The following is a 139742-nucleotide window of genomic DNA, read 5'->3' on the forward strand; positions in this document are numbered from 1 at the left end:
AAGACTAACAAACAAATCAACGGACCACCCATGAAACCACCAATATCAGGATTCCTAACAGAAGCAATAATGCAGAGTTTCGAACAAACAGCCCTTCCAAAGATCCAACCCAAACTTTGGGTCGGCTACAGTGATGACACTTTTGTCATCACAACGTGAAACAACTTAGAGGAAACCTACAACACCATCAACAATCTCCTTACTGGCATAAAATTCACAAAAGAGGAGAACAACAAAAAGTGCTGTTGTGCTAGATGTCACAGTAGAGTGAACAGTCAATGGTAAATTCAAAACAGCGTCTACAGGAAACAACGTACGCGAACCAAGTACTTAAACTACAGAAGCAATCATCCCAACAAATCTGCATCAGGATGCTATTTCGACGAGCTACTTCACACCGCAGCACCCAGGAATGACGAAGATCAGGAAACAACGATACAGCGCATTTAAGAACAATGGGGAGCCTGTTGACCCGCTGAAAATTGCTTCCCTGACCTGGGATCGAACGCGGGCCGCGGCGGTGAGAGCGCCGAATCCTAACCTCTAGACCACCAGGGAGACGTAGGACCGGCCTTGTAGTTCTGCTGAAAATTGTCTCGCTGCCTGGGAATCGAACCCGGGCTGCGGGAGTAAGAAGACTTTCAATGGTACATCCATCAATGTATTTTTTTTGTATCCATTGCTCCCGATGCGATCTCTATAACATTGGGGAGACTGGAGAGTCAAGTCACATCTCTGGGACTCTCCTGCGCGCCTTTATTGGAAAAAAAAACTACCCAGGTAAGTTTGTGCTCCACCAGCTTCCGGGTCCGCTCCACGCTTTTTCCGAACAAGATATTTAAATTTAAACCGTGAAACAAACTTAACCGCGTCTACAAACAGACAGTGCCAAACAGCCCTTACCTGCTCTGCGGAGAGAGCTTCAAACAATTTTTGTATCCGTTGCTCCCGATGCGATCTCTATAACATTGGGGAGTCTGGAGAGTCAAGTCACTTCTCCCGGACACCCGCACCAATCAACCCCATCGCCCTGTGGCCTAACATTTCAATCCACCCTCCCACTCTGCCAAGGACATGCAAGTCCTGGGCCTCCTTCACCGCCGCTCCCTCCCCACCGGAGGCCTGGAAGAAGAACACCTCATCTTCCGCCTCAGAACACTTCCACCCAGGGCATCAATGTAGACTTCACCAGTTTCCTTCTTTCCCCTCCCCCCACCTTACCTCAGTTCCAACCTTCCTGCTCAGCACTGACCTCATGACCTGTCCTCCTTGCCAATCTCCCTTCCCAACTATCCGCTAAACCCTCTTCTCGGACCTGTCTCCTCTATCCCCACCACCATTCACCTATTTTACTCTTTGCTACCTTCGCCCCAGCACACCCCCAACCCAAATTTATCTCTCCACCCTGGAGACGTCCTGCGTCTATTCCTGATAAAGAGCTTTTGCCCGAAACATCGATTTTCCTGCGCTTCGGAAGCTGCTTGACCGATGTGCTTTTCCAGCACCACTCTGATCTAAACTCTGGCTTCCAGCATCTCCAGTCCTCACTTTGGCCGACCCAATAAACCCAGTGTGCCAATTTCTCATCAACAAACTGACACAAGCAGACACAACGTGTGCAGAAACCCGAGCGACATTACCTTAAATTAAATACATCTGTTAAATGATGTCCAGACAACTCAAACCTCTCAGCATCATGGTGGCCCGCAAATCTATCAACACACTTGAACAGCGGCTAATGATCCTGAAATATTCTATGCAAACAATTAGCAAACGAATGTTATTTACAAAATACCGTTCAAGGAAATATGTACATGAATTCTGCCGCACAGTTCTCTGTGGCAAGAAATGCTGGGATGAGATAAGGAAGATATTTTCAGTCAAAAAGAATCGACACTGAATGGTCAACCATTTACAATCACCCTTTGTTAGCCCAGGATAGAAGATCTGAAGGGATGAACAGTTTTCTTATTTACGGAAGACTCACAACTATGAGACTGGGTTTTGGTGTTTGTTCCCTTTCCATTTCCAGGATCAGTGGGTTGGGGCGGTGAGTTGGGGAAAGTGAAATGTGTACGTGAGCAGCTTGTGGGGCTATTTCAGCTTCTCCTCCTCTGACAGCGCTGTGACGTGACTCTGATGTTCTCAGGGACACTTACTGACGTGAGACAGTGAAAAGATTCTCATTCCCGCAGATCAGGAATTCAAACCGGCTTCAGGACAATGAGAAAGGTTAATTGGGATGTGTGAAGAAGCTGTGAGCTGCATTTCAAACAGGGAGGTTGAGTCAGATGCGTCATCCACTGCGCCCCGGCCCTGTGCGTACCTGATACCGCCATGATGCAGAATTTTGACGTTAACACGGACATGCGCAGCAATGGGAACATTCACAAGGTGAACAGCCAAAGATAATTCCCTTCCATAGTCTCAACTTTCTGAAGTAGTATCTTTCACTGGTAAATAAAATTAATCCTCAGGTGCCTGCTTCATTTCGATCACGACTTCACGCCCCTCACTGTTCTAGTCTCATTTCCAAATACTTGACTCATTGCCTCAAAAGCAGCTCTGTGGGTATCTGCTTGTACCACCCTGACAGGCAGTGGGTTGCAGATTCCCGACCAGCCCCAATGTGAGTGAAATACATTTCCCCCTCCACTGATTTTAATCTTAAAGAAGAAACCGGGGAACAGTCTCCCTTTCTTTTTGACGACATTTCTCATTTTGTAGTCGGCAGGGGTCACACCTGCGTGGGGAAACTGCAATAGATCGCAAGTCCGTCGCATTCACCACTCGGCCCAGAATAAAGACCCACATTGACAGTTTCATTTCCCAGGTCTCTCTGCCTGTGGAGCTGAGAAAGAGTGAATTATTGCTGGGTTTGTTTGAATCCAATCACTTCACAGGTTTCGAAAGGGTTAAATATCTGCAAATGGAGAGTCTGGTTGTTTCATCCCGAAAGATGAAATGAACTTTCAGTTAAAAGCAAAAACAGAAATTGCAGGAGCAACTGAGCAGGTCAGGCACCATCGGTGGAAAGAGAATCAGAGACAATATATCAGAACTCTGTTTTCTCCCACAGGTACTGCCAAACCTGCTGCGTTTCTCCAGCAGTTTCTCTTTCTGTCTCGGATTCTCAGCATCGCAGTCCTTTACGTTACAATTTAAATCAATTCAGACTCATGTGCAGAAATGAGAATCCTTTCAATTTCCCAAAAATCGGCAGAGATTTCAAGGCATTTGGAAAAATAGTAAAACTGACATTAGGAAGAACATTTTCGCACAAGGAGTGGTTTGGATGCGTAAATCTCTGTCTGACTGTGACAAAGAGGCAGATTCAAGTACACAAAAGGGATTTTGGTGGTCATGTTCAAAGTAACAATGTGGAGATTTACAGGGAGAATGCAAGGGAATAATACGAATAGAGACTCTCATTTACTTGCTGTGTAGAACCAGCAGAGCTCAGATGGGCCTCCAAGTGCGTTGTGACACGTGTTATGATTCAGAGTGAACTCACAGTTCGACCAACGGAAGGTGGGAATTTAGAAAAGTTTATATTTACACAGTCTCCTCACGTCAACGTAACAGCAAAATAGTTTAATTATCCGCCAATGGAGAGAACCCCGTTCCTGGAGGTGGGACAAACAGCTGGCTCAGGGATATCAGTCCACATTGCTCTCTTTGCCGCCAGTTCAGAGGGAGAACATTGGAGGGACAAAGGAGTGAATAACGATCTGTGTAGGAGGGTGACTAACTGTTAATGGAGACTGTTCCTGGCTAACAATAAGTCGTGTGTAACAGCAGACTATGTTATAACAAGGCCTCGTGTGAGTGTAGTAGGGGTCAAGGGCTTGGGGGAGTTCGGGTCCAAACAACATTGAACTCGATGTTGAAGACTGGAGGGCTATAGGATCTTCAAGTGGAAAATGAGGCGTTGGTCTTCAATCAAGGGCTGAACTTTGCTGGAATACTGCTGCATGCCTGCGACAGAGAAGTAGGCCAGGGAACAGGGTGGCATGTTAAAGTGACAGGCAACCAGAAGCTCAGGGCCTTTCTTTGCAGGCAGAACCGAGATATTCTGCGAAGCAGTCACCCAGTTTATGCTTCATGCAACGTTGGGGACACGACCACTGTGAGCAACGAATGCAGTAGACTAGTTTGTGACAAGTGTACAGGTAAAGTGCTGCTTTACCTGGAAGGTATGTTCGAGTCCTTGGACATTCAGGAGGGAGCAGGTAACTGGGAAGGTGTTACACATTCGGCGGTTGCAGGGGAAAGTGCCTTGGGACAATGGGAGGTGGGTGTGGGGTGTTGAGAGTGAAGGAAGAGTGGACCCGAGGTGTAATGCTGCCCATTTACCTCCTCTCATATATAAATCCGTGAAGTTGAAAGAACATTCCATAGAATGATTCAGTACCACGTGACTCAAGAACTAATTAGTATTCATGTTCCGGGGCCAGCATCATTATTGTGTCACAGCAGCTGCAGGCCATCACTGCGGGCTCGCACTATGACGTCATGGTGCGGCTGGAAGTCCCCAGGACAGTTTATCAAAGAAACCTCCCTGTGGGTCAGGGCAGCCCTGCATCGGGACACACTGGGATGGCCAGCCACTATCAGTTTACATGGGGAACACATCTCCACATTACACAGCCGCGAGGCAAATTTCCCTTCCTTTTACTTAAAGTTCAAGAGCACTCAAACTGAAATTCCCCAGGTAAGTTTGGCCGAATTTTTCCAGGTGTTCGCTAAATCGCTAAATAAATCTATGAGTATTTTGTTAAAGTTTGAACATTGCGAGTGTTGAAATTTTGTGCTTTTGAGCGAAATCACATTTTGGAAAAACAGAATGTGGGAATTTAGGCAGAGTATATATTTGTACAACGGCGATATGTCAGCGGGTGTGTGATGGGAGCATCACCCAGAAGGGAAACCATCTCTCCAATTCACTCAATGTCGTCTTTAGCAGCTTTCCCGTCTAACGGCGCACTGTTCTGCACCTCGCCTTCTCATCTCTTTCACAAAAAAAACTTCGACATAAATATTTCACATTGATATACTGGCCCAATGTGCACAATTGAGATGACACCCTCGTGGAGGTCTGAGTGATCTTCTGTTGTTCTCCGTATCCTGTGTTGAGGAGGGCAATACTTGTCACTGGTCACTCCGGTGTCAGAGAAAAGTTTAGAAACAAAATGTTTTAAATTTCTGCCAGTAGAGACGGCCCGGTTCCTAGGGCCGGGACAAACAGCAGCAGGGAGACAGAATGAGAAGTAACTGTTCTGGAAACTCTTTGCCGCTTGCAATGCTCAGAGCAATGTCAAATGTATTTCACACTGAGCAAGACTCAACTGGTTGAAGAGGAAAAGCGGGGGTGCTTGCGCAGTGTCTGTGTTGCTCGTTGGTCTCTGGGTATGATTCGCGGTTTGGGTCTTCTATTGTGCAGGCTTGCAGGAAATCCAGGGTTTCAATCTCGGACGAGCCCGTGTTTCCTGGTTTGTGCAAGAGTGCCCGCTTAACTTTCTCAAAAACCACTTTCGCTAAAGTGGGTTGGGCTGCTTGGAGTACAAATTGAGCAGAAAGCAAGAAAGCGAAATGATGGAATATTGCGCTGACGTCAGTGGTGCCGTGTTTAGGGAATGTTAGCGATGAGGGGAGATTGGAAAATTAGGACAGCTCTCCTCGGAGATCAGAAGTTTGAAATCTGGCCTGGTTGAAACTTTCCAAGTCATGCGGGGTCCAGACAGGGAAAGTAATGCAGTTAAAATGCTCCCACGTCTGAAAGGATCGGCAGAGTTTTAAAGTCATCAGGAAAAGAACTAAAAGAGAGATAAGGAAAGGTGAGGTTAGGGTCAGCAAATCTCCTGACATTGACAAAGAGGCAGATTCAATAGACGCATAAGGGGATTCGGTGGTCATGTTTAAAGTGACAATGTGCAGAAATACACGGAGAAGGCAAACCAATGATACGAATAGAGACAAACGTTCACTTCCTGTGTCGAACCAGCAGAGCGACTGGGCCGCATGGCCTGCAATGTGATTCAGAATGAAATCACAGTTCGACCAACAAAATGTGGGAAGTGCGAAAAAAGTTTTTATTTACACAGCATCCATACGTCTACGCACCAGCATATTACACGACAGCAGTGAGGATCTTTGACATCATTCTCGAACATGCAAGTCACACGCCAGATGAAAAGCTGAATACTTCTCTGGAAAAGCTGCTGTGCAATGCAGGAGAATGGCACAGCGGGTACATGTTGGAATCATAACCCAGAAGCGAAACCATTTTCTCCTATTCACTCAATGTCGTCTTTAGCAGCTTTCCAGTATAACGGCGCTCTGTTCTGTTCCTTGCCTTGTCATCTGCTTCCCAAAACTTCGGGTATCTGAGTTAAATATGTCACGTCGATACACAAGTCAAGTTTATACAGTTGCGCGGGCACAACTTGTGGAGCTCTGAGTTGACTTGTCCAGTTTTCTGTCGGTGTGTTCTGATCTCAAGTGTTAAACCTCTTCTCTCAGATGGCAATAAACCGGTGAAGTTGGAACACATGACTTGCTGGTTTGGTCCATTCCTGCAGTAAAGAAACCAACGTCCGTGTAAGAAAAGACTCTCTGTAGGATTGCTGTGTCAAGAAAAAATCTAAACACCAAGCAGGCTGCACAAAAATGCACTCATATCAATTTCCCTGAGGGAAGAGTCTCCGGTGTCCATTTCTCTCTGTCCTGGCAGCACAGCATCTTTCTATCTCTCTGCTAACAGGATTTTTGGAACAAGTTCAACGTTGCCCATTTCCTCCCATGACTGTAACTGACTTCTCCTGCCTCGCGTAATAGTGAGAGAGAGGGAGCAGAAGAGCGAATGGGCTCTGCCTTCCACCAGCACAGCTTGTAAGTAGAAACAAAATGGTTCAATTATCCACCAGTGGCGAGAGCCCAGTTCCTGGGGACGGAACAAACAGCAGCGGCCTGGGAGCAGGGAGACAGAAAGAGAAGCAGATGTTCTTGAAACTCTTTGCTGCTTGTAATTCTGGGAGCAATGTACAATGCATTTTGTACAGAGCAAGTCTCAGCTGCGTCAGGATCTGGGCGCGCACATGGTTTTTGGCTCGTTGGTCTCGGGGTATGATGCTAGCTTTGCGTTTTCTAGCTTATACAGGCGGGTGGGAGGGGATGGGTTCCAATCCCAGGCGAACCCTCATTTCTTAAATTGACCTGAGCAAAGATGCCGGGTCAGTTTTCTCAAAAATCCGCTTCATTAAATAAGATCGGACTGCCTGAATTAGGGACGGTGCAGAGCTGCCATTGCAGAGAACACGGCGAAGGGAAACACTTGCTCAAAGTGAGAACAAGTCTTGCAGATTTCTCGCCCGCTCAATCCGAGTCTGAATGAAACCTCCACCTGTATTACGCTCAATTCTGAGGGTGATACTTCAGGAAGCGGGGAAGTGAAGTGATTGCAGACGGCGCTGAACAGGTTGAAGTGAATGGTACCGTGTACGAGGAATGTCAGTCATGAAGGTAGATTGGAAAGTTAGGGCAGTTGTCTTTGGAGAACAGAGGGCTGAAAGCTGGCCTGATTGACGTTTACCACGTCATGAGAGTTTTAGACAGAGGAAATAATGCAGTGCAAATGCTCCCAGGCCTGAAAGGATCGAGAACGATTTGGCAGAGATTGAAAGTCATCAGGAAAATAAGTAAACGTGACATTAAGAAGACCGTTTTCGCACAGGGAGTGGGGTCAGTATGACAGTGTCCTGTATGACAGTGATCAAGAGACAGATTCAATGGACACCAAAGGGAATTCGGTGGGCATGTTCAATGTAAAAGTGCAGATTTACAGGGAGAAGGCGACAGAATGAGACACTTATTTACATATTGTGTTGAACCAGCAGAGCTAAGGTGGGCTGCATGGCCTCAGTCTGCGCTGTCACACATTTTGTGATTCTGAGTGAAATCGGAGTTGGACCAACAGAACGTGGGAAATTTGACAATGGGATATATTCTGCCCAACAGGATACTCCATCACAGCAATGAAGGTGTTTTGACATCATTCTCGAAGGTACATGACACAATGCAGATTCAAAACTGAGGATTCCTTTGAATCACTGAATAATGTGTTTACAGTTGTTCAGTTGAGGTGAGCGGAGTTGCGCATTGGGCACCACTCCAGTTGATCTGTCGAAGCCGTTTTCTCCTGTGTGATAGTCCCACCAGCACTCCAATTTGCTGTGCTTCCAGTCAGTAGATGCAGATTACTGTCCCATACTGATACACGGGCCACCATGACCCAGTTGTGGTGACAAGCATGTGAAGGTCTGAGTGCTCTTCTCCTGTTCTCTGTCGGCCTCTTATGATCCGAATCTTCAAACCTCTCTTCTCCGAGATAGGAATTAACTGGTGAAGGTGAAACACATCAGTTGCGGTCTGTTCCATGCGCAGGAGGCCCTGCAGTAATTCCCCACGCTGTCTCACACAGCAGCATCCTCTAGGTAAATTACGCTTGGCAAATAAAAACGATTGAACCAAATCAGTGTCCGCCACTGGATTTTACTGACACCGTTTATACAATTCAGGCTCACCGTTAATGTGGAGAGGGGCCGTCAGACTGTAGTTTCCGCTCCTTCTGTTGAATAAAGATAATTTTAACTGTGTCCAGTGAGAGGAAAGAATTTGCTGTTGGTGGGAAACATTTCTATCTGAACTCGCTGTCACTCTGCTGCAACAGGAGGAGCTGGGACCTCCTGATAGATTGAAATATAAAGATGGGAGGTTATGGATTATACTGTAAAACTGTCGGTATAATGTTATTCATACCGCGCTGTCACCAACTGACCGAAGAGGCTATGTTTAAATCCCGTGATGAACAGTTTGTGTTTTCATTCTCACATTGGGGAGAGTTGAGCATTTACCCAAACACTGGGCACACCACCTCCCTGACACAGTGTTCACAAATCACACTGACAGCAAAGCTTCACTGAGATCGAAAGTTTCTGGAAAGAAGATTTGGCTCAACAGTAAAACGGAGTAAACGGACTCCTTCCTTTGAAAAAGGTGAAGGATCGACGTCAGTGAGCCTGACGTGATTTGAACACGCAACCTTCAGGAGCCTGGAGTTAGACGCGCTACCGTTGCGCCACAAGCTCACGGATGGCTATAGGTCTCTATTCATGATTAAAGGAAATGATCGCACTTCAATGATTTTACGTTACGAGTAACAACGGAGATCAACAGTTCATGTCTGTTCTGTTTCTCCCCCTCTCTTTCTGTCTCTCGAAACAATTTCCAACTCTCTCTCAACAAAAATCTGAAAGAATTGCGGATGCTGTATATCAGAAACAAAAAACAGGAGTTGCATGTGATCCTTCCACAGAACTGATGCTGATTGGGAAAATGTCGGTTTATATGCAGGAGATATTGTGGGAGAAAGGCAGAGATCAGGACAGAGCCCAAAGCGAAGGAAGAACTGTTGGATAGAAAAAGGAGTTGATAACGATCTGCGTGGGAGGGTGAATAACTGTTAATGGAGACTGTTCGTGGCTTAGTGTGGAATGTCAGACGATGTGATAACAAGGCTTGGTGTCTGTGGTAGTGACGAGGATACTATGGAGTTCCGGCCCTATCATTATTGAATTCGATATTGGGACCGGAGGGATGTATATTCGGTGCTCTTCGTTCTGCTGGTGCTGAGCTTCGCTGGAACAATACAGCAAACCTGAGACAGAGATGTTGGTCAGGGAATAGGGTGGTGTGTGGAATTGGCAGGCAACTGGAAGCTCAGGGTCTTTTTTGCGGGCAGAACGTAGATGTTGTGCCAAGCAGTCACCCAGTTTATGCTTCATTTTCTCCAATGCAGATGAGCCCATATTGTGAGCAGCAAATGCAGTAGACTGGATTGTGGGTAGTGCAGGAAAAGTGCCACTTCACCTGGAAGGTAAGTTTGGCCCCTTAGATAGCGAGGAGGGAATTGGTAAATGGGCTGGTGTCACACATTCGGCCGTTGCAGGCGAAAGTGCATCTCAACCTGTAAGTTTACATTGAGAAAATCCTGGACTTGAACTCCCAAGTCTCTTTGCACTTCGGATTTCTGCATTTTCTCCCCATAATCCTCCTGTTCCAACAGTGACTGTCTGGTGTCAGTGATTTCCTGAGATATGGATTGATTTTGGCGATACCAAGGAATGTCAGGAACTGCGAGTATCTCAGGAGCAATCGTTTTTCCTGGCGGAGGCAGAGAGGAATGTGGTGTGGTCCTGTAAACTCCAGAACTTTGATAACTTCATGAGTCACCAACAATTCTTTCTGGACCAAGAAACGAAAGGGCCAATGAGAAACTGCTCCATGGAAGTTAACAAATAACATACATTAACTCGCTGTCACTCTGCTATGATAGGAGGAGCTGGGACCTCCTGATAGATTGAAACACACAGCTGGAAATCTCTAGATTATATTGTAAAAACATCGGTATAATGTTATTCACACCGCGCTGTAACCAACCGAGCAAAGCGGCTGTGTGTTTAAATCCTGTGATGAACAGCTTGCGTTTTACTTCTCACACTGGGGGGAAGCTGGGCATTTACCCAAACACTGGGCACACCACCTCCCTGACACAGTGCTCACAAATCAAACTGAAAGCAAGGCCTCACGTATGATTGAAAGTTCTCGCAAAGAAGACTTGGCTCAACAGATATATGGAGTGAATGCAATCCTTCCTTGAAGTGAAATGTAAGAAGGCCGTTTTTAACGGGCCTGACGCGATTTGAACAGCAACCTTCTGATCCGGAGTCAGACACGCTACCGTTGCGCCACAACCTGACGGGTTACCAGGGGCCTCTGTTCATGCTTAAGGGAAGTGATCGCACTACAATGATTTTACGTTATGAGTCACAACGGAGATCAACAGTTCATGTCTGTTCTGTTTCTCCCCCCTCTCTTTCTGTCTCTCGAAACAATTTGCAACTCACTTCACCTGGAAGGTAAGTTTGGCCCCTTAGATAGCGAGGAAGAAATAGGTAAATGGGCTGGTGTCACACATTCAGCAGTTGCAGGCGAAACTGCATCTCGACCTGCAAGTTTACATTGAGAAAATCCTGGACTTGAACTCCCAAGTTTCTTTGCACTCGGGATTTCTGCATTTTCTCCCCGTAATCCTTCCGTTCCAACAGTGACTGCCTGGTGTCAGGGCAGCACCAGTGATTTCCTGATATATGTCGGAGCAGGATAATCAATGTTGTGGACAAAAGCTCTTCATCTAATCTAGAACCTGGCTTCAAGCATCTGCAGTCCTTGTTTTTATCTAGTTTTTCCCCTTTCACCCGAACAGGAATATACTGCCTCTGGACTCTCAGTTTCGTATTTTTTGAGGCTTCCCATTTTTGAGCCATCCCTTTACCTGCGAACATCTGCTCCCAGTTAGCTTTTGAAAGATCTTGCCTCATACCAAGTTAGCCATCCACCAATTTAGATCTGATCTATACTTTGTCGTCACTCTTTTATAGCTCATAGAATTATGGTCACTGGCCCCAAAGCGCTCCTCCACTGACAGTTCAGTCACCTGCCCTGCCTTATTTCCCAAGAGTAGGTCACGTTTTGCACCTTCACTAGTCAGAACATCCACTTACTAAATCAGTAAATTTTCTTGTACATATTTAAATTCCTCTTCGTCTAAACCCTTAACACTATGGTGGCCCCAGTTTATGCTTGGAAAGTTAAAATCCTGACCATAACCACCCTATTGTTATTACAGATAACTGAAATCTCCTTCCAAAATTTTTCTCAATTTCCCTCTGACTATTAGGGAGTCTATAATAAAATCCCAATAAGATGATCATCCCTTTCTTATTTCTCAGTTCCACCCAAATAAGCTTGCTGTATGTATTCCCAGGAATATCCTCCCTAAGCACAGTAATATATCCCTTATCAAAAAAGCCACTCTCCCTCCTCTCCTGCCCCCTTTCTATCCTTCCAATAGCATGTGTGTTCTGGAACATTAAGCTGCCAGTCCTGTCCATCCTTGAGCCATGTTTCTGAAACTGCCATGATATCTCAGTCCCAAGTTCCGAACCATCATCTGTCTTCTCTGTTCAGCCCCTTGCTATTGAAATAAATGCAGTTTAATTTACCAGTCCTAGCTTGTTTTCTGCTTTGTTACTTCCTGCTCTGATTGTTTGACTCAACCCCATTCCCAACTAAACCAGTCACAGATTGATCTCTTTCCTCACGATTTCTCTGGGTTCCAGCAACCCCTGCCACCCACCCACCCCCACATTACTAGTTTAAATCCTGCTGAGCAGCAATATATTAGTCCCCTTCCAATTCGGGTGCGAACCATCCTTCTTGTGTCGGCCTTTTCTAACCCAGAAGAGAATCCAATATTAACGTTTTTGAATCCTTTCTCCCATGATCCAGTTCATCAGCCACGCATTCATCTGCCCTGTCCACCTATTCTCACCCTCATTAGCAACGTTTCTCATTAACTGGTTAACTCCTGAATTGCTTTTCTAAAATGCAACACCTCACGTGCGTCTAAATTAAACTCCATCTGCCAATCCTCAGTCCATTATCCCATCCGATCAATTATAACTTATAGCAAACTCTGTTTCCTTCCTTAATCCCAAAAAGCTGAAAATCTCCATCCCACACATACTGCTTTCATTGTCATTTTACTGAACCTAATCCCTGCTCTGCCTCATCCTGAAAAGTCTGGTTCATGCAGGTTAACAGGCCTACACTAAGTGAGGGATTTAATTGAAACATAAGGATGCTGAATGGCTTGGACAGAGTGCATGTTGGGGGAGATGCTTCCATTGGTAGGGGACATGAGGACACGAGGGCACAGCCTTCGAGTAAACGGAAGATCTTTTCGAACGGAAATGAAGCATGGCGTACACTTGGGAAGAGATTTTGGCAAAATATTGTCAGTTAGGAAATGGAAAAATGTTCATGAAGCAAAACAGAAATCCCAGTCTCCAGCTTTGTGAACCTTTAAAAACTCTTTGGGAAGCGGATTTAGATGAGAATGAAAGATGAACCGTCCGACTGAGCACAGTCCAGACACCGTTCCCTTGTTGAAGAAGCTGGGAGATTGACTCTGATGTTCTCGGGACATGAACTGATCTGAGACATTGAAAGAATTTTCGTTCGTGCACATCAGGAATTCAAACCCCTTCTCGCCTCCGAGCCAATGAGGGAACTCGGGAACAGGCAAAACACTGAAAGGCTCGAAGGGCGACGGTCCCGGAGGAAGAAAACTAGTTCCTGGTGACATGGATGTGTCTGCAGAGGGTGGGATCAGACTGTCCCCGGTGTCTCCACAATGAATGTCACAGGCATTATGAAGGAAAAGTAAAAGTGATAGACACAATTGTAATTCGAGGCGGGGCAGGCTGAATTATGAATTCACTAATAGCCTCCCCTAAGCGATGGCGCAGTCCCCAATATCGCCTGTCGCTGTGGCGCAATTGGCCAGCGCGTTCGGCCGTTAACCGAAAGGTTGGTGGTTCAGACCCACCCAGGGACGCTTAGTTCGCTGCACTTCTTTGTCTTGCGGCTTTTTGCACTTTAATGGGGGCAGGAGAATATTATCCAAACGGAAACCGCCTCCCCAACGGGGTTTCTGAATTGTATTATTGTCTCACGTAAGGGACTGCAGATGCTGAGAACTCGAGAAAAAAAAGAGAAACTCGGCAGGTTTGACAGCACCTGTCGGAGAAAACGGAATTCTGAAATGTTGTGTCTGATTCTCTTTCCATAGATGTTGCCTGACCTTCTCCGTTCCTCCTGAAATTTCTAGATTTGTTTTTAACTGAAAGTTCATTTCATCTTTTGCGATGAAACACCTAGACTCGCCGTGTGCAGATATTTAACCCTTTCGAATCACTGTGAAATGATTGGATTCAAACAAACTCTGCGAGGATTCACTCTTTCTCAGCTCCGCAGGCAGACAGACCTGGGAAGTGAAGCTGTCAGTGTGGTTCTGTATTCGTGGCCTGAGTGGTTAATGCGATGGACTTGAAACCCATTGCGCTTTCCCCACGCAGGTGTGACCCCTGCCGACTACAAAATGAGAAATGTCGTCGAAAAGAAAGGGAGCTTGCTCCCCGGCTTCTTCTTTAAGATTCAAATCAGTGGAGGGGGAAAAATATTTCACTCACATTGGGACTGGTGGGAAACTGTAACCCACTGCCTGTTCGGGTGGAACAAGCAGATACACGCAGAGCTTCTTTTGAGGCTATGAGTCAAGTGTCTGCAAATGAGACTAGAACAGTGAGGGGCTGGAAATCGGGATCGAAATGAAGCAGGCACCTGAGGACAAGGGTGTTTCCTTTGCCAGTGAAAGATACTGCTTCACAAAGTTGGGACTGTGGAAGGGAAGCAGTGACGCTGATTATCTTTGGTTGTTCACCTTGTGACTGTTCCCATTGCTGCGCATGTCCGTGTTAACGTCAGAACTCTGCAGCATGGTGGCGTTAGATACGCACAGGGCCAGGGGCGCAATGAATGATGCATCTGTCTGCACCTACCTGTCTGAAATGCAGTTCACAGCTTCTTCACACACCCCAATTAATCTTTCTCATTGTCCTGAAGCCGTCATACGGTTTGAATTCCCGATCTGTGGGAATGAGAATCTTTTCACTGTCTCGCGTCAATAAATGTCCCTCAGAACATCGGAGTCAAGTCACAGCGGAAGCTGAAATAGCCTCACACGCTGCTCACGGGCACATTTTACTTTCCCCAACTCAACGCCTCAACCACTGCGGCTCCTGGGAGTGGAAAGGAAACAATCACCAAAACCCAGTCTTAGTTTTGTGAATCTTCAGAAAATAAGCAAACCTTCATCCCTTCGGATTTTCTATCCTGGGCTGACAGGGATAGGTTTTGTCACTCTTTTGTCGGATATTGCAAGTGGATGTTTTGCAGAAAAGCACCACAATGCAATCTGATTAATCAGGACCTGGATGTTTTCGGTCTTTGAATGTAAGTGTTGTGCTCTAGAACTTTGTTGTTCACAGTTTATAATACTTTTCTTCCCAGTCCCCTGTACCACTTGTCGAAAATGCTTAATTTGCGTCTTGTAATCCTGTCACTGTCTGCTAATGAGGATAGCGTTTCCGTGTTTTACCTAAATTATCTTAACCTTGCATACCTCAAGCCTCAAGCTAATTTCACGAGAAACCTTCTCCAGTTCAAAAGCCAACTGTCAATAATGGCTCTGTTTCTTGTCACGTATCCAATTTCAGATCGATATTGTTAATGTCCCTTTTATTCCTTCAGATCCAGGTTTCGCTCACAGGGCATGAACAGAACTGTCACCAAATACATTTACCAATCTACGTTCATCCTTTCGATTGTATTAGCATCATGAATACTTCTCATCAAAATAACTCGAGAGACTTTCATCACCATTTTCTGTGAACAGTTCTACATTAGCTTTGCTGAATGAACCCCAAATTTCTTGAAGTGGCTCCTTATTTTCGGCCCTGATTATTTATCTCTCTACGCACGGAAATGGATCCTTCCCACCCGCTCTGTCCCTCATCAATGTGTGTAGTTCAATTCGATCTCTCATCAGCCTCCTCTGTCCTGATCAAATCCAGGGGAACAGGATACGTTGGGGCTATGGCGCGGACAGGACAAGTCCAGTACTCACCTTTCCTGTTAGAGCAATTCCATGAGAAATTTTAGATCATAACTTTGGGCGTGTAGTTGTGGCCGAATACTTAAGGTGCTGGCGTGGAGATCATTTGGGGCTCCCCGGCCCAGGGTGGTAACCTGCTGGCTATGCTTTCTTCTCTGGCGATTTTAAATGACTTCCTGTTGGTTGCATTATCGCTCAAACTTCACAAAATCCGTCTCAATAAAGTCCCTTTTCTCATGTCTGGGAATTGATTTCCATGCAGGAAACTCGAGTTCGGAACAAACAAGGTACCAGACTCAAAACGTCAGCTCTGTTTACCTTTCCACAGATGATGCACGACCTGTTGGCTTTTTGCAGTATTCTCTGCGTTTATTAGGCACAAGTGCTGCTTTTCATTCAAGAACTTCAATTCGTGTCCTCTGGTAACTGACTGTGGTCAGTGGCAATTGGTTCTTCTGATCATTAATCTGCCCATTCCCACCGCTTCTTCTCCCATCATTACCAACAGCCCCAGGAAATCTCCAGTTAAACTTCTTTGCTCCAAAGCGAACATTCCCAACCTTGGGAATGTCTTCCCACAATGGAAATTCCTCATCCCTGGAAATGAAGCATGGCGTACACTTGGGAAGAGATTTTGGCAAAATATTGTCAGTTAGGAAATGGAAAAATGTTCATGAAGCAAAACAGAAATCCCAGTCTCCAGCTTTGTGAACCTTTAGAAATTCTTTGGGAAGCGGATTTAGATGAGAATGAAAGATGAACCGTCCGACTGAGCAGAGACAGTCCAGACACCGTCCCCTCGTTAAAGAGGCCGGGAGATTGACTCTGATGTTCTCGGGACATGAACTGATCTGAGACATTGAAAGAATTTTCGTTCGTGCACATCAGGAATTCAAACCCCTTCTCGCATCCGAGCCAATGAGGGAACTCGGGAACACTGAAAGGCTCGAAGGGCGACGGTCCCAGAGGAAGAAAACTAGTTCCCCGTGACATGGATATCTCTGCAGAGGGTGGGATCAGACTGTCCCCGGTGTCTCCACAATGAATGTCCCAGGCATTATTAAGGAAAAGTAAACGTGATAGATGACAGTTGTAATTCTAGGCGGGGCAGGCTGAATTATGAATTCACTTATAGCCTCCCCTAAGCGATGGCGCCGTCCCTGGCATCACCTGTCTCTGTGGCACAATTGGTCAGCGCGGTCGGTTGTTAACCGAAAGGTTGGTGGCTTGAACCCACCCAAGGACGCCTGTTTCGCTGCTCTTCCTTGGCTTCGCGGCTGTGTGCACTTTAATGGCGTCAGGCGAATGGGTTTCTGAGTTGTATTATTGTTTAACGTAAGGGACTGCGGATGCTGAGAACCCGAGACAAAAAAGAGAAACTCGGCAGGTTTGACAGCACCTGTCGGAGAAACCGGAATTCTGAAATGCTGTGTCTGATTCTCTTTCCATAGATGTTGCCTGACCTTCGTTCTTCCTGAAATTTCTAGATTTGTTTTTAAAGGAAAGTTCATTTCATCTTTTGCGTTGAAACACCGAGACTCGCAGTGTGCAGATATTTAACCCTTTCGAATCTCTCACCCCAAGGGTTTCAGAGAGACAGAGAGAGAGAGAGACAGAGAGTGCAGAAGAGCGAATGTACTCTACCCGCACCCCACCCTACACCACGCCCCACCCGCCAGAACAACGTGCAAGTAGAAATTAACTGGTTTAATTATCTACCTGTGGAGATAGTCCAGTTCCTGGGGAAGAGACAAATATCAGCGCCCCGGGGACTGAATGACAACCAGAAGTTCTGGAAAGGCTTTGCTGCTTGCAATTCTTGGAGCAATGTGGAATGTACTTCACACTGAGCAAGTTTCAGCTGGCTCAGAGTCTCCAATGCACATTGCTGTGTTTGCCGCAAGCACAGGGAGAGAACAATAGGAAGGACGTAGGAGTAAATAACGATCCGCTGAGAGGGCGAATAACTGCTCATGGAGACTCTTAGTGGCTAACAATACGTAGTGTGTCATAGCAGACGAGGTGATAACAAGGAGTCGTTTGTGTGGTAGGGGTCAAGGACATGGGGGAGTTCAGGCCCTAAAGTTATGGAATTCTTTATTGAAGACCGGAGGGCTGTAAGGTCTCCAAGTGGAAAATGAGGTGTTGTTCTTTCATCTGGAGCTAGAACACTGCTGCAAGCCTGAGACAGAGATGTTGGCCAGGGAACAGGGTGATGTGTTAAAGTGGCAGACAACCGCCAGGTCAGGGCCTTTTTCCTGCGGGCAGAACTTGGATGTTCTGCGAAGCAGTCACCTAGTTTATGCTTCATGCTACGTTGGGGAAGCGACACTGTGAGCAGCGAATGCAGTGGACTAGGTTGTGGCAAAAGTGCTGCTTCACCTGGCAGGTATGTTTGAGCCCTTGGATATTCAGGAGGGAGCAGGTAAATGGGCAGGTGTTACACATTCGGCGGTTGCAGGCGAAAGCGACTTGGCACTATGGGAGGTGGGTGTGGGGTGTTGCGAGTGAAGGAAGAGTGGACCCGAAGTGTAACTCCTGGCACAACGGGTGCGTGTTGGGACCATAACTCATTCTCTCCTATTCACTCAATGACGTCTTTAGCAGCTTTCCCGTATAACAGCGCTCTGTTCTGCACCTCGCCTTCTCATCTGCTTCCGAAAAGAGCTTGGGCATAAATATTTCACAGTGATATACTGGCCCAATGTGCACAGTCGTGTTGATACACTCGTGGAGATCTGCGTGGTCTTCTCCTGATCTCTGGATCCTATGGTGAGGAGGGCAATGCTTGTCCCTGGCCGCTCGGGTGTCATAGAAGAGTTTCAAAACAAAATGGTTGAATTATCTGCCAGTGGAGAGAGCCCGATTCCTGGGGACGGGAAAAACAGCAGCAGGGAGACTGAATGAGAAGCAACTGTTCGAGAAACTCTTTGCCGCTTGCAATCCTTAGAGCAATCTCAAATGCATTTCATAGTGAGCACGTCTCAGGTCACTCAAGCGGTGTGAGGCAAGCGTTGGAGGCCGCCTCTCTGGCTCGTTGTTCTAGGCGTATGATTTGCGCTTCGGGTGCTTTACTGTGATGAGTTGTGAGAGGTCCCGGGTTCAAATCCTGAACAAGCCCGGGTTTTATTTAACTTGACTTGTGCAAAACTGCCTGATTAATTTTCTCAAAAAGCACCTTGGTGAAACGAGGTTGGGCTGTCTGGAGTACGGACAAGGCAGAAAACAGGGAAGTGAAATGGTTGGATGTAGTGTCGAACAGGTTGACGTGTGAACCGAAGTGATGTGGGACCGAGAAAAAGGAAGGTAAAATGACTTTATGTCGGACGTTTTTGTGCAGAGAGTGGTTCGGGTCAGATTTACACAGTTGCGCCGGCACCCTTGTGGAGCTCTGAGTTGTCTTGTCCTCTTCTGTCGGTGTGTTCTGACCTCAAGTGTGAAACCTCTTCTCTCAGATGGTAATGAACTGGTGAAGTTGAAACACATGACTTGCTGTTTTTGTCCATTTCCTGCGGTAAAGAAACAGACGCCCGTGTAACAAAATACTTTCTGCAGGATTGCTGTGTCAAGGCAAATTCTGAACACCAAACTGGCTGCACAAGAAGGCACTCGTATCAATTTACCTGAGGGAGGACTCTCCAGTGTCCATTTCTGTCTGTCCCGATAGCACATCACCTTTCCATTTCTCCCATAACAGACCTTTGGAGCAAGTTCAAAGTTGTCCTTTGATGCATTCATCTCCTACCCCATGTGATAGTGAGAGAGAGCAGAAGAGCGAATGGGCTCTGCCTTCCACCAGCACAGCTTGTAAGTAGAAACAAAATGGTTCAATTATCCGCTAGTGGAGAGAGCCCGGTCCCTGGGGACGGGACAAACAGCAGTGTTCTGGGAACAGGGAGACAGATTGAGAAGCAGATGTTCTTGAAACGCTTTGCTGCTTGAAATTCTGGGAGGAATGTACAATGTATTTCATACTGAGCAAGTCTCAGCTGCTTCTGGAGCTGGCTGCGCCCATGGCATGTGGCTCGTTGGTCTCAGGGTATGAACAGGTTGACGTGAATGGTGCCGTGCCTGAGGAGTGGCAGCAATGAAGGTAGGTTGGAAAGTTGGGACAGATCTCCTTGGACCTCTGGTTCTGTGGAGGAGGATCATAAGACACAGAATATAGAATAAAAGATTATAGTGTCATGTAACATAAATGATATATTGAAGAAATCTAGATTGCTGTAGAGTCTTTCATCTTTTAAAACGGGTTGTAGATTTCGATTCATTAATCTGTAAATCCCAGAACGTTTTAAAAGTCACATTCTCCAGGTAACTTAAGGTTTATAAAAGGAGGTGACACTTCAGGTCAGACAATGCATGAAAGCTGTGAGGGTACGGTCTCTCTGTATCCTAATCTTGAGTGAGACTGGTTCTATTTCCAAATATATAATCCTGCAAACGCAGATTCACCCCAAATACTTCTCTATGTGAGTACATGCATGAGAGAGAGTGGTTGAGTTTGCGTGTGCATGCTGGGTACAGTGTGTGATGTGAGATGGTGTGTGCGTGGGTTTGAGTGTGGGGTTATGTTACTGTGTGTCTGAGAGAGAGAGCATGTCTATCAGAGAGGGTCTGCACGAGCGTGTGAGTGTGTAAGAGAGTGTGCTTGTGTGTGTGAGAGTGTATTGTGTAGGTGGGTCTCCTGTAGTGTGACATGTACCCAGGGTCTCGGCTGAGGCCATCCTCATGTGTTCTAAACTTGGCTATCAGCCTCTGCTCGGCCACTAGATCAAAGAGGGCTGAGGCACGAGAAAGGATGGGCGGGGGCACTGGTGGTGGTGGAGAAGGGAGAGAAATGGAGAGGGGCAGAGGTTGGGGAGTAGAGAATGACTGGGGTTCAGAGGGTTGGGGAGAGAATCGGGGTGCAGTGTGAAAAGGGGCGAAAGGGCAGGGGGCAGTGGGTGGGGAGAAAATGGACAAGGGGCAGAATGTGAAGCGAGAGACAGCACAAATCCCACCTTCCCCAGGACTGGTGTCAGTGTCCCACGAACTGGAACCCACTCGTCCCACAGCAGATTTGGGGTAATCATTTCTCAATATAAGCATGGCTAAGGCATATCATCCCTGCAGGCCATTCACACCGACCTTCCCAACAGCATCCCACCCAGACCCACTCATTTACGCTGCAGCTCTGCAGTTCCCCATGGCTATTTTCTGATGAAGGATTTTGCCGAAAACATCGATTCTCCTGCTCCTTTTCCAGCACACAGCCTCGACCCTAATCTCCAGCATCTGCCGTCCTCACTTTCGCCTTGTAAGGGGTGAATGTTATATTCCTAGTCTTTTAAATCTTTTAAAATCTTTTCCCCTCACCCTAAACCTATACCCTGTAGTTTTGGAATACCTCTATGCTGGGGAAAAGACAGAAACATTGAGCAGCCAGACAAAATGCAAAAGGAATAACATGTCAAGGCACAGGGAAAAAACATTTCGACAAAAAATTGCTTTGGTATTTTTCTCTCGTATTCGCAGTTGGACACTTAAAATTTGTCATGATGTGGACTTGCCCGTGATGGACTGGGGTGTACGAGGTTAAAAATCACACAACAGCAGGTTACAGTCCAATCGGCTTGTTTGGAAGCACTAGCTTTCGGAGCGCCGCTCCTTCATCAGGCGGGTGTGGAGTATAAGATCATAAATTCTGTGTCTTACGATGTTATACTCCACAATCACCTGGTGAAGGAGCAGCGCTCTGAAAGCTAGTGCTTCCAAATCAGTCTGTCGGACTATAGCCAGGTGTTTTGTGATTTTTAACTTTAAAATTTGTAACAAATTCCTGCATACTGAGCATGCTCGGCGGTGTCAGCAAGCACTGCGCATGACCGCCGGTGTCAGCAAAACACTGCGCGTATTCCTTGGTGCCCGCAGAAACTGCGCGTCAGCTCCTTTCCATGGACCAATGAAGAACCTTGGAGGACCGGAAAGAGACTGGTCCTCCTGCCAATCAGGGCCGCCCATTGTCGAAATGTGCAGGTTGGACCGTGAGTTCTGAAGTTGCTGCTGCTCCTTCCTCTGAACTTTACTCCCGACTGTAACTTCCTTCCTCTGTCTAACTTTTGTGAGTACAACAGTCTGTTTATCACCACTTTATCCATTTTTTGTTTCATTCTGGGGTTCAATTGTTAATACGCAGCAACTGAAAGGAAAGAGTGAATTGAGGTGGGCAAGGTGTGTGTGTGCGACAGACTCTGGAAAAGTTGATCCAGGTCTGTGTCGCAATTTGCAAACACATGGCAAATGAAGTGACACAATCTATAGCCTTTGATGTTAAAAAAAAACGCAGAGAAGAGGCGCATTGTTTAAATGGTGATATGTTGAGATGTGGCGAAAGTGAGATGGTGGAGATCAGAGTTGAAAAGTGTGGCGCTGGAAAAGCACAGGAGGTCAGTCAGCAACTGAGGAGGAGGAGAGTCAATGTTTTAGGCACGAACCCTTCATCAGGAATGATGTGTGGATGGACAAAGGGGCCTCAGCATCCTTCTACACCAGTCACTGCCTGTTGTCAGTCAGGAGCAGCAAGCAATCAGCAAGGCCAATGATATATTAGCAAGAGAAGTTGAGTTCACAAGTGGCGATGTCTTCCTGCAGTTAGGTCAGCCATTGAATGTATTCAACGCTGAGTTCACTTGACTTTGAAGAACAAAGAAGTGGGTGGGTATTGGGGAAGGTAAGAAACTGGTTTTAAGACCAGTATTGAAAATGTGTTGCTGGTTAAAGCACAGCAGGTCAGGCAGCATCCAAGGAACAGGAGATTCAATGTTTTGGGCAAAAGCTCTTCATCAGGAATGAGGAAAGTGTGTCCAGCAGGCTAAGATAAAAGGTAGGGAGGAGGGACTTGGAGGAGGGGCGATGGAGATGTGATAGGTAAGAGTTTCTGTGCAGAGGAGATGACCTGGGGGGTGCAGTGAGAGAGAGATTCACTGAAATCCTTGTAGAGGGAGGAAGAGAGCTTCTTCAAGGAAGGCATCCTTGCAAGATGATTCGCAGTCGGTTAAAATCTTCGAGTAAAAAGTGAGGACTGCAGATAGTTACAGTCATAAAGCACAGGAACAGACCATTAAGTCCAACTAGTCCATGCTGACTGTGTTCTGAAACTAAACTAGTCCCACCTGCCAGTGTTTGGCCCAGACTCTCTGAACCTTTCCTATTACAATTGCAACATTTAAGAGGCATTTGGACGGGTATATGAATAGGAAGGGTTTGGAGGGATATTGGTCGGATGCTGGCAGGTGGGACTAGATTGGGTTGGGATATCTGGTCGGCATGGACGGGTTGGACCGAAGGGTCTGTTTCCATGCTGTACATCTCTATGACTCTATGTACTTATCCAAATGTCTTTTAAACACTGTAACTGTACCTGCATCCACCACCTCCTCTGGACATTGATACCACATGAGAACTATTCTCTGTCTTAAAATAAAAAGGTGCCCCTCATGTCTTTTTAAAACGCCATCCCATACTCCTAATTTCTTCGTCTCCGCCACATCTGCTCCCAGGAGGACCAGTTCCAATACAGTAAAACCCAAATAGCCTCCTTCTTCAAAGACCGCAATTTCCCCCCAGATGTGATTGATGATACGCTCCACACCATCTCCTCCACCTCCCGCTCCTCCGCCCTTGAGCCCCACCCCTCCAATCGCCACCTGGACAGAACCCCACTGGTCCTCACCTACCACCCCACCAACCTACACCCGGACTAACTAACCAACCCAACCACCCCGTGGCTCAACACTTCAACTCCTCCTCCCACTCCACCAAGGACATGCAGGTCCTTGGACTCCTCCATCGCCAGACCATAGCAACACAACGGCTGGAGGAAGAGCACCTCATCTTCTTCCTAGGAACTCTCCAACCACAAGGGATGAACCTAGATTTCTCCAGTTTCCTCATTTTCCTTCCCCCCACCTTGTCCCAGTCAAATCCCTCGAACTCAGCACCGCCTTCCTAACCTGCAATCTTCTTCCTGACATCTCCACCCCCATCCCCTCTCTGGCCTATCACCCTCACCTTGACCTCCTTCCACCTATCGCATTTCCATGGCCCCTCCCCCAAGTCCCTCCTACCTACCTTTTATCTTAGCCTTCTGGACACACTTTCCTCATTCCTGAAGAAGGGCTCATGCCAGAAACGTCGATTTTCCTGCTTTTTGGATGCTGCCTGACCTGCTGCGCTTTTCCAGCAACACATTTTCAGTTTTGCAAGGAAGTGTACAAACAACTGAACAGGAACACGACAGGCAACTACCAGCTGATCTGACCAAAAAATACAACCATGAACTGACAACATTCATCAAGACTTCTGATCCAATCCTTCCAGAAGCTCAGCATCCACAGACTATTTGAATCCGTGGACGTGTCAGTATTCTACACCAGCATTCCTCATGATGATGGCATCTTGGTAACAGCCTCAGTACTCAATACCAACAACTGCCAATCTCTGAGCACTGTCCTACAACTCATCCGCTTCATTCTCAACCACAACATTTTCACCTTTAACAACCAATTCTTTATCCAGACACATGGAACAGCCATGGGGACCAAATTTGCACTCCAGTATGCCAACGCTTTCATGCACAGGTTCGAACGAGGCTTCTTTTCTGCACAGGACCTCCAATCAACACTATACAGCAGATATATTGATGACATTTCTTCCTCTGGACCCATGGTGAGGAGTCACTGAAACAACGATACTGTGATATTAACAAGTTTCATCCCACCATCACACTCGCCACACTATTTAGTATCTGTCTCATTTTTGAACACATGCAGCTCTATCAAGAATGGATGTCTCAGCACTTCTCTATACCGCAAAACCATGGATAACCTGACAGTGCTACACTTCTCTACTGAAACATATTAAAACAGCCATCCCCTCTGGACAAGCCCTGTTCAGGTGAGGAGGAACGTGACAGACACTTTGAAGTACACAAGCATGCTCTCATAAGAACGGGGTGCAATGTTCAACTCATCAACTGCCAGTTCCAATGTGTCACAGCAAGAAACTGTAATGACTTATTTTAGGAGACAGACATGAGCTGCAACCAAAATGGTACCCTTTGTTGTCCAGTACTTCTCAGGAGCCGAAACACTACGCCACGTTCTTCACAGCCCGCAACACATTATTGATGAGGATGAGCACCTCGCCAAGACCTTCCCCACGCCTCCACTTCTCGCATTCAAACAACCACCAAACTTTAAACAAATAGTTGTTCGCAGAAAACCACCTGGCCTTCAGGACAACACGATACAACTCTGTCACGGCAGATGATGAAAGACGTATCAGAGTGTTGACACAATTAGCACCATTACACATGGGGACACCACCCACCATGAGTGTAGCAGGTACTCATGTGACTTAGCCAGCATTGTTTATCTCATATGCTGCAGGCAACGATGCCTTGAGTCTTGGTATATTGATGAGACCAAGCAGAGGCTACAGCAACAGATGAATGGACACTGCACAACAATCACCAGCCAGGAGTGTTCCCTCCCAGTCGGGGAACATTACAGGAGTCCAGGACATTCAGCCTTGGATCTTCGGGTGACCATCCTTTAAGGTAGACTTCAGGATAGGCAAAAAAGGAAAGTGTGATAGCCAAGTTCAATACCCATGGAGATGGCCTCAACCAGGACGTTGGGTTCATGTCACACTACAGGTGACCCCACTACACTATACATTCTGTCTCTCACTCACCCACTCTCACACACACACACCTTCAAGCCAACACAATCACACAGACTCTCTCATACACATGCACTCTCTCAAATGCTCTCTCTCTCTCACACATACACCCTCTCACAGACTTATACTCCATTATACTCTCTCACACACATATAATCACTCGGTTTCTCCTGCGCGCACACACACACACACACACACAAGTTTGTGGGTTGAATTTGTACTTGCAGAATCGCATTTTATTTTGCACAAAAACACATACATGTAAGATTCTGTAATACCACGATAGAAATAGAATCCGTCTGACCTAACATTGCGACACAGACAGACTTTAGCTTAACACCTTCAATGCATTATCTGATTGAGATGACACCTATTGTTAAAAGCTATCTTGAGAACGTAACTTTTGAAAAGTTCTGGGATTTACAGATGTAGGAATCAAAACTAACATGGTCATTCTAAAAGATGGTAGAGGTCAGCTGAAGTTGTTTAATATTACATTCCATGACACTGCAATCCTGTTGCTATAAAGTCTGTGTGTAATGATTCTGCTCCACAACCAACCAATGAAGAAGCAGCGCTTCGAAAACTAGTGATTCCAAATAAACCTGTTGGGCGACAACGTGGCATTGTGTGATTTTTAACTTTGAAAATCTGTCAGTAATGCCAACATCTCCGTACTGCGCATGCTACTCGGTGTCAGCAACGCAGTGCGCATACTCACGCAAAAGGCGGAAACACTCCGTGATCTTGTTTTGATGAACCAATGAGAAGCTCTGAAGGACCGGATGGAGACTGGTCCTCCTGCCAATCACAGCAAACCCATTGGATGCGGAAGTAGGACCATGAACTTCTGAAGTTGCTATTGCTGCTCCTCTCTCTCTGAATGAAGATTGAGCTTCACCCCAGACTGCAACTTCCTTCCTCTCTCCAACATCTGTGAGTACAGCACGCTCTTTTCTCAACCCCTTTTCCATTCCGGGGTTGAGCTGTTGACTTGGAGGAACTGAAGGCAAACGAAGTGAATCCAGGGAGGGGAGAGACTCAGGGAAAGTGAGTCCAGGTCTTTTTTCAATGGAAAATACAGGAGAATTGACATTTCAGGCTCGAGCCTTGCATCAGAAATGATGTGTGGATGTACAAAGGAGCCTCTGCGTCCTTCTAATCCAGTCAGTGCAAGTTGTCAGACAGGTGCAGCAAGTAGCGAGCAAGGCAAGTGGGATATTGGCAAGAGGAATTGAGTTGAGAAGTGAGGACGCCTTCCTGCAGTTTGGGAGTAATTGAATATCTCCAATTGTTTATTGAACAACAAAGAAGTGATGGTTATGGGGGAAGGCAAGACCAGTACAGATCAGTTACAGAAACAGACCCTTCAGTCCAACTAATCCATGCTGACTATGTTCTCAAACTAAACTGGACCCACCTGCCTGTGTTTAACCTATATCCCTCTGAATCTTTTATATTGGAGTCATAGAGATGTACAGCACAGAAACAGACTCTTCGGTCCAATTTGTCCATGCCTACCAATTATCCTAATCTAGTTTATTTGCCAGCCCTGGGCCCATATCCTTCGAACCCCTTCTATTATAGCTGGGGGGGGGAGGGGGGAGGGGGGGGGGGGGGGGAGAGAGAGAGAAGAGAAATGGCGATCCTCATGTCCTTTTAAAATCTTTCTCCTCTCTTTCTTTCAAAAATTTGCTCCGTAGTCTTGAACCCCCAGCCAAGATAAAGGATTTTGGCCATTCACCTCATCTATACCCCTCACGATTTTATAATCCTCCTCTGCTCCAGTGGAAAAAATTCCAGCCTATTAACCTGAATGTAGGTATATTCATGGCAGGTCAGGCAGCATCCAAGGAGCAGCCTGACCTGCTGTGTTTTTCCAGCACCACTCTAATCTAGACTCTGGTTTCCAGCATGTGCAGTCCTTGTTTTACCCTTTACGTAGGTATACTCATATCTACTTATGATCTGTTCAATGCTGGTGCAAACCCGACAGGCTAAATGGCCTATTCCTGCTCCCAATTTGCACACTCCTAGTCCAGGACAGCAAGAGACCATAAAACACAGGAGCAGAAATTAGGCCTCTCAGCCCATCAGGGCTGCTCCACTATTAAGTTCTGGCTGATCAGTTTCTCAATCCCATTCTCCCACTTTCTCCCTGTAACCCTCGACCCCCTTGATACTCAAGAACCATCTATCTCCATCTTAAATCTACTCTGTGACCTGGCCTCCACAGCCTTCTGTAGCAACGAGTTCCACATATTCACCACTCACCGGCTGAAAATGTTTCACCTTATCTTTGTTCTAAAAGATATTCCTTTTACTCTGATGCTGTGCCCTCAGGTCCTAGACTCTCCTATAAATAGGAACATCTTCCCCTGAACTCTGTCCAGGCCAGTCAGAATTCTGTCTGTTTCAATTTGATCTCCACCTCCCCCGAGTGTGGGCCTGTTAATCAGGATGAACCACACCCTTCAGGATGAGTTACAGCAGGAATTAGGTTCAGCAAAGTCAGAATGGAGGAAGTGTGTGTGGGATGGAGAGTCTCAGCTTTTAGGGGATGAGAGAGGAAACAAAGTTCAATACAAATTAGAATTGATCGGTGGGCTGATGGGTCAAGGAGTGGCAAAATGAGTTTAATTTAGATAAATGTGAGGTGTTTCATTTTGTAAGGCAAATCAGGGCACGACTTACATAGTTAAAGGGGAGTGTTGCTAAACAAAGTGTCCTTGCAGGTTCATAATTCCTTGAAAGTGGAATTGCAGGGAGACAGGATAGTGAAGAAGGCATTTGGTACACTTTCCTTTTTGGGTCAGAGCATTGAGTACAGGGGTTGGGAGGTCATGTTAGGCCACTTTTGGAATACTGTGTGCAATTCCAGTTGCCGTCCTCTGGAAGAATGTTGTGAAAGTTAAAAGGGTTCAGAAAAGATACACAAAGATGTAGGCAGAGTTGGAGGGTTTGAGCGATAGGAAGATGCTGAATACGCCAGAGATAATTTCCCTGGAGCATTGGAGGCTGATGGGTGACCTTACAGAAGTTTATAAAGGGTATGGATAGGTTGGATAGCCAAAATCTTTTCCCCATGGTAGGCGACTCCAAACCTAGAGGGCATAGGTTTCACGTGAAAGGGGAAAGATCTCAAACGGACCTGAGGGTCAACTTTTTCACATGGGAATAGTGCATGTTTGGAATGAGCTGTCCGAGGAAGTGGTGGAGGCTGCTACAATTACAACGTTTAAAAGGCATCTGGATGGGTATGTGACTAAGAAGGATTTAGAGGGATACAGGCCAAATGCTGGCAAGTGGGATTAGATCAGTTTAGGATATCTGGTCGGCATGGATGAGTTGGACTGAAGGCTGTGTTTCTGTGCTGTATGACTTTAATCATCTTACGTGAAAGCAGAAGTGTTGTTGTGAAGACTGGAGTTTCAGAGCAGCTTTCAAAGATGTTTTGCCTTTACTGGAAGCAGAAGAAGTTACAATGAAACCTTTCATTGGTGAGACAGCAACTGAGTACATGAGTACGTCTAGGATTTTGGTGGAATGTGGGAATTCATTGCACTGTGGGGGTGAGCAGTAAGGACAGTGTGCTGATTGGGGTGCCCAGTGAAGGGCTAGGTGGATTTTTGAGTTAAACTGCTCATTTCTGTCAGCCTCCGATGTTTTGTTTCCAATGCTGTCCATCAGAAGGAGCGGTGAATGAGTAACTGGTCTTGTTAGAAGCCTTACAGTTTTCAGTACTGCAGGAATTGCATTATTTCATCAGCATTGTAAAGGTTACTGGCAGCAGCGGGAGGCGTGGGCTGTATTCACTAGAAATGATTAAGCATTTAGATAACATACATACAAGGGGAGGGGGGGACTTGTCTTTTGATTTGCAGAAGGTGGGAGATTCTGGGAGCTGTGATCTAAGGCAAACCCAACTGTGGTAAATCTTAGAAGTCCTACAGTGTGGAAGCAGGCCAATCAGCACATCAAGTCCATTCTGACCCCTCCAAAGAGCATCCTGCTCCCGCCCCCACCCCTTAGGGAATCAAGGGTGGTCGGGATAATGCAAGTAAGAAGAGCTGAGATGATGGATAGATCAGCCACGATCTTAATAAATGGTGAAGCAGGCTCAACAGGCCCAATGGCTTACTCCTGCTTCTATTACGATGAAACTATAACCCTGCATTTCCCATTGGCTAACCCACCTAACCTGTACATCCCTGGGCACTATGGGCAATTTAGCAAGCCAATCCAACTCAAGGTAGATAAGCAATGTAGTGATGTGGAAAATGGACATCAGAGAACAATAGAAAGGAACAAGGAGAATAAACGTACCAGCAATTAAAACTGGATTCAAAAGATTACAAACAATAAAACTAAAAGGTCAGTATTTGACTGTGTGCTTGTTATGAAGGGGTAGAGGTACTGTACCTTTAAGAGAGTTAAAAAAAATCGAGCAGAACAAAGTGTTATAAACAAGATGAGAATGTAATATTTGGTCAACACAAATAGAGCAACTGGATTGCCATGAGGCACAAACAAATTTAAATTTGGCCAATCAGTTTAAATTTTGCCCCAAAATACCAAAGTCCAATCAAGTTTGAATTAAGTATTTTGATAATATTAACACCAATAAAATGATCCGATGTTTTGGACTATAAAACCGGGCATTTTTATGAGTTTTTATATTCTCTGTTGGACATAAAGAGTAAACTTGTTAATTTTTACTTTAAATATTTACATTTGGGATAGTTCTTTGCCTCTCGAACTTTTACATATTACTGCATGGGGTGAATCATCCCTATATTGCTGGTTTAATTTAGCAGAGGGGGTTACCTGTGTTGTAATAGCGCTGCAACGTAACAAAAGTGAATGAATTGACTACTCACATTGAAGAGAATAATTATGATCTGAGACTCCTTACAGAGACATAGCTTCAGGATGACAAGGACTGGATCCTAAATATTGAGGGGAGATGTGGCATTCAAGTCGAATGGGAAGCTAAGTAAAGGTAGAGGGGTGACACTGCTAATCAAAGCACTGACCACAGGGCAGTCTGGTGTCAGCTCAGATTTCAGGTCCTGCTTTCTTTGTCCTTGGTTGATCCTCCTGTTCCCACACAGTTGTTGTCTGTTCTCAGCTGTGCTTCATTTCTGCTGAAGCTTTAACCTCCTTTGACACCTTCTGGAACAATAAAACATTCACTCAATCAAAGTCCAACCTACAATCTCCCAGCCTGTAAACCATCCAGACACCGAGTATCATCATACCAGAAAATATAACAAAAAAGGTGAAAAATTAGAATTAAATAGGTGCTTGTGTCTGTTCATTGGCAAGTAAACTAGAAATAGGGGTCTGCTAGGATTCTTGTAGTGCCCTAATTGAAGAATTCTCTCTCCCTTACGTCTAAGTATTAGTACTCAGCTATGATTTATAACAATATTTACATCAACAGAAATGAAGCATCTGTTATGCAATAGACATAGAGATACACAGTATGGAACTAGACTTTTTCTCTCTCTCATGTGCGCGCGCACGCACACACACACACACACACACACACACACAGGTCTATGGGGTGAATTTGTATTTGCAGATACATTGTGCATTTTTTGAGCAAAATGCAATCTGCAGGCAGACAATACATGGAATATTTTATAAATTCCACTTTGGAAATAGAACCAGTCTGACTCAAAAACTGGGATACATACAGAATCTGGCCTCACACCTTTAATGCATTGTCTGAGTTGAGTTGTCACCTTTTCTTATAAAACCTTAAGTTATCTCGAGTAGGTGTCTTTTAAGAAGTTCTGGGATTTACATATTAATGACACCGGCAACTCATTCTAAAAGATGAAAGACTTTACAATCCAGGTTTCTTCAATGTATCATTTCAGTGGCATGACTCTGTAGTGTTTTGCTGTAAACTCAGTGTCTTATGATCTTATACTCCACAACCACCTGATGAAGGAGCAGTGCTGCAAAAGCTAGTGCTTCCAAATAAATCTGTTGGACTGGTGTCATGTGATTTTTATCTTTGCCCAGGTTAGGGTGGATTGGCCCTGCTAAATTACCCACAGTGTTCAGGGTTTTGCAGGTTGGGAGAATTGTTAGAAGTGATTTGATTCCACCTTCTCGTGACTGTCTGTGTGAACTTTGGTATGTTCTCCCCCTTCTGTCTGCATGGGTTACCTCTGGGTGCTCCGGTTTCCTCCCACAGTCCAAAGATCTGCAGTTTCGGATGGATTGGCTGTGCTAAAGTGTCCAGGGATGTGCAGGTTAGAGTGGGTTAGCCATGGGGAACTGCAGGGCTGTCGGGTAAGTGGATGAGTCTGGGTGGGATGCTGTGTGGAAGGTCGTTGTAAATTTGATAGGTGAAATGGGCTCTGCAGGGATTATATAATTCTTCTGCTTTAGCCATATGTAGATTGAGAAATGACTGCTGTGGGAGGAGTAGGTTCCAGTTCATGGGACACTGTCCCAGTCCTGGGGAAGATGGGAATTGTGCTGTCTCTCTCCCCACTCACTGCCCCCATCCATTCTCTCTCGCCCTGCAACTTTCTGCCCCCCATTTTCTCTCTCTCTCCCTCATTCTCTTCCTCCATCCTTTGACCCCCGAGTCTTTCCTTTCTGCCCCTACCACCCTCTGTTCCCCCCAGTCTCTCAATGGCCCCCACACTCTGTCACCCTGTCTATTCTGATTCTCTTCCAACCCCCACTAAACATTCTCATGCCTCGAGCAGTCTTTGATTGCTGTATCATGCTCTTCTCAGAAGATAGAGAGAGAGAATGGTTGGTGATGACACTGCCTGGGAAATGGGGGTGCACAAGAAATGACTAATCTTTCAAATTGAGAATAGCTACAATAATATATTCAGAAACAGCATTAAAGTTTGAACGCATGTTCAATTTTATATTAAGACAAAGCTGCAGCCATCTTTCTCAAACTTGCTTTGAACTATGTGCAGTTGAGGACAGGCTGTTCGGGGTGAATGAGGCTTTTGCCCGAAATGTCAATTTTCCAGCTCCTCGGATGCTGCCTGACCTGCTGTGCTTTTCCAGCACCACACTCTTGACTCTAATCTCCAGCATCTGCAGTACTCCCTTTCACCTGTTAGGGGTGAATGGCCGATTCCTAGTCTTGAAAAATTGGGTTCTGTTAGAAGGTGTAGAGGTGTATTCTACCTTTTAAGAGAGTTGAAAAGCAAGCAGAACCACCTGATATAGCACCAAGCGTACTGAACAAGGTAACAATTTAACATTTGGTCGAACAGCTAGGTAGCTGGGTTGCCTGGAGACAAAAACATACTCAATTTTGGCCAATAGATTTAAATCTTGCCCCAAAATACTGAATTCCAATCCCCGTGTCTGCGTGGGTTTCCTCCGGGTGCTCCAGTTTCCTCCCACAGCCCAAAGATGTGCAGGTCAGGTGAATTGGCCATGCTAAATTGCCCATAGTGTTAGGTGCATTAGTCAGAGGGAGATGGGTCTGGGTGGGTTACTCTTCGGAGGGTCGGTGTGGACTGGTTGGGCCGAAGGGTCTGGTTCCGCACTGTAGGGAATTTAATCTAATCTAATATTAACACCAATGAAATGATTTGACGCTTTGGAGTATAAAATCAAAAAAAATTGAACAGTTGCAGAGAACTGCCAAAAGACCAACAAATGTAGGCTGCTAGTGAGAACTCTCTGAGAGGTACCTGTCCAGAGAAGGAGTTTGCACAGAAGAAAACATTGACACCGACCTGGAGAGCAAATCTACAGAGGAAGATACAAAGAGAAGATTTAACAGCTGGCTGGTTTTGAAGTTTGAATCTTTCGGTAAATCTTAATCAGGGGTTTTCATTGAACTGGTATCATACAGGGGAAGGTAGAAGATAGGTTAGAGAAAGGAGTTGTAAATAGTTGTTAATTAATTATTCTCCATTAGACTTAAAGAAATAAAGTTGTTAAAATTAACTTTAAATACTGACCTTTGGGAATAGTTTCTTGGTTCTTGAATTTTCACAGATTACTGCAAGGGTTAAACCTTCTCTATGTTGCTGGTTTAAATTAGGTGGGGGAGGTTGCACCCAGTGTTGTAAAATTTGGGAGCTTTCGCCCAAGATTTGAACTGGTTTAGACAGATTTGAATAGATTTGGGAGTACGAAAAATCCCAGCAGATTTAAACACTTGCAAGTTAGTGTCCTAGATCATTAAATAAAACTTTAAATAGTGACTTGGAAACAGTTCCTTACCTCTTGAATTTTCACATCAGCACATGGGGTAAATCTTTTTTTTGGTTTTAAATTACTGGGTGGGGGTGCAGTCCGTGTCATAACAGTTCTGACTATGTAGAAATAGAATCATAGAGTAGTGGATCATGGAAACAAACTGTTTGTTCCGTGCCAATCGGATATCCTAAATTAATCAGGACACATTTGCCAGCTCTTGGCCCATATCCCTCCAAACCTTCCTGTTCATATACCCATCCAGATGCCTGTTGAATATTGTAATTGTACCAGCCTCCACCACTTCCTCTGGGAGCTCATTCAATCCACGCACCACCCGCTGAGTGAAATAGTTGCCCTTTAGGTCCCTTTTAATCCTTTCCCCTCACACCCTAATATAAATCAATTGCTGCTTTTTCTGAACAGGCTCAGTGGTTAGCACTTATAACGCTAGGGACCCGGGTTTGAGCCCAGTCTCCGGTAACTGTCTGAGTGGAGTTTGCACCTTCTCTGCGTGGGATTCCTTTGGGTGCTCTGGTTTCTTCCCACAATCCAAAGATGTGCAGGTTTGGAGAGAGTATTTCTTGAGGGGAATTAACTTTCACTTTTTTCCTACTCCTTAGGTCCCTTTTAAATCTTTCCCCTCTCACCTTCAACCTATGCTCTCCAGTTTGGGAGTCCCCTACCCTGAGGAAAAGATGGGTAGTCAAATAAAATGCAAAAGGAATAAAACGTCAAGCCGCAGGATAAATATAAAACGTCGCTCCAGCCTTTCTTGTCTCTGATTGTCATTTGGGTACAAAATCTGTCAGGAACACCAGCAACTTCACACAGCACCTTGCGCGTGCTCCTCGGTGCCAACACACACTGCGCATGTTCGCCGGTGTCAGCAAAACCTGTGCGTGCTCCTGGCTGTCCGCGGAAACTGCGCGTGCTCTTCTTTTGTTGGGCCAATAGGAAGTCCTGGAGGACCGGAAAGAGCGTGGTCCTCCCGCTAATCAGAGACCCCCCTATTGTGTCTATCTCTCGCGCTCAATCACAATTTATGGAGGGGACAGATTCTGGAAAAGTTGGGCCAGGTCTGTGTCTCGGTTGGCAAACTCATGGAAAATGCAGGGCCACGATGTGAAGTGATAGCATTCCCTTGCGGGGCGGGGGAAGCAGAAAGGAGATGCATTGTTTAAATGGTGAGAAATTGGGATGTGGAGAAAATGAGGACTGCGAATGCTGGAGATCAGAGTCAAAAAGTGTGGTGCTCGAAAAGCACAGCAGATGAGGCAGCATCCGAGGAGCAGGAGATTCAGCGTTACATGCTTGAGCCCTTCATCAGGAATGTGTATAAAGGGGCCTCAGCGTCCTTCCACACCAGTCAATGCCAGTTGTCAGACAGGTGCAGCAAGCAATGAGCAAGGCAAGTGGTATATTAGCAAGAGGAATTGAGTTCAGAAGTGGGGAGTCTTCCTGCAGTTATGGGATCATTGAATATATTCAAGGCTGAGTTCATCTGATTTTGGAACAACAAAGAAGTGGATATTTATGGGGGAAGGTAAGAAAATAGTTTTCAGGCCATTTCAGAACAGTCACCGAGTCAAACAGCACAGAAACAGGCCCTTCAGTCCAACTATTCCAAGCTATGTTCTCAAACTAATCTAATTCCACCTGCCAGTGTTTGGCCTATACCCCTCTGTCACAAAGCTGGTCCTTCTCGAGGATGCTGTGTCCTTGGTTTTTTTTCAGAGGGGTGGTAAAAAGACCCGGGCTCCGAAGCGACTGGTTTAGTACAGAGATGAAAAACGGTATTGGGAGGCATTTTTGGTCAGATATGAACAGATGAGACTTGAGGCCAAAGCTTTTATGTTTTAGAAGTGACCTGTACAATGAAAGGGGAGTGGTCAGTCCTGAAAGCTGAAGTCTCGTTTGGGTGAGTTAAGCAGTGGACTGTGTGGAGAAAGGCTGCTAGCACTGTCTCCTTCTGCCCTTCTAACTTCAACTGTAAGCCTCTGTTTCAGTTTTACTTTGTTTAAGGGTGTTTTTTTGGTACTGTTGTGTACAAGCATTACGAAGAGTGTTAAGAGTTTCTCCACAGCTTGTACTTTATTAAGTAAAGTTTGGTTGTTCACAGAAGTTGGCGTATTGCAGTGTAAGAAGCTCAAGCAAAAGAACTTAACAAAGGAACCTAAGGGATAAATCTTTCATGCAGAAAGTGGCGTGTTTAAGGAAAGAGCTGTCAGAGTAGGTGGTGGCTGCTGGCACAATTATGACATGAAAAGGCATCTGGATGGGTATACGATTAGGAAGGGTTTAGACAATATGGTCCAAATGCTGGCAAATCGACCGAGATTAGGTTAGGTTATCTAGTTGGCACGGATGAATTAGACCGAAGGGTCTGTTTCTGTGCTACATATCTCTATCGCTCTGACTTGCCACGAACACTTGCCACATCTATATGTTCAGTTTCTCTCTGGTGTCAGTGTAAATGCCTTGATGTCTCATTCTTAACCGGACTGGCAGTAATGACTTTTGTAATCTTTTCTTACAGACTATCTGAAGACAAAAGTTTCAAAGTCAACAGATAAAGGGCTTATGCCCAAAATGTTGATTCTTCTGCTTCTCTGATGCTGCTTGCCTTGCTGCGCTTTTCCAGCGACGCATTTTTTGATTCTGACTCTCCAGCGTCTCCAGTCCTCACTTTCACATCAATGTCTGACAGTCACTCAGTCCATCAGGACCGCAACAATTTTCAACTGATTCTGTGAGAAGGAGCAACGCGTTCTCTTTGGTTCCTGTTTGAGTACGGGGGGACTGGTTGAAAGACTCTACTGTTGCAGCGCAGTGTGTGTGGAGCCTGAAACAACTCTACTGCGTGGAAAGAGGAATTCACTGCGGGGTTGTACACGTGTGTGTGTGTGTGTGTGTGTGCAGCTGAAGCTTCAGCCATGGAGAAACCTGAGGAAACACGCCCCGTTGAGAAACCATGGAAGTGTGGCGACTGCGGGAAGGGCTTCCGTGTCCCACCTGTCCTAGCGGCTCATCAGTGCAATCACACTGGGGAGAGGCCGTTCTCCTGCCCCGAGCAGGCGAAGGGCTTTACTTGCTCCTGTGTCCTGCTGGCCCACCAGCATATACAGACTGGTGAGAGGACGTTTTACTGCTCCATGTGCGGGAAAGGGTTCACTTGGGTGGACAACTTCCAGACCCACCAGCGATTCCACGCAGGGGAGAGGCTCTTCAGTTGCCATGAGTGTGGGAAAGCCTTCAGCAATTCCTCCAACCTGCTGAAGCACCGGCGAGTCCACACGGGGGAGAGGCCATTCAGCTGCCCCGAATGCGGGAAGGCCTTCAGCGACTCCTCCAACCTGCTGAGGCACCGGCGGGTCCACACGGGGGAGAGGCCCTTCAGCTGCCCAGAGTGTGGGAAGGCCTTCAGCAATTCCTCCAACCTGCTGGCCCATCAGCAGGTCCACACAGGGGAGAGGCCCTTCAGCTGCCCAGAATGCGGGAAGGCCTTCAGTAAATCCTCCAACCTGCTGGCCCATCAGCGGGTTCACACGGGTGAGAGGCCTTTCAGCTGCCCAGAGTGCGGGAAGGCCTTCAGCAATTCCTCCGACCTGCTGAGACATCGGCGAATCCACACGGGGGAGAGGCCTTTCGCCTGCCCAGAGTGTGGTAAGGCCTTCAGCAATTCCTCTGACCTGTTATCCCACCGGCGGGTCCATACCAGGGAAAGGCCATTCAGCTGCCCCGAGTGCGGGAAGGGGTTCACCCGCTCCTCCAAACTGCTGGCCCACCAATGGGTCCACACCGGGGAGAGGCCGTTTGCCTGCCCCGACTGCGGGCGGAGGTTCACATTGTCCTGCAACTTGCGGAGGCACCAGCAGGGGCACAAGTGCATCCAACAATCAGATTCCACCAGTGATGCTGCAGTGGGTCACCCCCAAAGCTGAACCTCCTGCCTATTCTGACAGTGGGTGCAGTGGGCTTTTGTTGTTTTGTGCTGGACTCACCCTCTTTCCCCCCCCCCCACCAACACCACCTCCCAAGCCCACCTATGTGGCTCAGGGGTGGCATGGTGACTCGGTGGTTAGTACCACTACCTCATGATGTTGACCTGGGTTAAATTCCATCCTCAGGGTGACAGTCTGTGTGTAGCTTTCACAATGCCCCCCACATCTGTAGGGGTTACCTCTGAGTGCTCTAGTTTCCTTCCCCTGGTCTAAAGGTCTGCAGGTTAGGATGGATTGGCCCATCTAAATTGTCCCATCGTGTTCAGAGATGTGTAGGTGTAGTGCATTAGTTGGGGTAAATGTAGAGGAATAGGGATAGGGGAATGGGTCTGGCTGGGTTACTCTGCAGAGGGCCAGTGTGGACTTGTTGGGCCAAAGGACCTGTTTCCATACTGTAGGGAATCTAATCTTCAAAAAAATTCCTCCAAGCGATACTGATGAAATATGCCGAGTTGGACAAAGTATCCCATCAAGTTTGAGACAAACCCAGAGTTGAAGAAGTCGGAAGTCACACAACACCATGTTACAGTGCGAAAGGTTTATTTGAAATCACAAGCTTTAGGAGCATTGCTGTTTCAGGAGTGCTGCTCCTTCATCAGGTGCCATGTGACTTCTGACCTTGTCCACCCCAATTCAACACCAGCACCTCTGCATCAGAGTTGACGAATGAGATTGGATTTTATTCGTCCTGATTTAGTGAGATGTTCATTTGGAAACTCAAATCTGTCGGACCTACAAAGAAACGCGAATCATAGAGTCCTACAGCAGGAGACAGGCCCTTCTGCCCAACATGGTCCATGCTGACCAAACTGTCCATCAACACTAAGCCCATTTCCCTGCACTTGGCCCATTTCCTTCCATACCTTTCCTATCCACGTATTTGTCCAAATGCCTTTTAAATGTTGTTAATGTACCCACCTCAACCACTTCCGCAGGCATGTCATTCCATATGTGTACCACCGTCTGTGTAAAAACAAAAGTTGCCCCTCACATTCCCTGTTATTCTTTTTCCCCAAACCTTAAACTGATGCCCTCTAGCCCTCACTTCCCCAACCCGGGGTAAAAGTGAGTGCATTCACCCACTCCATGCGTCTCACGATCTCTTCACTTCTCTAAGGGCCTCTCTCAGTCTCTAATGCTCTAAATAAAAATAACTTAGCTTGTCTAACCTCTCCCTTTTACACAGACCCTTAAGTCCTGGCAACATCCTTGGATATGTCTTCAGCACTCTTCCAAGTTTAATAACATATTTGTTATAGACACTGCCCTGTCTACCTACTTTGTTGGAAATATAGGACCTAATCCAAACTGGATAATCTGCCTGATGGGACAGGAAACCACTTCCTTTCTTGAGAGACAGTCTCCTGGAGAGAACTGGCTGGCTGACTGAGTCCACACATTTGCCTAAGATGGTGCTCAAAACCTTTATCATCTTTGGGATGGATCCCCATTCATTCAGTGCTATGGAGTCATGCAGCCTGGAACAGACCCTTCAAACCAGCCAGTCCATGATCCCCAACTAAACCCGTGCCACCCATCTGCTCCTGGCCTGTTAACAGTTTGTTAATAGTTTTGTTCATTTGTTCACCACGAGAGTTGGATAAATAAATTGCTGATTGTTGATTTTAAAGTGTTGGGGATTTACTCTTATCACTAGAACAAGTTACACCACTTTTCATGCTAATTTTACAGAATATTGGGTGACACGCTCCTCTGGGTGTTTCTGTTTGAGAAAGGTGGTGCTGTCAGCCTTCCCTTTATAAGGGTATTGACGTGATGTACTGCTGAACGCAATGGAGTCAACATGAATCCCAGCCTCTCACTGTGGTTGTGGGTGAATCGCCTTAATTTGGCTCTTAACTCAGAAACTGCACACAATAAACTGCTGAAACAGTCATTTACACTTTACTGTATGTAGCAACCAAAAATAAAACTCCTCAAGTAACCAAGTTCAACCTCACTCACAACTTGGCTATCACCCAATTGATGGCAGAATTTAACTGAGTTTCCACCGACAGTATCTGTCTCTGGAAGTGTCCAGGGATTCACTGCAGTGTTGTTCTTCCAAGTACTGCTGCCCCGTGTATAAATGTTAATGAATATCGGGAAGGGGGGGGGAAGGGAAACCATTCCTGCATTTTCATGATTTCTCCATAGTGCAGGTGTCCTCGTATTGGTGCAGGTGTCCTCGTATTTCTCCAGGTTCAACAATCAGTTGAAACTCGTTCACACTTACAGCATAGGTGTGGTGTTACTGGTGAACCCTCTGATAATTGAAGGACTTCATTCAGTCTGTAAAGCATGTTCCAGTCACTACTCTGGTGTGTGAGTATGTGAGACTCTGAGTTTCCAGTCACACTGACATTTAAAACCTAACAAAGCAGACAGACCATCTCCTCTTTGTTTTCAAGGCCATCAATATCCAAGTCCTGGTGAATCAAGCGGCTGTCAGACATCGATGTGATGTTTGGTCTGAGATTTCTGCCTCCAAATTCTTCTCTTGTAATATTCCTGTGGAAAGAGATGACAAAGGTCATCGCTGTCAGTCCACAATAGAAAATCAAAACACACAATTCTCGTTTCTGTGGAACATTTTTTCCTCTCTTAGTACCCAAGATCTTTGTGCTGATCTTATGTAAATGTATACAGCAGGGTAATGTGGTGGATTGCATTCTCCATGAAGAGTTCACTCAAGTTGCTGAATGGACATCTATCATGCTGTACTGACGTTCTTATTGAAGATATACAATATTATGAGCCCTGAAACAACTGCAAATCAGGCTTTTAGAGCCATAAACATTCCTTCAAATATGGAACATAAAGCCCAGACTTATCTGTCTTATATTAACACACGGTTGTCTTACATTTCCAGAAGACTCAGATTTAAGTTTCAAGTGTGACTTTTTGTAAAAGAAGCCATCTTTTGGACTCCTTCCATACCATACTGACTCTATTACTAGAAATACATCTATATTACACCAGGATTCATGGATCAGTGACGTGAGGCTTATCTTTACCCTCGTATAATTTTCTGTTGCATAAATGTTTTGACGAATGCCAGTCATAGAGTCAGAGACATAAAACACAGAAACAAATCCTTCAATCTAACTTGTCCATGCCGACCGGATATCCAAAATTAGTCTAGTTCCATTTGCCATCACTTAGTCCATATCCCTCTAAACCCTTCCTTTTCACATACCCATCCAGATGCCTCCACCACTTCCTCTGGCAGCTCATTCCATACACACATCACCCTCTGCAAAAAAAGGTTGACTGCAAGGTCCCTTTTAAATTTTTCCCCTCTTGCCCTAAACCTATGCCCTCTAGTTCTGCACTCCCCCTATCCCAAGGAAAAGACCTTGTCTATTCACCCCATCCACACCCCTCAAGTTTTTATAAACCTCTTTAAAAACACACACACTCAGCCTGCGATGCTCTATGGAAAACAGGCCCACCTTATTCAGCCTCTCCTTGTGGTTCAAACCCTCTTACCCTGGCAACAGCCTTGTGAATCTTTTCTGAATCCTTTCAAGTTTCACAACATCCTACCTATAGGAGGGAGACCAGAATTGCACACAATATTCTAGAAGAAGCCGACTGAAACTGACTTTTGCAGAGTCTGCTCCCTGCTTGGATTCACACTCTCTGCCTCCCGTTGTTGCAAGTGAACAGTTCTTCCCCGCTTCTCTCTCTTCCAGGATAAGGAATGGAAAGGGGGAGAATTGCTTCATTCCCAGATTTTGCCCAGAAGAGCCCCCCTATTGTCTGAATGCACAAGTTGGACCATGAGCTTCTAAAGCTACTGCTGCTCCCCTCTTTCTCTGAATGAAGATTGAGCTTCACCTTTCCTCTGTCCAAACATCTGTGAGCACAGCACATTTTTGTTGAAGTAAGGCATCTTTCCTGAATGTTACAATTAAAGGGATGTCTTCCCCCTAATACTCAAAGGGATGGTAAGTCAGAGAAGGACCACGCCTTGTATTGTGTGGCATGTGTGACAGTTGCAACAGGATGTCCCAACTCCTATGCTCAATTCAAAGTTTGTGAGAAGATTTGTAGCTCGGGTGCTTGTTGTTGTAGTTCTGTTCGCCGAGCTGAATTTGTGTTGCAAACGTTTCATCCCCTGTCTAGGTGACATCTTCAGTGTGAAGCGCTTCTGTGATGTTTCCTCCGGCATTTATAGTGGTTTGTCTCTGCCGCTTCTGGTTGTCAGTTCCAACTGTCCGCTGCAGTGGCCGGTATATTGGGTCCAGGTCAATGTGTTTGTTGATAGAATCTGTGGATGAGTGCCATGCCAGAGAACAGCCAGGGAACTCCTAGAGGTATGGCCTCTAAGCATTTTTCCAGCACCACATTTTTCAACTCTGGATCTGGGACAAGGTGTGTGGTGTGGAGGTGGGTGGAGGGGAGGGGAAATAAGGAAACTGGTGAAATCTACATTGATCCTTTGTAGTTAGTGGGTCCCAAGGCAGAAGACAAGATTGTGGGTGGCACGGCAGTTAGTACTGCTGTCTCGCAGCGCCTGAGACCTGGGTTCAGTTCCCGACTCAGGCGACTGACTGTGTGGAGTTTCCGCGTTCTTCCCGTGTCTACGTGGGTTTCCTCCTGGTGCTCCAGTTTCCTCCCACATTCCAAAGATGTGCGGGATGAATTGGCTATGCTAAATTGCCCGTAGTGTTAGGTTAGGGGTATGGGTGGGTTGCACTTCGGTGGGTCGGTGTGGACTTGTTGGGCCAAAGGGCCTGTTTCCACACTGTAAGTAATCTAATCTAAATGTTCTTCCTACAAGCGTTAGGTAGCTAGAACTTGGAGGGGGTGGCAGCAGAGTATTTGCATGTTCTTGACAGATTGGGAGGGGGAGTTAAAGCATTCAGCCACAAGGCAGTGGGTTCGTTTAGTTTTGGCATTCCAGAGCTGTTCCCTGAAATGTTCTGCAAGTCGGTGTCCAGTCTCCCCAATGTGGCAGAGACCACATCAAAAGCAATGGACGTATCAATAAATCTTATAAACAAATTGTACAAATCTTAGCCTGCCACAGTTATTTTCTTTAATTAAGTTAAAGAAAATTTTAATTAAATTGGGTGACTACATGAAATGGTTTGTTGGTCAGACTCAAAGCTGCAAATGTGTTGCTGGTCAAAGCACAGCAGGTTAGGCAGCATCTCAGGAATAGAGAACTGGTCAGACTCAAATCATCCTCAAATGAGACAATGCCTTTAATATCAGAGAAATGCTTTTTTTTGTTAGAACCACAAGTTCTTGATTTAATTGACATCTGCACATTCAATGTCAAACTCTGACATCAGAAATGACATAACACCATTAATTTTTTCTTACAATAATCCAACAAACAAATTAATAACACACAGTCAATACCAAGTCTCATTAATATGATGTTAAATTTGACCAAATAAAATGTATAATCGAGATGAGAGATAACAAATGGGGGAAGGGCAGAAGGTAAGAAATGCAGCATCATAGAAGGTGTTCCTCCAGGGAGTGTATTTTACCAACTACAACTGCTCAATATAAACAAACACTCTGACATGATCCTCCGGTTTTAATGTAAACCATACCCCCATACAGTAGGTACCATTTAAATAAGTTAATAGATACAAGCCTTGAGTAAATCCAGCCTCCAGCCGGACCCCCCGCTTCTTGGAGCTCGGACCTTCCTCCAGCTCCGGGGGGTTGTTGAGCTCCTGGGCTCCGGCCGCCGCCGAAGAAGCCGCGGGCGCCGGCTCTCTCTCCTCCACCGCCGACAGTTTTAATTTGTTTTCCCGTTCACCCGGTAACCGTCACCTCTTGTTTGAAAAGTTCCGACTTTAATGTGAAATGTATTTTAAAGGTATTTTCTGAGGTAAACGATGCCTGTCTGCCCCCCTCCCTCCGTCAGAAACCGCAGCCTCGCGCCGCCATCTTTGTTTTTCTTCTTCATTCCGTCTCCCCTCGTCATCCACTCTCCCTCCAATCAGAGCGCACCTTACTCCACCTGACCAATAGCGGCCGCGTTTGCGTGTCATGTTGTCCCACCCTCTGCAATCTCTCTCTCCGATTGGTCGGTACCGACCACAAGCTTTGGGATTGGTGGGGAATGTCACAAGCGGGTCCGTGTATCCGCCCTTTTCATTCCCGTTCATTCATTCAACAGCAGCTGACCCAATTTACTGCAACGGGCTCTGGGGCTATAGCGGTAGTGTCACATATTCAGGGGCAAGATGTGATTTTTAACGATTTCAACTATGGCACCTCCACATCCATTCATTCAACCGAAGAGGACTCAATTTAGTGTAATGGGCTCTGAGGGTATAATATTTGTATCCCATATTGAGAAGAAACCTCTCCCCATTCATTCAATAGAAGAGGACCTATTTGCTGCAGAGGGTTTTATTTTATGGCGCAGTGGTAGTGTCCCTATCTTCGAGCCCTGAAATCCCACTGCTATGAGGATGCGTAATAACAAATTTTTTAGTCATAAGTCACATGACACCAGGTTATAGTCCAACAGGTTGTTTGGAAGATCTTACAGAAATAGAAATAGAATGTTGCACTGGTAGGTGAGACTAGGATAAGAGCGCATGGCCTCTAGATTAGAGGAAGCAGGTTTAAAACTGAACTGAGAAGAAACTTCTTCACCCAGAGAGTTGTTAATCTATGGAATTCCTTGTCCAGGGAAGTATTTGACATTACTTCAGCAATCACTAGAAGCAGTAGATACGTTTTTGAAAAAATAAAAGAATTAAGGGATATGGTGAAGGTGCAGGTAAGTGGAGCATACATAGTCCACGAAAAGATGAGTCATGATTTTATTGAGTGGTGAAGCAGACTCGAAGGGCCGGAAGGCCGACTCTTGCTCCTAGTTCTTATGTTGAAATCACAAGCTTTGGAGTGTAGTCACTTCAGCAGATGAAGTCACGAAAAAACAAGTACAGGAAAGAGAATTTAGATAAATGAAAGACAGAGCATCTCGACGGTCAATTACTTACTCCCATTCCTATTTATGATGATTCCTACACAGCAAGTTGTGTGTTTTCCATTGTTTATTTCCATTGTTTAAAAACAAATATTTAAGATGAACAGTTTGTTTTTCCTCACTTGGACACATTGTGACCCACAACAATTTATACAGCACTGAATATCATAAACCCTCTCATGAGATATCATAGCAACAATTCATAAACTAGATTTGTCACTGAGTCACTCAAATAGATCCTAGAAAGGAGAAAAAAAATCCCAACATGTGCAGGATGCTAACGAAAAGTCAGCAACCTGAAATGGTAACAGGAGCAAGTGAACAGCCCCAATCAGAAAACTCGTTCTGACATCCACTACAGTACCTTGTACTATTCTTCACTGAACACTGCAATTGCTTTCCTTTTCAGTTGAATGATCCACCTCTATTTTGAATACCGTAATTGAATCTGACTCCAACACACTCTCTGGCAGACAGTTCCAGAGGTCAAAGTATTTTCAATCATTAATGAAGTAAGTTTTAGATCCGTCCCAAAGACAATTTCGATGGACTTTTGCTTCCAAACATTTACAGTAAGTTCTTGGCATGGACACATTTCCAACTTAGTAGGTTTATTCAAATTTTATAACATATTGGGGTAGCACACTGCTTAGCATTGCTACCTCACAGCATAAGGGACCCAAGTTTAATTCCAGCCTCCGGTAACTATGTGGAGTTTGCATGCTTTCCCTGTCTGCACAGGTTTCCTTCCACAGTCCAAAGAAGGGCTTCGGTACATCTGTGTGGTCCTCCTCCAGTTAACTGAGGGCAATGGGGCACTGTGAGGATCAGTAGATCAGACAATCAATCAATCAATCAGTCAGCAAGTTCTCTCCGGGAGACTTGTCTCAAGGCAGGCAGCGGTTTCTTATCTCATCCATTCTCCTACCCTCCACAAACTCCACACAGACAGTCGCCCCAAGGGTGGAATTGATCCTTGGTTCCTGGTGCCATGAGGCAACAGTGCTAATCACTCAGTCACCATGCCACCTCTGAGCCACCGTGGGGTTGCAGTCCAACGCAAAACAAATACAGTGCACCAACTCTCCCACTGCACCCACTGTCAGGAGAATCAGTCCTGGGGGGTACTCACGGCAGTGTCAGCGGTGGAATCTGATTGTTGTGAGCGCTGGTGCCCCCGCTGGTGCTTCCGCAAGTTGCGGGAAAATGTAAACCTCTTCCCGCACTCAGGGCAGCTGAAGGGCCTCTCCCCAGTGTGGACTCGCTGGTGCTTCAGCAGAGCGGAGGAATCGCTGAAGGCCTTCCTGCACTCGGGGCAGCTGAATGGCCTCTCCCCTGTGTGGACCCGCTGGTGGGTCAGCAGTGTGGAGGAGCGGGTAAACCCCTTCCCGCACTCTGGGCAGGAGAACGGCTTCTCTCCGGTGTGGACACGCTGGTGCCTAAGCAGGGCAGAGGATTGCTGAAGGCCTTCCCGCACTCGGGGCAGCTGAATGGCCTCTCCCCCGTGTGGACCCGCCGGTGGGCCACGAGGTGGGAGGAAACAGCAAAACCCTTCCCGCACTCGGAGCAGGAGAACGGTCTCTCGCAGGTGTGGATCCGCTGGTGGGTCAGCAGGTTGGAGGGCTGGGTAAAGCACTTTCCGCACTGGAGGCAGGAGTACGGCCTCTCCCCAGTGTGGACTCGCTGGTGCCTCAGCAGGTGGGAAGACCTGCTGAAGGCCATCCTGCACTCGGGGCAGCTAAAGGGCTTTTCACCCGTGTGGACCCGCAGATGGGTCAGCAGAGCAGAAGAGCGGGTGAAACCCTTCCTGCACTCAGGGCACGAGAACGGCCTTTTCCCGATGTGGACCCACTGGTGCCTCAGCAGAATAGAGGAATCACTGAAGGCCTTCCCGCACTCAGGGCAGCTGAATGGCCTCTCCCCTCTGTGGACTCGTTGGTGCTTCAGCAGGTCCGAGGATTTGCTGAAGGCCTTCCCACACTCAGAGCAGGGGAAGGGCCTTTCCCCAGCGTGGGCGCACTGGTGGGCCAGCAGGTGGGAGGAGTAGGTGAAGCCCTTCCCACACTCAGGGCAGGAGAATGGCTTCTCCCCAGTGTGGACTCGGCGGTGGTCCAGCAGGTGGGAGGAGCAGGTAAAGCCTTTTCCGCACTCGGGGCAGGAGAATGGCCTCTCCCCGGTGTGACTTCGCCGATGAATCTCCAGGACAGATGGGGCATGGAAGCCTCTCCCGCAGTCGCAACACTTCCACGGTTTCTCCACAGTGTGGGATTCCTCTGGTTTCACCATGACCGCAGCTACAGCCTCGTGTACGGCCCCTGTCCACAGTAAATTCCTCTTTCCTGGCCGTATAACTGTTTCAGGCTTTACACAAAGTGCGCTGTAACAGTACAGACTCTCATCCAGTCCCGCTGATGCTGAAAATGGTCTGAAACAGGAACCAAAATGTTTTGCTCCTTCTCAAAAAATCATAGTTGAAAATCGTTGAGGTCTCGATGGATTGAGTGACTGTCAGACATTGATGTGAAAGTGGGGACTGCAGAGGCTGGAGAGGAGTTGAAAAGTGCGGTGCTGGAACAGCACAGCAGGTCAGGCAGCATCCAAACAGCAGGAGAATCGACGATTCAGGCATAGGCCCTTCATCTGTTGATTTTTAAACTTCAGTCTTCAGATCTTCAAATACTCTGGAAAGAGAGATTACAAAAGTCATCACGGTCAGTCCAGGGTAGAAATTCAGAACAAGCTACTCCACTTTCTGCAGAACATTTTTTTCTTTTGCTGTTCCACAAAATTGAAAGCATCCCACTCTCAAAAAAAGTCAGGACTGACATCTTCGAATTTTGGATAACACCACGTGAAAGTTAATATCTTTCAGGATATTGCTGAGAGTGAGCAAGTCTGATTTTGGGAAGCAAAAGAAGTGTGAATTCAGGTTGAACCTGCAATGATAAAAAAAATCAGACATGAATTGGTTATCGTCCCTGTGGTGGGTGGTGGTGGTGGTGGTGGTGGTATGTGGTGGGTGGAATGAGACATCAAGGCATTGACACAGACAACCCGAGAGAAACTAAACATACGGACATGGCAAATGTTTGTGGCAAGCCAGAGTCAGATCTACAGCACAGAAACAGCCCCTTCGGGCCAACCAGATATCCTAGCCTAATCTAGTCCCACTTGCCAGCACTTGGCCCATATCCCTCTAAACCTTTCCTAGTCAAATACCTATCTAGATGCCTTTTAAATGTCATAGCTGAATCAACAACCACCACTTGATCTGGCAGCTCATTCCTTATACACACCACTCTCTGCATGAAAAGGTTACTCCTTAGGACCCTTTTAAATCTTGCCCTCCTCCACTCTAAACCTTTTATCCTCTAGTTCTGGACTCTCTCACCCAGGGAAATGTCCTTGTCTATTTACCCTATCCATGCCCCTCATGATTTTATTAATGACTCTCAGTCACCCCTCAGCCTCTGGTGCACGAGGAAAAACAGCCCAGCCCATTCAGCTCAAACCCTGGCAACATCCTTTTAAATGTGTTCTGAATCCTTTCAAGTTTCACAACATCATTCTGATAGGAGCGAGACCAGAATTTCACACAACATTCCAAAAGTGGTCTATCCAATGTCCTATCAGTCACAACACAACTTCCCAACTCTTATCCTCAGTCAGCGGATTGGGAAAGTTTTCAAAACCCACAAAAAGACAACCAGGAAAGAATGCAGGGACAAACCAAATTTGAGGTCAGCTTGGAAGCATCAATGAGAAAATGGCGCACTGGATTTATTGCTACCCATTCTTCTTGAGTACATATACGTATTTCTCTTCTGCCCATCGCAGTTCCTCTGTGCTGCAATGTGTGGTGGCTCGTTGAAATAATCTGATGCAGCTTCGTTTGTGGGTGTTGGGATGATTGTTTCTGTAGTTACGTATTTGGTCCGTGTGTATTGTTTCTTGTCGACGCGAGTTTGAAGTTCCCCTTAACTGTTTGCTCTACTGTGACATCTAGGAATGGCACTTTGTTGTTGTTCTCCTCCTGTTCAAACCAGGAGCCCCCCTCAGGCCCACAGTCTCACCACTTAGAACACCAGTATACAGACTAGTCAAAGGCCTCCAGTGAAGACGGAAACACTGAGTAGAAGATTCATGCCACTCCATTCACTCCACCCAAGAATTCCTGAACACCAAAGACACCAAGATAGAAGAGGATGAAATAATGCTGTCCTTTGACATAACAGCCCCGCTCACATCCATGAACATCAACATGGCCAAAGAAACACTGACTACACTACAAAAACCACCAAAGACACAAACACCAAACAGCACCAACTTCATCAGCAAAGATAACACTGTCAAGCTTGTGGACCCGTATCTTATCACCTACTTCACATTCAATAATAAGCCTTACAAATAAATCAACAGAACACCCATGAGACCACCAATATCAAGGTTCCCAGCAGAAGCAATAATGCAGAGACTTGAACAAACAGTCCTCCCAACGCTCCAACCCAAAATTTGGGTCCACCACAGTGATGACACCTTTATCATCACAAAATGAAACAGATTAGAGGAAACCTACAACACCAGGAACAATATCCTTACTGGCATAAAATTCACAAAAGAGAACAACAAAGTGCCATTCTTAGATGTCAGTAGAGTGAACAGTCAATAGGGAACTTCAGACTAACGTCTACAGGAAAACAACATACACAGACCCAAGTACCTAATGCAGAAGCAAATTATCCCAAACAAATCTGCATCAGGACACTATTTCAACGAGCCACTACATACTGCACCACCCAGGAACTATGAAGAGCATAGTTATACAGCATATTCAAGAACAGGTACCCAATAAACCCTGTTCACTGATTTCTCAACAACAAACTCAAACAAGCAGACACATGCACAGAAACCCCAGCCACATTACCTTACATCAAAGACATCTGTCAAGTGTGAGGTTGTCCAGTTTGGAACGACAAATAAGAATGCGGAATACAGGGTTAACGGTAGGGTTCTTAGTAAGGTGGAGGAACAGAGGGATCTTGGGGTCTTTGTTCATAGCTCTTTGAAAGTTGCCACTCAGGTGGATAGAGCTTGTAAGAAGGCCTATGGTGTATTAGCGTTCATTAGTAGAGGAAGTGAATTCAAGAGTCGTGAGGTGATGTTGCAGCTTTACAGGACCTTGGTGAGGCCACATTTGGAGTACTGTGTGCAGTTCTGGTCGCCTCACTTTAGGAAAGATGTGGAAGCTTTGGAGAGGGTGGAGAGGAGATTTACCAGGCTGTTGCCTGGAATGGAGAATAGGTCGTACGAGGATAGGTTGAGAGTGCTAGGCCTTTTCTCATTGGAACAGCGAAGGATGAGGGGTGACTTGATAAAGGTTTAAAAGATGATCAGGGGAATAGATAGAGTAGTCAGTCAGAGACCTTTCCCCCGGGTACAGAGTGTTACAAGGGGACATAAATTTAAGGTGAAGGGTGGAAGGTATGGGAGGGGGGGGGGGGGGGATGTCAGGGGTACGTTCTTTATCCAGAGAGTGGTGGGGGCATGGAATGCGCTGCCTGTGGGAGTGGCAGGGTCAGAATCATTGGTGACCTTTAAGCGGCAATTGGATAGGTACATGGATAGGACAAATGTTCGGCACAACATCGTGGGCCGAAGGGCCTGTTCTGTGCTGTATTGTTCTATGTTCTAAATAATGTCTAGACAACTCAAACCTCTGCGCATCATGGTAGCCCACAAACCTACCAACACACTTAAGCAGCAGCTAACGAACCTGAAAAAAAACAAATATTATTTACAAATTACCATACAAAGAAATATAGACATAGACTCTGTCCCCATAGTTCTCGGTGGCAAGAAATGCTGGGATGAGATAAGGAAGATTGTTTTCAGTCAGAAAGTGGTGACTCTGCGGAACTCATTGCCACTGAAATGAGGCAAGTAACTGAGTGCTTTTAAAGCAGACAAAGATAGGCTCTTGATTAGTAAGGACATCAAGGGTTACAGGGAGGAGGCAGGAGAATGGGGTTGAGAAACATTGGCCATGATCGAATGGTGGAGCAGATTCAACAAGTTGAATGGACTGATTCTGCTTCTGTATCTTATGGATCTGTAACCACAAAGATCTGACTTAATTTTCACGACTGTTACTGTGTCCCTGTCGTATTTATAGCAAGCGTGTGGCAATACGTTGTAGATTTCTCAAGCTAGATCTTCTAATTTGATATCAAATATTGATAATTGGAGCTAATATTAGAGAGAGTAAAGGTGCGTATTTCTTGGATAAATAAACCGGTCATGCATTTTAAGCTTAAACCTTGCATACTTGCGAAATTAGAGTTACCATTTTGCTCGCTGTCATCAAATCTCCAATTATACTTCCCTTTCACTTGATAACCCATTTTGGGAAATAATAAACATAACTGAGGTTTTGTGTTTTATGCAAGTGCTTTAAGCTTTTGATATAATGATTTTAAGCCATCTACACAGAGTGTGATTGAATTTCTAAACTTAAGTAACAGCCTTATTGTTATTTGTGTCACTCACATAACTGTAATTAATGTAAATATTGAATTAAACTTATTGAAAAGAACATACTTGCTGAATTAGAGTCAGCGTTGTTTTCAGTGCTTTGTCCATTATTCCCTTTCACCTTATTACCTATTTTAGAGAAAGAAAAAGATTGCACATGTTTGAACATTTACTTTTTTTGGCAATATTATAAAATGAAGAAAGCAGTTCAGTCAGTCAACTTCAATCTTCATCCGGTCACTTTTTAGAAAAGGTTTTGAACAGTTATAAAATAATAATGCAAGATTACCTCATTTGCAGCATTGCTTGAGACAGATTTAATAGTACAAGAAGTTATGATCTCGATTCAGTAATGTCTTGATTTGAACATAGTTTAAGTTAAGCAAAGGGTGTTGCGGAAATTGAAGTCATTGTGAAAATGTTACCAGGGAAAACATTGGATCAAAAAAAATCTGGTTTGAGTTTCTTCTTTGGGTATAAACAGATACTGGATCCAAGTATCTTCCTAATCTTCTAAAACTATGCCCACAGAATGAACACAATGCAACCTAAATAAATCAGGCCCAAAAGAAATTCAGAACCCACACTAATATATGGCAAGGAGGAAAGTTTTAGACTACAGGGCAATAAAGACGGCTTGGTCAGATGGGCAGAACAATGGCAGATGGAGTTCCATCCTGAAAAGATTGAGATGATACATTTCAGGAGGATCAACAGGCAAGGGAGTACATGATGAATCGCAAGAACTTAGAATGTACTGAAGATCAGAGAAAGGTATATGTGTTCATAGATTCTTGAAGGCAACAGGACATGTGGATTAAGTGGTTAAGAAGGCATATGGAATACTTGCTCTTAGTAGTTAAAGCATTGAACATGAGAACCAGGAGATCATGATGGAACTGTACAAGACATTAGTTGGGCCATAGCTGGAGTAGTGGATCTGGTTGTCACATTATCAGAAGGATGTGATGGCACTAGAAAGGGTGCAGAAGGGAATACTAACCCAGGGTGGTGCATGTTGGTGGGTTTCAGCTATGAGAATGATTAGATCGGCTGAGGGTATTTTCCTTAGAGCAGAGAAGGCTGGGTGAGGACCTGTTTGGAGTGTACAGATAAGAAACTTAGGGTCTAGATAGGAAGAAACTTTTCCCCTTGGTGCATGGCTTCAGCAACTAGGGGGCATAGATTTAAGGAAAGAGAAAGGACATTTTCATGGAATTTAAGGAAAAATATCACCTAGAATGTGCAGGAGATGGATGAATTTATGGGAAGAATTGATTTGTTTGAAGGGATGGATATAATGAAATAAAACTAATTCAGAAGATCATTATAATGTGCTAAGAAAAAGAACTGGAGGTAGACCTCCAATCGTGGAAACAATCTCAAGAAGTTTCATTGTCCCATCTGAGAAAAACAATTCTGCTAAACTTCTCAAGTGAACCCGAACATGTGTCAGAACTTGTTTGTTTAAAATCAATTGAATCTATTCCAAGTATTTAGGAAAATGAGAGTTATCTTCAATCCTGGCCCTATTGGCTGCAACCAAAGGTGCTAGGAAGCTTTTTCAGTTTCATTCAATTGGAGTGGTCAGAGATATTGGCTCATTAGAAGAACAGAAGAGGGTTGTTTGAGCTTATTGAGCAGTTTGTAGACTCAAACAAGGATCCAGAAAACAATTTTCTGTGGCGCAGAAGCAAGGACAATTAACAAGGATTGATGTTGGTACTGTGTGTCTAAGTGTCTCAGTCTTGGAAGTTCTAGATAAGTAAAACTTCTGAAAAATTGAAGGTGTCAAAGGAAGATCAGTGGGGAATCAAGGGTTTTGGTGAAAAGGCAGGAAAATGGAATTGAGGGTTATCAGATCAGACATGATCTCACTGAATGGTGGAGCAGAATGGCCAATACTGCTATTTCTTGCGGTAAATCAATCTGGGAGTTGATAAAAGCTTTTGTATGATTTTTCTTTGTAGTCAGCAACATTTTGTATTTGGAAGAAGTTGGCTTTTGTGTTGGATCTCAAATAACGCTTGAGGCTCCACTGAGGGTTGTTTAGCAACTGAGGTTACGTATCATCAAGTTCAATCAAAATAAGCAGCAAAATATATGGTAAAAGTGTAGGTGTGACTGCTGAAGGCTAAATAAAACATTTTCAGTCGCAAAAATGTCTTTACTCCATAACGTTTCGTTTTACATGCAGTCAGCGACAACCCAAGCCAATCAAGGTGTCGCAGAGTAAAGTTAGGTCTCACCAAGACAGCTGACATGTCCATACAATACTGTTGTAGTGCTCTTTAACCACAGGGTATATACTAGAGATTCAGTTATTTTTCACTTTCCACAACACCCCAAATTAGGTTGAGTTTTGTTACAGCATCCTGATGGGAAGCCCGATGTAACGTGCTCTGATTTTCTGCAGTAGTGTGATGTGTTAAATTCCCAATGATTTCCAAAAAAAAGAGTGAAAGGCAGTGGCTGCATGTGTTGACACCACAGGTATTATTTATATTGGCTTTGAGATAGGGAACAACCATCACCTCCCAAATTGTGTTTTGTTTGCACAGCAACTTTGAGTATGAAAAGCATTCTATTTTTAAGACAGCCTAAATGCATACATAGTTTCTTATCAGCGTACCTTAAAATCAACATTAAAAAGCACAAAATTCATTTTCACTGTAAATTACATATTTTAAAATCAAATATTGCAAGACATACAAACACATCAAGAAGTCAAACTTTGTGAAGAAAGCACATCTTTTCTGACAGTTCAGACAGGGGAAAAACTTGTTCTTGCGGTGGTCAGCGGAGACTTACTCGATCAAATATTAACTACCAGTGCATCTCACATAGATGCTGTATAAATCAAGATCTTATTGATCACTGTTGACAAAATTAAACCTATTGACCTGACTCTTTACAAAATAAGAACATTAGTGCATAACATTTTCCCATAATACAGACATTTGCAGTAGCGCAGTAATGTGAAAAAAACCTGCGTTGTTAATTTAGTTTGTTGCTCCACTTCATAAATGTTGTTTTCATTTATTTTGAAACATCAACCCTTCCACTCTTTCTAAAGGTACACGACACTTTAATTTTTTTTTCTTCGCCAATTTTCTTTCACCAAAGGCAATCACTTTTTTGGCATTGGGTGGGGGAGCTCTGCCAGCTGACAATTTCTTGCTGAAATTGTTTCACTTGACATGAGTCTTGCCAATAAATGACAGCAACAGCAACAGCTAATACGGATGATAACACTTCAACAAAAGTATACCAAGGTGCTTCACATTATGTATCACCCAAGTTGGAGAAATGTGAGGATCTCCTTCTCGGCCTTTCCCCTCGGCTGAGGTGTGGTGACCTTCAAGATAAACCACCACCAGTAATCTCTAATGAGAGAGAACAGTCTGATCCTCTGGGAAGACTGTGATGAATGTGTTTAAAGTTGAAAGACCGTTGAGATATAAGGGGGCGACACGGTGGCTCAGTAGTTAGCATTGCTGCCTCACATTTCGACATTTTGGGCAAAAGCCCTTCATCAGGAATACAGGCAGAGATCCTGAAGGGTGGAGAGATAAATGAGAGTAGGGTGGGGGTGGGGAGAAAATAGCATAGAGTACAATAGGTGAGTGGGGGTGGGAGGAAGGTGATAGGTATGGGGGGAGAGAGAGGAGTGGTGGAGTGGATAGATGGAAAAGAAGATAGGTAGGTAGGTAGGACAGGTCATGGGGACAGTGCTAAGCTGGAAGTTTGGAACTGGGGTGAGGTGGGGGAAGGGGAAATGAGGAAATTGTTGAAGTGTTCCGAGGTGGAATATGAGGCATTCTTCCTCCAGGCATCTGGTAGTGAGGGAGCGGCGGCGAAGGAGGCCCAGGACCACCATGTCCTCGCAGAGCGCGAGGCGGAGTTGAAATGTTGGGCCACAGGGCGGTGTGGTTGATTGGTGCGGGTGTCCCAGAGATGTTCCCTAAAGCGCTCTGCTAGGAGGCGTCCAGTCGCCCCAATGTACAGGAGACCGCATCTGGAGCAACGGATAGAATAAATGATATTGGTGGATGTGCAGGTAAAATTTTGACGGGTGTGGAAGGCTCCTTTAGGGCCTTGGATGGAGGTGAGAGCGCAGGTTTAGCAATTCCCGCGGTGGCAGGGGAAGGTGCCAGGATGGGAGGGTGGGTTCTGGGGGGCATGGACCTGACCAGCTAGTTACAGAGGGAACGGTCTTTGTGGAAGGTGGAAAGGGATAGGGAGGGAAATATATCCCTGGTGGTGGGGTCTGTTTGGAGGTGGCGGAAATGTCGGCGGATGATTTGGTTTATGCGAAGCTTAAGATGGAGGGCATCTTTAACCACGTGGGAAGGGAAATTGCGGTATCTGAAGGAGGCGGCCATCTGGTGTGTTCTGTGGTGGAACTGGACCTCCTGGGAGCAGATATGGCAGAGGCGAAGGAATTGGGAATACGGGATGGCATTTTTGCAGGAGGTAGGGTGGGAAGAGGTACAGTCCAGGTAGCTGTGGGAGTCGGTGGGTTTATAAAACGCTACTGTCAAGTCGGTCGTTATTAATGGAGATGGAGAGGTCCAGGAAGGGGAGGGAGGTGTCAGAAGGTCCAGGTAAATTTAAGGTCAGGGTGGAATGTGTCGGTGAAGCTTGCTCAACCTCCTCGCGGGAGCACGAGATGGCGCCAATGCAGTCATGAATGTAGCGGAGGAAGAGGTGGGGAGAGTGCCAGTTTAATTACGGAAAATGGACTGTTCTACGTAGCCAACAAAGAGACAGGCATAGCTGGGCCCATACGGGTGCCCATGGCTGTCTCTTTGGTCTGGAGGAAGTGGGAGTATTCGAAGGAGAAATTGTTAAGGATGAGGACCAGTTTGGCCAGATGAATGAGAGTGTCGGTGGAAGGATACTGTTGGGGACGTCGGGAGAGGAAGAAACAGAGGGCTTCGAGGTCCTGGCCATGGCGGATGGAGGTGTAGAGGGATTGGATATTCATGGTGAAGATGAGACGTTGGGGGCTGGGGAAACGGAAGTCTTGGAGGAGGTGGAGGGCGTGGGTGGTGTCCTGAACGTATGTGGGGAGTTCCTGGACTGGAGGGATAGGACAGTGTCGAAGTAGGTCCTCACTGTCCCCTCTCCCCGGGCGCTCAGGCCTGGCGACCTCTCCGGGATGTTTCCGAAACCTGTTTCTGTTCTGAAAGAGAATCACTGGACACGCAACGTTTCCTCGGATTCCCTTGACACATGCAGCCAGGGCTGCTCAGCTTTTCCAGCGGTTTCTGTTCTTGTTCCTTAAGCCGCCGGCGCCATTCCTCTCCCACACTCAGTAACACTGTCTTTGTCCCACTACACGACCCACACTGCACATGCGCCAACTCACACGGGGCTGGATGACCAGACCGTGACGTCACCCCACGTGTAGTGGGCGCGGTTCGACGTAGCATCCAACCAATCGGAGGCAATGGGGGCGGGGCAAATGTGTTCCCTGCTCCCCTCGCCAGCCACCTGAAAGGTGGGTTTTCTTTAAGTTTTAACGTAGTTTTTTAAAAAAAATTCAGTCTTTTCCGAAATGTTATTCCAGACCTCGAAAGATGAAACATTGGAAAACTTGCAAACATAAACGAAGGGATACTAAAAAAATGAAAAGTAAATTACGAAAGAAACCTAGCACAAAATATCAAAAAGAATAGCAAAAGCTTCTGTTGGCATGCTGAAGGGAAGAGTTACTCAAGCCCCTTGGAAGATGAAACCGGTGAGTTAATAGGAGGAACACTGAAATGGCAGAGATGCTAAGTCAATCCTTTTCCTCAGTTTTCAAGCTGGAGGACAATAGTACTATTCCTATTGGAACGGGCAAGTCAGCTGATAGAAAGGATAGAACTTAAACAATAACATTGAGAGGGAAAAGGTACACAGCAAACTATTAGGATTGAGGGCAGACAAGTCCCCTGGGCCTGACGGCCTACATGCCAGGGTACTACATAGACTTTAGTAAGGTGTTTGACAAGATTCCCCAAGGGAGACACGTTCACAAGGTTAGATATCGTGGAATACAGGGAGAACTAGCCATTTGGATACAGTACCAGCTCACAGATAGGAAGACAGAGTAGTGGTGGTGGAGAGTTGCTTTTCAGACTGGAGGCCTGTGACCAGCAGTATACCACAAGGACAGGTGCTGGGTCCACTACTCTTCATCATTTATATAAATATTCCTGTCAGGGTGAAAGGGAAGGCTGGTCGATATAGGAAATGCTGGATGAGTAAAGAAATAGAGGGTCTGGTTCAGAAAAAGAAGGAAGCATATGTCAGGTATAGACAGGATAGATTGAGTGAATCGTTAGAAGAGTATAAAGAAAGTAGGAGTATACTTAAGAGGGAAATCAGGAGGGCAAAAAGGGGACATGAAACAGCTTTGGCAAATAGAATTAAGGAGAATCCAAAGGGTTTTTACAAATATGTTAAGGACAAAAGGGTAACTAGGGCGAGAATCGGGCCCCTCAAAGAACAGCAGGTCAGGCAGCATCCAAGGAGCAGGAAATTCGACGTTTCGGGCATAAGCCCTTCTTCAGGAATCGGGCTTATGCCCGAAAAATCGATTCTCCTGCTCCTTGGATGCTGCCTGACCTGCTGCGCTTTTCCAGCAACACATTTTTCAGCTCTGATCTCCAGCATCTGCAGTCCTCACTTTCCCCTCAAAGATCAGCAAGGCGGCCTTTGTGTGGAGCCATAGAAAGTGGGGAGATACTAAATGAATATTTTGCATCAGCATTTACTGTGGAAAGGATATGGAAGATATAGACTGTAGGGAAATAGATGGTGACATCTTGCAAAATGTACAGATTACGGAGGGGGAAATGCTGGATGTCTTGAAATGTTTAAAAGTGGATAAATCCCCAGGACCCGATCAGGTGTACCCGAGAATTCTGTGGGAAGCTAGAGAAGTGATTGCTGGGCCTCTTGCTGAGATATTTGTATCATCATTTGCCGGAAGACTGGAGGTTGAGAAACGTGGTGCCACTGTTTAAGAAGGGCGGTAAAGACAAGCCAGGGAACTATAGACCAGTGAGCCTGTCCTCGGTGGTGGGTAAGTTGTTGGAGGGAATCCTGAGGGACAGGATGTGCATGTATTTGGAAAGGTCTGATTCGGGATAGTCAACATGGCTTTGTGCGTGGGAAATCATGTCTCACAAACTTGATTGAGTTTTTTTTGAAGTAGTAACAAAGATGATTGATGAGGGCAGAGCAGAAGATCTGATCTATATGGACTTCTGTAAGGTGTTCGACAAGGTTCCCATGGGAGACTGATTAGCAAGCTTAGATCTCATGGAACACAGGGAGAACTAGCCATTTGAATACAGAACTGGCTCAAAGGTAGAAGGTGGTGGTGGAGGGTTGTTCTTCAGACTGGAGGTCTGTGACCAGTGGAGTGCCACAAGGATCAGTGCTGGGTCCTCTACTTTTTGTCAAATACATAAATGATTTGGATTCAAGCATAAGAGGTACAGTTAGTAAGTTTGCAGATGACACCAAAATTGGAGGTGTACTGGACACCGAAGAGGGTTACCTCTGATTACAACAGGATCTGGACCAGATGGGCCAATGGGCTGAGAAGTGGCAGATGGAGTTTAATTCAGATAAATGCGAGGTGCTGCATTTTGGGAAAGCAAATCTTAGCAGGACTTATATACTTCATGGTAAGGTCCTAGGGAGTGTTGCTGAACAAAGAGACCTTGGAGTGCAGGTTCATAGCTCCTTGAAAATGGAGTCACAGGTAGAGAGGATAGTGAAGGCGGCATTTGGTATGCTTTCCTTTATTGGTCAGAGTATTGAGTACAGGAGTTGGGAGGTCATGTTGCAACTGTACAGGACATTGGTTAGGCCACTGTTGGAATACTGCATGCAATTCTGGTCTCCTTCCTATCGGAAAGATGTTGTGAAACTTGAACGGGTTCAGAAAAGATTTACAAGGATGATGCCAGGGTTGGAGGATCTGAGCTACAGGGAGAGGCTGAACAGGCTGGGGCTGTTTTCCCTGGAGCGTCGGAAGCTGAGGGGTGACCTTACAGAGGTTTACAAAATTATGAGGGGCATGAATAGGATAAATAGACAAAGTCTTTTCCCAGGATTTGGGGAATCCAGAACGAGAGGGCATAGGTTTAGGGTGAGAGGGGAAAAATATAAAAGAGACCTAAGGGACAACGTTTTCACGCAGAGGATGGTACGTTTATTGAATGAACTGCCAGAGGAAGTGGTGAAGGCTAGTAAAATTGCAACATTTAGGAGGCATTTAGATGGGTATATGAATAGGAAGGATTTGGAGGGTGCTGGCAGGTGGCTCTAGATTGGGTTGGGATATCAGGTTGGGATATCAGGTTGGTATGGACGGGTTAGACTGAAGGGTCTGTTTCCATGCTGTGCATCTCTATGACTCCAAATGCTGTGGATGTCACTATACGAGGTATAGTTACTAATTTTGCAGATGACACCAAAATTAAAGGTGTAGTGGACAGCGAAGATGCTTAGCTCAGAGGACAACAGGACCTTAATCAGATGGGCCAATGGGCTGAGAAGTGGCAGATGGAGTTTAATTTAGGCACTGCATTTTGGAAAAGCATATCAGAGGAGGACTTATACACTTAATGGTAAGATCCAAGGTAGTGTTGCTGAACAAAGAGATCTGGAGTGCAGGTTCATAGCTCCTTGAAAGTAGTCACAGGTAGATAGGATAGCGAAGGCAGCATTTGGAATGCTTTCCTTTATTGGTCAGAGTGTCAAGTATCGAAGTTGTGAGGTGATGTTGCAGCTGTACAGGGCATTGGTTAGACCACTTTTGGAGTATTGTGTGCAGTTCTGATCTCCTTCCTGTCAGAAGTTTGTTGTGAAACTTGAAAGGGTTCAGAAAAGATTTAGAAGGACTTCGCCAGGGTTGGAGGATTTGAGCTATCGGGAGAAGCTGAATAGGTTGGTCCTGTTTTCCCTGGAGGGTCGGAGGCTGAGAGGTGACCTTATAAAATCATGAGGGGTATTGATAGGATAAAGAGACATGGTATTTTCCCTGAGTTGGGGGGAGTCTAGAACTAGATGGCATACATTTAGGGTGAGAGGGGAAAGAAATAAAAGGGACTTAAGCGACAACTTTTTAATGCAAAGGGTGGTGCAGGTATGGAATTAGCTGCTTGAAGAAGTCGTGGAGGCTGGTAAAATTACAACATTTGAATGGAATCTGGATGGAAGAGTTGAGGGATATGGGCCAACTACTAGCAAATGGGACTATGCTGTTGAGGCTAACTGGTCAACATGGATGAGTTAGAGTGTTAAAGTAGGGATTTGAGACAGCCCAGGGAATCCCTTGTGGAGTCAGACCTGTAACCTCTCACGATTCGTCCTGGAGATCGTACTCTTTGAGAGTCTGGAATAAAAAAAACCTCTTACAGACTGTTTAGTTTAATTTTAGTTATCCCCTTTATTTACCAACAGCTCCACTGATACCGACAAGCTAAATTAGCTAGGTTCTAGTAACCTAGGAGAGTAGGGGACCAACTCTTCAAGTGCCCTGGCAGGCTCCTCTGATGTACTGATACAAAGTGGTTTCCTTTACACAAAGATTTACAAAAACATTGCATGTTCTTAATTCGTAAGGAAGAAAAGTCAATTGACAGGTCTCTGTACGCTTGACTAATCACTCCCACAGGCCCTTAGCCATTCATCAGATGGGAAAAACATACCCAGCCAAGTTAGGTGTCTGCTAGCGAGATAAACTCCTATCATAAAGAGGTACCAATCTGAGCTAATTGGAGAGTTCCGAACCTTGCACAGGTCACAGGTCAGATACAACTGTTTCCAAAATGGCTTCTTAGCAGGAGGGCAAACTTTTGACCATAAAATGGCTTGCTGACACATTGCGCCAGAATCTTTTCAATGTTAGGCCTAGAATAACTTCTAAGCTCGGAGCAGCCCCTCCTTTTTAGGCACTGAATCATACTGTACCTGAGGCTGAGATGTTACCAAAAGGTTGCATTTAAACTGATTCATTACTATTTGAATTAAACATGCTTTCTTTTCAGGGTTGTGATTCAAATAAGACATAAGATCTGATTAGTTGGAATTGACAGTGGGGCAGTCTGAAAGGTCTGTAGAGTGGTCTGCAAGAACAGCAAGTAAGTTAAAGCTTCATCAATGTTACCTTTTACAGAGTTCATATTTAATAACCGGCAATGGCTACTCAATACCATCATAAAGTCTCAAAAATGCAATTACGTTCAATCCAAAGCAGGTAAGCACGAAGAGGTAATGTTTTAATGGCTTCAGGAGCCCCAGTGCTATAATGGTTTCTCTCTCTCTTGTCCTTTTGAACTCTCAAGTCAGGGAGTTGTAACAGTAAAGGTGTTTTCCCTCTGTTTGCCTAGCTTGCAAAGGATAATAAGAATCCATTATAATTAACAGTTCCTGACTGTCAATTACAAGGCCTTTGATAGTACCGAGTTTTGTTTCGGGGTCAGAATCAAACACTGTCATTAATTTCACAAGGGAACAGCCTGAATGTTATCACTCTGTGTCCTATTTACAGATTCACTGTTAAGGCAAATGTTCTTAATTGTCTTAGGGTATTCTGTTATCACTTGGTTATCTTCTGCATACCTTGAGTTCTCCCCTTTTACCAAGCCTCCCTGTCTGTCTATTTTTTAGTGTGCAGCAAATGTGCTGTATAATTCAACATTACATTTTAGTTTAAATATTTAAAGTCAAGTTTTATGGCTATAGACTTTTTTATTCCCTCCTTTTGTTATTTCATGACAACTACTTGGCTTATAACTATAATTAGTCCATCCAGTCAATTTGTATTTTCAAATAAGTCAAGTGCCTCCTCTGCCAGGTCATCGTCCAGAGGAGCAGAGTCTGAAAGATACAGGATTTCAGCTGGAAGTGCGGGCACGGAGTTAGAGGGGTAGACAAGGGTCAATTAACCAGATTCCTCTTTGGCTTTGGTGAAAAACAATGCACAGTCCATCTCACGCATAAGCGGACGACAGTGTATATTCCTAGGATGAGATCAAGGATTATCAGTAAATCCCACACGATCCATCCACACAGCGATCATAGTCAGCAAGTAAACTTCCATCCACATGAATCAGACGACAGTTGGGCAGGTATCTTCCCTGCATCTTGACCTGTTTTGTTGATCACATCTGTATCGTCCGTAAGATCAGAACATGGTTTAGTAACAAGCTCATTTATGAGAACACAATCATGGGGAGGATCAGGCAGTTCAAGCAGGGGTTAATGTTACAGCAGTATTTAAAAGAGAGAAATGGATTCAGAAGTAATGAGATCTCAAAGCGACTGATACGAACCATAGCGGGGTGCTGAGTATGTTTAGAAATCAGCAAGGATACTGCAGAATGTGAGGTACAGACTTCTACATTTTGATGTAAAGTTATATTAGAGGCAGCCACTACTAGAGTATGGATGGCAGAGAGAATCTGGGTGCAGGAAGGCATACCTTGAGCAACAGGGTCAAGCTTAGTGGAATAACAGGCATTAGGGTGCCAAGGGGAGCCATGTTGCTGGGTGAGAACAGCTGTAGCACAGGTATTAAGGATGGCAACATAAAGATGAAAGTGGCAGTCATACAAATGTCGGCCCAGTGTGGTGCTGAAGAGAGGGTAGTTTTAAGCTCTGTAAGACTTGTAGTTGTTTTGGGGTGAGTTCATATCGTTAAGGCTCATTAAGAACTTAACTTCTTTCTGATTAGTCTTAACTTTGCTGGGGAGTACAATATAGCCACATTGATGTGGATGGTTGAGAAAGGTAGTGGAGTCAATGTGATTGGACACTTTGTCAGGGCTAGCGAGGAGATCATCGATGTATTGAACTAGGATAGTGTCTCCAGGAAATTCAAACTGGGCATGAAGAGTCTCTGAAAAGAGTGTGGGCGAGTGAATAAACCCTTGAGGTAGGCAAGTCCACGTATATTGGTGGCCGTTAAAAGGAAGCAAAAATGTATTGGGTTATTTGGATGCAAAGGAAGACAAAAGAATGCATGCTGGAGGTCAATGACAGTGAAGATCTTGGCATCAACTGGAACTTGGCTGAGGACAGTAGCAGGATTGGCAACTGGAAGATTATGAGCCTCAATGATTTTATTTACTTCACGAAGGTCATGAACGACATTCAGGACATCCTGGTTTCGGGATTGGAAAGATAGGTGTATGGACAGAAGAATGGCATGGGACTAGAAGGCCTTGCTGTAGAAATGAATCAATGACAGGTTGAATGCCAGCTTCACCTTCTGGTTTCAGAGGGTATTGAGATATAGACAGGAGGACAGAATTAGCTTTGGTCAGAACGATGATGGGTGGGACCTTAGCAAGGCCCACTTGTGTTTTGGAGTCCACCCACACTCCAGGATATACTGCGTCCTGCGGGCGAGGGTAGGCATGATGATGATGAAGGCTGCCATGGATCGACTAAGGCTGTACATAAAATCGGATTGATCCTGGAGTGAGCAGGTGAATTTCATGGCAAGTTTGATCAGCATGGTCAAAAAGAGTCTTAGCGTCAAAACCTACATCTTGGGCTTTGTGTTCTGGGTTCAAATGAGTGGTGACACGGGGGAAAATGAGAGGGCCAGTTTTCCAGCTATGAGGAGAAACTGACACGAAAAGAACACCACCAGCTGGTGACCTGATATCACCAATCACCCAAGCGTGCTGAGTAGTGCCCAGTAAGGGATTAGAACACGTGTTCAAGCCTGAGATCATTCCCAGATGAGTCATAAGCTAAAGTAATGTGGGGGTGAGGGACGTTATATAAAATAGGATCAAAAGCGTAAGGATCCAAATCAAATGACCACTATTGAGGAGGCTTTGGTTTGGTATTGATGCATTGAACAAAATGAGGTGGATCCTGAATCAGGATACCATCATCATGACATTCAATAGTAATATTTAGAGTACAGACGAGATCTCTAGCAAGTAGAGGGATACGTAATCCATTAGTAACAACAAAGCAAAAAGGGAGCATGACACAATTTTTCCACACCACTGTCAGAGGGACAGCGTATGCATGTTTATTAGAGGAACCATCAAAACATTGCAGGATTTCATCATCGAGATTTGAAAATCAAAAGCATGAGCAAGATGGATGGGAAGTGATGAGACAGTGGCTCCAGTGTCAAACATGAATTCAATATCGTGGCCATTACGGTTAAGAATTAGCATAGGTCCGTCCTCTGGGCTAGCGGTAAATATGGGAAAATTCAAAGCGGGAAGTTGCTCTATATCCGGGAGTCAGTTTTGAAAAGGGTTTTGTGCAGTAAAAGGGGCCACCTGCTGAGGTCACTGGGGAGGGTGACCAGGAGATTGTCTGTTGTTTTTACTCCGGTGATGAACCAGGGACTGCTATGGAAAGGGCAGTTCTTGGACCAATGTCCTGGTTGATTGCAATTGAAACAAAGGTGTAGTTGTTGGGGGACTCGAGGGGGTGGGGGAGGCAGTGAAGAGTAATGAGGGGGTGTATAGGGACATCATGGACTGTTGGGGAAGAACAATAGGACCACCGCATAGTCCATTGGGATGTTGTGAATACACAGTACCATTTCTACTGTCCTGTGCAACCTCAGCATCTTGCTCGTGGATGTTGTGGGTTTTAATAGCTTTCTGTACCTGATCAGGTAAGACAGTCAGACATATGGCATTAAATTGGGATGATCACCCTTTAGGTAGTTAGCGTCACCAGAGGAAGCGCCATGTTATTCCTTAAAACGGGTAAGGAACTCCTCAGCCTCTTCGCCCGAGCTGGGTTTACATGATAAGACTTTACCCACATCAACTGCACGACACACTGCTTGGTGGAGACAGGTAATAATCCAATGATAGTTTTGGCCGGGTGCCGGACGCCGGACTACAAGCTGGGTATGATTATTACCTTGTAAAATTTCTCCGAACTCGCCCATTTTTCAGGCGAAAGGCTGCATTGAGGTGAATTAGGCCTTGGAAGGCAGCATTATGAATGGTCTTAGTCCTATTAATGTAATTAACAGATCCCTTAGGATTCTTTCCATAATCTGCAGCCTTATTGATAATGCTTGGGAGTCATGAGGTTTCCATGATTGATAAAGATCCATAAATTGGGCTTGTCCCAGATTCAGAGCCTGTGGGTCAGGAACCTCTTCTATTCAGGAAATTTCTTTTTTGCCCTCCCACATCAGGGTGAGTGCAAGGACCAATATTAAGGTCCTGAGACTTTGATTGCAAATTTAGTTTAGGGGCAGTGGAAATCAAAAGCAGTCTCTTCAATGTTTCCTCCAGGTTTTAATTTTAATTGACTCCTAGTACAGTAGGCACCAGGTTTGTGGTAAGCTGAATTTTTATTCAGCAGAACAGCTGGGGGGAAGGTCATGAGCCTTGGCACATTCGTCATCAGAGTAAGGGCGGAGAGTTCAGGCAGGGAACCGGAGGTTGTCAGCTGACAGGATGAGGGGCATAAAATATTTCCTCCTTCGAGTCAGTATCCCATCCACCATCCACAAATGGATCAGGATTCTTCAGTAATGGGTCTCTGGAAGAGGGGGGGTTGGGAGGATATAAAGAACAGGCCTTGTCAGCTTCGTCCTGCGCAGCTGCAATTGCAGTCTGTTGTTTATTCACCAGTTTCCTTTTTAATTGGTGCCCTTGACGTTTCAACGTAGATTCTGAATCTTTGCTTTTTAAAAAATTTTCTCTCTTGCCTATTCCAATTCTGCTTCTAAATCATGTCCCTCACATTTATGTTTTAGTTCTGTCCAATTTAGTTCAGATCCTTCCTCAGTTAATGAAGTAACTCCCCTTTTAATACAGTTTGTCTCCATGATGGTTGCATGGATTTTTCCCATTTTTCTCCCAAGCTACCCTTTTCCAGTCTGGTAAAGACTTCTTTCTGCTTACTTCCCTTTTTTTTCCAAACCCCTTGTTCAATTTTAGTGAATACAGTTAAATCATGTGTGCCTCCTAGAGACCAATCCTTATTCTGTTGAGCAGCTGCAGCTGATATTCTCAATTGTTTCTCATAATTAAGGATACAGACTTGTTATTTCTGTTAAGACAAATGTCCCCTACGTCTTATTTAGGGGCACGCTCATCCTTTAAATCTTCACAAAACTACTGATCTACAGGGGCTCCAATCCCACAAAACACAAACATTCATTTGTCAACAAGCAAATGTGCATCCAAACCAAATCTCAAAGGATTAAACTTTCTGCAAGCTGCAGGGAATCAGTGCTGACTCTGTCTGTCTCACTCGCGTGCTCACTCATACATACACATGAACATTTTAAGAGGAATTAGGCACTCACATTCCAGGTGTCTCATAAATCCTGGATGTGGCACATAGTTGTTTAACCAAGTATACAAGAATTGTATCACTGGCCAGCTTTTTATTTTATACATGACAAAAGCAGCAGCCACCCTCTATATTTCATAAACGAAGAACACCCAAACAGAACAAAATCATAACTAACAAACAAGACAAAACAGCAAAGCAAGACAAGCCAAGCTGAACAGACACAACAGAGAAGATAATCTCAACTTTAAACTTTCACTAATCAACAACGCGACAATGAACAACAAGACTAATGATTTCTGCAAAACATTCTCAACATTGTAAAATCCTGACAATTTCTATTTTTAGTCCTATTTAAATGATCTCATTTAGGGCTCCGTCAGGGTATCGAGAGTGAAATGGGGGAAACACAACACAGATGTAGACAGAGTAATCAAGGTACAATTTTACCTTGTGGGTCCATTGATCGTGAGTCCAACCCTTAGATGGAACTCCTCTTTTCCAGTTTCACTCAAATGTAGCTCTTGTTGGAAACCTGCTTGCAGCGCCAAATTGAGACAGCCCAAGGAGTCCCTTGTGGACTCAGACCTGTCAGCCTATCTTGGTTCATCCTGGAGATCGTACTCTTTAGAAGTCTGGAATAGAAATAAAACTCTTACAGACAGTTTAGTTTAATTTTAAATTATCCCCTTCATTAATACCATCACCGTTACAACATAACACCGATACTTATAAGACAAGCTAACTGGATTCTATTAACCCAGGAGAGTAGCAATCACTCTTCTTCCAAGAGCCCTGGCGGGCTACTCTGTGTACTATCTTTATATACAAGTTTTTTACAAAGGCGGTGCTGTTGCAAACAAGCTTTCTTTATATGAATTTTATTTTACAAAAGCACTGCATGTTCTGAACAACACAGATAACAGTGAAGGGCAATAATTTGGGAGAGAAGTAATTGATACCAAGTTTCGTTTTGAGGTCAGAATCAAACACTTATTCATTTCACAAAGGAACAGCCATGAATGTGATCACTCAATATCCTGTTTATACAAATTCACTGATGTCAAGGCAAACGTTCTTAATTGTCTTACCCTCCCTGCCTGTCTATTGTCTAGTGTGGAGCAAATGTGTTCTATAATTCAACATTACATTTTAGTCTAAATTCTTAAGGACAAGTTTTCGTTACAAATGTTCTCATGACCCCTTTCAAACTTTCATCAGTTCTTTCCTATATCAGGGGGAGCAAAACTTAACGTAGGATTCCAAAAATGCCCTAACCAACATACAGCCACAATATGACCTCTCAACTCCTTTATTCAATGCTCTGACCAATAAAGGAAATCATACCAAACACCACCTTCACTAGTCTACCTGTGACTCCAAGATCTCTGTTCAGCAACACTCCCCTTAACTGTCAGTCCTGCCTGGATTGCTGAACCAAAATACAATATCTCATTTCTCTAAATTAAACTCTATCTGACACTCCTCAGCCTATTGCCCATCCCAAAAATTCTAATTTATAGCAAACTCTCTTTGCTCCCTTATTCCCTAGAAGCTGAAAATCTTCATACCACACACTCCCCTCTCTGTTTTCACTTTGCTGAAACAAATCCCTGCTGTACCTCATTCTGAAGGGTCAAAATACTGACCAGCCAGGACGAGTGGACATTGAGAAAATATTTCCATTGGTAGGAGAGACAAGGAGCTGAGGGCACAGCCTTACAGTAAAGGGAAGACCTTTTAGAACAGAGAGAAGGAGAAATGTCTTCAGCCAGACAGTGGTGAATCAATGGAATTCATTGCCATAGACAACTATGGAGGCCAGGTCACTGAGGATATTTAAGACTGAGGTAGATAGGTTCTTGAGTATCAAGGGGATCGAGGGTTACAGTGAGAAAGTGAAAGAATGGGATTGAGAAACTTATCAGCCACGATTGTGTGGTATGAACAGACCTGATGGGCTGAACGGCCTAATTTCTGCACCTATGTCTGATGGTCTTTTGCTGTCCTGGGCACAGGGTGTCAGAATTGGGAGCAGGAGTAGACCATTTGGTCTTGAGCCTGCACCAGCATTGAACACATCATAACTGGATATTAATCTACCTACATCTTGTAGATAGACTGTGACTTTTCTCACTGGAACACAGGAGGTTGAGAGGTAACCCTATATAGGTTGTATAAAATCATGAGGGGGATAGATGAGATGAATCGCAGGTGTCATTGCCCTCGGGTGGGGGGTTTAAGATTAGGCAGCAAATTTTGAAGGTAAGAGGAGAAAGATTTTAAAAAGACTTGAGGGGCAACATTTTTTTTAAAAAGAGAGTGGTTTGTGCGTGGAATGAATATCCAGACATTTTCTCACCTTCCCCCCCATAAACATCCACTTCTTTGTTGTTCAAAAATCACCTGAACTCAGCCTTGAACATATTCAATGACCCCTTAACTGCAGGAAGAAATCCCCACTTCTGAACTCAATTCCTCTTGCTAATATACCACTTGCTTTGCTCATTGCTCGCTGTACCTGACAAATGGCATTGACTGGTATAGAAGGATGCTGAGGCCCCTTTGTACATCCACACATCATTCCTGATGAGGGGCTCATGCCTGAAATGTCAACTCTCCTGCTCCTGGAATGCTATTTGACCTGCTGTGCTTTTCCAGCACCACATTTTTCGACTCTGATCTCCAGCATCTGCTGTTCTCACTTTCTCCATAACCCAAAAAAGTACATCAACATTCAAACAATGCACATCCTTTCTTTTTTTTTTACATAGCAAAAGCTCTAACTTCACATTGGCCATGTGTTTGCCATTTGTGGTCTTCTCTACACTGAGGAAACTGAGCATAAACTTGGGGAACAGTCTGCAGCCAGGGCCACAGAGGCTGACCAGACCTCTCAGTCACCACCCATTTTAATTCCCCTTTCCACTCCATTTCTGACATGACCATCTTTGGCCTCCTCCATTGCCACAACGAACCAAACCGCAAATTGGAGGAACAGCACATCTTCCACCTTGGCGGCCTACAGCTTGGAGGACTCAACATTGAGTTCACCAATTTCAAATAACCTCCCTCGCCACCCTTTGAATCCCTTCCCAGTCCATCCCCGCCACGACCAACCAGATTCCTTCCTCCCAGTGACCAACCAGGTTGTACCCTCTACCTGTCCCTACCTATTTCCAATTCACCACCCTACCCCCAGCACATCCTTGTTCTGCAGCTCTCCCTACACCCATCCCCAGTCCTGAACAAGGGTGACACCCAAAACATTGACTTGACCTCCTGACACTCCCTGGCTTGCTGCGTTCTTCCAGCCTCCTGCCTGTCTATTTTGCCAATTGAGTCACAGACCTGGCCCAAATTTTCCCAAGTCTGTTCACTCCCTGGATTCACTCCCTTTCCTTTCAGTTGCAGAAAGTCAACAATTGAACATCACAATGAAAAATAAATGGAAAAGAGGATGAGAAATGAGAGTGTCGTACTCGTGGTCAATCAAAAGAAAGACTCACACCTTTTCTGCCAACAGTGAGGAACACACGCAATGTTTTGGTGACACTGGTGAACATGCGCCGTGCTTCTTGACACAGGAGCGCACACAATATGCTCAGTGGCGCTGCTGGTATTATTGACAGATTTTAAGTGTCCAAATGCCAATAGGAGAAAAAAAAAGAGTAGAGCCACAATTGTTTTCCCCATACGGCACAAGATGTTATTGCTTTTGCATCTTGTCTGGCTGCTCAACTTTTTTGACTTTTCCCCAGTGTAGGGGTGAAGTTCAGAACTAGAGAGCATAGGTGTAGGGTGAGAGCAGAAAGATATAAAAGGTACCTAAGGGGCAACTTTTCCATGCAGAGGGTGGGATGCTGTGTGTGTGGAATGAGCTGCCAGAGGAAGTGGTGGAGGCTGGTACAATTACAGCACTTAAAAGGATCTGGGTGGATATATGAATGGGAAGGGTTTAGAGGCATATGAGCCAAGTGCTGGTAAATGGGACAAGATTAATTTAGGATATCTGGTCAGCATGGACGGGTTGGACCAAAGTTGTCTGTTTCCATGCTGTACAACTCTGACGACTCTAAATAATAAAGCATAAGTTGAAAAATAACAAACGATATCCATGTTAACAAGGCTTAGCTCACCACATGTTTTACTAACCATTCTCCACAGATCCTATCCCTGCAATGATTGAGGAACAGATGCTGGTGCATAATCTGCTCCACTAGTATTTACACACTAGTCTAAGGAATTGCACAAGTAACAGTGAGGGGTAAACAGCACAAGCGCCAGTAAAAGCAGATGGAAAGTGAATGTAAAATGTGACTATGACAGGACAGGCCCCACATTCCTTCCCCTCCGTCCCCCCCACAACCTGCCTCACCTTTCACCTCCCGGGCCCAGTACCTTCCAGGTGGCCCCATAGTTGACACAGGGGCCGCCCCACGACCAGTCGAACTCCACCACCCAGGCGGCCGACCAGTTCCCAAACAGGCCCTTAACCCCATCCGCCTCCAGAATGGTCACCGGCTCCTGCCTGCTGTACAGCCGGCCGGTGTGGCCGTGACACAGCAGCTGCGCCAGGAAGGCGGCGGTGACCAGTGACGGGGGTCTGCCCCGGGCCGCACGGCGCCATTTTCCTAACGGCCGCCGCTTCCCCGCTCGAGCGACTTCTCCTCCCAACCGCCTTCACCCCCGCGTGACGTCTGCACGGGGGATGGGCGGGGCCGGGGGAGCCTCACCGTCACCAAGCAACAGCCACCTCGCGCTACAACTGCTCATTCACAAAAACAAACTCTCCTGTCTCGCTCTGCAGCTGCAGGGGGGACACTGCCACGTTTCGAGGAGCCCTGTCTACATTGGGAAAGCTCACGGCTCCATTTAAACAGATATTCCGACATCTAACGGAACGGCCTCATATCTAAAGGGGGCAATGTGCATTTTAAAGGGACATGGACATTTTAACGGTATTTCCGCAAATACAGAGATGTAAACGGACGAGATTATATTTCAAAGGGATGTGGCACATTCAAAGGGATATCTTCATATGTAAAGTGACGCAGTTATATCTAAATGAATCTACATTTCGAAGAGACGTTGCCCTGTTTATAAGTAGAGACAATAGGTGTGAATTCTGTCTGTGTCCCAATGTTGAGTCTGACTGACATTTTTCTTAGAAAAGCTCTGCACTTAAATTACATTCTTGAGAAGGTAATTTATAGATTAGAGTGTAGGTTAGGGAGAATTGGCCGTGCTAAGTTACCCATAGTGACCAGGGATGTACAGGTTAGGGTGGCTTGGCCATGGGAAATACGGAGTAAGGGGTTGGATACGGGTGGGATATTGTTCAGAGGGCCAGAGTGAAATAGATGGGCTGAATGGCCTGCTTCTACATTGTCGGAATTCGATGACCCTCCCCACAAAGGAGCATTTATCTGCATCTATCCTGTCAAGCCCCTTTCAGAATTCTATTAGTTTCAATAGAGGTATACAGCACAGAAACAGACACTTAATTCGTCCATGCCGACCAGGATTCCAAACTAAACCAGTCCCACTTGCCTGCATTTGGCCCATATCCCTCTAAACCTTTCTAATCATGTACCCATCCAAATGCTGTTTCAATGTTGTAACTGTACCTGCATCTACCACATCCTCAGCAAGTTCATTCCACATGCAAATCACCTTTTTTCAAAATGTTGCCCCTCCGCTTCCTTTTAAATCTCTCTCCTCACATTTAAAAAAATGCCCCCTTGTTTTGAGTTCCCCTACACTAAGCAAGAGCCATTTGCTATTCACCTTACCTCCACTCCTCATGATTTTATTAATCTCAATGAGGTCACCCCCCCAACCTCCTGTGCTCCAGTGAATAAAGTCCCAGCCTCTCCTTATAACTCAAACCCTCCAGTCCTTCCAACATCCTGTTAAATCTTTATTAAACCCTCACTAATATTATTCTTCCTAATACAGGACCACCAGAACTGTACTCAGCACTCTGAAAGTGGCCTCACCAACATCCTGTACAACCTCAACATGATGTCCCAACCCCTATACACAATGGTGTGAACAATGAAGGCAATGTTGCGAAATGCAGCCTTAACCACCCTGTCGAGCAGTGATGCAACTTCCAAAGAACTAAGTACCGGAACAGCCCCCACCTCTGCTCCCCCCCCCCCATGTCTGTCTGTTCTCTAACACAACCCATGGCCCAACTGTACAAGTCCTTATTTTAGCAAAAATGCAACCCCTTACTTTGATTAAGCCTCTCTCTCACACACATACTCTACCTCTCAGATAGATAGACAGACAGACAGATAGACAGACAGACACACACACACAAACATACCCCTCAACACTCTCTCACACTCGCAGCCTCATACTCCATCACACTCTCACTTTCCAAGCATACACACACACACTTCTGTGCACATTCACACACAAACTCACATGCACACTCTTTCATGCACACACACACTACTCTACGGGGTGAAATTGTATTGGCAAAATTATATTTGCAGATACATTCAATTTTGTTCAAAAAGCACACAAACTGCAGGCAGTCAATGCATATGATATTTTACAAATTCCGACTTTGGAAACAGAACAAGTCTGATTCAAGGTTGGAATACTGACAGACTCAAATCTCACACCTTTAATGCATTGTCTGAGCAGAGATGTCTTTTTTATATATAAAACCTTAAGTCATCTCAAAAACACTGTTACATATTAATGAACCAAAGCCCACACCCATTCTCAGAGATGAAGACTATCTCAGTTTGTTCAATATATTCTGTCAGTTGCATGACACTGATCTTTTGATACAAGTTCTGTGTCTTATGATGCTGTTCCATGAGGCTTGTGTGTTGATGAGGCGATAAGAGAATTACAGATCACCGAGGAAGGATTGAAAGAGAGAGTTAAGAAGAGCAAAGAGAGGACACAAGCAGTCTTTAGCAAATAGAATAAAGGAGAACCCTAAAGCTTTCTATAGGTATGTGAGGAATAAAAGGATGATTAGGGTAGGAATAGGGCCAGTCAAAGACAGAAGTGGGAAGTTGAGTGTGGACACTGTAGAGATCGGAGAGGTGCTAAATGAACATTTCTCATCGGTGTTCACTCAGGAAAAGAATGAGATATGAGAAATTAGACTCGAAAGGATTGAGGTTAGTTACACACAGGTGTTATCAATTTGAGAAGGAGTGAAAGTAGACAAGTCCCCTGGGCTGGATGGGATTTATCCGAGGATTCTCTGGGAAGTGAGGGAGGAGATAGCAGAGCCTTTGGCTTTGATATTTGAGTCATCATTATCGACGGGTTTAGTACCGGAGGATTGCAAATGTTGTGCCCTTATTCAAGAGAGGGCATAACTACAAATTGAGGGGTGATAGCTTTCAGACAGATGTCAGAGGCAAGTTCTTTACACGGAGAGTGGTAAGGGAGTGGAATGCCCTACCTGCTAAGGTAGTCAACTCAGCCACATTAGGGAGATTTAAACAATCCTTAGATAAGCGCATGGATGATTTTGGGATAGTGTTGGGGAACGAGCTGAGAATAGTTCACAGGTTGGCGCAACATCGAGGGTCGAAGGGCCTGTTCTGAGCTGGATTGTTCTATGTTCTAAACTTAGTGCAGGAGGCTGAAAGAAATAAGCAGCTTTAAAACAAAAACCTCTTGGAGCTCAAAGCTTTCAATGAGAGTCTGAGCCCAGTGGTAAGTTCAGGTAACCTTTATTGCAACCCAACTTTGTTACAGCTTCAGATCCCCCCAGCAAAAAGGCAGAGAAAAAGTAGTTGCTTTTTAAGCTCAAGGTGAAAGTGCACACACCACACCTCCCCTGTTTCCTCCCCCCCCCACAACCCCCACCACTGCCTTTAATATTGGCCAGCATCAAGTTGTCCCTTTGTAATTGGATCCTTGGTACAGCCGTAACCCGGAGGAAGTATTGCCTCACTCAGCAATTTCAACGCATACTCTGTCTCCAAGTAAGTTTCTCCCCTGGAACGACTGAGTGAATCCTTTCCCACAATGGCGGTTCCTTTCCCTAACAAGGGAGAGAGGGAATCAGATGGGGGCTTTCTCCCCTGCACCACCCCCTCCCTGAAACGGTCTCATTGTTAGATTCCGAACTCCACATTTCTGACCGAATACCAATTCTGCCATCTGTCGTGGCGGGATTCAAACCCGGGAGTCCCCGGAAATGGGTTGATAGTCCAATCGATAATGGCACTCAGCCTTCACTCCTTCAATCCCCCTGCGATGGCACGTGAACTCGCTGGTGCTTCCGCAGCTGGGAGGAGTAGGTGAAGCCCTTCCCGCACTGAGAGCAGGTGAACGGCCTCTCCCCGTGGATCCATTGATGCCTCAGCAGGGTGGAGGATGTGCTGAAGCCCTTTCTGCACCTGGGACAGCTGAAGGGCCTCTCTCCCGTGTGGATCCGCTGATGGGTCAGCAGATGGGAGGAATACCTGAAGGCCTTCCCGCACTCGGGGCAGCTGAAGGGCCTCTCTCCCGTGTGGACCCGCCGGTGGGTCAGCAGGTGGGAGGAATACCTGAAGCCCTTCCCGCACAGAGAGCAGGTGAAGGGCCTCTCCCCCTTGTGGACCTGCTGGTGGGTCAGCAGGTGGGAGGAGCAGTTGAAGCTCTTCCTGCATTGACAGCAGCTGAACTGCCTCTCCCCCATGTGGACACGCTGGTGCCTCAGTAGGGTGGAGGCCTGTGTAAAGGCCTTCCCACAATCAGGGCAGCTGAAGGGCCTCTCCCCCGTGTGGACCCGCTGGTGCCTCAGCAGGGCGGAGGAGCAGGTGAAGCCCTTCCCGCACTGAGAGCAGGTGAATGGCCTCTCCCCCGTGTGGATCTGCTGGTGGGTCAACAGGGTGGAGGAATTCCTGAAGGCCTTTCCACACTCGGGGCAGCTGAAGGGCCTCTCCCCGGTGTGGACCCACTGGTGGGTCAGCAGGTGGGAGGAATCACTGAAGGCCTTCCCACACTGAGAGCAGGTGAACAGCCTCTCCCCCGTGTGGACCCGCTGGTGCCTCCGCAGGGAGGAGGAATCGCTGAAGGCCTTCCCACACTCAGGGCAGCTTAAGGGCCTTTCCCCTGTGTGGACCCGTCGGTGGGTCAGCAGGTGGGAGGAATTGCTGAAGGCTTTCCCACATTCTGGGCAGCTGAAGGGCCTCTCCCCCGTGAGGACCCGCTGGTGGCTCCGTAGGGCGGAGGAGCAGGTGAAGCCTTTCCCGCACTGAGAGCAGGTGAATGGTCTCTCCCCCGTGTGGACCCGCTGGTGGGCCAACAGGGTGGAGAAATTGCTGAAGGCCTTCCCACACTCGGGGCAGCTGAAGGGCCTCTCCCCAGTGTGGACTCGCTGGTGCCTCAGCAGGTGGGAGGAATACCTGAAGCCCTTCCCGCACTGAGAGCAGGTGAAGGGCCTCTCCCCCGTGTGGACCTGCTGGTGGGTCAGTAGGGTGGAGGAATGTCTGAAGCCCTTCCCACACTCAGGGCAGCTGAAGGGCCTTTCCCCCGTGTGGACACGCTGGTGCCTCAGCAGGGAGGAAGCCTGGGTAAAGGCCTTCCCGCACTCGGGGCAGCTGAAGGGCCTCTCCCCCGTGTGGACCCGCTGGTGGGTCAGCAGATGGGAGGATGTGCTGAAGGCCTTCCCACACTCTGGGCAGCTGAAGGGCCTTTCCCCCGTGTGGTTCTGCTGGTGGGCCAACAGGTGGGAGGAATGTTTGAAGGCCTTCCCGCAGACAGGGCAGGAGAATGGCCTCTCCCCGGTGTGACTGCGCCGATGAATCTCCAGGGCAGACGGGACACGGAAGCCTTTCCCACAGTCGCCACACTTCCACGGTTCCTCCACAGGGTGGGATTCCTCAGGTTTCTCCATGGCTACAGCTTCAGCTGCATACAAACATGTGTAGAGCCCCTCCCTGCCGTGAAATCACCTTTCCAGGCTGTATAACTGTTTCAGGCTCCATACACAGTGCGCTGCAAAAGTGGGGTCTCTCGTTCAGTCCCACTGATGCTGAAAATGTCCTCAAACAGGTACCAAAAAGCATTGATCCCTCTCACAGAAATCACAATCAAAAATCGTTGCTGTCCCGATGGATTGAGTGACTGTCAGACATTGACATCAAAGTGAGGACTGCAGACACTGGAGAGTCAGTCAAAAAATGTGGCACTGGCAAAACAGCAGGTCAGGCAGCATCCGAGGAGCAGGAGAGTCAATGTTTCAGGCATAAGCCCTTCATCCGTTGATTTTGAAACTTCAGTCTTCAGATTTTCAAATACTCTGCAAAAAGAGATTACAAAAGTCATCGCTATCAGTATGTTGGGGTAGTTGTACTAGTGGGGTGTGCACATTAGATCTAGGGAGGGTAAAAACTATAACTGTAACAAGCGCTTCTAATACTGGGCCTGAAATGGTTAAACTATCATGATTACTGAACTGGAAACTGCTGGTCTTCTAATCAGATCATTGAAAAGGCTAGCTGATAGACAGTCTGTTAATTGTTCCATTGAAATGTGTAGCTGTTAGACATTCTGTTAATTGGATTATTTAAACTGTCAATTGAACCATCGAAACCAGACCAATAGAAATGATAATGAACTGTTGTTTCTGATGAACTACTAATTAAATAAGCGGAGCCGGTGGCCCCACAATGTCTACGTGACTGCTAGCACAAAGGCAAACGGACTGACAGCTCAAACCATCCAACCAGAGAGCGGAACGCTTTGCCCGGGAACGAGTAGCCAATAGGAAGGCCAGACGTGGAGACCTGACCGGGAACACTAGCCAGCGAGGAGTATATCTGGGGCGAATTTGAGCAGGAGGGTTAGAACGCCTTCTCCAACGAATTGCATGCTGTATAATTCGTTGTATAGTTTGCCAGTTTCGATTCTGTAAAATAAACGGTGTTCTGCTCCAAACTAAAGAAGCCAGTGTGGCCTCTCCTTCCAAAAGAACTCGCGAAGACGGGACCCCCGAGGGTCGGTCTTAACAAGTACAGGGTAGAACTTCAGAACAAGCAACTCTATTTTCTGTGGAATATTCTTTTGTTGTTCCACAAAATTGAAAGCACCATCCCTCCCTCTCTCTCTCTCCCTCTGTTCTCACTCCGCTCTAACTAATTCCCCTGAAGGTGCTGATTCAGGATCTTAGAGGGGCAGAAAAAGCAAAAAGATCAAAACTGACAACTCTTTGAATTTTGGATACCTCTACCTGAAAGTTAGTATCTTCCACAACACTGGGATCCTGCAGAGAGTGAGCAGGTCTGATTCTGGGAAACAAAAAAAAGTGTGTCAATTCAGGGTAAACCTGCAATGCAGCTTCTTGAGGAAGGACCAGACACAAAATGGTTAACGACCCCGGGAAGGTGGGAGCAAAATGAGACATCAAGCCATTAACACCAACACACTTCAGTCAAACTCTTCTGCTACCAGTCAGGGCAAAACATGCTCTGAAAGTCCAGCCTTCACACTTCTGCTTTCACTGAAGACAATTAGAGTCACACAGCACGAAAACAGACCCTTTGTCTTAACCTGTCCAGATATCATTTATGCCACTCATCCACAGATTCTATCAAACACATTGACCTGGACCCAATATACCGGCCACTGCAGCAGACAGCTGGAACTGACAACCAGAAGCAGCAGAGACAAACCAGTATAAATGCCGGAGGAAACATCACAGAAGCGCTTCATAGGAGGCTCCCAAGCACTGAGGACGTCACCTAGACAGGGGACGAAACGTTTGCAACACAAATTCCCAGCTCGGCAAACAGAACCACAACAATATTACTAAGATATAAGAAGAGATCCAGGTATTCCTTGACAGAATGACTGAAGGGACCGGTTGGGGAAACTGCAATCGGGCTCATGGTCCAATCGGCTGATCAATTTAGCTATGTATGGTAGAATACTTTTCTTCTGTTTGTCGGTATTGCTCTTGCTAGGTGTTCAATTGCTAAGATTATGAGGTCCCTTAGTGATATAGATTTGCCCCAGAAGATGTTCCTTTTGCAATCCGATGACTCACCCACATGTGTTGATGGTGATGATAAATATGACCAGATGAGCTGTGAAGATGGTGGTGCCGCTCTACAGGATGTTGATGGCTGGACCACCTTGAAGGGCATTTGTTTCGACTAGGCTTCCCTTTCAGTGATCACGGTGCAATCAAAGGGAGGAATGAGGGTGTGGGCATCTGGGTGATAAAGTCTATAGCCTTAAAACTTGTCATTAAACATTTAGACTATAATGTAATGCTGAATTGTTGGATGCATTTACTGCACTAGAAAATAAACAGACAGGAAGGCTCAGAAAGAGGAGAGAACTTAAAGATAGGGACACCTGGGCTCACCAAGTGATAACAGGATACTGTAAGGCAATTAAGAAGGTTTACCCCAGCATCGGTGAATCTGTGCGAACAGGACACCAAGTGATTACATTCACAGCCGTTCCCTTGTGAGACCATTTTAGTGCTGAGGCTGTTGAATCCCATTAAAAATTAACTCTTAGTGCTTATCTGCAATGGATTGAAATGAATTGCATTTTGGGACGTTATGATGATATTGAGTAGCCATTACTGGTTATTAAATACAAACTCTGTAAAAGAAAATATTGATAAAGCTTTACCTTACTTGCTGAGGAAACAGGCCGCGGGCACACTTCCGGTTCCGGGATGGCCACGCCCCCTCCTCCGCGGCACACAAACCCCGCCCCTTCCTAACGCGGCACGTAAGCCCCGCCCCTTCGGGACAAAGTCCCGCCTCTTGGAAACAAACCTTTTTCTCCCTCCGAGCACCAAACCCCGCCACTTCGCCGCGATCCCCCCGCGAGTCAAAACCACGCCCCCTTCCCCCACGCGCAACCGCCCACAAAGCCACACACCTCCAGGCTCCACGCGCCGCACTGCCCGCTGAGCCTCGCGCCGCCAACTAGCGCGCGACCCTCTCACGAGACACCCCCTGCCAATGAGCACGCCCTCCCGCTAAACCCCGCCTCCCCAGGTGTATTTGGAAGCACTAGCTCCTGCAGCGCTGCTCCTTCTGCGGGGAGCTGTGCTGCAGGATCATAAGACACAGAATTAATTGCAAATTGCAATATTGTGAACAAACCTGGACCGCTGCTGAGTCTTTTAGAATGGTTGCGGGTTTCAGTTCATCAATATATCAATTCCAGAACATTAGATCAGATTCCCTACAGTGTGGAAACAGGCCCTTCGGCCCAACACGTCCACACCGAACCGCCGAAGAGCAAAACACCCAGCCCCATTCCCTGTCACCTAACCCTACGGGGTAACTTAGCGTGGCCAATTCTCTCTAACCCGCATGTCTTTGGACTGTGGGTGGAAACCCACGCGGACGTGGGAGGGGAATTGAACCCGGGTCTCTGGCGCTGTGAGGCAGCAGTGCTAACCACAAAAAAAGGTGACTTTTCTGTTTTTCAGCGACAGCCGCAGCAGCAACCCAGGAGCGGGGAGTCACTGATTTGAGGTTTTAAATTTGTAGTCGGAGAGCAGAGGTTCCTGGGAGAGGAAGGACGACTTATTTTTAATTCCTTCCTGCTGTATAAGTCAGTGTGTACTGTTGAGGGGGGAAAACGACCTACCAGGGGTATGCACTGGGGCCCATGTCTCAGGCACAGAGCCTGTCCCTGTTGCACCAGAAGGGAAGGAGGGAAAGGAGGAGAATGTTAGTCATTGGGGACTTGATAGTTAGAGGGTCAGGTAGAGGGTTTGTTGGGAACGAATACGACTCGCAGTTGGTGTGTTGCCTCCCAGGTGTCAGGGTGCGTGATGTCTTGGATCGTATCTTTGGGGTCCTGAAGGGAGAGGGTTTCCAGCTCCAAGTCATGGTCCACGTAGGTACCAACAACATAGGTAAAAATGTGAGAAACAGAACTCACTCCCAAATCAATCAGCCTGAGACAAAGCCTTGGAAACAAGAACAATTTATTACAATCTTGCAAGTACCAGACACTTTTCCAATCAAGCAGAAATGCGCGCCAAATGCAGGATTTCATTGTAACGTCTTCTGCTCCCATTAAGGGCAAAACATCTTTGAAAGCTGCTCTGAAACTCTAGCCTTCACAATCACACCTCTGCTTTCACCGAAGAAGATTAGAGTCATACAGCACAGTAACAGACTGTTTGGTCCAAGTTGTTCAGCCAAACAGATATCCTAAATTAATCTACTTCCAATTTGCCTGCATGTGGCTCATGTCCCTCAAACCCTTCCTTTTCATGTACCCATCCAAATGCCTTTTAAAATTCCCCCTCACCTCAAACATGTGCTTTCTAGTTTTGGACTTTTCTACTTTGGTGAAAGTAACTTGGGTATTCACCCTATCCATGTTGAGAGAGAATGGGGAGAGGGGAGAGAGAATGGGGGAAAAAGAAAGAGAATAGGGGAGGGGAGAGAGAATGGGGGAGAGGGTGGAGAGAATGGAGGAAAGGGGAGAGAGAATGGGGAGGGGAGAGAGAATGGGGAGAGGGGGGAGAATGGGGGAAGGGAGAGAGAATGGGGAGGGGAGAGTGAATGGGGGAAAGGGAAAAAGAATGGGGGAAAGGGGAGGGAGAATGGGGGAAGGGGAGAGAGAATGGGGAGAGGGGAGAGAGCGTGGGGAAAGGGGAGAGAGAATGGGGGAGGGGAGAGAGAATGGGGGGATAGGAGAGAGAATGGGGGGATATTATTGTGTATCTTAAGTGTTAAGGTATATCTGGCATATAGAGAGATGGCTTTGGTTGTTGGAGGTCAGTCATCTCAGTTCCAGGACAACTCTGCAGGAATTCATAGGGTAGTGTCTTAGGCTCAACCATCTTCATCAATGACCTTCCTCCATCATAAGGTCAGAGGTGGAGATATTCGCCAATAATTGCACAATGTTCAGCACGGTTCACAACTCCTCACAAACTGAAGCAGTTCAGTTTGAAATGCAACAAGATCTTAACAATATCTAATGGGCTGATGAGTGGCAAGTAACATGAATGCCACGCCAATGCCAAACAATGACTCATCCCCAAAAGAGATAATCTGACCACTGCCCCGTGATATTCAACAGTGTTATTGTCACTAAACACCCCACTATCAACATCCTTGGGGTTTACCATTGACCAGAAACTAAACTAGACTAATCACAGACACAATGGCAACAAGAGCAGGCAACAGGTCAGGAATACTGTGGCGAGTCACTCACCTTCTGACTCCCCAAACCCTGTCCATCTTCTACAAAACTCAAGTCAGCAGTGTAATGGACTACTCTCCCACCAGCTTGGATGGGTGCAGCTTCAACAACATTCAAAAAGCTTGATATCATCCAGGACAAAGTCGCCTGCTTGATTGGCACCATCTCCACATACATCCACTCCCTCTGCCCAGCAGGAATGTGTACGGTGTACAAGATGTACCATGGAAATTCACCAAAGATCCTTAGAAAATACCTTCCAAACCAATAACCACTTCCATTTAGATGGACCAGGGCAACAGATAGATTAGATTACTTACAGTGTGGAAACAGGCCCTTTGGCCCAACAAGTCCACACCGATGCACAACCCACCCATACTCCTACGTTTACCCCTTACCTAACACTACGGGCAATTTAGCATGACCAATTTACCTGACCAGCATATCTTTGGACTGTGAGAGGAAACCGGAGCACCCGAAGGAAACCCACGCAGGCACGGGGAGAACGTGCAAACTCCACAGAGTCAGTCGCCTGAGGCGGGAATTGAACCTGGGTCTCTGACGCTGTGAGGCAGCAGTGCTAACCACTGTGCCACCGTGCCGCCCACAAATACTTGGGAACACAACCTCTTGCAAGTACCCCTCCAATCCACTCACCATCTTGACTTGGGAAACATATTGCTGTTCCTTCAGTGTCCCTGGGTCTATATCTTGGAATTCCCACCCAAGGACATTGTGGTTCACCGTACCATTATGGATCACAGCAGTTGAAGAAGGCGGGTCACCACCACCTTCTCAAGGGAACTAAATGCTGGCCAGCCAGCCATGCACATATACCATGAGTAACTTTTAATAAATGATTGAAACAGAGATTTGGAACCCACAAACTAAACAAAAATCGAGGTTCAGGTTGAACAGATATAGGGCTTTGATTCTGTCCTGATGTGAGGACAAATAAAGAGTGCTGCACTGACACCGAATTGGAAATTGTGTTTAGAGTTGAATGCCTGCAGTGTTTCACCCAGTGTATCAATCTAATATCGATTAAAGATTAGTTCCTGACGTATACGTCACCAACATACGAAAAAGGACGGTTAAGAAGGCATATGGGACACTTGAGTTCATCTCTTTAATGGCTGATGTAGCACCCACAATCCGATGCGATCATTAAACCGTTCTATTGACCGTGAGCAGTGCTGATGGTGCGCATGTGTGAAATCGATTTGGGGCCCCGCCCCTCATCGCTCTGATGGACAGGGAGACGAATCTTTGGAAAACCTGAAGGACCGGAAGGAGCCTGGTCCTCCTGCCAATCAGAGCCCTCCTATTGTCTCAATGCGGAGGTTTGACCATGAGCTTCTGAAGCTGCTATTTCTGCTCCTGTCTCTGAAGGAAGATTGAGCTTCACCCAGACTGTAAATTCCTTCCTCTGTTCAAGATCTGTGAGCACGGCACTCTCTTTTCTTGCCCCCTTTTCCATTTCTTTTTTCCACTCTGGGGTTCAATTGCTGACTTGCAGCAACTGAAAGCAAAGGGAGTGAAACCGGGAGGAGACAGACTCTGGAAATGTTGGTCTGAGTCTGTGTCTCAATTAGCAAAATAGACAGGCAGGAGGCTGGAAGAACACAGCAAGCCAGGCAGCATCAGGAGATGGAGAAGTCGACGTTTCGGCTGTAACCCTTCTTCAGGACTGGGGATGGGTATAGGGGGAGATGCAGATAAAGGGGGTGCAAGGGGCAGTGTGGTGAAGTGGGGATAGGTGAAGACAGGCCGAGGGTATGACCTGGTTGGTCAAGGGGAGGAAGGAAACTGGTTGGTGGCAGGGAGGATTGGAAATGAGGGGTCGGGGCTTTGAAGGTAGTTGGGGATGGGAAGTGAAGTTATTTGAAATTGGAGAACTCAATGTTGAGTCCTTCGAGCTGTAGGTTGCACAGGCAGGAGATGAGGTGTTGTTCCTCCAAGTTGTGGTTTGGTGTGGTGTGGCAACGGAGGAGGCCAAAGATGGTCATGTCAGGAATGGAGTGGGAAGGGGAATTAAAATGGATGGTGACTGGGAGGTCCGGTTGGACTCTGTGGACCCAGCTGCGATGCTCGGTGAACCGTTCCCCGAGTTTATGCTCAGTCTCCCCGATGTAGAGAAGACCACCATTGACAAACACATGGCAAATGCAGTACCACAATGTGAAATTGGAGCCTTTCTGTGGAAATAAAAGGAGAAAGGCGGTATATTGTTTAATTGGTGATGGAGTGGGATGTGGAGAAAGTGAGAACTGCAGATGGTGGAGACCAGAGTCAAAGTGTGGTACTGGAAAAGCACAGTAGGTCAGGTAGTATCCAAGGAGCAGCAGAGTTGACATTTCGGGCACGAGCCCTTTATTAGGAATGATGTGTGGACATACCAAGGGGCCTCAGTGTCCTCCTACACCAGTCACTGCCAGTTGTCAGACAGGTGCAGCAAGCAATCAGCAAGGCAAGTGTTATATTAGCAAAAGGACTTGAGCTCAGAAGTGAGAATGTCTCTCTGCAGTTTGGGGGTCATTGAATATATTCAAGGCTGAGTTCATCTGATTTTAGAACAAAGAAGTGGATGTTTATGGGGGAAAGCAAGAAAAGTGGGCGGCACGGTGGCACAGTGGTTAGCACTGCTGCCTCACAGCGCCAGAGACCCGGGTTCAGTTCCTGACTCAGGTGACTGACTGTGTGGAGTTTGCACATTCTCCCCGTGTCAGCGTGGGTTTCCTCCGGGTGCTCCGGTTTCCTCCCACAGTCCAAAAATGTGCAGGTCAGGTGAATTGGCCATGCTAAATTGCCCATAGTGTTAGATAAGGGGTAAATGTAGGGGAATGGGTGGGTTGCGCTTTGGCGGGTCGGTGTGGACGTGTTGGGCCGAAGGGCCTGTTTCCACACTGTAATTAATCTTAATCTAATCTGCCTCCTTCTTCAAGGACCGCAGATTCCCCCCAAACGTGATCGACGATGCCCTCCACCGCATCTCCTCCACTTCCCGCTCCTCCGCCCTTGAGCCCCGCTCCTCCAACCGCCACCAAGACAGAACCCCACTGGTTCTCACCTACCACCCCACCAACCTCCGCATACAACGTATCATCCGCCGCCATTTCCGCCACCTCCAAACGGACCCCACCACCAAGGATATATTTCCCTCCCCTCCCCTATCAGCGTTCCGCAAGGACCACTCCCTTCGTGACTCCCTCGTCAGATCCACACCCCCCACCAACCCAACCTCCACCCCTGGCACCTTCCCCTGCAACCGCAGGAAATGTAAAACTTGCGCCCACACCTCCACACTCACTTCCCTCCAAGGCCCCAAGGGATCCTTCCATATCCGCCACAAGTTCACCTGTACCTCCACACACATCATCTATTGCATCCGCTGCACCCGATGTGGCCTCCTCTATATTGGGGAGACAGGCCGCTTACTTGCGGAACGCTTCAGAGAACACCTCCGGGCCGCCCGAACCAACCAACCCAATCACCCCGTGGCTCAACACTTTAACTCTCCCTCCCACTCCACCGAGGACATGCAGGTCCTTGGACTCCTCCACCGGCAGAACACAACAACACGACGGCTGGAGGAGGAGCGCCTCATCTTCCGCCTGGGAACCCTCCAACCACAAGGTATGAATTCAGATTTCTCCAGTTTCCTCATTTCCCCTCCCCCCACCTTGTCTCAGTCGGTTCCCTCAACTCAGCACCGCCCTCCTAACCTGCAATCCTCTTCCTGACCTCTCCGCCCCCACCCCACTCCGGCCTATCACCCTCACCTTGACCTCCTTCCACCTATCCCACCTCCATCGCCCCTCCCCCTAGTCCCTCCTCCCTACCCTTTATCTTAGCCTGCTTGGCTCTCTCTCTCTCTTATTCCTGATGAAGGGCTTATGCTCGAAACGTCGAATTCTCTATTCCTGAGATGCTGCCTGGCCTGCTGTGCTTTGACCAGCAACACATTTGCAGCTAAAATGATTTTAAGACCAGTACAGAACAGTTATAGGGTCATACAGCACAGAAACAGACCATTCAGCCCATCTAGCCAATGCTGACCTTATTCACAAACTAAACTAGTCCCACCTAGATTGGCCCAATTCCCTTTGAACCTTTCCTATTCATGTACTTATCCAAATGTCTTTTAAATATTGTTACTGTACCTGCATCCACCACTTCCTTTGGACATTTATTCCACACACAAACTACTCTCTGTGTTTAAAAAAAAGGTGCCCCTCCTGCCTTTTTGAAATCTTTCTCCTCTCGCCTTCAAATCTGCTGCCTAATCTTGAACCACCCACTCTAGGGAAACAATACCTGGCGGTCACCTCATCTATCCCCCTCATGATTTTATAAACCTCTGTACGGTCACCTTTCAACCTCCTGTGGTCCATTGAACAAGTCCCAACCTATTCATATAGATGTTGGCAGAATCACAACTAATCCTTTGAATGTTGGTGCAGATTTGTAAGACCAGATGGCCTACTCCTGCTTCCAATTCTCTCTCACTGTCCAGGACAGCAAGAGAACATAAGACATCGGAGCAGAAATTTAGGCCATTCAGCCCATCAGGTCTGCTCCATCATTCAATCATGACTGATAAGTTTCTCAATCACATTCTCCCACTTTGTCTCCGTAACCCTCCATTGCCTTGATACTCAAGAACATCTCTATCTCAGTCTTAAATATCCTCAGTGACCTGGCCTCCACAGCCTTCTGTGGCAGTGAATTCCATAGATTCACCACTCTCTGGCTGCAGAAGTTTCTCCTTACGTCCATTCTGAAAGATCTTCCCTTTACTCTAAGGCTGTGCCTGCTGGTTCTAGTCCCTCCAACCAATGGAAATATCTTCCCAACTTCCACTCTGTCCAGGCTGTTCAAGATTCTGTATGTTTCAATTAGATCCTCCCCCTCCCGAGTGTGGGCCTGTTAATCAGCATGAACCAGACCCTTCAGGATGAGGTACAGCAGGGATTAGGGTCAGCAAAGTGAGAATGGACGGAGTGTGTGTGGGATGGAGATTTTCAGCTTCTGGGGAATAAGAGAGGAAAGTGAGTTCACTATAAATTAGAATTGACTGGATGGGCTGATGGGCCAAGGAGTGACAGATGGAGTTGAATTTGGAGAAATGTCAGGTTTGCATTTTGGTCAAGCAATCCAGGCAGAACTGACACCGTTAAGGGGAGTGTTGCAGAACAAAGAGACCTTGGAGTGCAGGTTCATAGTTCCTTGAGAGTGGAGTCACAGGTAGACAGGATAGTGAAGAAGGCATTTGGGATGCTTTCTTTTATTAGTCAAAGCATTGGGTAGATGAGTTGGGAGCTCATGTTGCGGCTGTACAGGTCATTATTTGGACCATCTTTGGAATACTGCATTCAGTTCTGGTCTCCCTGCTACAGGAAATGTGTTGTGAAACTTTGAAAGGGATTGGTAAAGATTTGAGTCTGTTGCCAGAGTAGAAGGGTTTGAGCTACAGGGAGAGTCTGAATAGACCAGGATATATTCTTGGTACATCGGAGGCTGAGTGGTGACCTAACATGTTTATAAGGGGCATGCATAGGGTCAATACCCAAGGTCTTTTCCCCAGCTTATGCGAGTCCAGTACTAAGAGGGGCACAGGTTTAAGGTGAATGGGGAAAGGGAAGTGAGGGGCAACTTCTTCACACAGAGGGTGGTGAATGTATGGAACAAGCTGCCAGAGGAAGTGGTGGAGGCTGGTGCAATGACAACATTTAAAAGGCACCTGGCTGGGTGCATGAAAAGGAAGGGTTAAGAGGGATGTGGGCCAAATGCTGGCAAATGGGACGCGATTAATTTAGGATATCTGGTTGGCATAGACGAGTTGGGACGACTGATCTGTTTCTGTGCCATATGACTCTAATCATCTTCGGTGAAAGCAGAAATGTGGTTGTGAAGACTGGACTTGCAGAGCAGCTTTCAAGGATATTTTGCCCTTAATGGGATCAGAAGAAGTTAAAATGAAATCTTTCATTTGTGAGCCAGCAACTGAGTGAGTGAGGACATCTGGGATTTTGTTGGAAAGTGGGAATTGAATGCACTGTGGAGATGAAGCCCTACCCTATCGAGTCATTTCTGCTGGTGGGTGAGACTAGGCCTCAAGGTTAGAGGGAGTGGATTTCGGACAGAGAGGAGGACAATTTGCTTATCCCGGAGAGTAGTGAATCTATGGAATTCTCTGGTCAAGGAAGCAGTAGAGGCAGCTTCATTAAATATATTCAAGACACAGTTGGATGGGTTTTTGCATGGTACGGGAATTAAGGGTAGTTGGGATAATGCAGGGAGGAGGAGCTGAGACAATGGATCGATCAACCATGATCTGAATGAATGGCGGAGCAGGCTGGATGGGCCAAATGGCCTACTCCTGCTTCTATTCCCATGAAACTATAACCCTGCATTTCCCATGGCTAACCCACCTAACCTGCACATCCCTGGACGCTGTGGTCAATTTAGCATGGCCAATCCAAATCAGGCCTGGTGAGCAGTATAGTGATGTGGAAAATGAACATCAGAGAATGATAGAAAGGGACAAGGAGAGTAAATGTACCAGCAATCAAAACTGGACTTTAAAGATCACAAAAATTGAAACTAAAAATGGTGTCTCAATATTTGCTGCATTGTAACAAAAGTGAATGAATTGACTGCACACATTGAAGTGAATAATTATGATCTGAGAATCCTTACAGAGACATGGCTTCAGGATGACAAGGATTGGATCCTCAATAGTGAGGAGGTAATCAAATGGGAAGCTAGGTAAAAGTAGAGGGTTGGCATTGCAAATCCAAACACTGATCACAGGATAGTCTGGTGTCAGCTCAGGTTTCAGGTCCTGATTTCTTTGTCCTCTGTTGACCTCCCTGTTCCCCCAGAGTATGATGTTGGTCTGTTCTCAACTCTGCTGAAGTTTTGACCCCCCCTTTTACACCTACCAGAAGAGTAAAACATTGAGACCCAACCCACAATCTCCCAGCCTGTCAACCATCCAGATACAGAGTGTAGTCATAGCAGGGAATCAAACAAGAAAAATGAAACCAAATTCAAAATAAATAGGTGCTCGTGTTTAATGTTTGTTCATGAGGAAGTAAACCAGAAATAGGACACTCTCAGGATTCTTATGGTGCCCTACTTGAGGAATTCTCTCTCCCTGCCACCTAACTATTAGTACCCAGCTAAGATTTACAACAATATTTACATCAACAGAAATAAACCCTCTGTGTTAAAAGGTTGTCCCTTAAGTCTCTCATAAATCTTTCTGGTCTCACCCTAAATCTATGCCCTCTAGTTCTGAACTGTCCCTACCCTGGGGAAAAGACATACAAAAGTTGAGTAGCCATTAAAATGCAAAAAGAATACAATGTTGAGCCACAGGGGAATTAAAAAATTGACTTTTGAACTCCTATTGGCATTTGGACACTTAAAATCTGTCAGTAACACTAGCATCTCCACAGGGAATACTGCGCATGATCTTTGGTGTCAGCAAGCACTGCACATGCTTCTCGCTGACCGCAGAAAGGGCGCGCGACCTTCTTTTGACGAACCAATAGGACGACCTGGAGGACCGGAAGGGATGGGTCCTCCTGCCAATCAGAACCGCCGTATTGTCTGAATGCGGAAGTTGGACCTTGAGTCTCTCTCTTTCCTTCTCTCTCTGTCTCTTTCTCCTTTCTCTCAACTTTTTTCCTCCATACAATATCCTTCTATCTCGCCCAATGTTTCTCAGTGCAGATCAGTCGAAAACAATGGTGCTGGAAAAGCACAGCAGGTCAGGCAGCATCCGAGGAGCAAGAGAGTTGATGTTTCAGGCACGAGCCCTTCTTCAGGCATGGCCAATTCACCTAACCAGCACATTTTTGGATTGTGCGAGGAAACCCACGCAGACACGGGGAGAACGTGCAAGCTTCACATAGAGAGTCACCTGAGGCGGGAATTGAACCCAGGTCTCTGGCGCTGTGTGGCAGCAGTGCTAATCACTGTGCCACCTTGCCACCCACGTTAGGGGGTCATTGAATGAGGCAGCCCCTCCTGCCCGAAATGTTGATTTTCCTGCTCCTCAGATGCTGCCTGACCTGCTGTGCTTTTCCAGCACCACTCTAATCATGGCTGTGATCTCCCGCATCTGCAGTTCTCACTTTCGCCGAGCACAGAAACAGACCCCTTCAGCCCAACTAGTCCATGCTGACTATATTTGCAAACTAAACTAGTCCCAGCTGCCTGTGTTTGACCCGTATCCCTTCCGAACCTTTCCTATTCATGTACTTATCCAAATGTCTTTTAAATGTTCTCCTCATCTATACCCCTCATGATTTTATAAACCTCTGTAAGGTCACCTGTACTCAAGTGAAAGTAGTCCCAGCCTCTGCACCGCTATGTAGGGAGATCCATATCCATTTATGATCTGTTCAATGCTGGTGCAGGCTTGAAAGACCAAATGGCCTACTACTGCTCCCAATTCTCACTCTGTGTCCAGGACAGCAAGAGACCATCAGACACAGGAGCAGAAACACAACCTCCCAACTCCTGTACTCCTGGAGGGCAAAAAGACATAACTTTGGCGCATATGGTGAAGGAGAATCCAAAGGGTTTTACAAATACATTAAGGGCAAAAGGGTAACTAGGGAGAGAATAGGCCCCCTCCAAGATCAGCAAGGTGGCCTTTCTGTGGATCCGCAGGAGATGGGGGAGATAATAAACGAGTATTTTGCATCAGTGTTTACTGTGGAGAAGGACATGGAAGATATAGAATGTAGTCAAATAGATGGTGACATCTTGAAAAATGTTCATATTAGAAAGGATGTGGTGCTGGATGTCTTGAAATGCATAAATCCCCAGGACCTGATCATGTCTACCCGAGAACTCTGTGGGAAGCGAGGGAAGTTGCTGAGATATTTGTATCATTGATAGTCACAGGTGAGGTGCCAGAAGACTTAGGTTGGCTAACATGGTGCCACTGTTTAAGAAGGGCAGTAAGGACAAGCCAGGGAACTATAGACCAATAAGACTGATGTCGGTGGTGGACAAGTTGTTGGAAGGAATCCTGAGGGACAGTATTTACACATTTGGAAAGGCAAGGACTGATTAGGGATAGTCAACATGGCTTTGTGCATGGGAAATCATGTCTCATGAACTTGATTGAGTTTTTTGAAGAAGTAACAAAGAGGATTGATGAGGATAGAGTGGTGGATGTGATCTATGTGGACTTCAGTAAGGTGTTCGAGGTTAAATCTCATGGAACACAAGGAGAACTTGCTCAAAGGTAGAAGGCAGAGGGTGGTGGTGGAGGGTAGGTTTTCAGACTTGAGGACTGTGACCAGTGGAGTGCCACAAGGATCGGTGCTGGATTCACTACTTTTCATAATTTACGTAAATTATTTTGATGTGAACATAGGAGGTATAGTTAGTGAGTTTGCAGATGACACCAAAATGGGAGGTGTAGTGGACAGCGAGCAAGGTTACCTCAAATTTACAACGGGATCTTGATCAGATGGGCCAATGGCTGAGGAGTGGCAGATGGAGTTCAATTTAGATAAATGTGAGGGGCTGCATTTTTGGAAAAGCAAATCAGAGCAGGACTTATACATTTAATGGTAAGGTTCAGGGGAGTGTTACTGAACAAAGAGATCTTGGAGTGCAGGTTCATAGCTCCTTAAAAGTGGAGTTGCAGGTAGATAGGATAGTGAAGAAGGTATGCTTTCCTTTATTGGTCAGAGTGTTGAGTATAGGAGTTGGGAGGTCATGTTTCAGCTGTATCACACCTCGGTTAAGTCACTTGTGGAATATTGCATGCAATTCTGGTCTCCTTCCTTTTGGAAGGATGTTGTGAAACTTGAAAGGGTTCAGAAAAGATGAACAAGGATATTGCCAGGGTTGGAGGGTTTGAGCTATAGGGAGAGGCTGAAGAGGATGGAACTATTTTCTCTGGAGCATCAGAGGCTAAGGGGTAACTGTGTAGAAGTTTATAAAATCATGGACAGGGTAAATTAGACAAGGTCTTTTCCTGGGGCGGGGGAGTCAAGAACTAGAGGACATTAGTTTAATGTGAGGGGGCAAAGATGTAAAGTCCCCCACCATAACCACCGTATTATTCTTACTGATAACTGAAATCTCCTTACAAATTTGTTTCTCAATTTCCCGCTGACTCTTAGGGGGGTATATAATACCATCCCAATAAGGTGATTATCCCTCTCATTTCAGTTCCACCCAAATAATTTTCCTGGATGTATTCCCAAGAATATTCTGCTTAAATACAGCTGTAATACCAACCCTTATCAAAAACACCACTCCCCACCTCGCTTGCCCCCTTTTCTACCCTTCCTATAGCATTTGTATTGTGGAACATTAAGCTCCCAGTCCTGTCCATCACTGAGCCACGTTTCTGTGATTGCTGTCATATCCCATGCCCTGACTTCATCTGCATTTCATGTTAGGCCTCTTGCATTGAAGTAAATTCAGTTTAATTTACCAATCCTAACTTGTTCTCTGCTTTGTCCCTACCTACCCTGACTGCTTGACTCACTCCTTTTCCCAATTGTACCAGTCTCAGATTGATCTCTTTCCTCACTATTCCCACCTAACTAGTTTAAAACCTCATGAGCAGCTCTCACAAATCTCCCTGTCAGTATATTAGTCCCCTTCCAATTCAGGTGCAATCTGTCCTTCTTGTACACATCACTTCTACCCCAGAAGAGATTCCAACAATCCAAAAATGTGAGCCCTTCTCCCCTGCACAAGGTCCTCAATCATATATTCATCTTCTCTATTCTCCTATTCCTACCCTCACTAGCTCATAGCACCGAGAGTAACCCAGATATTACGACCCTCAAGGACCTTCTTATTTCAATTCCTGCCTAATTTTCTTTGACCCTTCAGAATCTCATCTTTTTCCCTTCCGATGTCATTGGTTCCAGTGTGTACAATGACGACCTGCTTGTCCCTCTCCCCTTTTGGAATATTCTGCACCCTCTCTGAGACATCCTTGATCCTGGCACGAGGGAGGCAACACACCATTCGATTATTCACTGCTGGCTGCAGAAATGTCTGTGCATCTGACTAGAGGGTCCCCTGTCACAATCGAACACTTGGACCCCAGCATGCCCCTCATTACATTAGAGCCTGTCTCAATACCAGAAACTTGGCTGTTCATGCCACGTTCCGCTGGGAGTCCATCACCCCATACATTTTCCAAACCAGTATACTTGTTTGAAACGGGTATAGCCACAGAAGATTCCTGCACTAACTGTTTACCTCTCCTACCTTTCCTGATGTTACTCCATCTATCTGACTGTATCTGCAGCTTTTCTCCCTTCCTATAACTATCTATTACACCCCCTAGCTCTTGTAAATTCCTCATTGCCTCGAACTTTCGCTCCAACAGATCCAGTCGATCTGATAGGATTCGTGACCAAGGACACTTGCTGCAGACAATCCTCAGTAATGTGGAAACTCTCCCTAATCTCTCATTTCCAACAGGAAGAATATATCGCTATACTAAAGGCCATTTTTGCTCATCCAAAATCTGCAGACCCAGATAACAACAATTTCTTTTTGCTCTTAAAAAGACGCACTCCAGGCTAAGTTAACACTTATCACTTATACTTTTAAAATTTAAACAAGAGGCATTTTAATAAAACACTATAATCAAGAAAGAATCCATTCTGCTCACTTCTGAACAGGCTGAAAATTGAAAAAAAAACTACCTTGGAACCCAAAAGAAACCCAACTTTTAGGGGCGGGGGCGGGCACAACTATCGCCCCGCCCCCTATTGTGTCCGAATTCTTGGAGGACTCCTCCAACCACGCCCCCTGAACTGGCGAAGACGTCACTCTTTATGACCCCGCCCCTATACGAGCTAGCGCATGTGCAGTGGAGCTCCCGCAGCCGGACGGCGGCCGAAGGAACAAGGATAGAAACCGCTGGGTCCAGCAGCGCGTTCCGGGTCCGGGGATCCTTCTTCAGAACACGGACAGATCTCAGAGACATCCCGGGGGAGGTCGCCAGGCCCGAGCGCCAAGACCTGGCTCCTGCCCCGGGGAGAGATGGTGAGACAGGGTAGGATTGAGAACCGCGGGAGGAGGGGTTTATAAACTCCTCGGGGGAGGCCTGAGGTCTCCAATAAAAGCCGCCCAGGCCCAGTGTTTACTTCACCGGCGAAGGACCCCTCGGGTTGCCCGGGCAACCGACGGCCATCTTTGTGAGGGTCAGGCGGAAGTTGTCTTTGGGCCGGGCTGGCGGGCGGCCATCTTGGTGAAGGCACCGTTAGTCGTCATTTCCGGGAGGTAATTCCAACCTCGGGGCAGCCTTTGTGTCAACTAGAATTTCCTCATCTCACTCTCTGGGAGACCTGGCCCTGAGCTCGGTCTGTGTGCCCTTAAAACAGGAAAAGGAAGTGGGAGACAGGTCCAGAAAAAAAACAACACTTAGATGGGCTGTGAATTTGAGGTGAATTAATGTGATAATTTGTGGCACTGGAACAGGATGTGGGTGTTTCCGAGATGGCAGTGAGCAGGAGGGCATTGACGTGTTGGTGTTAGTTTCAGTTTGTAGACAAGAGAAAAGGGCGAACACCAGGAGTGGAGGAAAGACATGAGGATGGATTTGAATTTCAATGCAGGGGAAGGGATAATGTGTAGGATTCGAATTTAATACATTCAGCAAGTAGATAGGAAAAGTGTTCTGTAGAAAGTTGAACTGTCCCCTCAGTCTTTTTTCCATCTTGTACGCACAGTGATGTCTTTTGGACATTTCTTTTATAGGATGATGCGAGTTTCAGATGGGAAACTCAAGACAAACATTATAGCATGGAAACAGACCCTTCAGTCCAACTCACCCATGCTAACCAGATATCCCAACCTAATCTAAATCCACTTGGCAGCAGCTAGCCCATATCCCTCTGAACCCTTCCTAGTCATATACCCATCCAGATGCCTTTTACATGTTGCAATTCTACTAGCCTCTACCACTTCCACTAGCTCATTCCACACATGCACCATCCTCTGAGTGAAAAAGTTGTCCCTTGGGTCTCTTTTATATCTTTTCCCTCTCACCCTAAGTCTATGCCCTTTAGTTCTGGACGTCCCCCACCCCAGGGAAAAGACTTTGTCTACTTATCCTATCCATGATTATGATTTTATAAACCTCTCTATAAAGTCAGTCTCCAATGCTTCAGGGAAAACAGCCCCAGCCTATTCAACTTCACTCTATAGCTCAAATCCTCCAAATCTAGCAACATTTTTGTAAAGCTTTTCTGAACCCTTTCAAGTTTCACAACATCCTTCCGATAGGAAGGAGACCAGAATTGCATACAATATTCCAAAAGTGGCCTAACTAATGTCCTGTACAGCCACAACATGACGTCCTAACTCCATTAATTATTGCTCCGACTAATAAAGGAAAGCATACCAAACACCTTCACTATACTATCTGCAACTCCACTTTCAAGGAGCTATACACCTGCACTCCAAGATCACTTTGTTCAGCAACACTCCCTGGGATCTTACCATTAAGTGTATAAGTCCTGCTAAGGTCAGCTCAAGATTTGACAATAGGATGACTTGGGCCGTAGTCTGGCGTTTGGATCACCAGATGCTGGGGATTTGTAAACTTTTAATCCCATCAATTTCCCCCAACACCATTTATACACAACTGCTCATTTCATTCAGTTCTGCTCTCAATGGACCATGTGTTCCCCAACATTTTGGGGATGTTACTTGTGTCCTCCTTTGTGAGGATCAGAGCAACGTATGTGGTGAATTGGTCTGCCATCTCTTTATTCCACATGAGACCTTTGCCTGTTTCTAAGTGTAATTGTTTTCACTAATGCTTTTTTTGCCTCTTCACATAAACCCATTTCCCCTTCTAATCAATCATTTTGTTGAAACCTAAGCTGCTCCCAGTCTTCAAATCTGCTGCTTTATTTTTAGCCAATTTGTACGCCACTTCTTTGGATCCAGTGCGATCCTTAATGTCCCTTGTTAGCTGTGGCTAGGCCACCTTTTGTGTTTTATTTTGTCAGACAGGAATGGAACAACTGTTCCTTCTGGTGCTATTTAAATGTTTGTCATTTCTTTCAATAATGTTCCCTCATTTGTTGTAGCCAGTTCTTGTTTCTGCCTGTTCTTGCTTTAGATTTAAGTCCCCAGTCTCTGAATCAACTCTGTTCCTCTTCATCTAAATGGAATGTTCTCTCACTCAGTTCTTCACTCTTCTGCAAGGGGCCTCTTACAGCTACATTGCTGATTATTCCCTTCTCATAAAGAATTAACACTTTGGAATTAAATTGCCATTGTCCAACAGAACCACGGCCACTTCTGCAATATCGTGTCTCCCTCCTATTGGAAGGATGTTGTAAACATGAAAGGGTTCAGAAACGATTTGTGAGGATGTTGCCAGGGTTGGAGGATTTGTGCTATAGAAAGAGGCTGAACAGGCTGGGGCTGTTTTCCCCGGAGCATCGGAGGCTGAAGTGTGACCTTGTAGAAGTTTATAAAATCATGAAGAGCATGGATAGGGTAAATAGGCAAGGTCTTTTCCCTGGGGTGGGGGAGTCCAGAATGGGAGGGTAATTGGTTCAGGGTGGGGGAAAGGGGCATGTGTAAAACTGACCAAAAGGGCAATTTATTAACCCAGAGGATGGTCCGTGTAAGGAATTAGCTTCCAGAGGAAGTGGTGGAGGAAAGTACAATTACAACATTTAAAAAGGCATCTGAATGGGTATATGAATAGGAAGGGTTGAAAGGAATATGGGCTAATGCTGGCAAATGGGATTTGATTGATTTGGAACATAGACAATAGGTGCAGGAGTAGGCCATTGTGCCCTTTGAGCCTGCACCACCATTCAATACGATCATGGCTGATCATCTTTAATCAGTATCCTGGTCCTGCCTTATCTCCATAACCCTTGATTCCACTATCCTTGAGAGCTCTATCCAACTCTTTTTTTTTAAAAGAATCCAGAGACTGGACCTCCACTGCCCTCTGGGGCAGAGCATTCCATGCAGCCACCACTCCCTGGTGAACAATTTTCTCCTCATCTCTGTCCTAAATGGTCTACCCTGTATTTTTAAGCTGTGTCCTCTGGTTCGGCACTCACCCATCAGCGGAAACATGTTTCCTGCCTCTAGAGTGTCCAATCCTTTAATAATCTTATATGTCTCAATCAGATCCCCTCTCAGTTTTCTAAACTCAAGGGTATACAAGCCCAGTCGCTCCAGTCTTTCAGCGTAAGGTAGTCCCGCCATTCCAGGAATTGACCTCGTGAACCTATGCTGCACTTCCTCAATAGCCAGAATGTCTTTCCTCAAATTTGGAGAGCAGAACTGCACACAATACTCCAGGTGTGGTCTCACCAGGGCCCTGTACAGCTGCAGAAGAACCTCTTTGCTTCTATACTCAATCCCTCTTGTTATGAAGGCCAGCATGCTATTAGCCTTCTTCACTACCTGCTGTACCTGCATGCTTACCTTCATTGACTGGTGTACAAGAACACCCAGATCTCTCTGTACTGTTTGGTACAGGTGTGTTGGACCAAAGGGTGTTTCTGTGCTTTATGTCTCTATGACCCTGGCTTTCCAACGATGTTTGCCACGTCTGTATGTTCAGTTTTTCTCTGGTGTCGGTGTTAATGCCTCGATGTCTCATTTTGTTCCCCCCTTCCCGGGTCGTTAACCATTTTGTGTCTGGTTCTTCCTCAAGAAGCTGCATTGCAGGTTCACCCTGAATTGGCACTTTTTTTTTTGCTTCCCAAAATCAGACCTGCTCACTCTCAGCAGTATCCCAGTGTTGTGAAAGATATTACCTTCCGGGTGGAGTTATCCAAAATGCGGAGATGTCAGTCTTGATGTTTTTGCTTTTCAGCCCCTGGAAGATCCTTCAGGAGAATTAGTTAGAGCGGAGTGAGATGGTGCTTTCAGTTTTGTGGAATAAAAAAAAGTATTCCGTAGAAAGTAGAATTGCTTGTTCATAACTTCTACCCTGGACAGACAATGATGACCTTTGTAATCTCTTTCTTTTTACAGAGTATTTGAAGATTTGAAGACGGAAGTTTCAACATCAACAGATGAAGGGTTATGCCCGAAACGTTGACTCTCCTGCTCCTCGGATGCTGCCTGACCTGCTGTGCTTTACCAGCGCTGCACTTTTCAAATCTGACTCTCCAGCGTCTACAGTCTTCACTTTGATGTCAATGTCTGACAGTCACTCAGTCCATCGGGAACGTAACAGTTTTCAACTATGAGTCTGTGAGAAGGAAGAAAGCTTTTTGTTCCCATTTGAGTACGTTTTCAGCATCAGTGGGATTGGATGAGAGACCCAACTGTTGCAGCGCACTGAATGAGGTGTGTGTAGCAGTTATACAGCCCGGAAAGAGCAATTCACGACGTGTTTGTGCGCGGCTGAAGCTTTGGCCATGGAGAAACCCGAGGAATCCCACCCCATGGAGAAACCATGGAAGTGTGGTGACTGTGGGAAAGGCTTCCGTGCTCCGTCTGCCCTGGAGATTCATCGGCGCAGTCACACCGGAGAGAGGCCATTCTTCTGCCCTGAGTGCAGGAAGGCCTTCAGCAATTCCTCCGCCCTGCAGGCCCACCAGCAGGTCCACACAGGGGAGAGGCCGTTCCCCTGCACTGAGTGCGGCAAGATCTTTAGCAATTCCTCCATCCTGCTGAAGCACCGGAGGGTCCACACGGGGGAGAGGCCCTTCAGCTGCCCTGAGTGCGGGAAGGCCTTTACACAGGCGTCCATCCTGCTGACCCACCGGCGGATCCACACTGGGGAGAGGCCGTTCTCCTGCCCCGAGTGTGGGAAGGGATTCAGTCAGGTGGGCAACTTGCGTACGCACCAGAGGGTCCACACCGGGGAGAAGCCCTTCAGCTGCCCCGAGTGCGGAAAGGCCTTCAGCTATTCCTCCGACCTGCTGAAGAATCAGTGCGTCCACACCGGGGAGAGGCCCTTCAGTTGCCCCGAGTGCGGGAAAGGCTTCAGCGATTCCTCCGACCTGCTGAAGCACCAAAGGGTCCACACGGGGCAGAAGCCCTTCAGCTGCCCCGAGTGCGGGAAGGCCTTCAGTGATTCCTCTGCCTTGGTGAAGCACCGGCGAGTCCACACGGGGGAAAGGCCCTTCAGCTGCCCCGAGTGCGGGGAAAGCTTTGCCCGGTCCTCCAACCTGCTGACCCACCAGCGGATCCACACGGGGGAGAGGCCCTTCAGTTGCCTCGAATGTGGGAAAGGCTTCACCCGCTCTTCCCACCTCCGGAGCCACCAGCGAGTTCACATGCCATCGCAGGGTGATTGAAGGAGTGACGGCCGAGTGCCATTATTGACTGGACGATCAACCCAGTTCCAGGGATTCCGGATTCAATTCCCACCGCGACAGATGGTGGAATTGGAATTTGGTCAGAAATCTGGAGTTCAGAATCTAACGGTGAAACCATTTTAGGGGTGTGGGGGTGGAGAAACCCCCCTCTGATTCACTCAGTCGTCCCAGCTGTATCCTTTACCCGGTCTGGCCTGTACGTGACTCCAGACCCACAGCAGTGTGGCTTATTCCCCCCCCCCCCCAAAAGCCCCTGGCAAATGGGCGAGGAGAAACTTACTTGGACACAGGGTATGGGTTGAAATTGCTGAGTGAGGCAATACTTCCTCCGGGTTATGGTTGTAATGAGGATCCAATTACAAAGAGACAATTTCGTGCTGGCCAATATTAAAGAAAGGGGAGGCGGGGGTCTGTGTGCACTTTGATCTTGAGGTGTTTTGTTTTTTAAAAATCTGCTTTGCTTTCTCTGCCTTTTTGCTGGAGAGAATCTGAAGCTGTAACAAAGTTGGGTCACAATAAAGGGTTACCTGAACTTACCCCCAGCTCAGACTCTCATTGAAGGCTTTGAGCTCCAAGAGGTTTTGGTTTTAAAGCTGCTCATTTCTTTCAGCCTCATGCAGAGTTTCCAATGTTGTGTATCAGATGGAGCAGTGAATGAGGAGCCAGTATCGTTAGAATTTTTTCAGGAGTACAGAGTGCACCGTGTCATCGGCATTGTAAGGTTTCCTGGCAGCACCAGGAGCTGTGGGCTGTATTCACTGGGAACGATGTGGAAATGCCGGTGTTGGACTGGAGTGGATAAAGTGGAAAAAATTACACAGCACCAGATTATCATCCAACAGATTTATTTGGAAGCAGTAGCTTTCGGAGTGCTGCTCTTTCATCGGGTAGCTATGGAGCAGGAACATATCGCAACCGATCAGTGTCATACTACTGATAGGATATATTGAACAAATCAAGATTGTGGTTTAGTCTTTCATCTTCTAGAATGGGTTGTGGGTTTTGTAATTAATATGTAAAGCTCAGAAGTACTTTTGAGTCACATTCTTGAGATGACTTAAGGTTTTATAAAAATCAGTGACATCTCAGCTCAGTAAATGAAGAATGTGAGGTTTGACTCTGTCTGTATCCCAATCTTGAATTTCCAAAGTAGGAATGTATAAAATATTACATGGATTGACTGCCTGCCGATTGTGTGCTTTTTTTTGATCAAAATTGAATGTATCTGCAAATGCAAATTTACCCCATTGACCTGTGTGTGTCTGTGCATGCATCAGAGTGTGTGTGTGTGTGACTTTGTGTGTGAGAGTTTGCCTAAGAGTATATGTTTGCCTGTGTGCATGCATGGTAATGTATGAGGAGTATAAACCTGTGAGAGTGTTGAGTGGTGTGTGTCTGTGTTTGAGAGAGAGCATGTGTACGGGAGAGAGGTATAGATAAAAGTGAGGAATTGTATTTTGCTTAAAAAAAGAAGGGGAGGAATTGCAGTTACTGGCAGGGCCCTGGGTTATGTTGTAGAACAGAGACATGGAGGTATGGTTCAGGTACATAGTTCTTTGAAAGTTGCATCACTGGTAGACTAAGTGGTTAAGAGTTGTTTAGCCCACTTGCCTTCATTGTTCACACCGTTGAATGTTGGAGTTGGGACATCGTTTTGAAATTGTACAGGATGTTGGTGAGACCACTTTTACAACAGAGTACAGTTCTGGTGGCTCTGTTATGGGAAGAATACTGTTAGAGAGGGTTCGGTAAAGAGTTACCAGGATGTTGCCAGGACTGAAGGGTTTGAGTTATAAGGAGAGGCTGAGACTTTATTCTCTGGAGTGGAGGAGGTTGAGGGGTGACCTTATTGAGATTTGTAAAATAATGAGGGGTGCAGGCAAGGTGACTAGCAAAAATAGTGAGGAGCATGTTTGGTTAGGTCGAGTCACGGGGAAAAGAAATATTGGTTCTACCGTTTCTTTTTCTCCTATTGGCATTTGGAGACTTAAATTTGTCAGTAATCGCAGCATTGCCACCGAGTGTACGGCGCATGCTCCTCGGTGTCAGCAAGAACGGCGCATGCTCCTAGCTGTCCGCTGCAACGGGGGCGATCTTCTTTAGAAGCCAATGGGGAGCCTTGGAGGACCGAACAGAGAGTAGTCCTCCTGCCAATGAGAACATCCCCTATTGTCTGAATGCGGAAGTTGTCCCATGAGCTTCTGAAGCTGCTGATGCACCTCTCTGTCTGAGTGAAGATTGAGCTTCACTCCAGAGTGCAACACCGAGACGAACATCAACTGCGCCTGGAGGATCATCAACTCGGTGAAGGACGCTCTCTGGGCGGTCCGAAACCTGTTGATCTTCCAGCTGAAGGAGTTGACCCCGACTGAGTGTTGCAGACTGGCACATTCCAAGGTCCAGGACTACGTGTTGAGGGACGCGCTGAAGCTTGGGGCAGCTGCCGCCAAGGCGCGGTGGGGAAAGACCACCGTTTAACATCTGCCTGTCTAAAGAAAAGCAGGGGGCCCATGCAGTCATTTGGGCTCTGCTGACACCTCAGCTCAATATATGAGTGAGAAATGCACTGATCTGTATGTAATAATGATAATTCGGAGCTGTGTATGTAAATGTGGAAATATGAATGGCATTACCTAATGTACAGTGTATCAAATTATTCTATGCATATTTTATGAATAAAGTATATTTTTGAAATAAAAAAAAACTTCCTTCCTCTGTTTAACATCTGTGAGTACGGCACTCTCTTTTCAATTTCTTATTTCATTGTGGGCTTCAATTGTTGACTCGCAGCAACTGAATGTAAAGGCAGTGAATCCAGGGAGGAGCAGTCTCAGGAAATGTTGATCCAGGTCTGCGTCTCAATTGGCAAACAGTCCCACAGTGTGAAGTTATAGCCTTTGCTGTGGGGAAGAAAACAGCAGAAAGGAAGTGCATTGTTTAATTGGTGATATATTGGGATGTGGGAAAGGGGAGGACTGCAGGTGTTGAAGATCAGAGTCAAAAAGTGTAGCACTGGAAAGCACAGCATTCAGGCAGCTTCCAAGGGGCAGGAGAGTTGAAGTTTCAGGCCCGAGCCCTTCATCAGGAATGATGTGTGGATGGACAAAGGGGCCTCAGCGTCCTCCTACACCAGTCACTGCCTGTTGTCAGACAGGTGCAGCAAGCAATCAGCCAGGCAAGTGGTATATTAGCAAGAGGAATTAAGTTCAGAAGTGGGGATGTCTTCCTGCAGTTCGGGGGTCATTAAATATATTCAAGGCTGAACTCATCTGATTTTTGAACAACAAAGAGGTGGATGTTGCTGGGGGAAGACAAGAAAATGGTTTCAAGGCCAGTATAGAACAATTACAAGTCGGACGGCACAGAAACAGACCCTTCAGTCCAACTAGTCCGTGCTGACTATGTTTACAAACTAAACTCATTCCACCTGCCTGTGTTTGGTCCATATCCCTCCGAACCTTCCGGCTTTTGCTGCTCCTTGGATGCTGCCTGAACTGCTGTGCTCTTCCAGCACCACTAATCCAGAATCTGGTTTCCAGCATCTGCAGTCATTGTTTTTACCTCCCTCTGAACCTTTCCTATTCATGTCCTTATCCAAACATCTTTTAAACGCTGTTACTGTACCTGCATCCACCATTTCCTCTGGACATTCATTCCACACACAGACCACACTCTCAAAGGAAAAAGGTGCTCCTCATATCTCCTTTAAAATCTTTTCACCTCGCACCTTTAAAATTTGCTCGAAATCTTGAAACAACTCCTGCCATTCACCTCATCTATGCCCCCCATGATTTTATAATTCTCCTATAATGTCGCATCTCCACTTCCTGTGTTCCATTGAAAACATCCCAGCCTATCCACCTAGATGTAGGTAAATTAATATCCAGTTATGATCTGTTCAAAGCTGGTGCAGGCTCGAAAGACCAAATGACCTACTCCTGCTCCCAACTCTCTCACTTTGTCCAGGACAGTAAGAGACCATAAGACAGGAGCAGATATTTGGCCATTCACCACATCGGGTCTGCTCATACCATTCAATCGTGGCTGATCGGTTTGTCAACCCCATTCACCTGCTTTCTCCCAATATGTCTCGATCCCCTTGATACTCAAGAACCTACATGTCTCAGTTTTAAATATCCCCAGTGACCTGGCCTCCACAGCCTTCTGTGTCAAGGAATTCCATAGATTCACCACTCTCTGGCTGAAGTTTTTCCTTTTCTCCATTCTAAAAGGTCTTCTGGTCCTAGTCTCTCTTACCAATTGAAATATCTTCCCAATGTCCAGGTCGTTCAGTATTAGGTATGTTTCAATTAGATCCCCCTTCTGGTGAGTATGGCCCTGTTAATCAGCATGAACCAGACCTTTCAGGATGTGGTACAGCAGGGATTAGGTTCAGCAAACTGAAAATGGAGGGAGAGTGTGTGGGATGGAGATCTTCAGCTTCTCTGGAATAAGGGAGGAAAGAGATATAAATCAGAATTGATCGGATGGGCTGATCGGCCAAAGAGTGGCAGGTTGAGTTTAATTTAGAGAAATGTGAGGTTTGCATTTTGGTCAAGCAATCCAGGCAGGACTTGAACAGTTAAGGGGAGTGTTGCAGAACAAAGAGACCTTGGTATGCTTTCGTTTATTGGTCAGAGCATTGAGTACGGGATTTGGGAGTTCCTGTTGTGACTCTGCAGGACGTGTGGTTAGGCCACTTTTGGAATACTGCATTCAGTTCTGGTCTTCCTGCAATAGGAAAGATGTTGTGAAACTTTGAAAGGGGTGGGAAAACGTTTATTAGGCTTGTTGGCAGAGTTGGAATGTTTGAGGTACAGGGAGAGGCTGATAGGCCAGGGATATTTTCCCTGGAGCATCAGAGGCTGAGGGGTGACCTTATAAAGGTAAATAAGGGGCATGGATCAGGGCAAGGTGTTTTCCCCAGGGTAGAGGAGTCCAGAACTAGAAGAACATAGGTCTAAGGAGAATGGGGAAAGGGAAGTGAGCAGAAATTTTTTCACGCAGAGGGTAGTGGAGGTGTGGAACCTGCTGCCAGAGGAAGTGGTGGAGGCTGAAATAATGACACAATATAAAAGGCATCTGCATATATGAATAGCAAAGGTTTAGAGGAATGTGGGCCAAATGCTGGCAAATGGAACTGCGTTAATTTAGGGTGTCTGTCTAGGTTAGGGTGGATTAACCATAGGATGTGCAGGTTAGGTGCATTAGTAAGGGTTAAATGCTGAGCAATAGGGGTTGGGGAATGGGTGTGGATGGGTTACCCTTCGGAGGGTCGGTGTGGACTCCCTGGGCTGAGTGGCCTGCTTCCATACTATGGAGCTTCTCCGAAGGGAAGAGGTTTTGCAAACTGCGCAGGCGCACTGCGGACCAGACGGCCGCCGCCCGGAGCAGGCGCAGTGTGGGGGCTCCCGCTGCCGGCCTCGCTCCATTGGTGACGTCACAACACGGAAGTGGCCATGTCAGTTTCAGAGTGCAACTCCTTCCCTCTGTATTTTAAAAGTCATCTGGTTGGGGATATGAATAGGAAGGGATCAGAGGGATTTGGGCTAAGTGCTGGCAAAAGGGACTAGATTAATTTTGGATATCTGGTCAGCACCGAAGAGTTTGATCCAAGTGTCTGTATGTCTGTGACTCTGGCTTTCCACAAACATTTGCCACATCTTTACCTTCAGTTTCTCTCTGGTGTCTATGTTAATTCCTTGATGTTTCATTTTGCTCCCCCGCTTCCCGGGGATGTTAACCATTTTGTGTCTCGTTCTTCTTCAAGAAGCTGTATTGCAGGTTCACCCTGAATTGACACTTCCCAAATCAGACCTGCTCACTCTCAGCAGGATCCTAATGTTGTGAAAGATATTAACTTTCAGGTGGAGGTATCCGAAATTCAGGGAGATGTCAGTTTTGACGTTTTTGCTTTTCTGCCCCTGGAAGATCCTGAATCAGCACTTTCAGGGGAATTAGAGTGGAGTGAGATCAGAGGGGGAGAGAGAGTGGGATGATGCTTTCAATTTTGTGGAATAACAAAAGAAAAGAATGTTCCGCAGAAAGTAGAATTAATTGCTTGTTCAGAATTTCTACTCTGCACTGGCAGTGATGATGTTTGTAATCGCTTTTTACAGAGTATATGAACATCTGAAGACAGAAGTTTCAAAATCAACAGGTGAAGGCCTTATGCCCGAAACATTGACTCTCCTGCTCCTCGGATGCTGCCTGACCTCCTGCGCTTTTCCAGCGCTGCACTTTTCAACACTGACTCTCCAGTGACTGCAGTCCTCACTTTAATGGCAATGTCTGACAGTCACTCAGTCCATTGGGAAAGCAACGGTTTTCAACTCTAATTCTGTGAGAAGGAGCAAAGCATTTTGGTTCCTGTTTGAGTAGGTTTTTAGCATCAGTGGGACTGGATGAGAGACCCTACCGTTGCAGTGCACTCAGTGAGGATCGTGTAATAGCTGTACGGCCTGGGAAGAAGAATTCATGTTTGGGAGGGTCTCCACACGTTTTTGTGCAGCTAAAGCTTCGGCCATGGAAAAGCCCAAGAAATCCCGCCCTGTGGAGAAACGATGGAAGTGTGGTGACTGTGGGAAAGGCTTCCGTGCTCCGTCTGCCCTGGAGGTTCATCGGCACATCCACACAGGGGAGAAGCCGTTCTCCTGCCCCGAATGCGGTAAGGGCTTTACCCAGGACTCTACCATGCTGACCCACTGGCGTATCCACACAGGGGAGCGGCCCTTCAACTGCCCCGAGTGTGGGAAAGCCTTCAGGAATTCTTCGAACCTGCTCAGGCACCAGCGGCTCCACACTGGGGAAAGGCCCTTCAGCTGTCCCGAGTGCGAGAAGGCCTTTGTCCGGGCCTCCCACCTCCTGACCCACCAGCGGGTCCACACGGGGCAGAGGCCCTTCAGCTGTCCTGAGTGTGGGAAGAGATTTACCCAGGCCTCCAACTTGCTGACCCACCAGCGGGTCCACACAGAGGAAAGGCCCTTCAGCTGCCCCGAGTGCTGGAAAGGCTTCACCTGCTCCTCCCATCTGCGGAGGCACCAGCGAGTTCACGTGCCATCGCAGGGGGATTGAAGGAGCGACAGCCAAGTGCCATTATCGACTGGACTGTCAGCCCGGTTCCAGGGACTCCCGGGTTTGCATCCCGCCCCGACAGATGGCAGAATTGGTATTCGGTCAGAAATCTGGAGTGCAGAATCTAACAGTGAAACCATTTTCGGGGGTTGGGGGTGGAGAAACCCCCATCTGATTCACTCACATCCTTTTTAGGGAAGGAAACTGCCGTTGTGGGAAAGGATTCACTCAGTCGTCCCAGTGCATCCTTTACCCGGTCTGGCCTACACGTGACTCCAGACCCACAGCAGTCTGGTTGACTCTACACTGCCCTCCCCCCACTGGCAAATGCGTGGAGAGAAACTTACTTGGAGACAAGGTATGGGTTGAAATTGGTGAGTGAGGCAGTATTTCCTATGGGTTACGGCTGTAGCAAGGACCCAATTACAAAGGGACAACTCGGTGCTGACCAATAGTAAAGGAAGAGGGGGGGGTGGCAATGTGTGCGCTTTGACCTTGAGCTGCTTATTTAAAAAAAAACAGCAACTTTTTCTATGCCTTTTTGGTGAGGGGAGGGGTGGTGCGGGGGTGGAATCTGAAGCTGTAACAAAGTTGGGTCACAATAAAGGTTACCTGAACTTACTGCCAGGCTCAGACTCTCATTGAAAGCTTTGAGCTCCAAGAGGTTTTTGTTTTAAAGCTACTCATTTTTTTTGCAGCCTCCTGCACTGAGTTTCCAATGTCGTGTATCAGATGGAGCAGTGAATGAGGAGCTAGCATTGTTAGAAATTGTAAATTTTTCATGAGTGCAGGTACTGCATCGTTTCATCAGAATTGTAAAGTTTACTGGCAGCACCAGGAGTTGTGGGTTGTGTTCGCTAGATACGCGTATCTTTACAATTAAGAATATCTAAAATGATATATTCAGAAACATAGTTGAAGTCTGAAAGCATTTTAAATTTTTTAAAAGAGCTGTTGAAACCTTTCTGAAACTTGCACTGAATTATATGCAGTTTAACCACAGCTCAGGACAGGTTGGAAGGGGTGAATGGCCTGTTCCTAGTCTTGTGAAATTGGTTCTGACTATGTAGAAATAGAGTCATAGAGTTGTACGGCATGAAAACAAACCCTTCAGTCCACGCCGACCAGATATTCTAAATGAACCGAGTGACCCATTTGCCAGAATTTGGCCAATGTCCCTCTAAACTCTTCCTATTCATATCCCCATCCAGATGCCTTTTAAATGCTGTAATTCTATCAGCCTCCACCACTTCCTCTGGCAGCTCATTCCATAAACGCACCACCCTCTGCGTGAAAAGGTTGCCCCTTAGGTCCCTCACAAATCTTCCACCCCCCCTCCCCCCAACTCTATGCCCTCTAGTTCTGGACTCCCCCCTACCCCCAACCCTGGGGAAAAGAGATACAAAAGTTCATTTACTCCCCCCACAGGATAAAGAGTTGCCCAGAGGGAGGGGGTTTCACTCTGAACCTCACAAGACCAGTTCTGTGCAGTGACATCAACAATGGAGTGAGGGGGTGGGGTAAGGTGTCTGGGTAATGGGGTGGGGCCAAGCTGAAAGCAGTCCATACACAATTTGCAAAAATCCCAACCCGAGGAGTCCACCCGAGGCAGATGGGAAATGGAAGCCTTTCCCACAGTTGCCACACTTCCACGGTTTCTCCACGGGGCGGGATTCCATGGCTGAAGCTTCAGTTACACACAAACGTGTGTGGAGCCCCTCCCCACCCAGAATTCCTCTTCCCAGGCCCTACAACTGTTTCAGGCTCCACACTCAGTGTGCTGTAACAGTAGGGTCTCTCATCCAGTCCCACTGATGCTGAAAACCTACTCAAACAGGAACCAAAAAGCTTTGCTCCTTCTCACAGACTCCTAGTTGAAAACTGTTGCAGTCCCAATGGACTGAGTGACTGTCAGACATTGACATCAAAGTGAAGACTGTAGACGCTGGAGAGTCAGTCGAAAAGTGCAGCGCTGGAAAAGCTCAGCAGGTCAGGCAGCTTCCGAGGAGCAGGAGAGTCAATGTTTCAGGCATAAGGCCTTCATCTGTTGATTTTGAAACTTGCGTCTTCAGATCTTCAAATACTCTATAAAGAGAGATTACAAAGGTCATCACTGTCGGTGCAGGGTAGAAATTCTGAACAAGCAATTCTACTTTCTGTGGAATATTCTTTTCTTTATTATTCCACAAAATTGAAAGCATCATCCCACTCTCCCTTCCCCTCTGTTCTCACTCCGCTCTAACTAATTCCCCTGAAGGTGCTGATTCAGGATCTTACAGGGGCAGAAAAGCAAAAATATCAAGACTGACATCTCTCTGAATTTTGAATAGTTCCACCTGGAAGTTAATATCTTTCACAACACTGGGATACCACTGAGAGTGAGCAGGTCTGATTTTTGGAAGCAAAAAAAGTGTGTCAATTCGGGGTGAATCGGGAATACAGCTTCTTGAGGAAGAACCAGACACGAAATGGTTAACGTCCCCAGGAAGGTGGGAGCAAAATGAGACATCAAGGCATTAACACCGACATTAGAGAGAAAGTGAACCTATTGACGTGGCAAATGTTAGTGGAAAGCCAGAGTCATAGAGATGTACAGCACAGAAACCGACCCTTTGGTCCAAGTCATCAGTACCAACCAGATATTCTAAATTAACCCAGTCCCATTTGTCAGCACTTGGCCTATGTCCTCTAAACCCTTCCTATTCGTATACCCATCCAGATGCCTTTTAAATGCTGGAATTGTACCAGCCATCACCACGTTTTTTTGGCAGCTCATTCCTTACACGCACCACCCTCTGAATATAGGAGTTGCCCTTTAGGTTCCTTTTAAATCTCACCCTCACCCTGAACCTATGACCCATCCAGGGAAAAGACCTTGTCTATTTACCCTATCCATGCCCCACATGATATTATAAAAGTTTGTAGGGTCACCCTCAGCCTTTGGCGCTCGACAGAAAACAGCTCCACCCTGTTCAGCTCAAACCCTGACAACATCCTTGTCAATCTTACCTGAATCCTTTCAGGTTTCACAACATCCTTCCTCTAGCAGAGAGACCAGAACTGCACACAATACTCCAAAAGTAGCCAAACAAATGTCCTGGAGAGTGCACAACATAACTTCCCAACTCCGATACTCAGAGGACTGGAAAAGTTTTCAAAACCCACAAAAGACAACCGGGAAAGAATGGAGGGACAAACCGATCTTGGACATCAGGGTGGGGAGGGGGAGGTGGCGGATGGGAATGAGGGATGGAAGCTGAACGTGCTGGAGCCAAGGCGGAGGAAGAACAGAGGATGCAAAACCGGCTTGAAGGAATACTTGAGGAATATTGCATGTGCTGTACTTGTACCTGTTGCAGTTACTGGTGGGAATCGGATTCATTTTAAACATCGAAACAGAAAACCATCTACCCCTCCGCCTTCCCAACGTCGATCCTTCCGTCCCTCCTCACCTGGGTAACTAAGACACATACCTGAGTTTGTGGAGTCTCCTCCCTCCCTGGATTTACTCCAGTTGCTACAAGTGAATAGATTTCCCCTCCTCCCATCTCTGTCTCCCTCCCGGGATGAAGAGTTGCCCAGACAGAGTGAGATTCACTAAAACGGACAGGGCCACTTCCCTGCTGTGACATCAACATATCAAGAAGCGAGTCACAGTTTGCAAAACCCCTTCCCTTCAGAGAATCCCCACAGTGTGGAAGCAGGCCACTCGGCCCAAAGACTCCATACCGACCCTCTGGAGGTTAACCCACCCACACCCATTCCCCTACACCTGTTGCTCTACATTTACCCCGACTAACCTGCACATCTCTGGGCACTAAGTAATTCAGCATGGCCAATCCACCTTAACCTGCACATCCCTGGGCACTATGGGTAATTTGGCATGGCCAATTCCCCCCGGACCTGCACATACAAATTCACCCCCATAGATGTGTGTGTGTGTGTGTGTGTGTGTGTGTGTGTGTTTGCATGAGAGAGAAAAAAATCTACATCAGTATATCTCTGCCTATTTGCTAACAGGTGCTTTATTTCTGTTGGTGTAAATATTGTTGTAAATCATAGCTGGGTGCTAACAGTTAGATGGAAGGGAGACAAAATTCCCCAAGTAGGGCACCATGAGAATCCTGGGAGAGCCCCATTTCTGGTTTACTTCTGAATGAACAAACATTAAGCACGAACACCTATTTATTTCTAATTTTGTTTCATTTATCTTGTTTAATTCTCTGTTATGACTACACTCTGTGCCTGGATGGTTGACAGGCTGGGAGATTGTGGGTTGGGGCTTGATTACTGAATGTTTTATTGTTCCAGAAGGTGTAATAGGGAACAGGGAGATCGACAGAGGACAGAGAAATCCGGCCCTGAAATCCGAGGTGACACCAGACTACCGTGTGCTCAGTGCTTTGATGACCTTTGCCAACCCTCTGCCTTTACCTCACTTCCCATCTGACTACCCCCTCGATATTCAGGATCCAATCCTTGTCATCCTGAAGCCATGTCTTTTTTAGGAGTCTCAGATCATAATTATTCTCTTCAATGTGTGCAGTTAATTCATTCACTTTTGTTACAATGCAGCACACATTCAGACACACTGTTTTTAGATTCAAGTTTTGTGACCTTTAAAATCCAGTTTTGATTGCTGGTACATTTACTCCCCTTGTACCTTTCTATCGTTCTCTGATGTTTATTTTCCACATCACTATACTGCTCACATGCCTTGATTTGGATTGGCCATGCTAAATTGCCCAGAATGTCCAGGGATGTGCAGGTTAGGTAGGTTAGCCATGGGAAATGAAGGGTTGTAGTTTGATAGTAATAGAAGCAGGAGTTGGCCATTTGGCCCATCCAGCCTGCTCCACCATTCATTAAGATCATGGCTGATCTATCCATCGACTCAGCTCCTCCTCCCTGCATTGTCCCAACTACCCTTCATTCCCCTACCATTGCAAATACCCATTCAACTGTGTATTGAGTTTAGAGTCACAGCAATGTTCAGCATGGAAACAGACCCTTTGGTCCAACCCGTCCATGCTGACCAGATATCCCAACCCAATCTTGTCCCACCTGCCAGCACCCGAACCATATCTCTCCAAACCCTTCCTATTCACATACCCATCCAAATGCCTCTTAAATATTGCAATTGCACCAGTCTCCACAACTTCCTCTGGCAGGTCATTCCATACACACACCAGCCTCTGTTGTGAAAAAGTTGCCCCTTTAGTCTTTTATATCTTTCCCTTCTCACCCTAAACCTACGTCCTCTAATTCTGGACTCCCCACCCCAGAGTAAAGATTTTTTCTATTTAGCCTATCCATGCCCCTTATGATTTTATAAACCACTATACGGTCACCCTTCAGCCTCTGACGCTCGAGGGAAAACAGCCCCAGCCTGTTCAGTCTCTCCTTATAGCTCAAATCCTCCAACCCTGGCAGCATCCTTGTATATCTTTTCTGAACCCTTTCAAGTTTCACAACATCTTTCTGATATGAAGGAGACCAGAATTGCACGCAATATTCCAACAGTGGCCTAACCAATGTCCTGTACAGCCGCAACATGACCTCCCAACTCCTGTACTCAGTACTCTGACGAATAAAAGAAAGCATACCAAACACCATCTTCATTATCCTATCGACCTGTGACTCCACTCTCAAGGAGCTATGAACCTGCATTCCAAGGTCTCTCTTAGTGAAGATGCCTCTCCTGCTTCCATGGGCAGAGAATTCCATAGATTCACTACTCTTTGGGGAAAGCGGTTCTTCCTCATCTCGGTCCTAAATCTGCTCCTCCTAATCTTGAGGTCTTATCCAGCAGCAGAAATGACTTGATAGCGTAGGGCTTCATCCCCACCGTGCAACAAATTCTCACCTTCCATCAAAATCCCGGATGTAGTTACTCACTCAGTTGCTGTCTCACAAATGCAAGATTTCATTGTAACTTCTTCTGCTCCCATTAAGGGCAAAACATCTTTGAAAGCTGCTCTGAAACTCCAGCCATCACAATCACACTTCTGCTTTCAGCGAAGAAGATTAGAGTCATACAGCACGGAAACAGACCCTTTGGTACAACTTGCCCATGCTGACCAGATATCCAAAATTAATCTTGTCCCATTTACTAGCATTAGGCCCACATCCCTCTGCATCTGGATGGGTACATGAATACGAAGGGTTTTGAGGAATATGGGCCACATGCTGGCAAATGGAAGAGATTGATTTCGGATATATGGTTGGCAGAGACGAGGTGGGCTGAAGGATCTGTTTCTGTGATGTATGACTCTAACTGTCTTCGGTGAAAACAGAAGTGTGGTTGAGAAGATGGGACTTTCAGAGCAGCTTTCAAAGATGTTTTGCCCTTACTGAGAGAAGAAGAAGTTACAATGAAATCTTTCATATGGGAGACAGCAAGCAACTAAGTGAGTACATCCGGGATTTTGGTGGCAAGTGGGAATTCATTGCACTTTGAGGATGAAGCCAAATCCTATCCAGTCATTTCTGCTAGTGGCTGAGACTAGGCCTCAAGCTTTGGGGGAGTAGGTTTAGGACAGAGATGAGGAGGAGGAAGTGAGGGCTGCTGCTTTTCCCAGAGAGTAGTGTATCTGCGGAATTCTCTGCCCGAGGAAGCAAGCTCCAAAATGCCCCGGTCTTAACTCTTCAACTTGACATACCCGTGAATGTAAACTCTGAAGTGTTTTGGTTAACTGATGCAAATATTTCCACTTGTTCAACAATCCAGTGTCAGCTGTTTCAGTCATTGAGATGGTTTTGATTCATCTAAGAAAATCTATTCCTATGAGACAATATTCATGACAATGTACGCGAGGTGATACTATATATGCAAGTTGTAGACAATTTAAAAAGGCCGACCAAGCAAGGAGGTGGTTAACAAACCCAGGGCATCCCTCTTAGAGTATGCATCTTGTTTGTTTAAAAATTAAACATGCTTCAGATCTTTTCCTAGCTGCTTTCTGAAAATCTGGGTGCCACCAGGTTTGTGAGTGTGTCCAATAATGTACGTAATCAACAGAAATAGACAGCAGCAAAGAATGAACACAAACCAGTGCAGCAGGGGGCACCCACATTTTGGTTTGAGTATTGAAGGAGTACCCTTTTTGAGGCCCCTGTGATATCAGTCCCATACCCAGGCTAATCTGCATTGAAACCAGATTATGAAGTTTTAACCTTTCTGCAAACTTCTGCCTGTGTGTGTCTCTCTGTAACATTTTCCAACTTTCTTCATATCTCAGTTTGTCAGCTTTTGTTTATTCCTTCCTTCCAAGGGTAATGAGATACTCACATTCCAGAACAGCCCAGGTTAGGGAGTTGAGCCTCATAAATCCTGGCTGTGACACATTGCTGCTTAACCAAGTGTGCAAACTCTAAATCCCTCTCAGCTGTTCCATTTGCAAATCGAACACTGTTTTCAAGGCAAGTTGTTCATGTCTCTGCATTAGTCCACAACCCAGGGGAAATACAACGGAGTCTTTAATAGTTGCCCAATGTGTCCTGTATACCAAATTCATTCAAGTCTGGACATCCTGAAGCGAGCAATTATACTTCAGATTTCTACTCGCCAATTAAAACTAATGTTGGGCACTCAAACAGATCGGAGGCATCTTGAAGCATGCCACGGTCCTCAGTGTGGGTCCAGGGCTTATCAAATAGGGTTTCACCTCTTGTAACCCTGGGGCAAGCAAATTCATTATTACTAACTTTGTAAAGCACAAGTGCTCTCAGCAACATTACGTCCAGACACTAGGACCCTGTTGAGTTCTCTCACTAGTATCTTGTGGCTGAGTAGGGAGAATTGTAACAACATTTCTAACAGCACTTTTGTCCCTGGCCAGCTTTCCTCTTTATTTTGGACACATCAAAAGTAGCAACCACCCTCTATATTTCATCTCTCATCGGCCGGTGACCTGAGAGGACCAGGGTATCTCCTGCCTGACTCACCAACTGTGGGGGATGGAAATAAAGCCCCATGTCATGAAATAATTTGTTTATCAGGAAGCAGTACAGCTGCAAGGCCAACCGTCTCCGCTGAGCCTGGGAAACACAAGCTTTAGCAAACAGGCACTAAGCTGAGATTCAAAATGGTTTCCAGGCTTTACTATGTGACAAAATGGCTGACGCAAATCTAACAATTCTCCCACATCATCGCAGGGAATAAAACAAGAAAAATGAAACAAAATGAGAAATAAATAGGTGATTGTCCTTAATGTTTGTTCATTACGAAGTAAACAAGAATTAGGGGTCTCCCAGGATTCTTATGGTGCCCTACTTGAGGAATTCTGTCCAACAAGTTTAATTGGAAGCAGTATCTTTCGGAGTGCAGTTCCTTCATCAGGGGATTGTGGAATATAAGATTGTAAGACACAGAATTTATAGCAACAGTTTATAGTGTGATGTAACTGAAATTATATATTGAAAAAGACCTGGATTGTTTGTTAAGTCTCTCATCTGTTCGAATGACCATGATAGTTTCAGTTCTTTCAAATGTAAATCACAAAACTTTTTTAAATAGCTAAATCCTCAAGTGAACTTTACCAATTGGTGTCACGTCAGCCCAGATAATGTATTGAAGGTGTGAGCTCCCCTGTGTGAGACTGTCTGTGCCACAATGGTTAAACTGACTTACAGAATCTTACATGGATTCATGCAGTTTTTGAGCAAAGTAAGACATAATTCTGCAAGTACAAATTCACCCAACAAATTTGTTTGTATGTGTGTGGGGATGTATATTTGCAGATACATTCTATGTGCATTTTTTTAAGAAAAAATCTGCAGGCAGTCAATACATGTAATAGTTTGTAAATTCGACTTTGGAAACAGAACCAGTCTGACTCAAGATTGTGATACAGGCAGACATTGATCTCACACCTTCAATGCATTGTCTGAGCTGAGATGTGAGCTTTTGCTATAAAACCTTGTTATCTTGAGAAGGTGACAAGAAGAAGTTCAGGGATTTACATTGCAATGAGATATGCAACCTATTTGAAAAAGTGGAAGACTTAACAATATACCATTTCAGTGGCAGGACACTGGAATGTTTTGCTCTAAATTGTGTCTTAGGATCTTATCCTCCACAGCCACCTGATGAAGAGGCAGCACTCCAAAAGTTACTGCTTCCAAAGAAGCCTGTTGGACTACAACCTGGAGTTGTGTGATTCTAGTATCTGGTCTCCAGCATCTGCAGTCCTTGTTTTTTCCTCGTTGATTTAACCCTACTGTGAATCCTCTTGCAAGGATGCCTGCCTTGAAGAAGTTTTCCTCCTCTCTCTACAAGAATCTCAGGGAGTCCCTTTCCCACTGCAACTCTCAGGTCATTTCCTCTGCCCTGAAGCTCTTCAACCATGTCCTGAAACAGACTCACGACCACAGCCACATTTGCTTCCTCAGTGCCTGCCTCCGTAACCAACTCATCCTACACAGACTCCGGACCATCTTTAAACCAGCAGAGTTCAGATCCGAACAGGCCAATCCACCCTCCTATCTGACCTATCACCTTCATCCCCACCCCCATTCACCCATTGTACTCTTTGCTGCCATCCCCCACCCTCCTCCCTGACCTATCCCCTCCATTCTCACCCCCATTCACCTATTGTACTCTATGCTACTTTCTCCCCACCCCCACCCTCCTCTCATTTATCTCTCCACCCTGTAGGCTCTATTCCTGATGAAGGGCTTTTGCCCGAAATGTCGATTTTCCTGCTCCTTGGATGCTGCCTGAACTGCTGTGCTTTTCCAGCACCATTCTCATCAAAAGTGGATTGGCCGTGTTGAATTCCCCATAGTGCCCAGGGATGTGCAGGTTAGGGTGGATGGCTATGCTAAATTAGGCATAATGTGCAGTAAGATGCATGACTCAGGGTTCAATGTAGGGGAATGAGTGTGGTGGGTGACCCTTGGGAGGGTCGGTGAGGCCCAGTGGCCTGCTTCCACACTGTGGGGATTCTCTGAAGGGAAGGGGTTTTGGAAAGTGTGTTCTCCTGCCCTTCTGCTGCAGGCGCAGCGCTTGCGCAGTGCGGCGTCCCGCTGTCGTTCTTGCCCCGCCCCCTGCACCGTCCCTTTTCCTCGCCCCGCCCCTAGTTCATTTGTGACGTCACAACGCGGAAGTGGCCCGGTCAGTTTCAAAGTGAATCTCCCTCCCTCTGGGTAACTCTTCATCCTGGGAGGGAGACAGAGATGGGAGGAGGGGAAACTGTTCACTTGAAGCAACTGGAGTGAATCCAGGGAGGGAGCAGACTCTGCAAACTCAGGTATGTGTCTTAGTTACCCGGGTGAGGAGGGACGGAAGGATAGAGATTGGGAAGGGAGAGGGCTGGATATCTTTTCTGTTTTGATGTTTAAAATGCACCCGATTCCCACCAGTAACTGCAACAGGTACAAGTATAGCACATGCAATATTCCTCATTGCAGCTTCAAGCCGGTTTTGCATCCTCTGTTCTTCCTCCACTTTGGCTTCAGCACGTTCAGCTTCCTTCCCTCATTCCCATTCCCCCGCCCTGATGTTCCAAGCTGACCCGCAAAAGATCGGTTGGTCCTTCCATTCTTTCCCGGTGGCGCCCATTACTCTTGCCTATTTCTTGCCTTATCCAGCCATGTGCGTGAACAAAGTGTTAGCGTTTATCCTCTTTCACTGCCAGGTGCTTCCTTGTAGGCGAAAGCAACATTTCCTCCCATTTTTCGCCGACACTGAGCCTTCTGTCCTCCTTGATTGTGTTTTATTTTGTTTTTGTAGAAGCGGGAAACAGATGCTTATAACTGTTTGTACGAGCATATCTAGTTTAACCTACACCCCCTCGCCTCACAGCACCTTTATCTGTTTGTCTGTAATATCTACCATTGTTTGCAGGCACATTTCATTCTTGTATGCACATTTTAACTAATACAGAAGCAATTATATATTTCCTTCACATAGTTTTCACTCTTGTTAACTCCACTCTTGGCTGAAACAATTATACCCTGGCGTTAGTTCATTTACCTTGCAGAAGCAATTATGGTTACAGAAGTAACACTGCTTTACCTATATTCCACAGGGGTGACCCTACAACCTTGCATAAAATAATGTGGGGCATGGCGAGGGTAAATAGACAAGATCTTTGATCTGGGGTTGCTCATAGGTTTCTTTTAAATCTCGCCCTAAACCTAAGGGGCAACTCCTATGTACAGAGGGTGGTGTGTGTAAAGAATGAGCTGCCAGAGGAAGTGGTGGCTGCTGGTACAATTACAACCTTTAAAAGGTATCTGGATGGGTATATGTTGGGAAGCATTGAGAGGGACATGGGCCAAGTGCTGGCAAATGGGACTAGATTGATTTAGGATATCTGGTCAGCATGGACGAATTGGACTGAAGGGACTGTTTCTGTGCTGTACATCTGTGATTCTGGCTTGCCACTAATGTTTGTCACGTCTGTATGTTCAGTTTCTCCCTGGTATTGGTGTTAATGCCTTGATGTCTTATTTTGCTCCCCACTTCCTGGGGACATTAACCATTTCCTGTCTGGTTGTTCTGATCTGGACTGCTGTCCAGATCTTCGGATTTCTGGGATTGGTCAATAAACACATCTGGAAATGACTCTTTGTCAATCACACAAGCAATAGTTTATTCTTTGATACGGCCGGGTTGGTAGACTCTGATCAGCCCAGAAGGATTAGATTAGATTCCCAACAGTGTGGAAAAACATGCCCTTTGGCCCAACCAGTCCACACCGACCCTCTGAAGAGTAGCCCACCCAGACCCATCTCCCTCTAACCATTGCACCTAACATTATGGGCAGTATACATGGCCCATTCACCAAACCTGCACATCTTTGGATTGTGGGAGGAAACCCACGCACACATAGGGAGAATGTGCAAACTCCACACAACCAGCCGCCCTGAGGCTGGAATTGAACCTGGGACCCTGGTGCTGTGAGGCAGCAGTGCTAACCACTGGGCCACCAATGAGTACCCCCCGAGTGCCAGAAGAATCTGCCGACTTCCTCCAGGTGTTCCGGTTTCCTCCCAGAGTCCAAAGATGTGCAGGTCAGGTGGATCGGCCATGCTAAATTGCCCATCGTGTTAGGTGCATTAGTCGGAGGGAAAATGGGTCTGGGTGGGTTACTCTTCGGAGGGTCAGTGTCGACTGGTTGGGCTGAAGGGCCTGTTTCCAAACTGTAGGGAATCTAATCTAATCTATTATAATTTCTTGTAGACGACCTATTCTTGAAATCGTATTTGTCGTGTCTGGGGGTTAGGGTTAAACCGTTACTTCTGCGATTAATGGTTAGGTTCACATTTGTTACTTCTGCATTTGCAATTTTTTTTCCACTGGATTTACGTCAGTCTGTGGTTTGTTCTGAGTTGCGAGTATCTGCCTGACTCAGTTTCCATCGAGTTAGCCAAGCAGAAGCCATTTTGTCCTACCTCCCATGTTAAAGTGGAAATTTGAGGCGGCCCAGGGAATCCTTTGTGGACTCAGACCTGTAAAGCCTCTCTCTTGGTTTGTCCTGGCGATTGTACTCTTTGGAAGCCTGGAATAAAAATCTCTCATCATAAAGTCCCAAAATGTAATTCAATTCAATCCAGAGCAGATAAGCACTAAGAGTTAATTTTGTCCGGGATTCAACAGCCTCAGCACTAAAATGGTCTCTCTCTCTCACTCGTGTCCTTTGAACTCTCAAGTCAGCAAATTTTGTGAATGCCCTGCTTGCAAGGGGTAGTAAGAATCCATTATAATGGACAAGATCCAACCATTAATTACAAAGCTATGGATAGTACCGAGTCTTGTTTCAGGGTCAGATTCAAAGACTATCAATAATTTCACAAGGGAACGGCTGTGAATGTAATCACTTGGTGTGCTGTTCGCACAGATTCACCGATGCTGAGGCAAACCTCCTGAATTGCCTTACAGCATCCTGTTACCACTTGGTGAGCCCAGGTGTCCCTATCTTTAAGTTCTCTCCTCTTTCTGAGTCTTCCTGCCTGTTTATTTCCTAGTGCAGGAAATGTACACAATAATATAATAACAGAAGAATATTCCACAGAAAGTAGAATTGCTTGTTCTGAATTTCTACCCTGCACTGATAGTGATGACTTTTGTAATCTCTCTTTGCAGAGTATTTGAAAATCTGAAGACTAAAGTTTCAAAATCAATGGATGAAGGGTTTACGCCCGGAACATTCACTCTCCTGCTCCTCGGATGCTGCCTGACCTGCTGTGCTTTTCCAAAGCCACATTTTTTGACTGACTCTCCAGCGTCTGCAGTCCTCACTTTGATGTCAATTTCTGACAGTCACTCAATCCATTGGGACCACAACAATTTTTGACTGTGATTTCTGTGAGAGGGATCAACACAGTTTGGTTCCTGTTTGAGGACGTTTTCAGCATCAGTGGGACTGGACGAGAGACCCCACTGTGTGTGGAGCCTGAAACAGTTATACGGCCTGAGAAGGGGATTTCACGGTAGGGAGGGGCTCTACACGTGTCTGTGAGCAGCTGAAGCTGTGGCCATGGAGAAACCTGAAGAAGCCCGCCCTGTGGAGAAACCGTGGAAGGGTGGTGACTGTGGGAAAGGCTTCCGTGTCTCGTCTGCCCTGGAGACTCATCGGCGTAGTCACACCGGGGAGAGGCCATTCCCCTGCACCGACTGCGGGAAGGCCTTCAGCACATCCTCCCACCTGCGGACCCACAAGCGGGTCCACACGGGGGAAAAGGCCCTTCACCTGCTCTCAGTGCGGGAAGGGCTTCAGTACTTCCTCCAACCTGCTGACCCACCAGCATGTCCACACTGGGGAGAGGCCGTTCACCTGCTCTCAGTGCGGGAAGGGCTTCACCTGCTCCTCCACCCTGCAGAGCCACCAACGGGTCCACACGGGGGAGAGGCCCTTCAGCTGCCCCGACTGCACGAAGGCCTTCAGCACTTCCTCCAACCTGCTGGCCCACCAGCGGGTCCACACCGGGGAAAGGCCATTCACCTGCTCTCAGTGCGGGAAGGGCTTCACCTGCTCCTCCCGCCTGCGAAGCCACCAGCATGTGCACACAAGGGAGAGGCCCTTCAGCTGCAGCGCGTGTGGGAAGGGCTTCACTTGCTCCTCCACCCTGCGAAACCACCAGCGTGTCCACACCGGGGAGAGGCCGTTCACCTGCTCTCAGTGCGGGAAGGGCTTCACCTACTCCTCCACCCTGCGGAACCACCAACGTGTCCACATGGGGGAGAGGCCCTTCAGCTGCCCGAGTGTGGGAAGGGCTTCTCCTGCTCCTCCACCCTCCAGACCCACCAGCGTGTCCACATTGGGGAGAGGCCCTTCAGCTGCTCTCAGTGCGGGAAGGCCTTTACCCACGTCTTCTCCCTGATGAGGCACCAGAGGATCCACACGGGGGAGAGGCCTTTCAGCTGCCCAGAGTGCGGGAAGGCCTTTACCCAGGCCTCCACCCTGCTGACCCACCAGCGTGTCCACACGGGTGAGAGGCCCTTCAGCTGCCCAGAGTGCGGGAAGGCTTTTACCCAGGCCTCCAATCTGCTGACCCACCAGCGGGTCCACACCGGGGAGAGGCCGTTCACCTGCTCTCAGTGCGGGAAGGGCTTCAGGTATTCCTCCCACCTGCTGATCCACCAGCGCGTCCACGCAGGGGAGAGGCCCTTCAGCTGCCCCGAGTGCGGGAAGGGCTTTAGCACATCCACCATCCTGCTAAGGCACCAGCGGATCCACACCGGGGAGAGGCCATTCATCTGCTCTCAGTGGGGGAAGGGCTTCACCTACTCCTGCAACCTGCGGAAGCACCTGCGAGTTCACGTGCCGTCGCAGGGGGATTGAAGGAGTGACGGCCGAGTCCCATTATCGATTGGACTATCAACCCGGTTCCAGGGACTCCCGGGTTTGAATCCCGCCACGACAGATGGCAGAATTGGTATTCGGTCAGAAATGTGGAGTTCGGAATCTAACAATGAGACCAATTTTTTTAATCCTTGTGCCTTTTATTCTTGCTTTTACCTGTGCAACTGTTTATAGTAACGTGTAAACACTAGTGAAGGAGATTATGCACCAGCATTTTATGTTCCTCAGTCATTGAAGGGGCAGGACTTGTTGAGAATAATTAGTAAAGCAGGTTGTGCACTAAGCCTTGTTAACATCGATATAGTTTGTTCGTTGGAAAAGTAGACTTTTTATTATTTAGAGTCATAGAGATGTGCAGCACAGAAACAGACCCATTGAGTCCAACCTGTCCACGCCAACCAGATATCCTACATTAATCTAGTCCCCTTTGGCAGCACTATATCCCTCTAAACCATTCCTATTCATATACCCATCCAGATACCTTTTAAAGGCTGTAATTATACCAGCCTCCACCACTTTCTCTGGCAGCTCATTCCATACACACACCACCCTCTGCATGGAAACATTGCCCTTCAGGTACCTTTTGGTACCAACTATGTCCTCTAGTTGTGAAGGTCACCCCAACACTGAGGAAATGATTTAAAAACATTGCTTTTGCATTTAGCTGGCACTCAGTCAAATATCGAGCCACATGGGGGGAAAAATATTGCTCTGCCCTTTTTGATCTCCGATAGGCATTTGGAAACTTAAAATCTGTCAAAAACACTAGCATTGCTACAGCGCATATTGTGTACACTCCTCTGTGTCAACAAGCAGGGCACATGTTTGCCAGTGTCACCAAAACATTGGGCGTGTTCCTCGCTGTCAGCAGAAAAGGGGCGAAACCTACTTTTGATGGACAAAAAGGATCACTGGAGGACCGGAAGGAGACTTGTCCTCCTGCCATTCGGAGCTCCCCTATTGGTGAATGCGGAAGTTGGGCCATGAGGTTCTGAAGTTCCTGCCTCTCCCCTCTCTCAATGAAGATTGAGCTTCACTCAGACTGCAACTTCCTTCCTCTGTCCATCATCTGTGAGTACAGCATTCTCTTTTCTCACCCCCTTTTCCATTAACGTTTCATTCTGGGGTTCAATTGTTGACTTGTAGCAACTGAAAGGAATGCGAGTGAATCCAGCGAGGGCACAGACTCTGGAAAAATTAGTCTAGGTCTTTCTCTCAATTGGCAAAATAGACAGGCAGGAGGCTGGAAGAACGCAGCAAGCTGGAAGAACGCAGCAAGCCAGGCAGTATCAGGAGGTGGAGAAGTCGAGGTATCTGTGTAATCTTTGTTCAGGATTGGGGGTGGGTATATGGAGAGCTGTGGATCAAGGGTGTGCTGGGGGCAGGGTGATGAAGTGAGGATAGGTGGAGACAGGTAGAAGGTACAATAGGTGCAGGAGTTGGCTCTTCTGCCCTTCGAGCCAGCACCACCATTCATAATGATCATGGCTGATCATCCTCAAATCAGTATTCTGTTCCTGCCTTATCCCCATAATCTGGATGGTGAATGGGAGGAAGGAATCTCGTTGGCAGGGAAGAGTGGAAGGGGCTGGGAAGTGAGTTGGGGGATGGGATGGGAGATTATTTGAAAATGGAGAATTCAGTGTTGAGTCCTCCAGGCTGCTGACTGCTCAGACAAGATGAGGTTTTGTTCCTCCAATTTGTCAGAAGGGGAGTGGGAAGGGGCATTAAAATGGGTGGAGACTTGGAAGTCCGCAAAGCCTCTGCGGACCCGGCTGTGATGCTTGGCAAACCATTCCAAGTTTACGCTCGGTCTTCCTGACGTAGAGAAGACCATAACTGGCAAAGCACAGTGGGTCGAGCAGTAGGACAGTCGTAGTTTGGGGCACAAGCTCTTCATCAGGAATGATGCGTGGATGTTCAGAGGGGCATCAGTGTCCTTCTGTGCCAGTTGTCAGACAGGTGCAGCAGGCAATGAGCAAGGCAAGTGGTGTATTAGCAAGAGGAATTAAGTTCAGAAGTGGGAATGTCGTCCTGCAGTTAGGGGGTCATAGCCTTGAATATATTCTGAGTTCACATGATTTTAATGTGGATGCTTGTGGGGGAAGGCAAGAAAATGGTTTTAAGACCAGTATCCAGTTTTAAGACAGTTCCAGAGTCAGACAGCACAGAAACAGATTCTTCAGTCCAACTAGTCAATGCTGACTATGTTCTCAAACTAAACCAGTCCCACCTGCCAGTGTTTTGGCCCGTATCCCTCCAAACCTTTCCTATTCATGAACTTATCCAAATGTCTTTTTAACGTCGTTACTGTACATGCATCCACCACTGCCTCTGGACATTTAGTCCTCACGTGAACCACTCTGTATAAAAGAATTGTGCACTCCACGTCTTTTTAAAATCTCTTTCTCCTGTCACTGTCAAAATTTGCTCCCTAATCTGAAACCCCAACCCTAGAAGGACACCTGTCGTTCACCTCATCTCTCCCCTCATGATTTTATAAACCTTGATAAGGTCACATCTCCACCTCCAATGCTCCAGTGAAAAAGTCCCAGCCCATCCACCTAGATGAAGGTAGATCCATATCCAGTCATGATTGGTTCAATGCTGGTCCCAATTCTCTCTCGGTGTCCAGGACAGCAAGAGACCACAAGACATAGGAGCAGAAATTAGGCCACCAGGTCTGCTCATTCTATTCAATCATGGCTGATAAGTTTCTCATTTACATTCTTGCGCGATAAGCAAAGTGAAAACGGAGCGAGTGTGGGATGGAGATTTTCAGCTTCCAGGGAATGAGAGAAAGAGTTCACTATAAATTAGAATTTATGGGATCAGCTGATGAGCCAAGGAGAGTCATTTGAGTTTAATTTAGAGAAATCAGAGGTTTGCATTTTGGTCAAGCAATCCAGGCAGGACTGACACAGTTAAGGGGAGTATTCCAGAATAAAGAGACCTTGGAATGCTGGAGTCTCAGGTGGACAGAGTAGTGAAGGCAGCGTTAGGTTTGCTTTCCTTCATTGCTCATGGCATTGACTATAGGAGTTGTGAGATCACGTTATTCACCCTTCCCACTCGAATGTGTGCTATCTAACTGCTTAACTGTTTTTAGTGAGTCTAGTCCACACCTCCCGCTGCTGCCATAACGTGGTTTGTTTGGAAGCCCGAGCTTTCAGAGTGATCAGATTTACTTTAGATTTTATTACTTAGTGAGGAAACAGGCCCTTCAGCCCAAACCAACCCTTGGAAGAGCAACCCACCCAGACCCATTCCCCTACATTTACCCCTTCACCTCACAATACGGGCAATTTAGCATGGCCAATTCACCTAACCTGCGCATCTTTGGACTGTAGGAGGAAACCCACGCAGACACGGGGAGAATGTGCAAACTCTGAGGTGGGAATTGAACCCAGATCTCTGGCGCTGTAAGGCAGCAGTGCTAACCAACAGCGCTACTGCTGCTTCAGGTGGTTGTGGAGAATACGATGATTAGACGATTTACAGCCAAAGGAATCCAGTGTCATGGAGATGTGATACATTCAACAATTTAGATTAAATCGTTCATCTTTTAGAATGGGGTTCTGTTCTTTGGTATGTTAATCCCAGAACCTGTTTCAAGTAATTTTCTCAAGAATGGAATTTTAAATGCAGAGCTTTTCTCTCAAAAATGTCAGGCTGACTCGACGTTGGGACCCAGACAGAATTCACACCTATTGGTGGGTAGGCTGGGACCTTTTTTCACTGGAGCACAAGAGATTGAAAGGTGAAGGTGTCGGGTGCCTCATTAGCGAGTTTGTAGATGACATTTAGATTGATGGAATATCAGAGTTAAGGGGACTGTCAGACGATACAGCAGAATATATAGATTGGAGAGTTGTGAAGAGAAATGGCAGATGGAGTTCAATCCAGACAAATGGGAGGTGATGCATTTTGGAAGATGCAATTCAAGAGCAAGCTATACAGTAAATGGAAAGGTCCTGGGGGAAATTGATGTACAGGGAGATCTGGGTGTTCATGTCTATTGTTCTCTGAAGGTGGGCGGCACTGTGGCACAGTGGTTAGCACTGTTGCCTCACAGCGCCTGAGACCTGAGTTCAATTCCCGACTCGGGCGACAGACTGTGTGGAGTTTGCACGTTCTCCCAGTGTCTGCGTGGGTTTCCTCCGGGTGCTCCGGTTTCCTCCCACAGTCCAAAGATGTGCAGGTCAGGTGAATTGGCCATGCTAAATTGCCCGTAGTGTTAGGTAAGGGGTAAATGTAGGGGTATGGGTGGGTTGCGCTTCGACGGGTCGGTGTGCACTTGTTGGGCCGAAGGGCCTGTTTCCACACTAAGTAATCTAATCTAATCTAATCTAATCTAATCAGGTGGCAATACATGTCAGAGTGGTCAAGGCAGCATACAACATGGGTTCCATCATCGGACAGATTGAGTAAAAGAGCTGGCAGGTCATGTTAAAGATATAAAAGATTTTGGTTTGGCCACATTTGGAATACTGCGTACAATTCCAGTCCCCAGATTTCCAAAAGGATGTGGATACTTTGGAGAGAGTGCAGAGGAGGTTCGCCAGGATGTTACCTGTTATCGAGAGTGCTAGCTATGAGGAGAGGTTGAGTAGATTAGGATTATTTTCATTGGAAATAAGGAGGTGTGGGGGGGGAATCCTGACTGAGGCCTAAAAACCGTGAGAGGTGTAGACAGGAAGAATTATTTTCCCAGAGAGGGAGACTTAATTACTCAGGCTCACAAGTTCAAAGTGAGAGGGGAAAGGTTTGAGGGAGATATACATAGAAAGTTCTTTACGCAGAGGGTGGTCGGTGCCTCGAATGCATCGCCAGCGGAGGCGGTAGGGGTGGGATCGAGAGCATCATTTAAGATGTATGTAGACAGATACATGAATGGGCAAGGAGCAAAGGGATACAGATCCTTAGAAAATAGGTGACAAGTTTAGATCGAGTATCTCGATCAGCAGAGTCTTGGAGGGCTGAAGGGCCTGTTCCTGTGCTGTAAGGTTCTTTGTTCTCTTTATAGAGGTTGACAAAACCATGAGGGGCAAAGATAAGGTGAACGGCATGTGTCGTTTCAAGATTTGGGAGCAAATTAAGGTGAGAGGAGAAAGGTTTAAAAAACATATGACGAGCACTTTTTTTTAAAAAGTGGTTTGTGTGTGGAATGAACGTCCAGAGGAAATGTTGGATGCAAGTTGAGTAACAATGTTTAAAAGACATTTGGATAAGTACATGAATAGGAAAGGTTCGGAGGAATATGGGCCAAACACTGGCAGGTGGGACGAGTTTAGTTTGTGAATATAGTCAGCATGGACTAGTTGGGCTGAAGGTAAAAACAATGACTGCAGATGCTGGAAACCAGATTTTGGATTAGTGGTGCTGGAAGAGCACAGCAGTTCAGGCAGCATCCGAGGAGTCCAATTTAGTTGGGCTGAAGGGTCTGTTTCTGTGCTGTATGACTAATTGTTCTGTACTAGTCTTAAAATCACTTTACTTGCCTTCCCCCATCAACATCCACTTCATTGTTGTTCTAAAATCAGATGAACTCAGCCTTGAGTACATTCAATGACCCCCTAACTGCAGGAAGACATCCCTACTTCTGAAATCAATTCCTCTTGCCTTGCTGATTACTTGCTGCACCTGTCTGACAACTGGCAGTGACTGGTGTGGATGGATGCTGAGGCCACTTTTTACATCCACACATCATTCCTGAGGAAGGGCTCGTGCCTGAAACGTCGATTCTCCTGCTCCTCGGATGCTGTCTGACCTCTTGTACTTTTCCAGTGCCACACTTTTCGACACATCTCCAGCATCTGCAGTCCTCACTTTCTTCACATCCCAATATATCACCATTTAAACAACGTACCTCCTTTTGGCAGTTTTTTTTTCATTAGAAGCTATCACTTCACACTGTGGGACTGCATTTGCCATGTGTTTGCCAATTGAGACACAGACCTGGACCAACGTTTCCCGACTCTGTCCCCTCCCCGGATTCACTCGCTTTCTTTTCAGTTGTTCAATTTAACCCCAGAATGAAAAAAATGAAATGGAAGAGAGTGCCGTACTCACAGATGGTGGATAGAGGAAGGAAGTTGCAGTCTGAAGTGAAGCTCGATCTTCATTTGGAGAGGAGCAGCAGCTTCAGAACCTGATGGTCCATCTTCCGCATTCAGACAATTGGGGAGCTCTGATTGGCAGGAGGACCAGGCTCCTTGTCTGGCTTCTCATTGGTCTATTTGAAGAAGGATTTGCATACAGCGAAGAGCATGCGCGGCTTTTGCTGAACCAGCACAGAGCAATAGAAATGTACAGCATGGAAACAGACCCTTCAGGCCAACCCGTCCATGCTGACCAGATATCCCAACCCAATCTAGTTCCGCCCCTCAACACCTGGCCCACATCCCTCCATACCCTTCCTATTCATATACCCATCCAAATGCCTCCTTAAATGTTGCATTTGCACCAGCCTCCACCACTTCCACTGGCAGCTCATTCCATACACTTACCACCCTCTGTGTGAAAAAATTGCCCCATAGGTCTCTTTTATATCTTTCCCCCCTCACTCTAAACCTATGCCCTCTAGTTCTGGACTCCCCGCCCCAAGTGAAAAATCTGTGTCTATTTATCTTGTCCATGCCCCTCAATATTGTAAACCTCTATAAGATCACCCCTCGGCCTCTGACACCCCAGAGAAAACAGCCCCAGCCTGTTCAGCCTCTCCCTCTACTGCAAATCCTCCAACTCTGGCAACATCTTTGTAAATCTTTTCTGAACCCTTTCAAGTTTCCTAAGTTTCCAATAGAAAGGAGAGCAGAATTGCACGCAATATTCCAACGGTGGCCTAACCAATGTCCTGTACCGCCACCACATGACCTCCCAATGCCTATACTGAATATTCTGACCAGTAAAAGAAAGCATACCAAACACCACCTTCACTATCTTATCTACCTATGACTCCACTTTCAAGGAGGTATGAACCTGTACTCCAAGGTCTCTTTGTTCAGCAACGCTCCCAAGGGTGTTACCATGAAGTGTATAAGTCCTACTAAGATTTGCTTTCCCAAAATGCAGCACCTCGCATTTATCTGAATTAAACTCCGTTTGCCACTTCTCAGCCCATTGGCCTATCTGGTCACGGTCCTGTTATAATCTGAGGTAACCCCCTTCGCTGTCCACTACACCTCCAATTTTGGTGTCATCTGCAAACTTACTAACTGTACCTCTTATGCTCGCATCCAAATCATTTATGTAAATGACAAAGTAGAGGACCCAACACCGATCCTTGTGGCACTCCAGTGGTCACAGGCCTCCAGTCTGAAAAATAACCCTCCACACCACCCTCTGTCTTCTACTTTTCAGTCAGTTCTGTATCCAAATGGCTAGTTCTCTCTGTATTCTTTGAGATCTAACCTTGCTTATCAGTCTCCCATGGGGAACCTTGTCGAACGCCTTATTGAAGTCTATATAGATCACATTATTGCTCTACCTTCCTCAATCCTCTTCGTTACTTCCATAAAAAACTCAATCAAGTTTGAGAGACATGATCTCCCAGCACAAAGCCATGTTGGCTATCCCTAATCAGTCCTTGCTTTTTCAAATACATGTACATTCTGTCCCTCAGGATTCTCTCCAACAATGTGCCCACCACTGATGTCAGGCACACTGGCCTATAGTTCCCTGACTTGTCCGTATCACCCTTCTTAAACAGTGGCACCACGTTAGCCAATCTCCAATCTTCTGGCACCTTACCTGACATGCACAGTATGGTCCATGGAGATGCTGTTTCTGATGGATTTAAAGTGTCCAAATGACACAATTTCTCTCCCCCCACCACCCACTTGACATAACCATGCAGGCTCCTCGCTATTTGATGTTCATGTTACTTAGAACCCTCATGATTATATCAATGAGGTCACCCCTCAACCTCCTGTGCTCCAGTGAAGACAGCCTCAGCTTCTCCTTATAACTCAAACCCTCCAGTCCTGACAACATCCTGGTAAACCTTTACTGAACCCTCTCTAGTAGAATTCTTCCTATTACAGGGCCACCAGAAGCGCTCTCAGTACTCTACAAGTGACTTCACCAACATCCTGTACAACTTCAACATGATGTCCCAACTCCTTTATTCAATGGTGTGAACAATTAAGGTAAGTGTGCTGAATGCCTTCTAAAGCACCCTTCCAACCAGTGATGCAACTTTCAATGAAGTATGTACCTGAACCCCCCTCCCCCACCATATCCCTCTGTACAAGCCCTGCCCTTCCTTATTTTAGGAAAATGCAATCCCTCACTTTTATCTATACCTCTCTCATACTCACGTTCTCTCTCAGACATACACACAGTCTCTCAGGCCTCTCTTCCATCACACTCACTTTACAAAGCATGTGCACACATACCCTTACGTGCACACACACAACCATAGGATGCATTTGCAGAATTATATTTGCAGATATATTCAATGTCGCACAAAAAGCACACAACATGCAGGTATTCAATCCATGTAATGTCTTATAAATTCCTAGCTTGGAAATAGAACGAGTCCGATTTAAGATTGGGATACTGACACACCTTTCATGCATTGTCTGAGCTGAGCTGTCATCTGTTTTTAAAAAAACCTTAAGTTACCTTGAGCATGACTTAATAGTAGTACTGCGATGTACACATTAATGAACTAAAACCTGCAACCCATTCTAAAAGATGAAAGACTTATCATCAATCTACATTTGTCAATATATCATATCAGTTGCATGACACTGTGACCTTTTGCTCTTAACTCTGCATCTTATGATCCTGCTCCACAGCTACCCGATGAAGGAGCAGCACTCCAAAATCTAGTGCTCCCAAATAAAACTGTTGGACTATAACCCGGTGTTGTGATTTTTAAACCATGTCCCACCTAGTCCAACAGCAACACCTCCACCTTCTTTCTAATGAACACAGCCCATACCTCCCGGTGCTGCCAGTAAACTGCCGATGAAACGATGCAGTGCCTGCACTCCTGAAAAGTTTATAATTTCTAATGAAACCAGCTACTCATTCACTGCTCCATCTGATACACGACTTTGGAAACTTAGTGCAGGAGGCTGCAAGAAATGAGCAGCTTTAAAACAAAAACCGCTTGGAGCTTTCAATGAGAGCCTAAGCCCAGCAGTACGTTCTGGTTACCTTTTTGTGGCCCAACATTGTTACAGCTTCAGATGCCCCCAGCAAAAGGGCAGAGAAAGAGTAGCTGTTTTTTAGACAGCTCAACAACAGAGGGAGGAGCAAGGGGCAGGGCACGACGCCTACGTTGCCTTGCACAGTTTACAAAAATCCCTTCCCCTTCAGAGGCTCCCCACAGCGTGGAAGCAGGCCACTCGACCCAAAGACTACACACCGATCCTCCAAAGGGTAACCCACCATGCAATTCCCCTACCCCTATTGCTCAACATTTACCCCTGACTAATGCACCTAACCTGCACATCCTTGGGCACTATGGGTATTTCAGTACTGACAATCCACCTGAACCTGGACAACTCGTATATGCCAACCAGATATCCCAACCCAATCTAGTCCCACCTGCATGGGGCCCATATCCCCCCATTTGCCTTTTAATTGTTGCAATTGTACCAGCCTCCACCACTTCCTCTGGCAGCTCATTCCATATACGTACCACCCTCTAAATGAAAAGGTTGCCCCTTAGGTCTCTTTCATATCTTTCCCCTCTCACCCTAAACCTATGACCTCTAGTTCTGGACTCTCCCATCCCAGGGAAAAGACTTTGTCTATCTATTCTATCCATGCCCCTCATGATTTTATAAACTTCTATAAGGTCACCACTAGGCCTAAGACGCTCCAGGGAAAACAGTCCCAGCCTGTTGTCTCTCCCTATAGCTCAAATCCTCCAGTCTTGGCAACATCCTTGTAAATCTTTTCTAAACCCTTAAGTTTCATATCTTTCTCATAGGAAGGAAACCAGAATTACACGCAATATTCCAACTGTACAGCAGTAACATGACTTCCCAACTCCTGTACTCAATATTCTGACGAATAAAGGAAAGCATACAAAACACCATCTTCACTATCCTATCTACCTGCGACTCCACTTTCAAGGAGCTATGATCTTGCAATCCAAGGTCTCTTTGTTCAGCAACACTCCCTAAGACCTTACCATTAAATGTATAAGTCCTGCTAAGATTTGCTTTCCCAAAACGCAGCACCTCACATTTATCTAAGTTAAACTCCATTTGCCACTTCTCAGCCCATTGGCCCATCTGATCAAGATCCCATTGTAATCTGAGGTAACCTCCTTTGCTGTCCACTACATCTCCAATTTTGGTGACATCAGCAAACTTACTAACTATACCACTTATGCTCACACCCAAAAAGTAGGGGGCCCATTATCTATTTTCCAAATGGAATTTACAATATATTACACGTATTGACTGCTGCAGATTGTGCAGTCTTTCAGCAAAAGTAGAATGTTTAGGGTGCAGGTTTGCTCGCTGAGCTGTAGGTTTGATATCGAGACATTTCATTACCTGGCCAGGTAACATCATCAGTGGCAACTTCCAAGTGAAGCGAAGCTGTTGTCACCTGCTTTCTATTTATGTTTGTCCTGAATGGGGTTCCAGGGGTTTGCAAGGACTGCCACAAACAGTACGTAGGACAAACAGGAAGAAAGTTAGCCACCAGGATACACGAACACCAGCTAGCCACAAAAAGACACGACCCTCTATCCCTTGTAGCCCTACATACAGATGAAAAAAACCACCACTTCGACTGGGACAACATCTACCCTGGGACAGGCTAAGCAAAGACATGCCAGAGAATTCCTAGAGGCCTGGCACTCCAACCACAACACCATAAACAAACACATAGATCTAGATACCATCTATCAACCCCTCAGAAATGAACAGGAAATGACATCACCACAAACCCCAGGAACCCCATCCAGGACAAACATATAAATCGAAAGCAGGAGACAACAGCTTCGCTTCACTTGGAGGTCGCCACTGATGATGTTCCCGAGCCAGGTAATGAAACATCTGGATATCAAACCTACAGCTCAGCGAGCAAGCCTACACCCTAATCCTCAACCTGAGCTGCAAACTTTGCGAAGTAGAATGCATTTGCAAACATCATGCTGCAAACACAAACTCACCCCCATGGATGATCTATCTCGTGTGTGAATGAGATAGAGAAATAGTCTATTTCCGTGCTGTATATCTCTATTTGATAACCGATGCTTTATTTCTGTTGGTGTAAATGTTGTTGTAATTCATTGCTGGATCCTAATAGGTGTAAGGGTGACAGAATTCCCCAAGTAGGGCACTGTAAGATTCCTGGGACACCCCTATTTCTGGTTGACTTCCTCATGAACAAACATTAAGCATGTGCACTTATTTATGATTTTGTTTCATTTTTCTTGTTTGATTCCCTGCTATGACTACACCTTGTATTAGGATAGTTGACAGGCTGGGAGATTGTGGCTTGGGTCTTGATTGAATATTTTATCGTTCCAGAAGTTATAAAAGGCGGGGTCAAAGCTTTAGCAGAAATCCAGCAGAGCTGAGAACAGACCGACATCTTAGTCTGTGGGAACAGGGAGATCAACAGAGGATAGAGAAATCAGGTCCTGAAACCAGACCACCCTGTGATCAGTGCTTAGATTAGAGGCATCCTTCTACATCAGTCAATGCCAGTTGTCAGACAGGTGCAGCAAGGCAAGTGGTATATTAGCAGGCTGAACTGAGATTAGAAGTGGGGATGTCTTCCTGCAGTTAGGGAGTCATTGAATTTATTCAAGGCTGAGTTCATCTGATTTTTGAACAATAAAGTGTGGATTTTTATGTTGTGTGCATGAGGGTTTTTTTGTGGTTTATGTGTTGGATGCAGGTACAGTAACCACATTTAAAGTGGAAGGCAAGAAAATGGTTTTAAGACCACGACAGAACAGTTACGGTCAGACAGCAGAGAAACGGACCCTTCATTCCATGCTGACTATGTTCTCAAACTAAACTAGTGCCACTTGCCAGTGTTTGGCCCATATACCTCCACACCTTCCCTATCCATGTACTTATCCACATGTCTTTTAAATGTTGCATCTGAACATGTATCCACCACTTCCTCTTTACATTCACTCAATACATGAAACACTCTGTTATAAACAAACTTTTCCCAATTCTGTCCATTCCATGGGTTCATTCTCTTTCCTTTCAGTTGCTGCAAGTCATAAATCGAAGCCCACAATGAAATAAATGGAAAAGGAGTTGTGAAGAGAGTACCCTACTCACAGATGGTTGACAGAGTAAGGAGGTTGCAGTCTGGAGCAAACCCAAAACGTCGATTTTCCTGCTCCTCGGACGCTGCCTGACCTGCAGTACTTTGCCAGCACCACTCTAATCTTGACCCTGATCTCCAGCATCTGCAGTTCTCACTTTCTCCTGTAAGAAATCAGCAGTTTTAAACCAAAAACCTGTTGCAGTTTAAAGCTCTCATTGAGAGTCTGAGCTCAGTGTGAAGTTCAGGTAATCTTTATTGTGACCCAACTTTGTTACAGCTTCAGAATCTCCCAGCAGAAAGGCGTAGAAAAAGTAGCAACTTTTTAAAAAACAGCTCAAGGTCAAAGTGCAACCCCTCACTTTCTTTATTATTGGTCACCACTGAGTTGTCCCTTTGTAATTAGATCCTTGATATCGCCTTAACCTGGAGGAAGTATTGCCTCACTCAGTATTTTCAACCTGTATCCAAGTAAGTTGGATGAGCAGCGTAGAGTCAACCAGACTATTGTGGGTCTGGAGTCACGTGTAGGCCAGACTGGGTAAAGGATGCAGCTGGGACGACTGCTCTGATAACTGCTCAAGTCTTCCCTAAAAAAAGAACTGAGTGAATCAGATGGGGGTTTTCTTCCACCCCCACCCCACCGACAATAGTTTCACCGTTAGATTCTGAACTCCAAATTTCTGACCAAATTCCAATTCCGCCATCTGTCGTGGTGGGAATCGAACTCGGGAGCCACTGGAACTGGGTTGATAGTCCAGTTGGTAAAGGCACTCGGCCGTCTTTCTTTCAATCCTCCTGCAATGCCACGTGATCCCGCTGGTAGGTCAGCAAGGAGGCGGCCTGGGTAAAGGCCTTCCCGCACTCGGGGCAGCTTCAGGGCCTCTCCCCCATGTGGATCCACTGGTGGGTCTGGAGGTTGGAGGAATCGCTGAAGCCCTTCCCGCAATCAGGGCAGTGGAACGGCATCACCACAGTGTGACTGCGCCAATGAGTCTCCAGGGCAGACGGGAAACAAGCCTTTCCCACAATCGCCACACTTCCATGGTTTCTCCACGGGGCGGGATTCCTCGGGTTTCTCCATGGCCAAAGCTTCAGCTGCACACAAACGCATGTGGAGCTCTCCACCGTGAATTCCTCTTTCCAAACCATATAGCTGTTACACGCTCCTCACTCAGTGCACTGTAACGGTAGGGTCTCTCATCCAGTCCCACTGATGCTGAAAACGTACCCAAACAGGAACCAAAAAGCTTTGCTCCTTCTCACAGAATCATAGTTGCAAACTGTTGCAGTCCCGATGGATTGAATGACTGTTAGACATGGACGTCAAAGTAAGGACTGCAGACGCTGGAGAGTCAGTCAGAGTCAGAAAGTGCGGCACTGGAAAAGCACAGCAGGTCAGGCAGCATCCGAGGAGCAGGAGTGTCAACGTTTTGGGCATAAGGCCTTCATCTGTTGATTTTGAACCTTCCATCTTCAGATCCTGAAATGTAAAAAGAGATTACAAAAGTCATCACTGTCAGTGCAGAGTAGAAATTCTGAACAAGCAATTCCACTTTCTGCGAAATATACTTTTCTTTTGTTATTCCACAAAATTGAAAGCACCATCCCACTCTCTCTCCCCCTCTGTTCTCACTCTGATCTAACTAATTCCCCTGAAGGTGCTGATTCAGGATCTTCCGGGGGCAGGAAAGCAAAAACGTCAAGACTGACATCTCTCTGAATTTTGGATAACTCCACCTGAAAGTTAATATCTTTCACAACATTGGGATACTGCTGAGAGGTGAGGAGGTCTGATTTTGGGAAGCCCAAAAAAAAAAGTTTGTGCCAATCCCTTCCCTTCAGAGAATCCCCAGAGTGTGAAAGCAGGCCACTCAGCCCCACAAATCCACACCGACCCTCTGAAGGGTAACAGACCCACACCTATTCCCCTACCCTGATTGCTCTACATTTACCCCCTGATTAATGCACCTAACCTGCACATCTCTGGGCACGGTCAATTCATCGTAACCTGGACAAAAGTTAAAAATCACAACACCAGGTGAGTGTTCAACAGGTTTATTCGGAAGCACTCGTTTTCAGAGCGCTGATCTTTCATCAGGCAGTTGTGGAGAATAAGATCATAAGACACAACTTATAGAAAAACATTATAGTGTCCTGCCACCGAGATAATATATTGAACAAGCCTGGATTGTCAAGTCTTTCATCTTTTAGACTGGGTTGCAGCTATCATTCACATGTAAATCCCAGACCTTCCTGCAAGGCACCTTATCAAGATAACTCGAGGTTTTATCGCAAAATGTGACATCTCAGTTCACACAACGCATTAAAGGTGTGAGGTCAGAGTCTGTCTGTGTCTCAGTCTTGAGTCAGACTGGTTCTATTTCCAAAGTGGAATTTACAAAATATTACATGGATTGACTACTTACAGATTGTGTATTTTTTGAGCAAAATAGAATGTATCTGCAAACATCATTCTGCAAATACAAATTCACCCTCACGGATTTGTTATGTGCGTCTGTGCATGAGAGAGAGAAAAAGTCAACGTCCGTGCTGTATAGCTCGATGCCAATTTGATAACAGATGCTTTAGTCCTGTTGACGTAAATATTGTTGTAAATCAGAGCTGCATACTGACAGTTCGATGTAAGATAGAAAGAATTCCTCAAGTAGGACACCGTACCAATCCTTGGGAGAGCCCTATTCCTGGGGGTGGGGTCAAAGCTTCAACAGAAGTCCAGCAGAGCTGAGAACAGACCGACATCCACATGCCTTTTAAATGTTGTAATTGTGCCAGTCTCCACCACTTCCTTTGGCAGTTCGTGCCATACGTGCACCACCCTCTGTGTGAAAAGGTTGCCCCTCAGACCCCAGTTAAATCATTCTGCTCTCACCTCAAACATATGCCTTCTAGTTTTCTTGGACTCCCCTACTCTGGGGAAAAGACCTTAGGTTTCCCCCCCCCCCCCCCATCCATGCCCATTACAAAGGTCTATAAGTTTACCCCTCAACCTCTGATGCTCCATGGAAAATATCCCTGGCCTATTCAGCCTCTCCCTATAGCTCAAATATTTTCTGACCCCTTTCAAAGTTTCATAACATCTTTCCTACAGCAGGGAGACCAGAACTGAACACAGTATTCCAAAATTGGCTTAACCAACATCCTGGACAGCCACAACATGACCTCCCAACTCATCTACTTGATGCTCTGACCAATAAAGGCCATCCTCCCAAATGCCTCATTCACTATCCTGTCTACCTGAGACTCCACTTTCAAAGAACTATGGAACCTGCACTCCAAGGTCTCTTTGTTCTGCAACACTCCCCTTAACTGTGTCAGTCCTGCCTGGATTGCTTGACCAAAATGCAACAACTCTCATTTCTCAAAATTTAATTCCATCTACCACACTTTGGCCCACCCGATCAATTCTAATTTATAGCAAACTCACTTTTCTCTCTCATTCTCTAGAAGCTGAAAATCTCCATCCCACACACTCTCCCTCCAGTCTCAGTTTACTGAACCTAATTCCTGCTCTACCTCATCCTGAAGGGTCTGGTTCATGCTGATTAATAGGCCCACACTCAGGAGGGGGGCTCTAAATGAAACATACATAATCCTGAACAGCCCAGACAGAGTGGACGTTGTGAAGAGGTTTCCATTGGTAGGACAGACTCAGACCAGAGGCACAGCCTTAGAGTAAAGGGAAGTCCTTTTAGAAAGCCAGAGAGCGGTGAATCTGTGGAATCTATTTCCATAGAAGGCTGTGGAGGCCAGGTCACTGGGGATATTTAAAACTGAGACAGATAGGTTCTTGAGTATCAAGGGGATCGAGGGTTACGGGGAGAATGGGGTTGAGAAACCTAGCAGCCACGATTGAATGGGGTGATTAGACCTGATGGACTGAATGGCCTAATTTCTGCTCCTCTGACTTAGGGCCTCTTGCTGTCCTGGACACAGAGCAAGAGAGTTGGGAGCAAGACTAGACTATTCGGTCTTTCGAGTCAGCACCAGCATTGAACAATTCATAACTGGATATGAATATACCTACAGCTGGGTGAATAGGCAGGGACTTTTTTCACTGGAATACATGAGGTTGAGAGGTGACCTTAAAAGAGGTTCATAAAATCATGAGGAGGGTAGATGAGGTGAACCGCAGGTGTCCTTTCCCTAGGATGGGGGTTTCAAGATTAGGGAGCAAATGAGGAAGGTGAGTGAAGAAAGATTTTCAAAAGACTGGAGTAGTGCCTCTTTTTTGAGAGTAGTTTGTGTGTGGAATCAATGTCCAGACACGGTGGTGGATGTAGGTACAGTAACAAGGTTTAAAAGACATTTGGATAAGTACGTGAATAGGAAAGGTTCAGAGGGATATGGGCCAAATACACACAGGTGGGACTAGTTTAGTTTGTGAACCCAGTCAGCACGGTTTAGTTGGACTGAAGGGTCTGTTTCTGTGTTGTCTGACTCTGGAACTGTTCTAAACTGGGCTTAAAATCATTTTCTTGTCTTCCTCCATAAACATCCACTTCTTTCTTGTTCAAAAATCAGATTCACTCAACCTTGAATTTATTCAAATGACCCCCTAACTGCAGCATGACATCCCCATCTCTGAACTCAATTCCTCTTGCTAACACACCACTTGCCATGCTCATTGCCTGCTGCACCTGTCTGACAACTGGCACAGAAGGACGCTGATGCCCCTCTGAACATCCACGCATCATTCCTGATGAAGGGCTTGTGCCCGAAACTTCGACTGTCCTACTGCTCGGATGCACCTTGAATGAATCTACCATCCCTACCTCTGCTGGCAATGCGTTCCAGGCACCTATCACCCTCTGAGTAACGTACTTTCTGTGTGCATCTCCAACATGATGTCCCAACTCCTGTACTCAGCATGCGAACAATGAAGGCAAGTGTGCTGAACACCTTCTTCACTCCCGTCTACCAGTGATGTAACTTTCAAGAACAATGAACCTGAACACCTCCATGTCTCTGTTCTACAACATGACCCAGGGCCCTACCATTACCTGTTCAAGTCTTGCCCTCCTTTATTTTAGCAAAATGCAACCCCTCACTGATATCCATACCTCTCTCATACACACATGCTCTCTCTCAGACACACACACACCACCCCATCAAAACTCTCACCCTCTCACAGGCTCATACTCCATCACAATCATACTTTATCAAGCAGGCACACATTCAAATACACACTCACATCGCACAGTCTTATACACAAACTCAAAAAACTTCCCTGAAGGGAGTCTCCCTGAACGTCAATTTTCCTGCTCCTCAGATGCTGCCTGACTTGCTGCAGCACCACACGCTCGATCCTAAACTTATTACCCTCTAGTTCTGGACTACCCCATCCAAAGGAAAATACCACGTCTATTTACCCTATCCATGCCCCTCATGATGATATAAAAAGTGTATAAGGTCACTCCTCAGACTCTGGCAAGCTACGGAAAACAGTCCCAGCCTGTCCTTATGTCTCTCCTCACCCAGGTAACCAAGACACATACCTGAGGTCGCAAAGTCTGCTCCCTCCCTGGGTTCACTCCAGTTGCTACAAGTGAGCCTGCTCCGTTATTCATTAAGATCACGGCTGATCTATCCATCGTTTCATCTCCTCCTCCCTGCACTGTCACAAGGAACCCCTTAATTCCCCAACCAGGCCAAATCCCACCCAACTGTGTCTTGAATATACTTAATGAAGCTGCCTCTATTGCTTCCTTGGCCAAAGGATTCCCGAGATTTTGATGAAGGGCTTTTGCCCAAAACGTCAATTTTCCTGCTCTCAGGATGCTGCCTGACCTGCTGTGCTTTTCCAGCACCACTTAATCTAGACTACTCCATAGATTCACGACCCTCTGGGAAAAGCAGTTCCTCCTCATCTCTGTCTGAAAGCTACTCCCTCTTACCTTGAGGCCTAGTCTCACCCACCAGAAATTACTGGACAGGTTAGGGCTTCATCCCCACAGTGCAATGACATTGGGAAGATGCTTCCATTGCTGGGAGAGACTAGGACCAGAGGACATAGCTTTAAGAATAAAGGGAAGAAATTTAGGAACAGAGATAAGCGATGCCTCCTTTTCTGCCAACAGCGAGGAGCATGGACAATGTGTTGGTGACACCAGTGAGCAGGTGCGCTGTTGTTCACACCGAGGAGCAGGCACAATGTGCTCTGTGGTGATGCTGGTGTTATTGACAGATGTTAAATGTTCAAATGCCAAGAGGAGAAATAAGGGTAGAGCCACAGTTCTTTTTCCCCCATGTGGCTCAACATTTTATAGCTTTTGTCTGGCTGCTCAACTTTTTTTTTAATGTCTTTTCCCCAGAGTAGGGGTGAGGTTCACAACTAGAGGGCATAGGTTTAGGGTGAGCAGAAAGATATTAAAGGTACCTAAGGGGCAACCTTTCCATGCAGAGGATGGTGAACGTATGGAATGAGCTGCAAGAGGAAGTAGTGGAGGCTGTATAATTACAGTGTTTAAAAGGCATCTGGATGGGTATATGAATAGGAAGGGTTGAGAGGGATATGAACCAAGTGCTGACAAATGAGACTAGATTAATTTAGGATATCTGGTTGGCATGGACAGGTTAGACCAAATGGGTGTGTTCATGTGCTGTACATCTTTATGACTCTATCTAATAAAAAAGTATATTTTTCCAAATCCCAAACTATCTCCATGTTAACAAGGCTTAGTTCACCAC

General features: G+C 46.2%; 1 non-coding gene and 2 pseudogenes across 1 annotated transcript; 2 read left to right on the forward strand and 1 right to left on the reverse strand.

Annotated features, from left to right (window-relative positions):
- Nucleotides 1–13445: 13445 nt before the first annotated feature.
- trnan-guu (transfer RNA asparagine (anticodon GUU)) lies at nucleotides 13446–13519 on the forward strand. The gene has a single exon. It is a non-coding gene; the product is annotated as a tRNA-Asn (tRNA).
- A 12721-nt stretch (nucleotides 13520–26240) lies between these two features.
- On the forward strand, nucleotides 26241–121238 carry LOC132808677 (zinc finger protein 585A-like; annotated as a pseudogene).
- Nucleotides 44604–79067, reverse strand: LOC132808684 (zinc finger protein 850-like; annotated as a pseudogene).
- Nucleotides 121239–139742: the final 18504 nt, after the last annotated feature.

This window comes from Hemiscyllium ocellatum (assembly GCF_020745735.1).
Source record: "Hemiscyllium ocellatum isolate sHemOce1 chromosome 27 unlocalized genomic scaffold, sHemOce1.pat.X.cur. SUPER_27_unloc_9, whole genome shotgun sequence".
NCBI classification, from domain to species: domain Eukaryota; kingdom Metazoa; phylum Chordata; class Chondrichthyes; order Orectolobiformes; family Hemiscylliidae; genus Hemiscyllium; species Hemiscyllium ocellatum.